This window comes from Hippichthys cyanospilos, chromosome 9 (genome assembly GCF_059441005.1).
Source record: "Hippichthys cyanospilos isolate Australia breed blue-spotted pipefish chromosome 9, RoL_Hcya_1.0, whole genome shotgun sequence".
Taxonomy (NCBI): domain Eukaryota; kingdom Metazoa; phylum Chordata; class Actinopteri; order Syngnathiformes; family Syngnathidae; genus Hippichthys; species Hippichthys cyanospilos.
Genome location: NC_142377.1, coordinates 20,326,325 through 20,470,503, shown reverse-complemented (window position 1 = coordinate 20,470,503; position 144,179 = coordinate 20,326,325). Strand labels below are relative to the sequence as shown.

Genomic DNA, 144,179 nt, shown 5'->3' with positions numbered 1-144,179 from the left:
CACTCCAATTTGACTGAAATTTCAGCTCCCTCATGTTTTCTTTCAATGCCGTCGGCCACCCGTGTACTTGATAAAGGCAAAAAAAAAAGTGGGGCACAAAAACAAGAACACAAAATAAAAAATGAAGAAGCTAAAGCTAAAATGTCTTAAACAGACATATTTTGTCTTAAACAGACATTTTTGAGTCCAAACCAGGCCGAACGCAGCATCCTGCTCTCACGGCTCCTGCCGGAGTTGAGCAGTAGCTAGCTAGCTAGCTAGCTAGCTTGTTTTTAATTATCAAGCCACAGTTCAAATATTGCTGTTATTTGGAATGTATTAAATTACATACATTAAATACATTAAATGCACCACTGTAATTCTTACTAATAGATTGAACATGAATTTTAAAAGGTATTAGTTAGAAAGATTTCTTGGGGATCATTTCAACATGTTAAAAACATGTAATAGTGTTCTCTTTAAACCATAGATTTTTACCTATCATGGGTGAGCCTTGAATGTATTTCCTTAAACTCCATTCTTTTGGAATAACCTATAAAAATGATTGCTTAAAGGTGTGCGTTACAGCGCAGACGTGAATAATGAAAGGCATGCTAGCAGAGGTTTGCTGTATTGGAATTAAATGGAAAGGGCCACACATATAAGCAGGTACTAGGTACTGTTTCAAGACATAATCACATACAGTAGTGTCATAGTGTTGGCTTGTGTTGTCCTCTTAAGTATGACTTCATAAATAAAGAAGCAGGGTGGAAACGGAAGTGGGTTAGGCTGGGGGCTCAGGGTTTGATGTGGTCAGCCCTAGTTTGGACGTCTCTGCTGGTGTCGCTCCACTTTGGAGGGGTCCCCTGTCATCTTTGTGATGTGGGCTGCGTGCTAATCCTTCCCTGTGTTCGGTGGCGCCGGAGCAGGAGGCCGACCGCAGCTTTTGGAAATAGATCACATCAGAGGGGACTCTTGGCTCCCGATGAACGGCCGCCGTGTTTATTTCATACTTGCGTGATGGATCGCAAGAGGGGGTGGGGACGCTAACGGTGGCATGGAGCCATGGCCCCGTTGGTCAGCGCGTCTGGGCGCTCCCTAGGAGGAGGCACGCTGCGTCTCATGTTTGTGCTAGTTCCCAGACTGCTGCCTATTCTAAATTGCGGGGGGCCTGCCGGTGCACAAAATGTACTCCGTTTTGTGAAAGTGTGCGCCGACCGCCATTCCTATCCGATCGTGGGGAGGGTTTAGCTTTTTTGCTGTGGTTTTGTTTTCATGATGGCACAGCGGTGAATTCTAGCGGTGCAAAGTCGAGGGAAAAACTGAAAGAATGAAAACTCCTCCCATGTGCAGATAGAGTGTGCTTTGTGTTGGATTTGCGCCGGGGATGGAAATAAGGGTCAGTGTACAACTAGAATTTCAAAAGTTCCTTTCTTATCAATAATAATAATAATAATAGCATGTCCTTTGTTCAAATAGTCTTAACACGCTGTGGATGTAGGAGGGCCTTGGGGCTTACGACATCTTATGATTAATATTCGCACACCTGCAAGAGATATATGGAAGAGGGTTTTGTGCATGTAATGAAATATTAAAGCACAATCTGAGTCACCAAATATCATAACTCACCGGCGCAGGACACGGGGGGAACGCTCAGGGTCAGCCTGAGCGGCGTAAGACCCTCGTCACAGATGGCACTCTCGAGGAGGGATGAGGCTTTTTATTTATTTGATTGAAAAAAAAAAATCATTTTTTAATATTCTAAGCATGACCTGTAATGCATTAATTCAGACACGGCGGTGGATTTATTGGACAAGAAGAAGAAGAAATGCCTTGCGTCGTTGCTGGCCTCTTAGCTTAAGCCTTAGTATGGGCGCTCACGCTATGTTCGAAAATAAAAAGGTGCTGTGGAAATCTTCTGAACATGAGATAGCTGTGGATTTGCAGCTTTTGTTATTTTTAAGATCGTGTTCACCCTTGTTTGTGATCCTCAGGGATTTTAGGCACAATGTGAGATCATTTCAGTCTGTTTTCTGGATTCAAAATGTGGATACCTTGTTGAAAAGTTGAAAGGAGGTCAGGTTTTGTTGGATACTTAACCCCTATGAACTTCTGGTAGTGTGATAACTAAGTGGTCGTACCGTGTTGAACTTTGACCTGTTGTCACCTTCTGGGTGAAATTTCAGCTCCGTAGTGTCTTTCTTTCAATGGTTTCCCTTTGACGTGAAATGCCTTTGATGTAAAGATCAAAAGATTGACAAAATAGCACACTAGGTTTAAACAGCTTCCCTGGAATTTTGTAGGGGTGTTAAAAAGTGTGTGCTGATTTGGATGATGGTATTGATTTGATCAATTTCCTTTTCATTTTTAATGGTACAATTTTAGTGTAAATCTGGGCGTAGGTGCTGAATAAAACCTTTTATTGAAATTCTCTGGCATACTCTTGTCATTGAGGTGCAAATCTGATACATTTTTCCAAAATAGAACAGGGGGCGATTTTAGAATAACTGGAGACAAAAGTGGCTAGTGCCACCTTAGAATTTTGCCTGAATGTCTCGTGCACTTTAAAGCTGGTAAATAGCGTCAGTTCTGTCATCTTCTGAGAGCAATGCTAGTGTAGAACTAGATACGAGGTCAGTGTTATGGATTTTGCGCAACTAAACTGTCACTATGTGACTATTTGGATGTGCTCCCATGAACTGCTGTGTGGTGCTATTTTTCCACCTGTTCATTTCATTGATTTTTCTGAAATTCGATAGCACAATACTGTATTACAAATTTGAAATGAAACATTCTTTTTGATTTGAGTCCAGCTAACGCCGTTCTCTTTGTTCCTTTTAGAAAAAGTGAACAGCGATGCAATAAAACGTGAACTTATGGCTATATTTCGGCCTTGTACCGGTATATGAGTGATGCGGTGCTTTATTGAGGCTTTCCTGGGAGCCGATTGGCGAGCAGTGGAGAATTCAGTCGAGAGGCGAGCACTCAGCATGGACGTTCTGCCGGCTGCACTTTCCTCGCGCTCGTCTTTCATCTGCCACCTTTTGTCTTCACCCGCCACCTGCCCCGTCAAAACCGCCACAATCCAGCCTCTATCCATTTCGCTTCCAACACGTTCGGGTTCTCACTCATGCGCGGAGCCTCCTCAAGCCAGCTTCTTCAAGCCCAGTGTGTCTGATTGAATGTCCATTGCACCAATTTAAAATAAGAGCGGAAGAGGTCATCCTGTTAACATGGTATGTGGCGCTACCATTTCATGTTATCATTTTTTTTAATGTCACACCTTCTTTCTCCGTGGCGCTTTGTTCTTTTTCTTTTCAGAAGCATAATCATACAGTGCACCAGTTTTTCCCAAACTTTAATCAGGCAAGGTATATATTTATCGTTCGAAAACTCAGAAAGATGTTACTGAAGAGCAAAAAAAAAAGATCTCCCACCTCCACCGAGCCCCTCCCAGATGACCGAGCTTGTGACCCTACAGTATCTCTAAAGAAGAGCCCTGACACCCTGCGGAGGGAATTCATTTTGTCCACTTGCATCTGGGATCTCTGTCTTTTGGTCCCACGACCCACAACTCCTCTTAGCTCCTAGGATCACTGGGATACGCAAATCCCTCCACCAGGGAAAGGTGACGGCTCATGGAGGGGCATCCAGGTCGCTAAGGGCGTATGAAGCTCGTAGCACAGAAATGTCAATTCAACACACTTCCTTGACAACAATTTTATTTTCAACAAAATCAATACGGCCGGACCTGACAGAATGCTTTTGCACAGTATTTTTCACAGCCATTTTATGATTTAACGTAAACGTCGCACTTGTATAATCCAATCAAAATGCATGAGATTTCACACACACACAATTTTTTTGGGTAGTTTTGAGGGAACGGGCAAAACAAACTGGGCCTGTGCACTGTTCCTGTAAGAGGGGAACATCCTGAAATCTCGCATTAGAACCCCGCCATCACAGTGGCAAATGTGCTTTCACGCTGTTATATATGCGAGGGGGAGAGTACTGCATTCAGACTGCGTTCAAAATTCTTAAAGGAATACTTACCTTATTTTGACATTTTTAGCAATAAAACGTTGGTATTTTGCAAATAAGTAATTTGATGACTTTACTTTCACCCAATTTTTGCCCGTGTTGGATTTTGCTTCTAGGTATTATTAAACCATTTATTTTGAACATATCTTCTCCTGGCTTTCCTGCATTTGCGGATCTATAATCATATACTATAATTATAACCGGAAAGCTAATTGTCAGCCATTTTGTTTCGAATGCGCCGTTTTTCAAGGAACTCCTTTTCGAATTTGGTGTACGGAAAAGGGAAGCGTCAGATTTCACGCGGCGGTCACTCTCTCACTTGCCTGCGGTGACCAGTTGGTGAGAGTCAAAAAATGAGCCACCTTGAGATATGGAAATGAAAATGTGGAGCTTGGAAGTGACAGACACATAAAGTACTATACACACTGTATGTTCTCCAAGTGTGATGGTGGTCACGTCACGCAGTGCGGCAAAAAAGTATCATGAGTCACTCAACCAAAGACCCGGCCAAGGCTGAGCACAGTTTGGAACCCGGAACCTCACACTGTGAGGCAGACACGCTGATCACGTGACCCATTTCTCTGTCCTATACATGCAAAATGAAGCAAAGCAGATGTGAAACATCCTTTTCTACTGGGTGTGCATTAAATCATTTTGAGTCTGTGAGTATCAATCTTTCGTTGCTGTTATTTTTGATGACCCAAATGAACATGTCACGTGTCCTGACTGCCCCAGTTTTGCCGGGGGAATGGCTGATATTTGACTCGATATGACTGAGAAATAATTTTGAATTTAATTTGGATTGGACACGGTTTATCCCGAATGTTTTTCTGCGTATGGTAGTATAATATAGTAAGTTAGTATCGAAAACAACACTTGTTGTTAATTTATGAAGGAATAATCAAACAAAACTGAGTCATTTTTTTTTTTCTTTCTAATTAAACACTAAGTGATCTTTAGGGCAAGTTAAAAAGATATTCTACAACACCAGCAATATAAGGAGCCTACAAACAGACGAGGGACCCATGAGCCTGTTTTTCACATTGTAATTACAACGGTTTCTTCACTCATAAACACAGTGCACAGTGCATTGATTCAGGAGGCTGACACCGATGTGTGTGTCTGTCTCTGTGAAATTTGTTTACAAAATCATCTCATGAGAAAATTCTGTAGTATGGGCATTGTAACTCAGTGCCGCATTGTTATTTTAAATGAAAACACGAGCTATTGTCATGGTATCTGTCTAGGTTTCATAGCGTAGGTAGAAAGCTTGCTTTGAGTCGATTCCCCAAAAGCACATTTTATAAAGATTTAAACTATTGTCAAGGAAACAGATGAACACTTTCAAAACCGACCTCTTTGTTATATATTCGATCAAATCCGATCAGGATACCACATGATTGAAGGGGTTAATAAAAACTCATCTGTAATATTTCTACCAGTAGACTTTTGGCATATTTCTTTTTGTTTTTTTGTTTGTTTTTTATCATTGTGCATATGGTATTTTTCACTTGAGGGCAAAAGGCTGCTTAAATGGTCAAGTCCTTTGCAGGCTCTTATGATTTGGGGATGAAAAATCAAGTCCCTAGAGTGGACATTCAATATAACAAAAGGAGCTAATCTGAACGTATCTGGGAAATCTTGAGCAATTCTTTCTGTTTACAGGTATTTGTTTTATTCTGTGTGGGTGTAGTCTAGTATTATGTATCATGGAACCAAATATCCGGTCCCCATGAGGAAAACCACCTCGTATATGATTGTGTATGTTTTGGTATTCTTGATGTGTATGAAAAGTCCAGCAAGGAGGATTTTTGTGCTATGGTGACCTTCATGAACTCTTCAGCATTGGGAATTGTAAAAATTACAGACTTCGATTTCCAGGAGTTTGATATAAAAGTACCAAAAAAAATGGACCTTGAAGGAGTGACATATAGACAGAATCCACTGTGGAATTTGCAGTGGCCAGCACAATCCATTATTGCATTGGTTTCCCCATTGGAACTAAAAAAATAAAATGGATTAAAGCGTTTCAGAATTAAAATGTGGGCATCCCAAAATAAATTATAAATTTCGGAGCAAATAATTATATTACCATATAAGGATAGAAATACATAATGTAAGCTGGAAATATTCACAACATTCTCCCACCCCAATATTAGCAATATTAGATACTCTTAGTTTATATTTTTACTTTTTAGAGTAATCATGTTTAATTTATATTTGGTGTATGGAAATTTTAAAGGTACTACCATACAAGATATTGTCATTGTTTACTGTTGAATCAAAAATGATACCCAGCAGAGGCAGTTTGTTTTAATCTACTGAATGTGCACTAACTAGAGATGAAAATGTCTAAATTATTGTTTTTCATTTCCTGGGATGCTTAATCCATAAAACCAGACCCTGACGATCCTGTATCAATCCAGTAATTCATTTCTTTTTCTCTTTAAACAAATGTCAAATTCACTAATGTGGATTACAAGCAGCTTTAAACAACACGGCTTTACAAATGTATTAATATTTGTCAATCTCCGTCTAAACATCTCTTGTTGTCATGCACCAATCTTTCTATTTTGTTAAGGGTAGATTTCCATCAGGGCGGCGGGCGGGCGGAGGGGATAACAAATCATTTACACATCAGCCCACCCTCCTGTTTTCATTTAGTGCTGCTGATGTAGTAAAGATGAGATTCTCTTGCCAAATGCCTGAACTAATGTTCTCAATTTTTGCTTTTCATTGAGCCATCAAACGCTGGGGTGGAGATTACATCCTGTCGACCGACCGTCTTGCACCCGATTCATTGATCAGACTCAATGTCTTATTACATGTCGGTCCTGAAAATTGCATCTGATTCTCCACAAAGAAAAACATCTGGGCCAAGGGGAAACTGGACCTAATAGTGTTGCAAGGGTGCAATCGAAAAGCCTGGGTGCCTATATGGAATTATGGCTTAAAATGTGTACAGTAAGGAAACAGAAATGTATTTTTGTTTGGTACATAACTGTTTATCATACTGGTAATAAACCGGTAGCTCCTTGCGTTAATAGTACCCAAGAAGTAGTCCTCCATTTCAAAAAGGTTGGTGTTACACTGTTAGTGGTGCTGCTGTTATGTGCGTTCTTCACATGCCTTTCATACTCTTTCTCTGTCTTTTTATGATAAGATGGGGAAAAATACCCTCCACTTGACTATAACAAAGTGCTCGTTTGCTCAATATCAGACGCGCCTTCAAAGAAAAACATCCATTTCACTTGGTAAAGAAGTACTCTCTCTCTTGATGCACTTTTTAAGATGTGTCTTTCAATGCTGTAATTGAAAAAGTAATCAAGAAAGTAATATTTGGAAGCTCTTACATGTGAAAGGATAGCTGACGCAAAAGCGTGCGCTCGTCGCCTACAATTGTGGCAGCTGTGTCATTGTTTGTTGTTTCACAAAGTTGGCTGTCACAAATGTCGATAGTTTTTGTTTTGTTGTTATTTTGGGATAAAGCACCAACGTGGTCCAAGAGAAAGCGATGTTCTCACGCTTTTTCTTTTGTTTTAACTATGGCAAGCAAAATTGTCTTATCCCTTTCACATCCCCTTTGCTGGACTGCAGAAAGAATTTAGAGCACTACATAAAACCTACGACTACATAAAATTAATTTTGCTTCTGAGATTCCCTTTTCAAATATAAATTTTGACTCAGCATGGGCATCAATATACTATATAGTGTATATAATGTATATATATTATTATATTATATTCACAGTGTGTTCATTCGTTTTGCACTTCAGGGCCACTATAGTGGGCGGGGAAATTAGGGAAATGAGCCACAATGTTGTATCACAATCTGGTCATTTAAGAACCACAATCTTCGGCAAGTCTCGAAATTTTCCTTGGTTGTGTAATTTTTCAACTTCAGATCAAGGAGTAAATTTTCTATAAATTGGCAACCACTTTGCTTGAAATGCTTTGTTTGAAAACATAGTTCAGCAAGCCTTGAAATGAAAGTTTTTATCACATGAAGAGCAGAAAAAAAAACAAGTAGAACAAGACAGTCCTTTTTTGTTTTTTTGTTTTGTTTTTTTTGGAAACATTAGCTGACAGCATCCAGCATGCATTATCTATTGAACATTTCTGCGTCAGGATACAGCTCAGACATCCTGAGGCGAAGCAACCATTATTGTATCAGGCAAGGTAAATATCATCATCACACACACGCACACACACAATGCACACTCACATCACAATGTCACAGTTATAATAATAATCATAATGGTACAAATATGGCCACTGGGATCTCCACTTTGCCTTTTCTTTTTTTTATATATACCCTACTGGAAAGGTTGATATCGGAGTGGGTTTGTGTTGCTGAAAGCTTCAAGATGCATAATGCCATTATCCATTCAGCCGGCAGAGCGGTTTGTTATGGAGGATGCATGGAATGGAAGGGAGTGAAAATGAGGGGAAAAAAGACATATATATAGACATATATATATATATATATATATATATATATATATATATATATATATATATATATATATATATATGAAATAAAGATGAGTGCTCCACTGGACCACAATGTAAATATGGCAAAACAATCCAGTAAGATATACTGTACATGGCTGAGCGGAATTCTAAACCTCTGGATTCCACATGTATGATGCTTTCTGCTCACTGTGGAAACCCCATTCAATGGAATATACTTTCTCTTGAATTTAATCAGATTTGCCGTTATTATTCTGGACCGACTTAGCGATCAAAGGTGTCGATTGTAAACCAGAGCCCCGTGTAGGGCGGGAGAGGGATGGGTATGAATATGGGAGGTGTTGTGACAAGTAGTGTAAGCACAAGGTCCCAATGCACTCCAACCACAGAATTAATGCATTAAAAAAAAAAAGTAAATGCAAATTACTCAAATATCCACAATTAGACTGAATGCGCAGTACCGACCAGTAAATTTGAATTGGTTTTAATGTCTCATGGCCTCAAACAAATTAAGAAGTTAGGGAATTAACTTGAAAATTCATAGCTGTGAATTGAAAATCCTTCCAATCATAAACCATACATCAGTAAACTGACAGAAATGAAAAGATGTGCAGAAAAGGAGCCTACAGTACTTAAAAGAATTAGAATAATATAACAAATTCTGTTTTAGTGAATGTTTTCTGTTTACCTTATAATTTCATCAATATATCTGCTGATCTACAATTAAGGAGATGTGATCAATATTTTGACTGATAATGGTGTGAAATTCTACATGCGACAATTGAATTAATTATTTAACAATAGTGTGTTTATTCAAAATCAGCATAGTTAATGGCAGCTTTGACTGAGTTTCCTGAGTGTTGTGTTGCAGTGTACCACCCAAAAGTGTGTGTTTGAGAGATTCTTGGAGAAGGTTGAAAAAGATAAACAGAGATGATGAGTGGATGATCTGTTCCTTTGTGCTATTCTTAGCATCCTAGCAGAGGGGAGCTATACTAATGAGGCCTTTTGACCTTGCCACTTCAGCGCTCAAGGTCACCCTTGCACCAATGCATTGTGGGCGAGGTGTCCCGGAGCGGATGAAGCAGAGGAGGAGCGATGATTCTCGCAGTTGTGACATTCCACTCTCCTTTTGATGGCATAACAATCAGTCAACATACATGGAACGCTCCGTAAAGTGCTACGAGTCGGTGTCAAACAGAACTTGGAGTTAAAGTGTTATATTTTCTTTTCAATCGCACCATGCAAATTTTTCATCTTTAACCCGATAGGTTCCTGTTGTGGGTCTGAGGAAAGAAGGAAGACGTGAAAGTGTAATATCATGAAAAGTTCACTTTAAAAAATGCCCTGTCAGCACGTTTGATAAAGGTAGATGGCTATGCGTTTTTTTTTGTAAGAAGCAGCTTGTCTATCACAGAAGTAGCTTGTGTTTGGCCTACCACATAAATGCGAAACACCCAGCTGCAACTGCAGCCACCGTTAACGATAGCAAAAAAAAAAAAACCCTAACCAAGCCTTCACCAAGCTCAAAACTCTGACACCCCACGTTTGAGCAAGTCTTCACAGGATAGGATGGACCATGTTTTATTTGCTAATTATTTGGCGATGAAAATCGAATCATCTCCTTAAAGTAAAGAGATTAGTCTCTATTAAAGCAGAAGGTAAACGGCTACAACTTCATTTGTGAAACGAAATAAATGACTGCCTATATCAGTCTTTACATTAAAGCAAATTGTTGAGGGTTTTTCTCAAAAATATTTAGGTGAGATTAAAGCAATTATCCATAGTAATTAATAAACTATCTTAATTGATTAATCCCTCATTTCTTTTAATCCCTTCATGACCCATTATGAAGTGGTCGATAAGATGACAGGGAACAATTTTCATTCCCTTTTTTTAATTGGTCAATTTTTTAATTGTCATTTGACTTAATCCATCAACAGTAGCTTTTCATCACCAATACCTTGTTGCATACTGTATGAGATAAGGAAAGGAGACAAAGAAGAAACAGGGTTGAAAAAGGCATTGTAGAAAAATGCAGATGTACATACTAAATGTTGACTGGAATCCACCTACCTCCCCTGCTTGGATCATTAATTTGTGTTCTAATTAGCAGAAATGTCACAGTTGGAAAGTGTGTGCGCATGTATGCATGCGTGTGTGTGTCCTGTCTCTTTGACCTGCCTTGGCTACGGGTCTCCCGGCTTGTTAGGAATGACAGATTGATGCTCTCCAGCGTCTTGCCACCCCTCCCGCCCACCGCGGTCTCCTACACATCCCACCCATCTGCTCTGGATGCACGCCAGCGTCTTTAGCACGCTGGTGTGTGTGAGCTTGTGTGTGTAGCGTGTTGTTCAAGATCTCACAGTTTTACCTCATTGAATAAATAACTGCAAGACCATCAGAGCCAATTCGCAGGAGCCTGATAGCTGGACTTGCTTGCTCAGTCACAAGAAGGTGACTTTTCCAGGAATACTGCAATAATGTCTGAAAAAAGAGCTACCTGTATACTTCAATCAATCAATCAATCAAATTTTATTTGGATACCCCTAAATCACCGAAGTCTCAAAGGGCTTCACAGATGAAAAGAGTCATACAGAGACATCTTTTCGGTGTAAGGTACACAACAGCATCCCCTGTCAAAGCTCCCAGAAAGAGAAGGAAAAACTCAAAAACCCCAATTAGGGGAAAATCAGAAACCTCCAGAAGGGACTACAGGTGGGAGGAGCCACCTTCCAGCCACCTTATATTTTTTGTCCAAAAGCAATATGGCCTCTGCACTTGTGTAGTGCGTTGTCCTAAAAACAGCTCTTTTGTGCAAATGAGATCAATTCTGTACTACAACATAAAGATTCAACAAACTTTACCACACCCAAAGCTAAAAGAGAGCACAGGTAAAAACATGAATGACCTCTACTACGATTACTATTTTTTTGCAATTACGTTATTTTACAGCAAAAAAAAGAGAGTAAAATGGCAAATATTGGCCAATCACAATCAATCATATCAGATCAGCGTAAGTAAAATGATCAATTTCACTTAAAGAAAAAAAAAAACAAGTTGTGGACTTTTTTTTGCCATTTAACAGCGTGGGTCTGAATGAAATCATTGAATAATCAATCTCCTTTTGACATCCATCACAATATAGACATTTAACATTTAGATGAAAATCACGGGTCGTTCAACCTTGTCTATACTCCACCATGCATACCAATGGGATGATGTCAAGGGTGTAATATTCAGACAGTTCACAGCAGTCCATCTCAAACAGTGGGGCGGGCTCCCCTGAGGGAGTTTCGCAAATTAAATGCAATAATACGTAAATCTTTGAGATGAAAAACATAATTTTGCGACATTTTCTGATTTATCTCTATTATACCATCTTCAGCTGACACCGACATCACTGTTACTAGTGTCTGGATCTTGCTGCTTTGGGTAACATGCAATCAACATCAATATTGTTTTCGTCTCTGCATTTTATTTTCCTCACTGTGGACCAAGAATTTATTGATTCAAATCTGCACATGCATGGTAAAATGGCAGGAGGGAGCAGGTGAAACATTGGTCCTTAAACTGGGTTCGATCAAGCACTAAGGATCCTGTGAGCCGGTTTCGGGTTGGGTGGAGCTTCCACTGCAGAGGTCAAGACACACCCAACTATTTGTGTTCACTTGTGATGACACACCCAACTTGGCCATCTCTGGCTGCAGATTTTCCCGTTACATTGCTTGGCCCTTGGCTTTTGATTTTAATTAGAAAAAAAAAGATTTTATGAGATATTGGAATTTTTGAAGCCTGAGAAACGTGTCTGTTTTTCGGAGCACATCCTTGTTTTGTTTTGTTTTTTGTTTTGTTTTTTTCTCATAAGGCCTCAGTGAGCATTTTGTTACCCCAGGGTCAAAAACAATCATTTAGACAGTGCCAATATCCACTCTTCTCTTGTGTTTCTTCCGGACGTTTCTTGAAGCGAAAAAAAGAAATATATCAGCGCCACTATCTTTTGACTGGTGACATCACGTTGAGAAAGTGTGTGTTTACTCAGAGTGTATTTATTGAATCTATTTGAGCATCCGGCGACCAGCCCAGGGACAGAGGAGAACTGTTCCATGCGGTAATTGAACCGCAGATCTCCAGACTATTAGTCACTCGCCTTGGTTTTCTCCTCCGTTTCTTATTGCGGCTAAGTCAACACATGCAGTATCGGTGCACTCCTTCCCCTCCTCCTCTTCCTCCTCCTTTTCCTCGACAGTTTAATTACAGTAGAAAAAAAACGAAATCATTTTTGCAGCCGGAAATTTTTCGCAGCAGGGGACTTTTCAGGATAGCGGATCTATGTCTGTAACGTAAACATAAAAAACGTGTTGCGCAATTTACAATCTGACTGAAGTTGAAAACAAAACCATCCAACATTTAAAAAAAAGTACAAAAAAATTGTCAAACTTATAATAAATGTTCATTTTCATACTTACGTCAATTTCTTGCGTAGTTTTTCACTTTGCTTCATCCGTCTTTCATCTTTATTACTTTTTTCACACGGGGGGATTTTTTTTTTGCACATGCAGGTTTCGTTGTAGAGGAGATTTACTGTCGTAAATTTAAAGAAAATATCTTCTTGCCCAATACTGCCCGAAGACTCTTGGAATAGGCTCCAAAACGCCTACAACCCTTATGAGGTTTAGCGGTAAGCATGGGACAGTATCAGTCAATTTTCTGTTATTTTAATTTGTTATTTCTACTTCGTGCTGATAAAACCGGTCCAAGTTTACAACCCATTGCCATAAACCAATACAGTGGGACCCCGTGTTACGAGATTAATCCGTTCCCCAGTTGGGTTCGAAGGCGAATTCACCATATGGTGGGCAATCCAAATCTATGTTAAATAGCTATTGCTAATAGCTAATAGCCAGGTAAAAACATCAAAATTGTACAAAAAGATTAAAAATAGGTACCCAAATAGTATAGTAAGTGCTAAGTATATATAATATACATGTATATAATCAGAAAACATCATAAATAAAATATATAGAAAGGATTTATTTACCTTTGAGTGCTGCTTGTTATGCCCACATTCCCTAGTAAGGGTGGCCTAGGCTAGGCTGGCTTCATATTTGATTATCTCTTGCTTCGTTTCCATATAGCGGTAAATCATCTTCTTCCTTCTCTTTAACATCACTAGCAATCTTGGAATGCACGGCTCACCCGTTCAACTTTGAATCAAGCAATAAAATGCACTCTAAATACAGTTTTGAAAGCATTCACGATAGAACAAACCTTTACCATTCGACATTTTGAAACGAGTGAGGGCGACCAATAGAGGACCAGCATCAAATCATTGTCCAAGACAAGTGGAGGTTTTGCACAATTTAGTAAATAGACAAATGGCTAACAAATAAATATTGAGGACCTGCATGGACCCATGCTTGGTTATTTTGCAAAAGATTCTGGCCAAGGCTTTAAAGACTGAAAATTCATCGCTCTTGTTGATTGTTTGCTTGGGGGTGATTGTTGTTGTTGTGCACTTCAAGAGAAAAATGACAGTTTGCCTGGTGCACGGAAGGAGAAAAATAGGAACATTTTCATCCTTTGTCATGTTTTCAAGCTGATGGAAGAGTTTGCAGACACACGAGACACATAGGCCAGCCAGCGGATAACCTCTCACGGATAAGCACAGTGGAGTCTATTGTGTCTCGTCTCATTGGCTGCTGTTTACGTTCGCTTTGATAGCGGCTCTCGAGAGAGTACGTATGAAGTAGGAATGAAGTCTCTCTCTGTGTTACGAGTGGCACTTACCTTGCTATCGATATCCTTGATTCTAGCCGTGGGCAAACCCGTGGGAGTATTTAATGCAGGCCGCCACGTAATAATTTTTCAAATAAAAAAAGCCTCGGAGGGATGACATCGTCCTCAAACATCCTTCCAGATATGTTCCTGCGAATTTGTTTAAAGAGGTTTGGGGCATAGAGCATTGGATATGTCTTTAATATGTGTATGTAATTTCCTACTCTTTACTGTGCTTTACTATTAGGTGTTTGTTTAATTGTGTTTTTTGTGCAGGTTTCCACCAGAGTTACTTGGAAGAATCAGACTACCCATAATTTAATACAGTCCTTTAAACTTTATTTTATTCTTCTAAAAGTACATTTGGTTAGATGTTTCAAAATCCTGTTTCAACATTTATTAAACTTTTCCAAGAAGTACCGAAATGCTTGGTTTCCTACTATTAGTTTAAATAACCTAAATGCTCGAATTTCATTGAATGGATTTTTGAAAATATTTCTAATGGAAAGGTTGTTCATTATTTTTGCTCAGAGGAACTATTCTGAAAAGCTATTCTAAAAATCACCCACAAATTCATAATATATTTAGTAATACTGAAAGTTTGAATTGTGTCACGTTAATATCTTGGAGTACTTAAAGTAACGCTGTGCATGTACATGTAGAATGACTTGAGGGACTTTGTATAAACCAAAATGTCCCCTTATAGGAAAAAGGTTCCACAAAGTGTGACCCTCAGAAGCAGCGAGTGTATACATCCAGCATGCATCTGCGCTCATCTGGCAGCTCGTCCTGAGCTACAGAATGAGAGCAAAGCCTTTGGTCAGCACTCTGCTCGTCCAGATGGTGCATTTGAAGGGTCCCAGTTAGGGGTCCCGGTGCGGTGCCCTTGAAGCCGGGTGATTTATACGCCGGCAAAGGCGTGTGAAAGGCGGTGCGAGGACACACAACTCAGCCGTAGCCTACATTGTGTGTACACTCTTGTGTGGTGGCCTTTCCATTAATTACCTTGCTGGGAATGGCTGCGTGCTTCATGTCATACTATTGGAAATGTGTGCGGTTTGGAAAAATATGCCAAAATAAAGTAATTGAACAGTATTTTAAATGATAACTGCTAACATTAGCATTTATTCTTAATTCCTAGATGGTTAACTGTTGAGTGCCTGGCTACAAAATGATACAAATCAGAGGTGGGCAGTTTAACATAAAACAAACTAACTACACACTACAATGCCTACTGTGTGTTCCCTTGGTACTAGAGTGCAATTAACAATCAGGTCCACTAGGGAGCACACACATATCGTTCAGATTCAAGTACACTCCAGAGAGATCCGGTCATTTTCAAAAAAAAACAAAAAACAAAAATTCAACAAAAACAAAATTCACGTGGTGCACATCATCATCGTAAAAAGCAAGGTTTTGCTGAGCTTAATTTGATAATGCCTTTTTTATTTCCTACTATCTAACAAGAACCAATCAGAGTAAGACCTCTTTGCACGCAGAAAGGCATCCCAGAATGCTTTGCTCAACTTGTCAACGAGGAACTGCACACTTTTGATAAATGTTGTACCGTTGGGAACATGAACACATCATTTAAGGAATAATATATACAATAAAATCCATGAAATCCAAAAAGGAGAGTTTTCTGCTAACAGTAGCTGCTAACGAATGAGTTTTAGCTGTTTAGACGCCGACAAGCAATTATGCATTTGCACGCGATAATTTTGACCAAGAAATACAATTCATCTATTTTGGTTCAGCCGCAAAATGTAAAAGGTTTCAAAACGGCCGCCCTGTACAAAGTTTCGTCAAAATATTTTTTTGTCCTGCTCAACTCATACGGGATTGAGAAGCTCCTTGGTGGAGGTAATAATAACAGAGGAGCGTGGTTGCTTCGCCCTCAAAGACACAGATTATTATTTGCTGTTCATGTGCTTGTAGTGAGAATGAAAAGCAAAATGTCACTGTGTTCCCCTCGCCGTTATCTTTTGATGGAGTTGTATCCCCTTTCTTTACTTCTCTTCAATTAATGACAATCAGCTTTCAGCGAGTAAGGGCTGACCTAAGGTGACTAGCTGGATAGATGCTTCTTTTGCTAGCAGGCTTGTTGAGACTTTTTCAAGAGGGCCCTCTGCTGGCTACATTTACAATTTAAAATATTTCCAAGGTGCCTGTGTAACGTCGGTGATATGTTTTTGTCAAAGTACCGCAGATTTTGAACGGTAACACGTCTTTGTCACTTTTGTAGTTAAACCGCTCAGTTTTAAGCAGCGCAGTTTCACGCGCTTGAGTAACTACTTCACGGCAACTTCAAGTCATTTCCCAACGAGCGGTGGGTTGGCAGATCGTGAATATCCCTTCAAAAAAGGACAACGGATCTTCAAGTTGCATGTTGCCTTTCCTGTGAAATTTTACTACCCAACAAAACAAACAAATTAAATTACATTACTTTGCCCTGAGGTTTGATGACTTGATCCTAATAAAAAACACTACACGCATGCTAATGAATCGTATATCTGCTGCAGTGCTAACCCTTAAAATATTGGAACACAAACAGTGGAGCAACACATATGGATGTTTAATAACGACACTCGCAGACATATATTATTAATGCTCTGCAATCAACAAACAATTTTACTACCGTACCAAGACATTGAGATAATTGTGAATGTCTGTATTTTAAAGTCCCTGGTGTTTAAGATGAGCGCACAAAAAGAAGCAGAATCCCAATGCTCACTGAATTCAAGCAAAAAATACAGCAAAACCTATATTGTATTACATTAATTTATATTAGACCGTTTTATTTACTAGCCACCATGAAACAGTCTCCCATCAAACAAAGGGTAAACAAAATTACTGGTTTTGAGCTGGGACTGCTATTTTAGTCACCACCAGCTGCACTCTCCACTAGTAAACACAAGCAGGCGCGTTACTGTTGTGTTGGTGCAGTTCTCGTGAGGGTGTGTTGGTGCTGCTCTTATTTCTAAACATGCTCGCATGTTCAGTTTGTGTTGAAGACATGATGTTGCTGTAACTAGGAACTTTGAAAAACACACATAGACTTTCTGTTAAATTTGTCGTTGGTGCAGATTATAGTACGGTGCTAGAAAAGGCTAGTACGGCTCATAGGTCGAAAAATACAGTAATTGTGCTGAATTTATGTGGAGCAAAGTGGAATTTTTGATTGGCCGTCAAATCTGCCAAATTGCCACACCGCTTGTCAGCATTCCAAATTTTGAATCACAGACGACTTAGAGTCTGATACTTTTGTCACCGATCCAAATCCAAGCAAGGGGGATTTTGCCATCTCAGTGATCACTTATAGTTGATGTCTTTGCAAGGCCTCTCCTCTTCCTCCCACTTGTCATTATGCAGATTCGGTGAGCTCTTTCCACGGACTCATTCCCTTGTGCTTTCTTCTCATTCTTCATTCGTCTCAAATGTTTCTCTTTGCGCGCCGTATACGTCGGCGCATCAATCACTGTCGCTCAGCGTGTCACTCACGCCGCCACACCTTTCTTGTTTCGTCTAACTTCAATGCGTTCCCAGACAAACATCTATGAGGGAGGGAAGTGATGAGGGCAAGTAGGGTGTTTGTGTGTTTGCAATCGACTCAAATATATGTTTACAAATGAGAAATTCAGGAGCGAGACATCAGCCGCACACGCGCAGCGCGGCCGACTCTTGCAACAGTTATTTAGATGAATGATTAAAGTTAAGGCACGGCCGGCGGGACTCCCGGCACTCTTGTTTAAGGAGGAATGGAAGAGCTGTCATTTTTTGATGCATTGCCTGCCACGACGAATGCAAACGAGGTGCCCTCGCTCGACAAATGCCACCCGGCTTCCTGATATGCCGCCCCACCCCAAAATTAAAATAAATAATTAAATTAAAGTGTTTCCTGTTGTTATCGATCAAGGTCAGCGGAGAGGTTCCCCTCAAGATATGAAAGTGTTGTAGGGAGAGTAGCTATATGGACTAAAGCAGGAGGTCTCGTAATTTTTGGGTCCGGGTGGGAGGCTCAGTCGCATAGTCGGACAAAATATTCATACAACTTAGAACTGCTTCAAACTGACATTGCTACACAATGGCGACCTGGTGGAGACAAATAATGGCAAAACATAATTTACAAAACCATGCCAAAAAAACCCTATACAGTAGCTAAACTTGATCTTCATGAAGTCTCTGAAATCACGTTGTCTTAGGTGAGATTTTGTTGAATAACCAGTAATAAATAACACTAATTTAGTGTTATTCAGGTGCATGAAGTAAATATCAATGGTCTACTATGGTCTAATTTAGTGTTATTTATTACTGGTTGTTCAACGAAATCTCACCTAAGACAACGTGATTTCAGAGACTTCGTGGAGATAAAGTTTAGCTACCGTAATAGTTTTTTTTGGCGACATATGAAATGCTTACAACGCAGGTGCCAAACTCAAAACCCTCAAAATGTGGCCTGCAAAAGTAATTAAAGTCAACTTTAATGCAAAAATCTGTACTAAAATTTTACAGTCAGTAGTCTCAAATAATGTTTGGATTCATTTTGATTCAACGTTTTTATAAAAACTAGAGCAATTATAGAGCAACATACAATTTTTGACCTCTGGTTCAAAATGAGTAAGCTATCAATTTGTTGTGTTTGTAATAACAGGCTGAGAAGATTAAACATTCATTTGATATACCGTCTAACAGCCCTCTGCAGCTACCTGTAACTACAAATTGGAAAATAATGACAAAAAAGAATTTGACACCCTTAGTTTACAATTTAGTTCATTGTTTATATAAATAAAGCAAAACATGAAGACAGATTTGCTGGAGGTCAAATGTCTTCTGAGGAAGAAAACAAACAACCGTTTATCAGCCATCTTTGTTGTTAATATTCACTTTGAAGTCGCATATGGTACGATACAAGTGGGATACTATAAATGTGGCTTCCCACTTTTCAGGAACACAAACATTAGGCCTTTGAAGAAGAGCTTGGTATGATAATGAAAGCATAAACATTTGTTTTGGTGAAGTGATAAAGCCCTTTTGTGTTGTTGGGAATGGGCGCAAGCAACCGTTACGTGTCTAAATGAACAATTTTAAAATCAAATTAGATGATCCACATGACACAGGTGACCCTGTTTTCACTTATTCTTTATGATTGGAAGTGGTCAGTGCCTTCTTCTGTACCCTGAAAATACACAGTCACAAAGGATTTTTAAGCACCGGTGAGGAAAAACAGTCGATTGTGTTTATTGGATCAGTATTCTGTGAATAGGAGTCGCAAGAAATATGATTCTGTTGGCAGTCGTGCAAGAGGAGTATACGAGATTGAATCAATAAATCAAATAACATGGTTGATTTTATTGGATTCGGCTTTGTAACTTTTGAAATGGGCTTTGCAAAAGTTTGTTTGTGCCAACCGCGCGCTATCTTGTACTTGAAAGTTTTTCCGATGAAAACGAAGCTCCGTTATTCTAAACCATTGTTACTGTTTCCGATTGCTTTTCCAGCAAGTGATTAATTGTCATTCTTGCGTGTTCACACTTTGTTGTGACATATTGCTTTAATGATGCTGGAAAGCACTTGAAGCGTAAATATTAAAGAGCGTAAATGAGTTAAATGGCTTACAGTAAAGAAAGTGGATTTATTCATCCATCCATTTTTTTAACCGCTTGCCCTCAATAAATCAATATGTGTAAATGATTTACTTTAGTCTTTCACTGACCTAGAACGATATTCAGTCTGTGACTGTGTTGTTTTAAAAAAAAAAAAAAAATAAGTTGGAAAAACCTTCGCAAAGGAAAAGTTCTTGTAACCATGAAAATTTTCAACTTTTTTGTGGAGTCATATCATGTTTTTTTCTAACCCAACAAAAAATATTTGATCCAGAGGCACAACTGTCAAAGAAGTGGATTGTTGGTTGTTTTTTTTGTTTTTTTTAAGCGTTATTATAACTATACAGGAAAAAGGGAAGCATTTGACTGCACTCTAGCAGTTTGCTTTTTAGCTGCGGGTACAAATGAATTTGCAAAAAGTGTCACAAAAAATACACCAACCAAAAAACACCAAGCATCAAAAGATGAAATTTGGATCTCCTTTTTATTCTGTTATGATTTTTTTTCGGGTGACCCTCCAAATTAAAAAAGTTTGTTTGGAATGTAGTTTTCGTCTTGCAATAAATAAGAATCAAAGAGGCCTACTCAAAACAAATCCTTTAATGCTCACTGAGCTCAGGTCTTAATTGACATCATCCAATAAGCCAAACAAGATGAAAAAAAAGACCATTGATATTTACTTCATGCACCTGAATACAATCCGGTGAGCAGTAGAGGATTTCGGCACGTTCCTTCAGGCTGTACCCGCAATATTTTGCAATATTGTTGGCGTATTACGCTTAAGACAGCTGGAGCACTGACTACATAAATCCTTTTTGGTGGCATTCGACACTTTGCAGTTTTCTTTCTCCCCCAACACTTCTTTAACTAAGAAATTATTTCGCAGCCGAGCGGGTCTTCTCGAAACAACATTACAGATATTACTTCTCAAGAAAGCTCTGATTATTCCTTTTTGGGTGAAGTGATTGCAGTCTGAGCCTTATTGCGCTCATAATCTTGCGCATGGTGTATATATATTGTCTTTTTACATTTTCCTCCTCATATTGTCTCACGGACTTCTTTGCTTTCTCCACTCTGTTCCTCTTAATCATTTTTTTTTCTCTTTTCGTCTCCCTGGCTTGCTGTTATCTGTCTAGGCTCCATTTCTGTGCGCCCTGATACTCCCTGGCATGCTAGCTTTCATTTTCATGATAATCCAGTGACTCTAGCGGACTGCAAAATCGCGTTGACTGTCTTTTCTGTTTCTCCCTCAATCTATCCATCCCCTTATTGCTTTAGCATACTTTTTAACCCCTCTGCTTTTCATGGCACGTTGTGTAATTAAATTGCATTTTCACTTTGATTTGTCTTTATTTGGGGGAGGGGAGTCAGGAACAAGGTTTTATGTGGCATATGTTTTCACAGCAGAATGGAGGCATGGGCTGTAAAATTGAAAGCGATGTCATCCATGGTGTATTTTCCCTCTTTCGGAAGAAAAATCCAAAGAAAAAGCTCAAATAAACTCATGTTCGAAATAAACCTTTAATAACCAATGTTTTCAAATGAGTGCTCCATTTTTAGACATATTCTCAAACTATTTACTTCAAGCATCATTACAATAAATGCTCTCCATGTCACACAATAATGACCAGTAGCCCTGAGTGTTCTCAACCTTTTAAAAATTGTGTTCTGGTTTTCTTTTCGGAGGGATTCTTTTCTTTGAAATTTGAAAAGCTGGCTGGACAGCATACATAAATATCAAACATAGATGTAATTAATCATGGAACACTAAAACACGAAAAATATTAACATGTGAAAAGCATTTTAAGACGGAGCTCTTTTTCGATTGCCCTGTGCAGTATTTAGTAGTTTTACAACCAAAATGGATCACAAATCCATTTCGTCTTGAAATTTTCACTGAACTGAGGTCTCATGAGTCGCCTTTGATGACGATCCATCTTTTTGAATGTCGCAGAAAAAAAAATGCACTTACAAAATGACTCTTGATGCTTGATGAGTTGAAGTCCCTGGGGATGTCATCCAGGATGGTGGTCCATCTTTTTGAAGAAATGCTGTGAAATAGAAAAAAAAGTCAAAACAATTACGACGAATCCCCGCGTTGAATATTTTTACAGTATTCCCACATTGATGCTAGTGAGTTGAGATTTTGCATTGCATCGTCAATGATAACCTGTCTTTTTAAATGTTGCAGACAAAAAGCAAAGCAAAAAAAAAAAGACAACATAATATATTAAGTGTTTCATTCTGGATGCGTGTGTCCTCAAAATGAATCATTTAATGCTTGCTGAGCTGAGCCCTCACACGACATCAACATAAATTTCTGTTTGTTTTTCATTGTTTCTTTTTGAGTATCAGAGGAAAAACCAATCTGTATTTTTTTTTTCTTTCAAAATATGACAAATGTCAAAACAGAGTGGAGTCGTGGGCTGTAAAATTGAACATGTCTGAGCCACTGGACCACACTAGAAACCCATGTCCAATTTACCTTTCCACTTCCATACTTTTGCGTCTTGTATATTTGTTATACATTGCTAAAGGGACAAAAGTAATGGTACAACCTAGGGATGGGCTTCTTTCATGGATCCCCAGACTGGAACTTAATCTACTGTTTTATAATCAATTTCAAACAAATGGCGGTAGTCCAAAGCAGCAGTGCGTTCCAGTGGTTCGAGTGTCACAGTTTCGAGGTTCATGTTTCAATTTGATTGTTAGTTTTTCGGTTCTGTTCATCATGACCATTTCAGCTGTAAAAATTAAGCGCATTTTAGCTGAAGTTTCACCAGAATATCTCCAACGTTTCGTGAGTAGTGTTAATGTGAACATTCCAGCGAAGACAAATGAATGCTCCCGCAGGATGAATAAAGTATGATCCAAAAATATCTATTACTCCCTCTAAATTCATCTTTATGAATCCATATAAAGGGTCTCCAAGGCAGATCATGGGGGCATCTCACTTTAGAATGTGAACTTGTGCTGGGAGTGAAACTCTTCACTTTGACTCTTCCCTGTGACGGTGGATCGATACGGCCCGGAGCGCCCATGGAAATGAATTGATTGTCACAGATAAAAGTCCAATTAAACAAAAGAACAAGCGTAGCAAAGTGCTTGCAGACAGGCAGCTCTCATCTTGTCTTTTGTCCTCCAGGGGTTGAGAAAGGTTTGGAAGTTACTGATGATCGTGGGCGTAAAAGCGCATCAGATACCTGCACGCCGCAGACATTGATCCCGCACTTCCTTAATGATGAAAAGAGATCTTAATTGTGGCCATATATCAGCTTTCAGCAGTCAATTCTGCAGCTCATCTGACCTTTTCTCGTTTAATAATAGTGTGAAGCTCCGCGCCGTCCGGCCAGTCGCATGCATGCATGCACTTCTCATCCCATTTCCTGTCACTGTTTCTGAGTTGTAACCTTTCTTGCAGAGGAATAGTTGTGCTCATTTTTAGGAATAGTGAAAACCGTTTTTTTGAGTTCTGTATACAGTCTTAGGGCAGAGGTGGGCAGTTTATTGAACCTCAGATACATCAAATTAATATGTAATTTTCCATAATTCCTCAATTATCTAGAGAGGTCATTTTCTTTTAAAATTGCCTCAAATCCTTGGAGTTTTAGAGTCTCAAAAGTAAAAACTCTCAAATTTCTCTAGCCCTAAAAGCAGCAGAATGGTTATCTTAAAATGTATTTATAATAAAACATCTGTTTTTTTTCTCTGGAAAGCAGTGATCAACATTTTTGCCTATTCCCAGTCATGTTACAAACAAAACTGACTGAATCGTTTGTGCATTTTCTGCAGTGTTAATTTGAAAAATTGTTATGTTTTTTTTTAACAAAGGAATGGAAATTGAATATGATTTTACGTATCGCATTCATTGAGTAATTGATAAAATATTTCACTTATTCATCAATTATAAGATATATAGAGATATATCTGTTATTTTGGAGATACGTACAAGCCATCAGTGTTTTTTTTTCCTAGAGTTTCGAGCAAAAATCTGAATTAATGCTAAAAGAAAATGTCAAATTTCACAAATGGCTGCTTATAAAAAACTCATCTTAAGAAAGAGACCTGCTTCCAACTGTTTATTCACATTCTCAGTTGTTTAAATATAGAAATATAAAAGAAAATGACCCAATGCATATAAAGCCAAGACACATAATTTACAAACATTTGCTATCTTTACACAAACGCACTATACAAAACGCCCAAAACAGGCTAACAACATAACATTTTAAGCAATGAATATTTGAACACTAATTGAAACAAAAACCACATGGACATACAGTATATGTAATAAGGCTGAAAGGTAGTCTCCGAGATTCTGTTATCTGCCTGCGGGTTGCCCTGACAGTTCTCCATAAAAACACAATGTGTGCTAAACCAGCTGCCAGTTATTTCTTCATAAGAAACAAATTTCTAACTACATTAAAATGTGTGTAACTCCTAAAATATCAACACTTGGTATACACCGCTTGTGGTCATTCAGACCATGCTTTGCACCTGACCTGCTCTATAGATCCCTTACACTTTTGACATCAAATAACCTCATTAAGAAAAAAAGGGTTTGGTCTTTTTGCACTGAGCTAGACCAAGCCTTAAACTGACCTTTCACCAGGTTTTGCCTGTCTGACTTTGAGCCCCATCACAATCCTTACATTTCATTTTCCGATGTCCTCGCCCAGGTAGTTTATAGGCTTCTGCGTCGATGCTTTTTGCTCAGATGAACCCCCAAATGAAGTTAAAGATGATTAATGCTCCCCTATTCCAAGCAAATGTACACGAGCTCCTCCGCTCATCGCACTTGTGCACTAATAACATTTTCCCTCACCATCTCCCCCTGTCTCACAAGCTCTGTAATTTGATTGCGTGCTCTATGATTGTTCTGTTATTGAGTTGCCACGATCATGCATATGTATAGGTCCTCCACCATGCCTATTCCATCATCAGCTACAATATCCCGAAGCATTCTGGAAAACATAAGGCTCATTCATAACTGCTGGGAAGCCCGACGATGTGTTGATGTGCAAAGTTTTATCGCCCGTGCGCCCCAAGTGGCCGAACAGAGTCATTCTATAGACCTCCTTCCGAACAAGTCTCACGATATTTAAGTCCTACTTGATTTCTTGATGGCAGGCTGTAACAAATATAAAACCAGCTCAAATAAAGTTTCAAAGTGAGACTTGCACATGTGTGACTCTCCCACCTACCTTTGCCGTATGGTATCCATGTGCTATAGTGTGTTGATTCCTAACTTATTGTGTTTACATCCGCATGGAATGATTTTCCATCAGCAAAAAAAAGTTTCTACTCACTCGTTGTCGCAAACTAAACAGGGGTCAGTCAGCCCGGTGTGACCTCATATTGCAAACACCCGCTTTTGGCCTCAACAAAAGTCCATACTGTATGGATTTTGTGTCAAAAGAAAATGGCTGGTATTTTTCTTAGAAATCCTCACCATTTAGATTGATTTACTGTCAACAAGGAGTGCTTTCTTTGGAGTTACACTGATAAACTTCATCTGTTTATTGCCTCCTGGTGGCATTTTAATTCACGGAAGGACTCTTGTCGTTATAATTTTGCGTCTAAAGTTGGAGACTTTTTCCCTTCCAACTAACTTTTTTTTTCTCTCAAACCTAAGATGATTGTGGTTTCAATCCTGTCATTTTCGTGTTGATGACAGCAGAGGATTGTAATGATACGAGTGCACCACGACCATTAGTGTACATGTTGTTTTTTTTTTCTTTTTTTTAAGAAATTAAATTCAAGATCTTTATCCACTTGTGGAGAGAATATTACATCAAAATTTAGTTTGGAGATATAGATGAGTTAATTATGTTTACGCCAGAAGAAAAGGCCTTATTGGTCTACTCTAAACCAACAAGTGGTACTTTTACTCAAGTACAGCGTTTAAGACCTTTTGCCACCTCTGGTTGTAAGGAATGATTAGGCCAGCATCGGCACAGTGTTGGCCTGACAGCTGGCAAAGTGTGGTGTTAATTCACACCGCTGCTGACGCTGGCGCATTTGTAAGAAACCCCCATTGTGCATGCGCTGATTTATGTGGCATATTCTTACCTTCGCAAACATCCCGGAATGACGCACTGGCCTGCTGTCATGGCATGAAAGGCGGAAGCAGGGTATGTGCAAGATCTTCAGCGGGTCATTATTCCTGTCATGAGTCATTCATCAATTCCTGGCATTTATTTTGTGGTAATTCACTCTTACAGTGGTCAATAAGCATTCACTTATTCCGCCGTCACTTATTGTGTCATCAATCAATCGGTGCAGAAATCGCCCCGTGTTAATGAATGGCCGGCAGAAATAGATACATTAATTGAATGACTGAATGCATTAGCTGGCCTGAGTGATGCACTGTTGCTTCTGCTAATAGCAAAGCGGAGCTGTTATTAGATTTAGTGATGGATGAGCTACGTCGCCGACCTGTCACTTCAGCCTTTAACCGAGATAGGAGTACGTGCATAAGGAAGCTATAATGGACATGTTTTAAAATGTTCCCTTTGTTCCATTGTTTTATTCAACAGCAGATTCATTTGAAATGACTCTTATTGTCATGTCTTGCTTGGGTTTCGTTCTGCTATGGGTTTAGTTGGAGAGATTTGGGGTTGTTCAGCCATTAAGTTTGAATAGTTTCTCCCCACCTTTTTGTCCACCTGTCGCCTGTGTGTTCATGCCCTTGCGTGTCACCCAATCAACTTCCCCCGCCTCTTGTTCTCTCCCAATTGTTTCGCATTGTTTTGTAATTAGAGTCTTGTGTATTTAAGTTGTATGGTAGTCACCGTTAGTCGTCGGATTATTGTAATGGGGTATCCATGGGGTAATGTAATATTAAAAACTGCTCGAAGGTGAAGATTTGGTGTATATTTGTGATTTAAGGTATGAATTAATATGCAGTATGCAAATCAAAAAGTTTTTAAAGGGCTTCGGTGTTTGGTTTTCCACTATACACAGCAAGGCTTGGTTTCTCTGAAACAGCGGGTGTGTGCCGGACACGCATTTTAAAAATCAGATCTAATTTGCGCATTTTGCCTCTTTTGAGATCAAAGTCGGAAAAGGATGGATTATCGGCTGTCTCTAAAAGGATATCCTGCTTGATTGTCTTGTAGTTTTAAGTGGGGTTTTTGTGTGGAAAAAAGTATAGGCAGGCAATCTTGAATGTTTTTGAGTGTGAAGACTCATGATTGTTGGTGAAAATATGGTTATGTGTTGTGGTCGAGCTTAAACAATAAAAACATTTAAAACGTTTGTGACTGAGGTGATTCAAACTGAATCATATTGTTCCACTATAATGAGATATGTATCTAATTGTTTTTATTGGAGAGCACCCACAATCAACCTCAACTATTTGGTTACTGTTTAATCAGTGAAACTCAAATTAAATCAAAGGGGTTACGAATAGGGCTTTTGCTGAAAAACATGTTGCAGTCCAAAAAAAATGAGATACACTTTGATTGAAATGGTAAATTGAATGCACTTAGATTTTTATCTACATCATATGCTGTCCTTTAGCAAGCCTCATCTACATTTTTCATACATTGTACACTAATGAGCTAATGCAGATATGTCAATTACTGCGGAAAAGTTTTGTCATCTCACGGGTCAATGTTAAATATGTCTAATTGCATTGTACTAGCCGCTACATATTACGCAGAGTCTATTTTTGTATTCTGTCTGCCGTGTTAGGGTGTGAAAGGTCAACAGCAAGTAAACGAAGGTCGCTTGTTGCCTAAATTTGGTCATGTGAAATGAGCAAGATTTACATTTGTGTGGCATTGGTCATCTTGATCACGTCGCACTTTACAAAAGCTGCAAGCTCATCTAATGTGATTAATGGTGTTTTAACATTTTAAAAATCAATTAAGATGTTAAATACAGCATGTTGATACACTATTCCAGTATGCGTCTTTGTGTATTTTCACATACTTGCATTCGACTGGCAGCAAGAGTGCGCCGTGACTGAAGACGCATGAAAGAAATTTCAGATGTATCGTCAATCAGACCAGAGAATATGCAGCAAAAGCAGTCGATCAAAGGCAGAGAGCTGTCTAAACAAGCAAACAAACAGACACGTGTCTATTGTCTTACTAGCGTGTTTTGTTTAGCACTCTGGAACTGGAGCATTCAAGAGAGTGTTCACAAAAATAGATTTTTTCTTGAAATTGGACAGATGATCGCACAGACATCTAACAAATCGGATGTCTGTAAATGTTGCAGCACTTAGCATCACAGAGTCATCTCCTTACGAAATATGTAGGCTATTTGGTTGAACTGGATTTTAATTATGGACACTGTGGGTCAAGAGACCAACTAAGAACCAGATTTAGGTTGCAGGTCCCAGCAGAGGCGAGTGTTTGAAAGTACTGCACAATTCGACTTGTTTTTAAGATTCACTGTGATTTTAGAAACGTTTTGAAATTCCACTCACAGTGCACTGCAGCACAAAGTCAAACCTAACAATAGAAATGTTCACACTGCGCAGACTGACTGACGACTTGACGGCTCACTCTGGGCAGGGGGTCCCTGGTTTAAATCGGTGCCACTACCAACAAATGACATGTTGAGGTTAGAGTAAATGAGCAATGTTCTCATTTGCACTAGGCCCGTTCAGTTGAAATGTCAGTTGTTCATATATTTTATATTTGATTGTTTTATTTTAGACCTTTGATGCCTTCTGTACAGACTTAACTGTACAAACTACTTGGCTGCTCCCTGTGTTTGTGTACATGTTTCAGTTTTACCATTTGTTTTTTTTTTTTTTTTGTCAATTTTGTGTGTTTGTGAAATTGTCCTGGTACACATGTTCCCAAGATTTCCAATGAATTTGCGACTTCCGATTCAGAGGTGAAACTTAAAGCTTAACAACATCCACTGTTCAAGCCCATTTGTGTTGAAAGCAATTGCTGTTATGCTGTGCACGGATTATATTTATAAATTGTGGAGATGCATAAATTGGTCTTGGTGATGTCCCATTCCTGTTCCGCCTGAAAGGCAAGGGCACAAGCACTTCTATGATATGTTGATGTTCCAAGAATGGAGTATGAAATGCTGGATGGAGTCACATTCGAGCATGGCAGATTAATATGTTTTTTTTTCTCACACCTCCAGGTCCAAGGGTTGGAGAAGAGAGTGGACTTCTCAGACCTGGGCTCAGTGGGCTCGGCGGTGAAGACTCTCCCTTACGGTATGGGTGTAGGATCAAGCGGCGGACAACCAGGAGGAGTGGTTAAGCCGCCTTACCAAACCCGGATTTTCTCCGCCTCCTTCGACCAAACTCCCATGAAAGCCAAGCCGCCCACGTACAGTTTCTATAACCCATATGATGCAGCTCGCAACCAGTCACTGTTGCTAGACCAGACAGGCTACCGCTCCAAGCGTAAGCCCTCACTGAAGACGTCCATGAAAACCAAGAAGATCTTCGGCTGGGGGGATTTCTACTTCAACGTCAAGACGCTCAAGTTCAGCCTGTTGGTGACGGGGAAGATCGTGGACCACATCAATGGGACATTCACCGTTTACTTCCGCCATAATTCCTCCAGTCTTGGGAATGTGTCGGTCAGCATCGTACCGCCAACCAAAGTGGTGGAATTTGAGGTGCTCCAACAGCAGCAGCAGTTTCTGCACCCCCACAGCCAACAGGAGGTACAGCTCCAGGAATCCCAGCAAACCACCATCGACCCTAAAGAGGTTAAGACGTTCAACTGCAGAGTGGAGTACGAGAAAACTAACAGATCCAAGAAGCCCAAGCCCTGCCTGTATGACCCATCTCAAACGTGCTTCACGGAGCACACCCAATCCCACGCCGCTTGGCTGTGTGCCAAGCCCTTCAAAGTCATCTGCATCTTCATCTCCTTCTTCAGCATCGACTACAAGCTGGTTCAGAAGGTGTGTCCGGACTACAACTTCCAAAGTGAGCACCCTTACTTTGGATAAGCCAAACACAGACAGTGGTGATGACGACAATGATGGGAATGATAGTCATATTGATTACAAGGATGGAGCAGGGGACAGTTTCTTGCTTCTACATTGCTGTGAATTGTGGATTCAAATCAGATACTGTGGTACCTTGACTTACAAGCGTCCCGACTTTTGTTAAGTTATGAGCCGTTAATTGATTATATTTTCGCGCAGGAATGTGTGTGTGAGGGAAGGGAGGTAGGTTTGCGTGCACGTGTGTGTGCTCGCAAAGCACTTTCAAATGTTTATTGAACAGTGTAAACAATGAAACACAAATAGAAAATGAAAACACTTGCACTGAGCACAAAAGATGCTAAAACTCAACCAACCGTGTGTTAAAAGGCCAATCAGGGCAGGTGTCACACATTGCAGGATCGGCATGATTATACTGAATGAAATCACTTTATTTCTTTATCTTCTTTATTTATGTATGGGGGGTGCTTGAACCGATTAGGTCAATTCATTGTAATGGGGAAAGTTGATTTGACATATCAAGTCAAGGTACCACTGTATCATCAAAGTTATAGACGCCAAGGTCGATCACCCCCAACTCCCTACCCATCCAAAACTCTGGTAGGTTCTGTTTTTGCAGTTATTTTCTGTAAATATCGATCTCACTCTCGGCAAACTTGTTGTTTTTAAATCATTGTCTCTTTGTGTTATTCCTTTCGGACAAACGGTACACTCTCCTGAGTAAAACGCCAACCTCCGAGGGAGCCATCATTCATATATCCTGAATCTCACAAAAGTGAGTACACCCCTCACATTTATTGAAGAATTGTATATTATTTTACGGGACAACACTAAAGATATGAGACTTAACTGCTATGTAAAGTAGTCAGTGTACAGCTTGTATACAGTTAGAGTGTGTAAATTTACTGTCCCTTCAAAATAACTCAGCACTTAGGCATCAATGTCTAAACGGCTCGCAACAAAAGTGAGTACACCTCTAAATGGAAATGTCCAAAAATACTATTTTCCCTCCCAAGTGTCTTGTAACTTGTTAGTCTTATACTTGCTAGTGTTAATGCCAAACATTCTCTCAAACTGGTCACTGATATTTTAATCTGGCAACTCCTATTTACAAAAATGTGAGGGGTGTACTCACTGTTGTGACATACTTGTATGGTTGCTGTAGTGTTTTTATTTGGACTGACTGTTAATCACCCACAATGTCCTACATTTCTATCCACCGGTTATAAGAGAGTTATGTGTATGAGAAATGCTAAGCTGGGTATGCATACAATATGCTGTATGAAAAAAGCACATTAAAATATTTTAAACTGTCTGTCGTTTGCAAAGTGAACTTTTTTTTTTCCTTTTCAAAGCCCACAAGCATAATTTAAACGCTGAGGACCATACTCCAGTTATCTGGACAAGGACAGTCTTATGAATTAAGTTAACATTTCATTACGATTACGAATATGTGTGCCAAGCTTACTGTGAAGATATTTCCATTTAATTTTCTGAAACATGTTGGAGGAAAGTTTGTTTTCTGCTTGGAATTTGGACAAAAAAGCCCTAAGCATCTGAAAAATGATAACTTTCGACTTCTCCGGAGAGGCGAGATGGTTTTATTTGATATACATTTCCATTACACAGTGCGTATGCGGTAAACGGAAAGAAAATTGCTATGCCGCACTGAGTAATGTGATATACTTGTTTTGTTTGCTATGTGCAACAAACTTCCAGGTGATTTCCCCTCATTTTATTATGTTCATGATGTGATTTGTCTGTGGAGAAAATGATGTGACCACAAGTGACTTTTTTCCTGCTCACTGCATGATCTTATGCTAAATTTAAAGCAAAAGCAATCATATTTGCGCAATGATTTAATTGAACCTTCCCGCTTTAAAGCCGCCGTCTGTCATATAGTCTGCCTTTCATAGTCGCCGATTCATTTTCGTTTATCTTCGTGTCAGAGCCGACGAATCAGCTGTTTGTTCTGCACTCTCTTCGTTTCAACAAACTGAATATGCATCTGCCTCGTTAAACTGTGCCAGTGAAAACACCAGACGAGTTGCGGACTTGTATATGATGCATTAACAATTAGTCTCTGGCGGCTGAAGCCAGAGGTCAATGGTCTTTTGTTGCCACCGTTACTGACGAAACCTGCTCGGTTTGCGCTGAAAACACTGATATCAGTGCATATTTTATGCCAGATGGCTGTATAATGTACAGTTCCTCAAAAACGAACTTCGCACATTTAAAAAAATATAATTTCAGTGTTTGTGAATCATGCGGCACAGAGGTAAGGTTTACATTTTGCCGCATGTTTTTTCTGATGGCCTTTGCTTTAAATTCATTGTTATTGGTTTTGCCAACACGATGTTGCCGAATTATTAATACGCTGAGATAAAGTATACAGTACCAGTGAAAGCTTGGAAACATATTCAACATGAGAAAGGGCCACCGTCTTTGTGGAGTTTTCTAAAACAAAACATGGACTTCAAATGCTTCCGTAATACCCAATAACAAATACATTTCCAACAAAGCAACTAATTTTTTTTGTAGATGACCTAGTCTGTTGTCCACATTGCTTTTATCAACAATATTCTTCCATCTGAGATTGCATTTCAAATATAAATCTAATTATTACATATTGACATCTTGGAATTTTGGCCTGCCCTGAACAATCGGAAGATATTTTTAAAAGAAATTTAGACAGGTTTACTGTAATTTCAGGTGTTTTTTTGGACCAGATCATTCATAAGCCTTTGTAATACAAAAGCGTTGGCCAAAAATGCCATTTTTCCCACACAAACGTCTCAATTTCTCCACATTTAATCAAATTTTCAATGTTTTTTCTGTACTCAGATTGAATTTGCATTTCCAAACACATTTTACATTTTGACAGATTTTTTTTTTTATTTTAAAACTTGTCACAATGGTAATAAATCCATAACTCGGCATAAAAAAAACAACAACTGGACTTTAGACTGGAGAAAAAAAATGGATTACCATATTCTTATACCTCATCTATATGAATTGATGAGTGCATCTCCTAGATTTATGGGTCCAACCGTACGCCGCACAGTATGCCATTTTTTTTTCCCGTAGCGAAAGAAAATAGTGTGAAAGTGTCAGAAAAATGAATGTGTGCAAGTTTGGCACACATAGCTAGTGGCAACTCAAGATGGCAAAAGGTGTCGAGTCGCCAACTTATTTAGTTCATCCTACATTAGTTCATAAAGTCATCAAGAATCAGGTATGATTTAAATTTTCCCCTGTCTTTCGGGGTTCTTTTTAACAATTTAAAACAATTCCCATGTGTTTCAATTACAAGAAAGTTAGCGCCGCTTATCAGAAGCTAACATAAATGTGTGCGTCAATGGATGATAGCAGGGGCATCACATTTATAAAACATTGGTGTATCAGTATGATGTGAGTTCCTTTGATTGTTTCAATCATATTTTTGCTTGAAAAGAAGTTTGGAACTTGCCAACCCTTTACAGTCTGATTCTGACAGAATAATTTGGTTATGATGTAAATCAAACTTTGTGTTTCCTAACAGTGGGGTGGACATAAAGAACACGATTTTACGCACGCATTTTCTGAAACAATCAAATTACTAAGATTTCTTTGTGCTTGTACTCATTTAATTTCACACTTGATGGGTAGACACAAGGCAGGCATTTCATTGACCCAACTATTTGCATAAGAAACAATAAGAACTCAACATTCCATAATTCATAGTATGTCCTCTTTAATATATTATTTACTGTATGATTAATGCATTTCTTCAGGGACTGGAGGATAAAAGATTGGAAGAGCTGACCAAATAAAGTAGAATGCACTCAACCAGTTTGAACACGCAGAAGTAATCAATCGTCTCTCCTGAAGCTATTCATGTGCATACCTATGAAGCTTGAGACAATTTATTATATGCCAGAAGCTGCAGTGATTTTTATTTGTGACATAAAAAAATAGTATGCACTCAACACTCTTGTAAAATGAACAAGACCATAAAAAAAAACACTGTTTATGTAAAGGTATAATTTAGGTTTTACGTATCAATTTCAAAGTGTGCTTTGTCAAGTCAAGTCAAATTTATTTGTGCAGCCCTTAATCACTGCGGGGTCTCAAAGGGCTTTACAAGTGGGAAAAAAAATGACAGAGAACATTACAAATTCACAACGGTGTTTCCTGAACATAGCTCGCAGAAGGGCAAGGAAAATTTTTTTGAGGGCGGCTTGGTGGCGCAGTGGTTTAGCATGTCCGCCTCACAGTTAAGGGACCTGCGTTTAATCCGTCCTGTGTGGAGTTTGCAGGTTCTTCCCAAACCAGCGTGGGTTCTGATACTGTATGTATGTCTACAAGACTGATCAGAATACCAGAGATGTTTTGCATGAATTTTCTACTTTAAACGCGACAATGCCCTTTGCTTTTTGTGGCCTGAAGACTAATCAAATTAAACAATAATAACAGAGATGCAGATGCAGAGGTGAAGAATGGATGAGTGGTCAACTCGCAGCCTATGAAGTCATCTGCAAGAATCTTGTGGCCAAAGGTAGAGTAATAATAATTTAACTTTGGTATTGAATTTTATTTTTGAAAGGCAGCAAAATTGTTTTCACACGCACCAATAAAAAGTGACAGAGGGCACTTTGTGTGCCAGTACCCGGAAGAGAGCCTGTGCTAGATTCCAGCTCGAGCACTACACTCATACCATGCAACGTAATTCCTCTCGTCGGACTCTGTTTCCCAGCATGCTTTTCGTGGCGCATGTTAGCGTCACTAGTGGTTGCCAACAACTTGCTCAGCCCTCTCCTCGAGTGTGTGTGACAGCGGTGTGGCTGCTGGCTGAGCTGCTTCCCCGTTTAACCTGCCTGGAATACTGGAAAAATGCTGTCCTTCGCTGTGAGACAACTGTCCCGGGTGAGTGCTTCAATAAGAAAACGTTTCAATTTCATTTTGTGCACGAATTTGGACTTTGAATCGTCATATCGCTCGCTAGCTTAAACACAAGCTGCTCTTCGGTCTTGTAACGAGGTGATAGGAAACCACCTGCGTCTTATGTCATTTGGTTAATTTTATGTTTACTTAATTTATTTTGAAACGTACTGGGGTTTTTTTCCCCGGTCGCTATGCGTCAGTGACTCGGGCGCCTTGAGTGTTAAGCTAGCCGGTGAGTGTGTCTTATGTCAGTGTGGCTGCAGTAATGATGCAACAGTCACTGCTCAGTTTCATCATGAGCTGCACCGACTGCTACTAGTGCGCTTGTATGAATGAAACGTCACCTCATAATAAATACTTGTAGTTGTAATCTTTTATAATTTAAATTGTGCAAAGTGTCTTCACCGTGGCAATAATAGACTTCTTTTTATCTGTCGGAACCTTTTTTTGTTTTGTTTATTTTTGCCCTTGTTTTTTTTTTTTCTACACCCACATCAAGTCAACTACCATTCAAGGGTTTATCAGCGTTTGGTCTTCAGCCTCAATAAAGATTCCAAAGTGCAAATACAGCAAGAAAAACACCCAAGGGAACGCAGTAAATATTAACTAACGGATTTGGTAGTTATGCAAGCGATAAGGTTGTTTTTTTTTGTATCAGAGAAAATGCAAACAGGAGGTGATTGGAGGACACAAACTTTAAGAGTGATACAAACTACGATTTTCAACATCTTTGTTGTTTTTTGTTGATTTATTTACTTTTTAGGTAAACGACCCCACACATGAGGAGAATCAGCATTTAGTGTGTACTTATGTCTCATGTTTGCTACACTCGATGCAACCAATGCAGCTCACCACGCATATAAGGATAAGGAAGTAGCATTGCTGGGCACTTATCTATTAACTATATTGCTGTGGTGGTCGTTTTTACTGTGGTCAATGATTTGTGAGGTACGTTATGGAAACACATCATTCAACTCTTTTTCTGTGAGAGATTCTTAACTGGCAACAAATTACCTCGGCCCACCTCAGTGCACATTCGCTTACCTGTTTTCCGAGTTTGGTCTCGTGGCATTTACAAGCTGGACCGTGATTTGTTGCTATCTGAGCTTAAAGCAACTGTGATGAAATTTTCATTTGACAATAGGCATGGACCCACTTTAGATTCTAGTGGTGTGATTAAAAAAAAGTGCAAATATATCACAGTATCAAAATTATAGCTCTTCTTTTTTTCATTGGAAATCTTTTTTTTATTTTTAAACAAAATATTGCATCTTTGATACATTAAGAAATGTATACAATGTTTAGTACAAATGAATAAATAGATTAATAAATTCTGTACAGAAATATGTACATAAAGTATGTAACGTGTTAGGATTAAACAAATATTGTAGCCACTGCATCTTAATGTACTCTCAATATTTGAGTGATACAGTCATTCAGCACATAAGAGAGAATCTTTTTTTTTTATCTTTGTGTTATCTTGTTTCAGTGGATGTCCTGGACATACACACACAAATTTTGGCAGTCAGTTGACATCTGTTTCACTGATGAATGGATACATTAACAAATCAGAGTCATCCCCTAATAGTTATCCCCTAATAGTTGATTATATGTTGTTGGGATTAATGCTGAATCGCATGACCCACCGTATTCTCAAGTGTCATGTGTGTATAAATGAAAGACAAGTCTTACAGGTCATAATCTTTTCATTACTGTACTTAGTTACACATGATCTCATATGTTTCTAATTGGATTGCTTGACAATTGGTTAAGTGGGAGTCACAGGCAAGGTCTCGTGAGTCTTTTTTGGGACGGGGGGGAGTGTGTGTGCTGCCTTTATGAATATGCACGTGTTAAGTCAGATGAGAGCACATTTGAATCAGTTTATCCCCAGTTCATCAGCATACTTTTTATATTTGGTCTCAATGCTACAGTTTTACACTCCATAGTCTGGACTTTCTTGCAGCAGTACCCTCAGTCTTGAATATGTCCATTCATACGACCGTGCTCAAGTTCTTGTTTTTATTTTGAATTGATGCGCATTATGTCCAGCTATCACCATGCAACATCAACACTTAACTAGTTTAAAAAAAAAACAGAACCTTTGGTTTCACGCTGCAGAAAAGCCACATTAAACACTACATGGATTTAAACGGTGCCCAATCTAGCGTAGACATATCCCACGGGAGCAGACAGCTGAGTGACTTGACGGCTGGCTTCTCTGGCATCTTTAAAGTCTTGATTGTCACACTGACAAACCTCCGACCCGGATCAAGTGGAGCCGCTACTCTGGGCTTTTCCTCCCATCACTGCACGCTTCTTCAGACCCATTCCGAGTGTCATCCCGACTGAATCACGGGGCAATTTGTAACGGGCGGCCTTCCTATTAGTCGCTGACAGAGTAAAGAAAACTGTGTCAGACTGACGGATGCTTCTACTTTTGCTACTACCTCACATATCTTTCTTTCTCTCTGTATAATCCCTTCTTTTCTTGTCTTTCCTGGCTGATTGTTTGGTATGACCATTGATGGACGGCAGTCATCTGTAAAATTGACTCGCCTCAAGAGTCGCCTCCGGAAATGGGCAGCGATAATACAGAGGGAGGATGAATGGAATGTTTTTACTTTTCTTTCCCCTCAGCTTTCTTTGTGATAGGGAAGGTAAACCGCCGAACGTCATATTCCTACTGAGCTCTAAACCTCCTGCACGATTCGCCTTGAGGTGTATTTGTGGAATGAGGGTAGCTATGTAATCCACGTATGTAAGTGGAACACACGATGACGTTCCGGCATCATTCATAGTAAACGTAAATCAAACAGATTTTGAATCTTCTTGGTCATCTTTAAAAAAGGTGTCCAATGGTTCCTGTTGATCAATGTCTAAAATGTTTAATCGTTTATCAATATTTTGGTAATTGATTAGATTAGTCATAGATTCAAACTCCAAACTTCAGAACAGTAAGACACACATGCTGCCCACTTTATTACCGTGCTGATGTAAAACAAATAGTTGATTGTTTGTTATTATTTTTAAAGCAGCTTGACTAAAATATCAATTAATTCGTTGAATCTCTAGCTCAATGCTTCCCAATTATGTTTTGAAAAGCCGCCCAGGAAAGGAAAAACATTTTCCGCCCCCACAACTTGCTGCGGTGACTGTAATTAAGATCATTAGCTTTAAAACAATGAGGATACCCGAATTTGTATCTTTTTAAACATTAACATTAAGAACAAAAAGATATATAAAAAAAAACATTCTACAAATGTTAACTTTTAAGCCTAAATGTTAGCTTTTAAGCCTGTTCCCTGAGGTCATTCACATCCCTCAGCATCGCCTTGCGCCTGCCCAAGGGGGCCCGTCCGTCTATTTGAGAAGGACCGCTCCCGCCACACATTTTTACTTTAACTCAAGTTCACCTTGAACCAACAAGGTAATCTGTCGCCTAAAAATAGTCCATGTGTGACACATTTGGTGCTCGTGCCTTGGCTCCTGTGCTCTTCAGATCACGTAAAATCTGCGATTTTTAATTAATCTCCACTAACCATCAGGAAGGCAAAATGAATCGGCAGTGTGCAGATAGACCTCAGGGAACTGACCCATGTGTTGGTTTGAAAGCCGCCCCATTCCAATTTGAAGCAAATTTGATGAAAAGCTGAAAAAAAAATAGCCTTGCTGTTGCGACTTGGCGTCAGCCGCTTAGTGGCGTAAAAAGACAGGAGAGGGGAGGAAAAGCAGGGAGGAGTCACAGCAAGAGTTTTCGGGCTTTCTGTGCCTCCCTCCACAGAAGCGCAGACAGTAGAGGACGGTTTCCGTCAAGGTTTAATGACCCATGTGATTTCTCAGCAAGAGGCAGCCAGGCCCTCATCGTCTCCAATTCCCCCATGTGCTTCTTTCTCTTCCTCCACAACCCTGCACAGGAGAAGTGAGGGATTCTCTTCACCCTTTTTTCTGTCTTCACTGCCACAGGTGACAAAAGGCCAGGGCACAGAGTAGAGAGCCCCTGCCATTAACATGCCAGCCGCCTCCCTAGGTGTGTCACCATTGTCCTCTCTGCCACCTGCAGGAGCACAGCTAGAGGCCGGATAGATGTTGAATCATTAGGTGCTTTCTTTCCCATCTGTTTTCGGTCCTTTTTGTTAGTAGGGTAGCGGTTCACAATGCTGACTTTCAAGCAGCTCACATGCCCTGCAACTGACATGCACATACTGTCCATGGACATTGAACAGTCTCGATCTTGGGGTATCAAATCTGTGAAAGATAATGCCATGCGTCAGCGTTTTCAACCTTTATTGACCTGAGGCACCCACTTCAGATAAGAAAAAATTTCACACAGAACACCACCCAACAAAAATAATGAAAATAACAATGGTCTCGTCCCAATTGACTCACAAACAGACCTAGCGTGAAATCTGGTCCTGTTAGTTTCATTCGGTAACTTTGAAATCAGCCAGTCCTACAAACGACTCCACGTGTTACTAAATGCTGCTGCTTGCATTTGAGACCAAATAACCAATTCTGCCCTCCCTCCACTGGCTTCCTATACATTTGAGAGTTCATTTCAAGAAACTTGCATTCATTTTCAAATCATGAAATGCCCTTGTCCTACCTTACCTCGCTGAGTTTGTCCATCCCCACACACCTGCCCCTGGCCTGGGCGCTGTGAACCAGATGCTACTGAATGTGCATAGGACTACGTAGAGCCTCAGAGGGGATCCAGTCTTTTCCACTGGAATGACCTTCCCTTAAATGTTACATGTCCCTTAATTCTCCTTAAAAATTGTTTGATTTTCCCGCTTTTCATTGTATGTTGCTGGCATAGCTGGATCTCGTAAGTAATTTAATTTGGTGAATTTTGATTAACTTCCTGTGGGACTCCTGTTGAGCTGTTACTGAACTCTGGTTGGGAGTCATTGTTTATTTTTCCTGTCATGATATTAATATAAAATGGATTAGACCACCTCTGATTGTGATAGGCAGTACAGAAAATGGTTCTTGTAAAGAAATGTGGCAGACCTTTTCTTCAGTTTTTGAATTCCAAAAAATCATGCGCTGCTTTGACTAAGCCTGCTGACGTGCTGTTCACTTTCAGCCAACTCCTGAGATTTTTAATTGCTTTTTAATGGTGTTCGTCGTGGGAGGCTGTCCCTCACACCCCGTCGCACACGGGCAGACAATAACTAAAGACCTGTGGTGTCGGAGTGGTTTTGACTTAACAGCCATCAATTTTTAACCGCTGATTGGGTGACGTAGGGCCGCCAATCTTTTGTGAGCCTAATCAACCTTCAGACATTTTCATTGTGCTTACACAGTCTCCTTTGCGCCTAATGAGATGTATTCTTTGAAAAGTCGCAACACTGTACACAGCAAATGATTCTTCAAATGGCTTAAGACACCTAATGCAGATTTTCAGGGGTTCGCTTAGATATAGGTAGCTTGAGGTTTATTTTAAAGTGTGCCTTCTCACCACGTTTCCAGCATGTTTTACAGACATGCAAAGAATTGACTATGTTTGATGCGATTGGTTTGATGTTTCTTTTTTGATGAGTAATCTAAAAAGCTGGTATACTTTGCAATTTTCTTTTTTTTACCAAGGTACTTGAATAACCCGAAGACTTGTTTCAGCCCTAGTCTCAAGACATTTACTTTACTTACAGTATGTCCATATATATTATACACGGACTCAAATGGTCAAACGTTGCAGCAGTGAAACAGGCTGACTCCAGATTAGATAAGGTGAAAATGCTGAATGTGTTCTCTCTTTCGGTACACTGAGGCTGTAAAATTTTGCTATGGAAAAGGGCTGACAGCGGCATAATGAACAACCAAGCTGATAATTTATATCATGAAAACGTGAATGTTCAATTCCAATTATACTGTGTATTCAAAATGTTCAAGTAAAGTTAAAGGGAGAAGAGATCATATACAAATAAACAAAATGATGCAAAATTAGTGATTATTGTTGAAACCTCTCAATCTGGACATATTCTTAAAAAAAAAAACACTCAGTAAGCATACATTTTTTTTGTGCCTTCACAGCCACTCTGCCAGCGTGGTCCAGCGCGCATCTGCGTTCGCGGGCAACAGTCTCACGCTGCCAGTCGTGCGGTGGACGAAGAGCGGCCGTGGACGGGCCAGGAAAGTCTGGCTCAGGATGACCCTGAGATGTGGGATCTGCTGTTGAAGGAGAAAGACCGGCAATGTCGTGGATTGGAGCTAATTGCATCAGAGGTAAGACGGATACATTTTCAAAAAATCCAACTGAATGAACATCAAAGGTCTCAAGCTGAATTTTTATTGGTGGTTTGTAAGAACCGCTCCTGTTGATAAATGATGTTTTTAAGTCAGTTTATCTCTATCAAGCAATTTCTAATCATCGAAATATTGTCTTCTTGTTCTGTTAAAAAAAAAAAAAAAAAAAAAAAAGAGCTTTCACTTGCACCAAAGCAGCTTTGGGTGGTGTCCTGTTTTCATTTGAAGGCCCGAAGAAGTGAAATCTTACTTGACAAGGTTTTATACTGCCTGCTTCTTCCTTGCCACAGTAGCTGTTCAGGGAAGTGTGTCGGTTGCATTTCCACACAAAGCCACGCCGCTTTAGTGTGAGATAACGTTGATATCTTCATTCTGCCTCCTCCACGCCTTGTGCCACCAGCCTGAGGAGAGCTCAGTGCAGCTCAGGCAGCCTCTCGAGCGTATTTTACCCACAAGTGCAACCACACACTTGCATGTGATTCCTCTTTGCAAAACACACAGCAACAATAAATTGTTTAATTTGGATTTGTGTGTTTACCAGTGGCATTTGAAAACAAAATTTTGGTCTATGTATGTGCTTGTGTGAGGCATGATGACAATTAATAAATCTTGCCCTGCGTCAAACAATTGTTTAATTAGTATTTGATGTGTGTTTACCAGTGGCAATTGAGAGCAAAATTCCGGGCTATGTATGTGCTTGTGTGAGGCATGATGACACCTCATAAATAAATCTTGCCCTACGTCAAAATTAACTGAAGCAATGAATTCTCCCTTTTGCCAGGATTTATTTGTAATTTAATCTGTTTGAGACCACGATCTTTATTTATTTAAGATCATTTATTTTAGTAATCATTTTGGAGTCTGTGATTTATGGAGCTGTTGAATTATAGGTTGTACAAATGCTTACAAATGCCTTTTCCCCTCTCAAATGAAATCAGATATAGGCAGACTGCCAAAAACACAAGCTTTAATACAACTGGAAAAACTGTGTGATTTAGTGAGTTAATTCCCTTAATTGACAGTGGGAAAATTAACAACTCATCAATCAATTAGTTTTTAATTAAATTTACATGGATAGAAAAAAAGTTAAGTGTACCATTTCTATTTCAAGAATTTCAAGAATTTGCGATTACATTTCTCAGCATTTTATTCTTAAATTTTTTTGTGATGCAAAGGTCCATTTTATTGCCTTACGTTTGATATGAGACTTCAAAATAATCAGAATCAACCTCCAAATTTTCACTGAATACCATCTCTTGCCTGTCCTGTAGAGTCAATGCATTGTCAAAAAGTATGACTCGCCTCTTACTGCCTACCACCCTTTAATTTGCCATCCTTGTTTTTTCCGTTGAGTCGTGCATTTCAGCGGCACACTTTTTGTTTACGTTCTCACCACAGAATTTCTGCAGCCGAGCTGCACTAGAGGCACAGGGCTCCTGTCTGAACAACAAATACTCTGAAGGCTACCCAGGGAGAAGGTGAGTGTGTGGGCTTCATAGACACTGGCTTGTTAGTGGTGTTAATAGATGCATAAACACGGGGATGCAAATAGCAATTGAAGACAAGCCAGCATTCCTTTGTATGCGTATATGTAAAACCTGGCTTTTGGACGGGGGTGTGTAAACTTTTTAATCACTGTATCATGTCATGTTGATTCAAAACTGACTGTTTCTCTGGTGGCCGTGTCGACAGATACTACGGCGGAGCAGAAGTGGTGGATCAAATTGAGCTCCTGTGCCAAAAGCGAGCCCTGGAGGCCTTTGACTTGGACCCAGCCAAGTGGGGCGTCAATGTTCAGCCTTACTCGGGCTCCCCAGCAAACTTTGCTGTATACACCGCCGTGCTCAACCCGCATGATCGCATAATGGGTCTGGACCTTCCAGATGGAGGACAGTCAGTAGAATTACACTTAATCTCACCATGACGTGATATTCATTGGCTTTCCATTTATCCTGAAAGACTTGAACGGTTTACGGCTGTAGTTTTTTCACTCATCATTTGTTTTATTCCCCCCCGACCCCCTTCCCAGCCTGACTCATGGCTACATGTCAGATGTGAAGAGGATCTCGGCTACTTCCATCTATTTTGAGTCCATGCCCTACAAACTCAATGTAAGTAGAGCTCCTGTAGCTTCGACTTTCAGCTTGTTTACGATGCTACAGTCATGATCAACTGTCAAGATGAATATTGACCTAACTATGAGGACATGTAGTTTAGTAATAATATTTTCCAAGTGTGGGACGATCTGCCCTCAAGGAAGATAAAATGGCTGACACCGCCGTAACCTCCCATTTATGCTCTACACACACAAATTGCTGTGTTTTCTCTTCTGACAAATGAAGGCATGTGAAAATGTACCTTTCTATGAATCTATATTATTACTATCATTAATAATAATATTACTAGGTATGACCCAATAAAAAAAAAAAAAAGATTTCTTCATTTTGAGTATCTGCCCTACCGAGTCCTGATACCCCGACGAAGCATTAAGATGAAAGAGCTCATCCAAATGCTCTAAATTTGTTAAGTTTTATTTGTATTATTCTTTTTTCCAAATAAGGTCCCAACTTGATATGTTCCTATGGGTTTAAATCATTGGTGATTCAAATGAAGGAAACAAATTATTTAAGAAACTAAAAGCCTTTAAAAAAAAAAAAAAAAGTTCTAAACCATAGCCATTCATATAAAAATCATATGATCGGACCTAATTTCAAAAGCTCGGATAGGGGCAACCCTTATCATTATTATGATCAGTAACTAGCAATAAGGTGACCAGTGCATCGAATCGGTACGGTTTCGTCTCGTCCTTCAAGACGCGTAACCAATGTTTGGTTGATGGATGGTCCAGAGAGTCACCCTGGCCGGGCCTTTGTGATGCATGGGCAGTCGGGACCCCTCTGCGGGAGAGATAATGGGAAATCGACAGGCCGGCCATCACCGCTGGCTCTGCTCTCACAACGGTCAGCTTGATAGAGTGAGGGGGCAGCCGTACATGTGCTCTGCAGATGGGAGATTATCAGATTGTCTAAATAAAAGCTTCCCCTCTCGCTCCCTTCACCTGTCTCACTTTTTCTAACACGTCCACTGTGTTTTGTTATTTTTCCTGCCGTCTCGCGCTAGCCATTTTCATCTTTCATTGCTCAAACTTGGAAGTAGGGGAAGCTTTACGCATTTTTTTTCATTTCTTTCTCTAAAAGAGTATGGCGTGTTTCCAGACCAACCTGTGATGAGCTTTGCTTCAGTTGGGCAGGCTCCTGAAAGGGTGCATTAGGGCTGCTTTACCTGAATTGCTCTTTCTTGATGGGATTCGTCAAAATGTTTTTTTTTTTTTTAAATTAATTCTCTCCTTCTTTTAAGGTAGCCGGAGTATTTCAAATGTAGCAGTGTTGAATGGAAATAATCTCTCTTTGATGTTGTTCGCAAAGGAGCCTCAGATTAACCTTTTTTCTCCCTCTTTTTCTTTGTGTGATAAATTCTTTCCCTTCACAATTTCTACCCTGAATCTCCGCGCATTCCTGGTCGTCCCCGCTTCTCTCAACGCTTCCATGCTCCTCAGCCTGCGACAGGACTCATCGACTATGACCAGATGGAGCTGACGGCCAAGCTGTTCAGGCCCCGGCTCATCATTGCCGGCACCAGCGCCTACGCCCGCCTCATTGACTACGCTCGCATCAAAAAGGTGTGCAAACCTCGCCTGCCCTTGACCCTGTCTCTCTATGCCTATTTTTCCTGCCAAAGTTACCCTCAAACAGTGTGGAAGCTGAAAAGAGACGTGTGATGTTTCACTGTCCGAAAGAACATGCGAGCAACTTCTCTGCTTGCTGAACTCAGGAAGTTTAAAAGGAAGCTCCTCCCCTCTGTGTAACATAAGCACTTGGCACTGAGATGCCACCGCAGGATGCCAAGGCAACATTTTGTAAGAGACAAAACTTTGGCCCAAGTACAAAAGCAGTTTTTGACTGCAATATGCTCACCCAAACAATCCTTAACTAGACTTTTGACAGTTTCCTACTGAAAAACCTATAGTAGCTGTGAAACAATTCTACTTTGTTTGTTTCTGTATGATTTTTTTAAACTGCCCTTCGGTGGCCAATATGGACAAATCGGAAGCAGCCGCACATTGAATTTAATTCCGGTATTACATTATGACGCACAAAATGTTAACGTGTTATTTTTACACTTGACATTTCATAATTTTAAGATGTCTTGAAACATGGAAAAAATATAATGGAACTTATATGAGGAAAAATCGAAATGGAAAAATATACCAGAAGTTGACAATGTCATAAAGTGTTTGACATAAGGTTCCACTGTAACTTGACAATATTACAGGATTCTTCGCACTTGCCAACATCCATTAGATCGGTCTTCTGTCAACTCAACCAGAGCGAAGCTAGACACTTTGAACAGCTTCAAACCACACTTCAGTCTTGCAAAGTACTCAAGAGAGCCTGTTATCTTTCTCTTTTTGTCAGACGCACCTGCTGATTCATCTTGGTTGCACAGCTCCACTTTAGCAAGGTGCCATCAGATGGAGTGTCCCGCCATTACGGCACTGTGTTTCTTGATTAAGATCCATAATGGCTGTGCCGCTACACCTGAAGTGGAGCTATATTTCTCAACCCCCCAACTAGCGTATCTGTGGAACCATTCACTGTTTTATGGCACGAACCGGCAGACTCCCAGACAGATTTTCAGTATCATTACCTGGTTAGCCTTTGGAGCGACATCAACACACACATGCATAACCTAATCCTGCAGCAGGCAATGATCGGCCCTTTATCTAGCCAGAGAACCCACTAACATGTTGTGATCCAGTTAAGAATTTCATGATAGTGCATAATTATGCTGGAGCACTAAAAGGATGCGATTCTCTGATTCCTCGCCAGCCATTCATTTGGATGCGCGCGAGCTGTCTATTACTGGTGACACGTCTCGTCAAATGTTGGCAAGAGAAGGCGAAGACGCGTCCCGTGGTGTCGTATTATATACGCATTCTATGTGGGTCCTCGAAAAGAATGCTGACATGCTAAATATGCCAGCTCCCGTTTGAGATGCCTTTGCCGCCATTTAGGCCTTATTCTTTAATGTGTGTCCTCATTAGGGTTACGGGTGAGCTGAATCCTATCCCATTTACATTGGACACCCTGAACTGGTTGCAGGGTGTCAATACATACACAATCAGTCACACGGATAGACAATTTAAGAGCATGGTGTCTTAACGAGATCTGAACCTTGAACTGCTCTTCTGTGAAGTAGACGTGCTAATCACTAACGCACCATACTGCAAGTGTACCACTCAGTTATTCTTAAATACTAAGAAGTGACCGCCAGTCATGCCAACGGAGTCATTGTCACACCAACACCGATTAATCGATTGAAGAAAGTTCTGTTCGTTTTTTAGATGAAAATTATTTAGAATAATTGATTAATATTGTCTGGAAGCAACTGAGGCAAATTAGAGTGCTTGACTGTAAACATGAATTTTCTCGACTGTCTATAGAAGTCAAACATGAAATTATTTGTGGATGTGGATGATGCTCTATAGCCTGGGATGACTTTTTTCACCGCTATCCATTTTCAAGACTTTATATCTTAAATTTCTTCACCTCTTCATGTTTTAGAGACCATTTGAATTTCAAGGTCAAACTTTTGACCGGTACTGTATCCCCTTATTTAAAAAGAAAGCGTTTTGCCAACACATGCACGGACCTATGCAGCAAAAATGATGTTTATGTTTAGTATTACAATGTTTTTGTTTGTTTGTTTGTATTCCTCAGCTGTGCACTGACATCAAGGCCTACATGCTGGCTGACATGGCTCACATCAGTGGCCTGGTAGCAGCCAAAGCCATTCCGTCTCCGTTTGACCACGCTGACCTAGTCACGTCCACAACACACAAGTCCCTCCGAGGAGCTAGGTAACACGCTACCAAGCTAACCAGGAGTGCCCATGTAGCTTACATTAATCACATTGCTGCCACTTCTTTCTTTTCTTCAGAGCGGGGCTCATCTTCTTCCGCAAGGGTGTTCGTTCCGTGGACAAGAAGGGTAAGGAAATCATGTATGACCTGGAGGACAAGATCAACTTCTCGGTCTTCCCCTCGCTACAAGGCGGTCCCCACAACCACGCCATCGCAGGTGTCGCTGTTGCGCTCCGACAGGTATGCGCAAATTCAGTCTGTCGTCGTTATCTTCAATTGTATGTTAAAACTCAGGAAATTTGTCTGAGGCAGCAAAAAAAGCCACTATAGGAAAATATATATGTGTAGTACATGAATCCAAAAAGAGTCATAAATCAATACAAAGAGTACAGTGGTGAGATAAGACTGATAGAAATGAATGCTCAACAATCTGCATGGTGTTGTGATTTCAGGCTCAATCCCCTATGTTCAAAGAGTATATTGCCCAGGTTATCAAGAACTCTAAGGCCATGGCTAATGCGCTGCTCAGCAAAGGCTACACACTGGTATCAGGTAATTTCTTTTTCTTTTCTTTTTTACTGCCTCCACCTGTTTGTTTGTCAATGGTGAAACTTTTTTTTTTTAAATACAGAAACTGTTGACACCCTCAAAAAAAACCTTGAGTTGTCTGCAACAATGCTTCAACTGACTTCAGAATAGTTTCTTGGCACCAGGATGCTACACGATAGTAAAAAAATTATTAATTGATGATGCTGAATTTTCAACGTGAATAAATGGCACCAAATTATTTCTACTGTATGTATTACAGTGTAATGTTATGGCCTGTGAATACACTGGATGAGTCCAATATAATTATTAAAATGTGCTTTTAATTGCTATTGCTAAGTACTAAAGAGGGGGAAAAAAATGAAGTAATTAAAATGACATGAACGGTCATTTATTAACTCAGTTTTTAAGATGCAAATGGACAAATGTCGCGGGATAATCATTGAGGGAAAAGCTGGTCTATTTCTTATGATGCTGACACAGTTTGCACCAGCACAATTTAAAGATGGAAAAATCCAAATCAATAGAAGACGTTTGTAGCTGAGCCATAAAAGCTCTCTTATAATATGGTTTAAAGGTCAAAAGAGAAAATAAATTCTTGCATCTGCATTGTTCTCACCGGCTTTGCACCATTTCCAGCTGCTACCACAAAGTTTTGTGGAAATTGATTGTCTGTTTTTTGCTGAATCCTGCGATCAAATGAACAAACAAATCAAACGACTAAAGGGTCCAAATGAAAAATAGACTGCCGTTATGAAGACAAGCTGATTCATAACAATTTCTCCTAGGTTATAGTTTTTTGTGAGCTTACATATAGAAAATGAAGAAACCATCCATTTTTTGCAGACTCCTCCTTTTTTCAGTGAGCTCTCGCTATTTAATTATAGACGTCAAACAGGTTGTCAAGTTCTCCAGCAACACCTAAATAACTTGTATACAAACATTAAAATGTCAATGCTCTTGTTGCAGGGGGAACCGAAAACCACCTGGTTCTGGTGGATCTGCGACCCAAGGGCATCGATGGCGCCCGGGCCGAAAGGGTGTTGGAGCTGGTCTCCATCACGGCTAATAAGAACACGTGCCCAGGCGACAAGAGCGCACTGACCCCTGGAGGTCTCAGGCTTGGTAATGTGCACGTTCATGCGACTTTTAACATGTGTACCTTGAACTTCGCTGCCTCGTCACCTAATGTTTTTATATTTGCTCCTTTGCAAAGTACAAAAATATAGCCACGCATACGGAAATGAATCAGCCACCAATTAAGCCACGGGCGCTAAGCAGTGCATGATTAATTGAATATGTTTAGCTTTTTAATCATCTTCCAGGAAGTTTGCAAGCTCCACAGCTATACTGGCCCATTTTTTTCTGTAATCTCAAGGCTAGATCTTTACCTCCCCTTGTTGACTTTTATGATTATTTTATTGTGCATTTACGTGACGATATAACACAGAACACTCAAGAATATATTAGAGCTTTCCATTAGTCCTCTTTGATTTAGTTGATTTTAGCATTATGAAGGCCCTTTGGTACTAAACCGTTTAAAGAGAAGCGATTCATTATTACCGCCCTTATTGCTCTATTTTTTTGTTTTGTTTTGTTTTGTTTTATTGCCTACCTTATTATTTGTTCGACTATGGAATGTAGTCTGCTCGGGGAAGTGAACAGAATAAGAATTTCATGGTGTCGTATGACTGTGCATTTGACAATAAAACTGTTGAATCTTGAATAAGAATAGTGTGTAAATAAATAGAAGCATAGTGACAACTATGCGTGGCGTCTATTGTGATGGTTATGTTCCCAAAAGTAAAAATGCAGTGATCGAAATTTGCAAAGTAGAGATAGAATTTATTTATTTATTTTTTTTGTAGTTTTTCTCTTAAAAAAAAAATAAAAAGTGTACTTTTTCTTCTGGTCTGATTTTGAAGGGGGAGAAATATCAACACAAATGAGATAAACCTGCAATAAATATGGTCATAATTGAACATCCATTTAGTGGAGGTTGATTATTTGTATTTTTTTAATAGATAAAATGACTATTTCTTGACTGGTCTGACTTAAAAGGAAGAACTATTGTGATGTAATCCTGCGATAGAAAAAGTTATTGTCAAAAATCCGCAATAAAGCGAAGCCACAATAACGGACCCCTGATGTATTGAGAAAAAACTGTATACAAAAGATTCATAGGACGATAGTCAGTGGCCAAAAGCAAAAGTTACTTAGGCTACTTCAGTTTGATGTACTTAGTCTATGTGTTGCAGGCGCTCCCGCTCTGACCTCCAGGCAGTTCAAAGAAGCCGACTTTGTGCGGGTCGTGGAGCTCATGGACGAGGGCTTCCAGATTGCCTTGGACGTGAAGAAAAAGACAGGCGAGTTGTGAATTAGTGATTCGCCACGTTGGCCGCCACTTCCACTTTTCAATCTTTTCTCTCATTGCTGCGCAGGAAAGCTCCAGGATTTTAAGAACTTCCTACTGGAGGACCCCGAGACGGTGGCCCGTATTGCCGAGCTGCGTCATCGCGTGGAGGCCTTCGCCAGGCCTTTCCCCATGCCGGGCTTCCACGACCATTAGAGAGATTGTTTAAAAAAACACACACAAAAAACAAACAAAAAAAACAATGCCTTGTATTGGGGTTTGACAATAAAATTGACCAGATTTTATAGAAGAGCCTATTTTCTATTGTACATTTTTAAAAAAGTTTACTTTTCATCACTGCTGCCACAATCCTTTGAGATACACACTGTAGTCTTAATCTTGTAAAGTAACTTAACCAGTCACTCGTTCCGACCAGTCTCTCCCAAACTTTATTGAGCGTCTGAGTCCTTTCGCGTCAACGCCGTCACACAATTAATGATCCAGCTGTGAGAAGCTGTGTGACCGTGGAAGCGGACTGCAAATTTCATTGCATCTTTCTGAAATAAGCCAATTTTTTCTACATAATCTACAAAATGGCTCCCGAAGTCATGTTAAAACATCTTTTACCTATGAAGAATTTTACAAAGCAACATTGCATTCTAGGTAACGTTGCTGAAACTAGGGCAGCACGGTTGACAAGTGCTCGGCACGGACAGTGTGTCTTTTGAATCGGAGCTCAAATCTCAGCTGTAAATCGTCCTTTACGTGTCAATGTGATTACCATTTCTCTTGCCACAAGTCAGTTGGGATTGGCTCTAGCTCACCCACGACTAATAAGGACAACTGACAGTATTGAAGATGGATGGATGGGAAAAACAAACTGACAAGCACAAAATAGCGCTCAATGGCAACTTTTTTTTTTGCTATAAAAACTCATAAATTTCAAATTACTGTTGCTTTTCTTAAGCTATATCACAGACGTCTATAATCGCTGCATCAGTGATCTGTTGGGGTCTGTCTTTTCTTCCTTTGCACAGTGTCTTGAGCACACGCTGCCAAAATACAACAGTATTTTGTTCCTCCCATGTTGTTTCATTGACTTACTTGCCAACTCATTGTTTGATATAACTTTGGAGTCTAAATAAAATGAGTCATTCAAAGGAATGTGTCCTGTCAGAGTTCATGTTTTAAGGATTCAACTTTTGGTTCATTTACTTTAAAAAGATCATTAAAACGGAACTGCTGTTTACATGCTATCATTCCTGTTTTGTGCGAATAAAATTTGCATAGCACTGGTTTCAACAACTAATGACCTTTTAGGCTGTTATGTCCCCCTCCCACTACAAAAAAAAATGTACCCACTTGACTGTGCAACCTAAGTTGTCATGGCTGTTACGGGTTTGGTGCATCAAATCCATTAATAAAACATGGTGCTGTACGCCTAGCAATGAGTCATTGCTCTTTCAGGTGTTGAATGAGTTTTACATGCAAAGTGTTAGCTAACGGATGCCAGTTATATAATTCAGTAAATGGTAGTGAGTTTCAGTTTGCAGTTTTTACTTTCACACAGTTGTTCGATTTGTTTGTCCGGGTTTTAAATATGTGTACTAATATACATTCGCCAAGCGACAAATGTTTTGAGATAGTGCTAGAATATTCATAAATATTCGTGTAAGTTTCCAAACTCTCCAATACTCATTGTGAAAACTCGAAGTTTTGAGTCTAGTTGTAAGGCCAAGTATTATAAATAAGCCAGTGGTGCCCTAGATTTATTTGCCACTGATAGGTAGGGACATTTGCATTCGTCAGGGCTCTCAAACTCCAGTCCCCGAGGGCCAATCTTGCATGTTTTAGATGCTTCTGTCATTAACTCACCTGAATCAAATTATTAGCTCATTAGCAAGCTCTGCAGGAGCTTGAAAGTGATCCTAATCATTTGAATCAGGTGCGTTTAAGAGAGCAGTATGGAAAACATGCAGGTTTGCGGCCCTCGAGGACTGGAGTTTGAGACCGCTGGTTTGAATCAAACATACGACGTTGAACCGATATTGTCTAAATAAGAAATAATTTTCAAAATGTATACCCTCTCAATGTTTACCATTTATATACATTGAATTTAAAATGTAGGGAAAAAATATTGTATTGATATTTTCTAGCTTTATTTACTATCTACAGATATTGAAATATAAATTAAATAGTACACAAATAAATGTAACTTCTGAGCCCATCAATTAAATATAGAGTATGCCACTTCATGAACAGTATTTGACAAAACAAGGAACAAATGATGGCATTTTCCAAAGTGTGACACCCTGGGGTAAGTGTTGTCACATATATATTTGTGAAGTCTAATTGTGAAATAGTTATAAATGTCAACTATATTTGTTATTCTGCTGCTATAATGATGTTGTTGTGATTTACGTTGTATTATTCTGGAGAAAAGATAATACCGGAAGTAGTAGTGAATGGTTCCGGGTCGGGGGGGGGGGGGGCGGCTTTGATGCCGCTTCTCAGACGAAATCTGGGAAAGAAGCAGCTCACGTTGTCCTCCTTTATCCGTAACTCCTGCCTAAACAGGTCAGTAAATGGGAGATAACTAAAGACCGCTTTTGTTTCATTACATAGTGATATGTTATTTCTGTCGAGTTTTGTAGCACTGAACCAACTTTTCGAACGATATTGGCACTTAATTGAATATTCGTTTCCCGCCGTACTAGCGTCGTCGTTTGCGATGTCCATTTTGTTTCGTGAGGCCTCCTTCGATGCGCGCCGATAAACTCAATGTGAAATGTTCTTTTCTGTTGGTTTTGCAACATAACAAGATTGTTTCTTTATTTATGCCCATTGTATTAGACACAGAGAAAAAAATATAGTAATAATAACAAATAAAGAAAAATAATAATAAAAATAAAAAAATAATTGTTGCTGTGGCCCACCCCGCTGGACCGGTAACAAAAATATCGATCAATATGAGGGGTAGCGATTAAAATAGTGGTGATTTAGTGCGTTTAAGGAATGAGTCTGTAAACAAGAAAACACCGCGTGAAAAAGTACTCCAGCGTCTATAATTGTCATATAAGTGCACTATATTGGCCATCTGTTACGCTCCCGCCTAATGTTGCCCATATATCACGACCATGTTAATCTGCTTTTATTGAAAGAATACACACACCGTTTCTAAGGACGAGATGATAAAATGCCGTTAATCCCAGTGCTATAAATCAAGGCTGTTTAATGAGCAGAGGGATAAATGACAGTGTCAGCAATTAATAGGGTGTGTGTCACGACAGTACCTGACATCATTAAAGTTGATGTGTTGGAAAAAAAAAAAAAAAGCAGTTGCATATAGAGCAACGTGGTTGTAATTGAGACGTTCAGGCTACGCTAACGCGTTGTAATTGTGACCTAATAGTGTTGTGCTATGATAATTGTGTCATTCCCACCTCCGCTAACCGGCGGTTTTGTCGTGAGCGAGTAGGAGTCTAAATACTCCGGAATGCACCAAATATCACCCAGAACTAACTAACTGGCTATTGTGTATTTTCTATGTCTAAGCTTTTTGTTACTATTTTTTAAATGCCTCCTTCAGCCGAAAGAGGAAACATTGAGTTTGCCAATGCAGCAAAATTCTTGGCTCAGCTTTCTCGCAAAGTGCAAGCTATTCTCATGACATAAAGATGCCACGGGGATATTCAGGAATTTATATGGGATGGATGCTACATGGCATCTTGATATATTTTTAGGAGACTCTTTTTCCCCTTTTGCAGCAGCTTTGTACTTTTGTATTGATCAACTCAGGATGTTTACTCGTTAGGCTGCAACCTGTCAAAAAAAAATGTCCATTAACGTGTTTATCAGCCTGCATATATTTGACATGAGATAACAACCTGCAATAGTGAATAGATAAAGATAAGAATGCTTGGTTTTGTTTGACGCCATAGTTCCTGCAGGTTTAGTATTTGTAGAGCCAGCAAATTTGAATTACATGCAATTTTGATTTACAACAATTTGTCATTTGTTTGATTGTTATGTGTTTTTTATGTTGTAATGTGTAATCTTTTGTGAGAAAAAAAAAACAGGCATAAGTCAGCCAATGTTGCTCATTTGGAAACTGCAAATGTCATCCGATTAAATCCATTATTTGGTCAAGTCCGAGCTGTGAGTGGTGGCCATAAAACATCTGAAACCACAGTTCCGTTTTTCTAGTATAAAATTGCACTGAAATGTTGTCCCTCCTCAAGTACTGCTGCGATAATACCTCCAAAGGTGGATAATTGCCAGTTCTCTTTATAACGCTGTTTTTGCAAAAGACTGACATGCACAAAAGAAAAATTGTTAGGTTTTGTTGAAAATGATACACGTGTGCCAAAATATTGATTCACTTAGGGATTCTAATTTGCAACGATTCCGAATCAATTTCCCAAAAGAAATATGACAAATAACAAAAAAAAAAATCTTAAAATCCACTCCCAGTCCAAATCACCAAGACTACTTTGGTCATCCTAAGTGGACAAAAGCGATACTTGCACTCCCATGCACGTTTGCGTTGTCGTCTGTGTTTTTGTTTGATAAAGCAAATTCAAATTTTAGCCGATTAATCGATTTGGTATAATTGGGAGAATACCTGATTCCGAAAATGTTTTAAGCCGCTGCCTTAGACGATTCACAACACCGTAGCCGCTTCTTTTCAAGAATTTCCTTGCACATAAACACCGTGGCACCGCTGTTATGGCTCGGATCCTTACCTCTATAGGTAGGATATTGCTGTCGTTGTGCTCTTTTTATTCAACAGCAGCATGTACAAAATGTGAAGACCTCTCATCTGCCACTATTACTCCTCCGATATGACCTGCGATGATGGCAAATAGTCACTTTCTCTTCCCCATTGCACGTCTGTGCCATTCATACAGAACAGCGAAACAGGAAAAGGGTGGAACAATTTTGTTTTTTACAGGCAGTCTTATTCTGATAGTGGCTTTTTGTCATATTGACGTACAGTTTTACGGTTTTGTGATTGTTGTAAATGCTTTTTTTCCTCTATGCGTTTGCTAGCAATCCCAGGTTCAACATCTCACTGGAGTGCAAATGAGAGTAAAAAAATAAAAACGCCACATTAAAGCTAACAGCCCCCCTGCGTAGATGGGGTCACCCCCACTAGGCGTAGTCGAGTGACAGTTGTGGAATTCGATGGGCTCGCTCGCTCGCTCTTGAGAGGGAACGATGAAAGGCGTCTATCTCCGCTGCATCAATGCACGTGCCCGGGGCCAAATTCGCCCGACAACGCCGCCACCTCCTGTTTTTCACACCATGTCCTATTTACTTATTTATCCGTCCTACTACCGGCGTCCTAGCTCACCCAATGAAATTAATCCTTGTCTAAAAATATCTGGAGGAATAGTCGCTCATTTTCACACTTAAGAGAAGGATGGCGTGCATGGAACTGAAGCCCCTTTCACGCTGTTGGATCCTCAAGCATGGAGCGGGTTCAAGTCCACAAATGACTTGGCCCGTTTATTGCATAGAACTTTACAATCAAGGAAAAGTGATTAACGTGCAAGACTGTGTTTGCACATTCCCAGTGTTGTCTAAATAATGATGAATGTGTGTATGATAACAACCTGAACAAAAAAACATATCGTATGTGATTCTGTTGTCCCTGAGCAAAATATTAGCTGTATAATAACCCTATAGTTGGGAGTTCAATTTGAACATACACAATCCAATATGAATTAGAGGCAAAGATTAATGCATTACTTCCCGACAATATATTGATTCAATAAGTCTTTTTCAGAATCAATTATTTGGAGATTTTGTTTTAAATCTTCTGGATTTCAGCCTCTCGAAAATATTGTCTTATTAATTTAGTCTATTAAAGCAGACTGGTTGTGTGAAATCAAAACAGTAGAATTGTGACGATCATTTCCATAATTGTCTTGCCCTAAGCCTTAGCTGACAACAAGTTGGTTTGCTTCCAAATGCAAACTGCGGGTTGCTATTTGTGTCGCTAGTTGAGTCGCTAACGTAAAATCACGGACTCCGCCAAAGAAAAATAAAAAATCATCTCACCTCCTAATCATCTCTCCTAACTGTTTGATGGCAAGTTTTCGGCACGAGCGTTAGCCTTTTCGCCCTGGAGGTTTAGACCTTTAGCAACACAATCACCACTTACCGAATGAAGCTGTTCACGCTGTGAGTGTGTGACCTTGTAATTGCACCCCGGCGTGATGCCGATTACCTTTCGGCGGCTTTCCTACACCCGCACACCAGCGCAAATATCGCCAACCGGCAATAGACAATACCCGCTAGGCCGGTCATTGTCGCTTGCCGGAAGCATATTGCTTTTTAATAGGAGAATAGAAACACGGGCGCACACACACACAAATACACACGAATGACCTCATGCAGGGACGTGTCGTAGATTGTCCATTAGGGGCAGGATTAGGAGAACCCAGGAGTCTGACATTGAGACGGTTTGTGAGTCATTACAGACTGATTTTCGACTATTTTGTTGCCTGTCGTCCATTGATACTGAGTGCGGTGTAGTACAAAACACACACACACACACACGCTTGCTGTCTAAGTACAAAAGCACTAAAGCAATACAAATCCTCACTCTGTGAACTCTCCTTCACAGCAGGTGGCATATTTGGAGAACGTGCTATTTTTCAGCTCCTTTTCCTGCAGTGAAAATAATAATTGTGATCAAACACTTCATTGATTTGTCTCCCACTCTAAATAAAAAAAAAGGAAGCTCTATGACCCACACAAATATTCATCTCTCATGACTGAGTTCTATTTCGGTCCTCCTGATGGTCTGCTTCATGTCTCTGCACGTGTGACTTTGTTGATGAGATGTGTAAATCATGTTTATTCTAGCGGAACAAAAATAGGTGTACATGAACACACAGGCAACAAGCAAAAAATGCAAGGGACTTAAAAAATACTATCCGCACAAATGACCTTAAGTTTTATTACATACATTTTTATTACGTACGTTCTATAAATGGTAACTTAAAGATTCCATTTTTTTTTAACAACATTTGAGGAAGATCCGTCAGCCACATGTTTATTTTTTAGTCTCACCACTATTGGCAGAATTTTCCTTTCAGAGCAAGTTTGTTCTGCTTTCTACTCCATTGCCAACAAAACAGCCAAAAAGAAAAGACATTTCTCTTTCTGTGCAGGGACAAGAAATCTCGTGGTGCTCTTATCTCGCTAGGTCTCATCCTAGCCCTAGTTACTGCTGTTTATGTTTTTTTAAAAGCTTGTAACTACCTCAATGCTAAATTTATTAGCCTATCTAACAAACTTTGTGCGTTAGCATCAAGCTAGCAAGCTTTCGAATGGCAAAGTTGTCCGCTTTGGTTAATTAAAGAATGAATGTTTACTGTTAACGTAGAAGTTTTTTCCATTCTTTAAATTTCAATTATTTGGGTTATTACTCAGTTTACAAAACACAGAGAAAAACAGACTGGAAATATGAATGGCTTTTCCACGTATTTCATTGCGGAAAGATGATTTGACAGAAAAAATGAATTGAAATTGTGTTCCAAAAGCGTCAGGGAGCAATGGTAGCTAAGCTTTTTGGGACGGATGTCTGTTTTTCAACTTGTCATCCCGACCTTTCACCTACAAAAATCATATGCGAGGATTATTATCCGTCTGCCTGTATTTTTCCTTGATTGGACTTCTGACAATCCCGCCTCCGACTCTTCCCCCTCCTCATTACAAGCTTCCTTTGGACTTCAGTGGAATTTCGATGCGAGACCTTTGCCTCTCCGCACAGAATTAAACATGCTATATCCCGACCTTTTTTTTTTTTGTCTGCAGCGACTTTCATTCCAACAGCACGCAATGCGCACCCTTGAAATGCTGAGGAAATTCACCATTCCCTGGTGCAGGGAGAAAGAAACACATCCGCCGGTTCTCGGCGCCTCAGATCTATCACTTCCTCTCTCTCTTTCAGGTCACGGTAATATTCCTTTAATATTTTGACGAGTGTTCACCGGCTTTGACCTTGTGGAAAAGGCGCAGCAAATGATTGCCCACAGAATCTGCATTTCTTTTACTTCGGAGACGACTTTTGTTTGAACAGATGAAGAAGCGACCCCCCCCAAGACACTTTTGGTGACATGGACTGATTGATTGTGTCTCTTGATAAGTTTTCAGCTTTTTTTTTTTTTTTTGAGTCAATTGCACCTTTGTGAGGATCTCGGAAAAATGTGATGTCACCTTTTATTAGAATCTGATTCAAGAAAAATGTCAATATTCAGCCCACAATTCTAAACTTCTTTTACCTCTTTATGATCCCATGTCATTAACATTACTGGTTGACTACTCGCTACCCAATATGCTGAATAATATTTATCACGTATTAGTCTGTGTGTTCCTACTCTGGGGGTGATAAAAATCCCACTTTGTTCCCACAGGCCCTAATACTCTTTTGGGTAGTGCTGTTATTCACTGACAAATATTTAAGTGGTAGGCTGTGATGGGTGATTTTTATCATAGACGGTGTAGAACACACACATACACAAGCACACACAGATGGTTGTTTTTCTCTCTTTCTGCCCTCTCCTCCATATGCATGAGGCGCAGGCCATGCGTGTGGCGGCTCGCTGTCAGACGGGGTTGAGCGGGCAAGGACGCATTGCCGTGGCAAGTGTGTGTGTGTGTGTGTGTGCAAGCCTCTCTAACTCAACAATAAACCTGTCAGGCTGAGAGGCAGAGTCACGTACAAATACATACACGGCACACGGAGTCTGCATGCTAAAACACACACGCATGTGAATATTTTAACATACAGTATAGTCAGTTGGTGTGTGTAGAGGTCATGTGATATTGCACTGTGAATATTTCAGCCTGGCATAAACCTTACAGCGCCGATTCTTCATCGCCGCGCTTTATTGTTGTCATAACGTCACATTTTTCAAAGCGGTTTAAAAAAAAGTTTTAAAGGGATGTATTTCATAAAAAAAAAAAAATCACCACAAAAGATGTTGATGTAGCACAATGGCTGTAATGTTTTTTGGAGGTACACACTCATAACTTCTGAATCGGCGTAATGATGTTCTGTTGGATAAAGCCATATTTAGGAAAGAGTCATTATGTTACGATTTGCAGAGAGGTAAACAAAAGTTTTGCCGTGGCCCTCCACACACTGACATTTGAATGCAGCGACGCCTTGCAATGAGTTCATCATTCCTTCGGAAAACAAAGTGAAAATTATTCGATTACAAAAATGAATACGAAAGAATCATCTTGACAAAGGTGTAACTATTCAATTAAAATACTATAATCAAACACCTCAAATTAAAACACAAAATTCCCTTAAATATTAGGTGTGAGTTTTAAAAAATGATTTCCTGTTGTTCCGATAGTTCACTTCCATGAGAAATGTACCGTTATTTTTAATCTCAGCCAAGCTAGATGTTAATAAAGCTGTACTGTTATCGCAACGTGTTGGATACATGTGGTATGTGAACGTTGTTCAACAGCAAGCCAAACTCGTTAGTTTCATGAGCCAGGTAGCTGAGCGTCTTGCTCCTTTTATTACAATTGGGGGGACTTGAGGTTCATGAACATTCAGAGTGAAACTGAAAACAAACGAAATTAGCATTAGCCCTTTGCTAACGAAATAAATGCGTCACAAATGACTTCTATAGAAAATGAAGTAGCATAGATGCTAACGTCAGCTAGCAATTAGCGATGCTAAACGAACACGTTCGCAATCTTTTAATATGCTAATTAGTCCTTTAACATTCATATACATTCAACCAAAACAATGTCTAGAACACTGCAAAATAAAAGACTTACAGCCATTGCGTTCGGAGGGACAAGAAAGCACTAAGACAAACACGATGTCCAGCCGGAGGTAGTTAAGTTGCGCACGTTTTGTAAGCACGGCCTATATGCTACCGTTACACACGGCGACTTCCTGTTTGCGCCTTCAAAATAAAGTAAAAAACGGAAGCTAACTACATGGTACAAACTCGTGATTGTAAACAGAACTATCTTGTAAACAGAACAAAAGAACTACAACATTTGGAAACATTTCTGAACAAATGTTACTTTGGGCAGAACACTAAAGTGAAATGTAAATGTAAATTTGGTGCCCAAATCGCTAGGTTTGCAACACTGGCTTGCAATTTATAAGTTAGCGTTGCTCTGTGCACAAATCTCTTAACTTATATTTCCAGATCTGAAACTGTTGAGTAACAGATGTTTATAAATGCTGAGATTTTTTTTTTTCTTCCAACAAAAGTGATAATTGGACACACGTGGTCTTCACGGTTCGTATTTAATTTACCTTTCTGATACAGTATGCTCTGCAGACTGTCACATTGGTAGCAAGCATCTGTTGACAACCCACACAAGTCTAGCGGAGCTGCGCGGCGCAGACAGGTTGAACTTGAGCGACGTGGGTGCTTCAAACTTCCTCCAAGCATCTGTGCTGCCATTTACCTTGTTGTTCATTAGGAGAACGCCTGCTGATAACAAGTCGTATTTGCTAAGGCTTCTGAGACAACGTAAAATACTAGAAAATGAGGCTGATAGAAATGTAACTTGTTTTCTTCTGAGATGCTATAGATCAAGCTGTACCAATAAATGATTATAAAGACAAGGTTAAGCAGTATTGTACTGTAGGTGTTTTTGATATCCCGGTAAGATTCGTATCGTGAAATTGAACCACTCTAACATCTGACGTTGTTGGTAAATGCTTATATTTTCTGCTCGCGTTAAAAAGAGTATTCTATTCACAGAATGCATCCTGTATAGAATACCTCTAGGCTTGTGATTTCCAAACACAGAGGTGAAAGAGTTTCTGAGAAGATCTGAACTTTCCTTTGCTAACCAAAACAGGAGTGTCCCCGGCAGAGCCTGTTAACCGTCCAAAGTGTGGAGGCTTAACAAGCTCCGTAAGGAGCAATAAAGATGATTTTTAGTTCTGTGGACATGGCATCTGCCATAACAATTATTCCACTAGACTGCCTGCTAGTTCCCATATCAGTAGTCTCTTGTGTCTCTGAATTGTACCGTCGTGCCTCATCGCTTCAAAAATGACCTGCTATTGTTTCTCACCGATAACAATCGACAATTTTAAAGCTTCCCTCGGCGGGCAGGTTAAGAGTGCTGCTTTCGCAGAGCTCTCTCGGTTCAAGACCTTCTCCTGGTCATGATGGCGCTGATCGATCTTTGAGCTTCGCAAATGGATACCTGTGTCCTGATGTGATTAACGTGAAAATGCTTTTCTAGGAGGAGAAGAGGTTGGTCATTAGTATTCCTTGGTGGCCATTGATCTTGCTTTGAGTGGATAAGCTTCCAACATTAAAAAGCCCCCCACGGTAAGCTACTCTTTGTTAACAAGAGGGAGAAAACATTTAGTTTGGTTGAGCCGAGGTTCTCGTTTTCATTTCCAGTTACGTCCATCCGGATCAGCCAAAATGTATCTTGAAAGGCGAGCTTTTGCCTTATCATCACCAAAGTTTTGCCTTGTTCGGGTTCGATTTGTTTTCTGGGACCTTACTTTTCTCCAATCTCCTCATTAAGGCTAAAATACATGCTCTATAGGGTCTAAGTTTGAAGATTGACCTAGTCACTCTCCGCTTCAAGTAAAAGTGTTTTCGGAGTAGAGTAAAAAGTACTTTTGGTGGAAAGTGTCATTTTTAGGGTGACAGCGTGAGAGTCAGTGGTTGTTTCTCCGCACCTTGCAATTGATTGGCGACGAGTCCAGCGTGTGCTCCATGTTTTGGTTATATTTTGCTTTGGCTCCCTGTGAACCTGAGAAGCAGTATAGAAAATTAATAGATGAATGAATTTGCTATGAATTAATTTACTCAAGAAAGCAGAACAAGTGGAAACCTTATTAATCAACAGCGGGCCCTCCATTAGTCCCATTTACTCATGAACAAGCGATATTCATCAGGTCGAAACGAGCAATTAAGGATGTGTTTGCGCAGTTTAGTGAAATGAGTCGGAACGCTCACGTTAGCAAAAAGCGCTTAAAGACTTTGGCTACAAAGTTACAGCGGGACCCCCAAGGTCAAACGCACCAACATTTTAAAGACACGTGCCGATGTCGAAGTGAAATGAGTCTGTTTTTATCGGGAAGCACGCTAGCCTCGTCCAAAGCCTAGTCTTGCTTTACAAATACATATGGTGACCCGGCCGTGCGACTTCCTCCAAATAGTAGATGATTGCATTATGGCTTTCTCTCACACAAACACACAAAACCACTGGACTGTCCCCATAAGGGGTCCAAAAGCTTGCGCACGCCTAAGAAAGTTGTCGCCAGGCAGCGAGCAGCCTTATTTGTGTTTTGGATGAGCAGAAGGCGGCGGGGAGGAGTGTTCTTTCAAGCAGAAGGCTTCTCGGCTAACATCCATGTGTGAGGGTAAGCATGGGGAAAAAAAACCACAATCTGTTTCAGAGTTTCTCAAGAGGTGTGAAAAATAACAATCGCCGCAGCGAACAAATTGTCCCTGTGCCCACTGGGCAGAAGTACACCCACAAAGGCGGGATTTATACTGGATGGTGTAAGTGACACAATTCTGTTCTCTTTTTTTTTTTTTTTTTTCCCATAGCAGAGTAAAGAGGGGGAAAAAAAGAGACAAAAGAGTTAGATAGCTTCAGCCCGTAATCGGGACGATTCAAAATGACCATAAAACTCGAACATGGATCAGAATTGTGCCTAAAAGCAAGTGTAAACGCATTACTTGAATATAGCCCACTTAATGCTAGCTCATTGAGATCACTGATCAGTAATTTAGTCATCTTGACTTGTTCTCATGTCTAATGTCCCCCACTGAAAAATAATATAAACTTGATGATAAATTAACTATCATTTTTCACCAACAGAATTGAAATAATGAATAATGAATCTCATCTTTTCACACTTTTTCTGGTCAATCTACTTTCCTGCTTTTGTCTGTCGTCTCCGTCATGAACAGAATTTGAGTTTTAAGCTCTTCTTCTTTTTTCTTTTGTTACCGCGGTCCAGCAGGAATTATTTTCATTATTGAGCAGCACATTTGGAGCTGGGGATGACGCCGGTCATGACTCTGTCATCCTGTGAGTTCCTCCTTGATGCATTTTTTAAAAGACTGTGACACCAACGCCTTCCAATTCCTCCAGACGGCAAACAGTTTCCCGACCATCACTCTTCCTTTGTCACGTTTTCTTTGCCAGCGCGGTAATATGAGTTTTGTAGAAAAGTTCCACACCGGCTGCTGACAGACGTGCGGCAGTGCTCGGGATGAGTTTTCAGCATTTCCTGTCACAAGGATGCGCATTTTTCTCACATTATTAATGCACAAGCCGGACTGCCATAGTCTCTCCATATGGTGAAGCTTATTGGAGGTTCACGATTCACAAATGCGTTTTTGTTTTTCTGTGTAATGACTCTTTGTTTGCATGCTGTTTCTGCAAAACGGCATCAAGGCTCTTCCTGAAAGAGGTCATTTGTAACAGACAAGCATGTTTGTATATGTCAGGATAGATGAGTTGAATGCTTAGGTTGTTAATGGGAACGCTCGCCACGTGCGAGAGTAACCGAATTCATTTCACTTTTATTTCGCAGGAAGCTGAATGATTATTCAATGAAATTCAGCTTTTCCCTAGTTTGCAGTATTTTCAAGCATACATCAATTCTATCAAGACTTCATGAAATATGATCCATAAAATGTTCCTACGCTAATATGCAGATGCACCTGCACACACATTCAAGTACTACTTACTTTGTGAGGTCTTTTTTTGTCAATCTGAATGCGCTGCGAAGTTTATGTGGGAGGAAGCTTGTTTCCTTGGAGGTGTGCATCTCGTAAAGTGAAGTTGGCCAGCTGATGAATGAGGAAAAGAATTCTGTATACTTTATTTAACTTGCTCCCTGCCTGCATTTTAAAAATTGACTAACCCACTGGAGTTTTCAATGGCTCATTATAAAAAAAGGGGCAGAGAGCGGGGATAAGACAATCCCGTTAATCGTTGATGAGATCTCATTGTTAACACTACATGTCAGAAACAGGAATAATGTCCTTGGTCCAATTTGACCCAGGGAATTTGCAATTACTGTTAAAATTTCATGAAGAGGATATAAAAAATCATAGCCCGTGTCTATTTATTGAATTGATTATTGAAACATTGAATTAATTCATGACAATTTTATATAATGGTGAATTTATTTACTTGAGGCGGCTCGGTGGAGCAGTGGTTAGCACGTCCGGGACCCGAGTTCAAATCCACCTTGCTCCGGCCTTCCTGTGCAAAGTTTGCATGTTCTCCCCGAGCCTGCGCGGGTTCTCTCCGGGCGCTTCCACACTCCAAAAACATGCATGGACATACTAAAATGTCCATAGGTATAATTGGGTGCGTGAATAGTTGTTTGTCTCTCTGTGCCCTGCAATTGGCTTGCAAGTCAGCTGGGATAGGCACCAGCAAGCCTGGGACCCTTGTGAGGATAAGCGCCTCTAGAAAATAGATGAATTGCGTCTGATATGTCGACAAGACGGATCACAATACAGGACATGAGCATGGCAACAAAGTGGAAAATAGTTCCTGCTAGATATAGCTAAAAATGCAAAATTATTTTTATCTACAAAAAAATATGCGCTGTTTAAATTATAAGTGGATAACTGTATTATAATTATGAAGTTGAACTAAAGTGGCGTATTAAAAAAACAATTCAAAGGTTAAAGAACGGAAAATAAGCACAGATTTATAGTTGCAATGACCTAACCTAATAACCATACAAAAACTCTAATCTCATTTAAGTCCAAACAGGCCATATGCTACCTTTCCCGTCACGAAAAATAAGCTGTCCTCATATCATGTGTTGAAGTCGTGTTCTCACCGTTCACCAAGAATTTTTTCACCGAGTGTATGTGGACGACACCTTCTCGAAAGAAATGTGCTGAATTTGTGAGCGGGTTCAGCAACAGCGTGTTTACCGCCTGAAAAAGCGACAGAGCAATCTGCCATCTCAGCGTCCTCGTTTAAAACCATCTTTTTTTTTGTGTCCAAAATGATCATTTCTCTTTTTAAAAGCGTGCGCTTTTTTGAGTGGTGTGGATGGATTTGCCTGTCATAAATCCTGGCGTATTGCTTAATATCATGGCAGGACAGATGACATCCTATCTGAAGGCAAGAGAAATAATAGCCTTTCCTCTCTTGATAAAAACCTCATTTTATTGCCACCACCCAAATGGATTTATCTCCAGGTGTGATGAGGGCATTTAATGAAATCATTACAATGGATTACAAAGGCTGCTTCCGTTGGTTTATTAATATATTTTATGAAAGGAGAGGGCAGTGTTTTGTCGCACCCGCCTCCCCACTTTGCCTGTTTGTCAGCCCGGCGGTCTCGCCATTTGCATCTGTCGTGAATATGTGCTGGGAGGCCACCTGATTCAATTGGGAATCTTGGGAGGTGAAGAAACTGTAATAATGTGTTTGAGATCTTATTTTCATGCCCTGGGAGATAATGATTATTATGGGGGTTTTTTTGTTTGTTTTGCTCTACTTTTGATGCATATTTTATCTGCCAGGGGTAGAACATAGTCAACTATCAGCATTTTATCACACACATCTTGATTTGTGTGCCGGCGCAAGCTTTCTTTAGCCTGTTTGGATACATGTCTGCCATGTTGGCTCACCTGACAATTTGGCGGTTGAAAAAAGTCTCAACTTTGCTCTTGCTGGAGCCATGAATAAATATTGGCGCAGATAACATGATTTTGGTGAAATGATCAAGGTGTTGGCGATCCTACAAACTGCCCATTTCTACACTGTTAAAACACACACACACACACACAAAGTGTCATAGAGTGGCAGTGCTAAAGGAATTTCAAAGTAACAATTGTTATTCAGAAAATAATAGTAAAATATACATACACTTAACAATACAGGGTGTCCCAAAAAATGTATACACACCTTAAATAATTGTAAATTTGGGCTTTATTATAATTCGAATAATTTTCAACATGTAAAAAAATTTACAAATATCCTTCTATTGTCTTGTTATTGCATGTTCTCAAACTAATGTCCGTTCTGCTCCTGACATTGCTGACAACGCGAAGCGATATAATGGCACCCATCGTTTTCAACCATTCATCGTTTTCATACTTCCAGTAGCATTTTGGAATAAATTAAATGCATATTTAATTGCTCAGTTCAGCTAGTTTAAGAAAGAGGTCAATATTTTGAAACTGATTTGAAGATGTGTTTTTATTTTTCCGGAGAGACTCCGCATGACGTGGCGTTTTAATTACGTCTGAGAAATAAAGACGCGACGTGTCCTGGAGCGGGATCAGCGGGCCGCTCGCTAGGCCTCGGCCGACTTTGCCGAGTGAGCGATGATCATATTCGCAGCTGTTGTCGAGCCGTGATGAATAGATGCGTCTTCTCGCCAATAACGCTCCAAACAAAATGAAACCAAGTCGTGAATAAATGTATTGAATGTGGTTTCCGCGCCTGGTCAGCAGTCTGCTTGTGGTCTGGGGGGGGTCGGCGGCGTGACACGGAATTTAAGCACTTAGAAGCGCCACAAAAGCACATTAGTCTTCATTTTGGTCAAGACGTGCAACAGGGCCCTTTCGTCTGGACAGGCAAACGAAAATGTATCGTAGTGGCCGCTTGGGGCTAATTGAAAGAAATCGTCTGCCCGTTTGCTTTGTGTTAGCGCGGCGGTGGCCAATTGCCGCGGCGGTTGTGGCGATCGGGGACCTGAGCTCGCGACTTTGATTTGATCCGCAGGCGCACAGCGCTGGACGCGTTGTCTTTGGAAACTGATTCAAGGGGAAATCATTTTAGAGAAGTTGTATAAAAGGTGTTTGGGCTGGGCGATATGGACCCAAAGTCATATCCTGATATATTTTGACTTTAAGGGACAGTGTGTAAGATTTAGATCGTTTTTCATTCAAAAGGAATGCAGTGATCCAACCTACTTCGCGGTTTATGGGGGCTGTCAACCCCCCGCGAAGTCTGAAACCCGCGAAGTAGGGTATCAGTTCCTCAGATTTCTATGTACGCCCCAATATCGCTGCAGTAACCATAAACAATCCTTTTTGTTTTGTATTTTTTGCCTATTTCCTTTCTCCTATTACTTAACATTACATTATCCTCATTAACATTATTGTATATTCATTAAATAAGTAATATTACAGTTTGTTGAGAATTTGTTCTCAGGACTGGTTATCTGTACGCAAGAGAACGCAAGTCAGCACGTTGAACTTCACATTTATTTTGGCTCATGTATGATGTATCATGTAGTATCTGTTGAATAATAAATCAACAACAATCTTAAAGTCAGTAAACTAACATATAAACACTTAATCGATGAATTTACTGCATTTTTAGCCGACATTAGCGGGTTAGCAACAACTGACAACTACTAACTATAAAGTGCAACCTCTACACAAACGAACACATAAACAGAATAAACACTCATCGCTTACTAAACATAGGCAGTAGCTTGTGTTATCAGCATAAGTGATAATAAACTATAAATATGAGCTTAAGTTGTCATTCACTACGTCACCGTAACGAGCCGAATGACGCACAGAGAACGTAAAACAGGAAACGGAAATGCAAACCGCCCCGACAAATTAAAAGTATACAATTCAAAATAAGATAGAAAAAACGTCACGAACTCTAACGCTTAAAGAAGTATTAACATAGTTATTAACTAATATTACTTCGTTATTTGATTAATACATTACTGTATAATGTACTTTTTTGCTTTTTAAAATTTGTTTTACATTTTTGCACATAATTTAAATGATTTTTTATTTTGAATTTTTTTTTTTTCCCCTGGAAAAAACCGCGAAGTAGGAGAGATCACTGTACATTAAATGATTGATATATATATATTTTTAATTATTTTATTATTCTCCCACACGTTCGAAATAAAGAACTGGATTGATTGATTGAAATGAACGGTCTCTGGCGTAAGTTGATTGGCGTCGGTGTTTTTCAGCTAATAAGATGCAGCTGTTGATAGTGGGGGTTTGGGGGGAGTGCGTCTGCAGGTTTTCTTTCCTGGCGGCCCCCGTGGCGGCGCGCCACTCGTGATGAAGGCAGACAGCTGACAGGTGCTCCAAGGATAACGCCGACGCCAGCGCCAAGCGCACCTGCTAAACTTAACTCTGGAGGAGAGCGAAGAGGGGGGGAAACAGCCAGTGCGGGAGCTGGAAGAGGGGGCCAAAAAAAAATAAGAAGATAAGAAGGTTAGAGCGTAAAAGTGAGCAGTCAAGAGTTGGGATGACAGCTGAATCCTTCGCTGACTTCTTCCTTCTACTTTTCTTCACCGGTTTTAAGCTAACATTTATTTCCGCTGACGAAAAGGAACAACAAATTTGGGAAAGGAAATGAGATTAAATGCTAAGACTGTATGAGGGTTGATGCACCATTCGCTAATTGGAATAACCATATCTAGCGTCTCTGATTGCGGTAGTAGCATAGTGCAAACAGCAAATTAAAGCATCTGAAACTAGAAAAAATATATTTGATATGTACAACCCAGACATTGATATTTAGAATCGTGTTTTTTTACTATTTTTTTATTTTGTGTCTCGCAATTGTTTTATTGTAATGTAATGTATTTTTGATTTATTTTAAAGATTTTGTTCTGTGGTTTCAAATTGTTGTAATATTGTACTTTTTCCCTAATTTCACAAAGTTTCAGGGTATTTTTTTAAATCAGGATATTTCTCTGTTGTTTCCATTGTAACGTAATATTTTTGTAATATTTTTTATTTTGATACCAAATTTGTTTTTACTGAACTGTTGTAACGTCTACGATTCTTCACATTTAATCTAATCATTTCATTTTCAGAATGCTATTCACGATTCCCTAATATTTTTTGTATTTTTAGATGTAAGTTTTTCCCAATTTACCCAATAGTTTTTTTTCTCTTGATCGTATTTCACAGTTGTTGTTTCTCCACACCATTAGCTACGTTTTTTTGGGGGGTTGGCTAGCTTGAGCAACGAAGCCCAGACTTCTCGGGTCCAACTCCTCCCGGGAGGATCGACACCAGATCCCAAGCTGTCGGCGAGTCCAAACATCGATCTTGTCGGACCTTTTACATCACATGCACCAGCTCGGACTTTTTCCCTGCCAGAGAGGTAACATTCCATTTCAAGAGAGCTAGCTTCCGAGCGCCAAGGTGTCCGCTTTTGCCCGCCGCCCATGGGTGGACTTATCGTTTCTATTTTGGCTAAATATGGTTGTATTATTTTCTCATTATACATTGCTTTTTTCCACTAATATTTATTTTTTTACCCATTTTTTTCTATGCTTACATTGTTCAAAAAGTTGTTTTTCCGATATCACATTTTTGTAATATGATGTATGTTTTTTCTCATTTATTGTATGTTTTATTTTTCATTTTTTTCTATTTTGGCTAAATATTGTTGTATTATTTTCTCATTATACATTGCTTTTTTCCACTAATATTGATTTTTTTACCCATTTTTTTCTATGCTTACATTGTTGAAAAAGTTGTTTTTCCGATATCACATTTTTGTAATATGATGTATGTTTTTTCTCATTTATTGTATGTTTTATGCCCATATATCAAAATTAGAGAGTCATATCTGGAGGTAAGAGGAGGCACATCAAGTTTTTTTTGCTGCTTGGAGCTCTGGAGGATGTTTTACAAAAAATAATGTATGTCTGCAAAGGGTAGTTTGGCTATAAATAACGGAGGATTGGTTCCACCCTTGTAAGTTTGTGAATGCCGGATTCCAAATGTTTCATTTGATCGCTTTAAGTGCACGGTGTGGATTGTTGCGGCAAATATAAGGACCGAAAAAAACACTCCATATGTTTCAAAGTGCTGCACGCGTCAGCACTTTGCAGCACTCATCATACATTCGCCGTATGAGGCGGCGCCGATGCTGACGCTGTAGTCTGGCGTTTGAGCCCCCCTTGAACTCTTCAGACCGGGGAGGTCAGCGGGGAAGGGATCTCTTCGTTGAGTCGCGTATCACGAGACGGCCACGAGTTGCTGTCGTCGCTTCGCCGCGGCATACAGTATGTATGCAAATGGCGGCCTTTGTGATGGGCGGCGTGACCGGGAGCCGGGTTCACGTGGCAGGTAGCGGCTGGCTGGCTGGGAGCGCTGTCACCAATTTGTTCCTCGCCATGGGGGACATGCAGGGGATGGAGAGGCGATGGCAGCTCCCTGTCCTCCTCGTGGCTAATGAGGCCTGCGCTCTCTTCTTCTCCCGTGTGATTGTGTGTATGTGTGTGTTGAGTTTGTATCCATTTGTGTCACAGACCTGCCATGGCTTTCCATTCCCAGGAACTTGAGTTGATGTCTGGGCACCCACACAATCTTGCACTTACTTTGCTTGTAACTTTTTCCCTACTGAATTATTTACATGCACGCACACGAGGAAACACACACACAAACACGCAAACCAAAAGGGGGTGAGGTGGGTTGGGATTGGGGGTTGGACTGGCCCATAAATAGAATAAATCAATTTTTCCCCAAATTCCATCCCGCCCCCGCTCTTTCCTTTAATTGCTCTTCCTTCATATTCTTCTCCTCCTCTTTTTGCATCTTCACTTTATGCTTTCTTCCTTGGTCGCCTCAAATTCTCACTCTGCTCACTCTTCCTGCTCCCTTCATTGTACTCCACCCCAACAACTTACTTTTGGTTTATATTTAGCACTCGGGCTAATTGCAAAGTGAAGTAATTAAACAATTTTCTCTTGCCACAATGCACCCAGACCGGTGGGAACCCAAAATGTTGAAGAGCCATATTGAACCGAAAAACTAAAAACAAATTGTCTGCAAATGGTCTTCTATAAGCCTTATAATGAAGGCAACACATGCTATAAGTGTCTATATTAGCTATATTACCCTATACCAAAATGATAATGTAGGCTACAATAATGAGCCTTCATGATTAAATGTTTATTTTCCCTGCAGCACATGCATCCCGGAGAGAATGACGCACCACGTGACTACTGCTGTACGATGGCGCTTTAAGCTTAACCTCTATTACAATATTAATGTGTAATGTTCTGATGCATTGTTAAAATTGTATTGTATATGCAATTAATAAAATCACTTTTTTCCTCGTGTTTTATCTGAGGTTTTGAAAAACCAACAACACAATAGAGCGCCATGCTCGGACTTATATCCTTATGTATCGTTCCAAATATATACTGACAAACATCAGAAATGATATCACAAAAACATCCAGTCCATTACTAAATATGTGCTTATGACAGGATTGTATTCTTACCTGTTCAATGTCACTTCTGTTTATTGACATAACTGGACAGCTTCTCAACATCAGCCGTGCAAGATGTTTTTGTTATTTAACGACTCTTTACAAAGCAAATATGCAGGAAATAGATCGTTTTAGATATTGTGCTACATGAGTCACTTTTACCCACAATTCTTATAAGGATAAGCGGTTTAAGATCATGGATGGAAGAATCACTTTTAGACGTTTAAAAAATTCTGAAAAACTAATATTCAGAAGGTCACACTGTCCAAACGACTGCGCTTTTTCTTTTTCTTTTGCTGAGGTAAAGAAGAAGAAAAAAAAAAGCTATAAGAGTGGTTATAACAGTTTGACTTGTACAACATTGTCAGACTTTTTGTACATATTGCAGTATCACTGCTGTAAAATGTTGCCTCTTCTCGTGTTATTTAATTGCTGACTAACTCGTTTTTGAATGAGTCTTCATATTTTTCTTGACAAGATGTTGTGCTTGTCTTAAGACTCGCTACAATGATTTCGTAGTTGAAGCGCGCCTCCTTGTGGGTAAATATAGAAAGTGCAACCATAAGAATCATTTGGGTAATATAAAAAAATGGATGGATGGAATTGAAATCGACATTGGAATGTAGTAGAATGCACAGTTCATATATTAACAAACTAATGTTTAATGAAACATGAACAAAATACTAAATAATGCCTCACATTTGTTTGCACGAACGCTGTCGTAGTGAATACTTAAAAGATGGTCAGTCATAGGTCATTTACCAATTATATTTGAAAAAGATAAAGTACTTCATATTCATTCACGGTTCGTTTTCCTTTTAATGTAAACCTAACTGACAAGACTTGTTTAATGAATCTGATATTACATGTTAATTTATTGCTCGTTTGTTTAAAAAAAAAAAAAAAAAGATGGAAGACGTGGAAATACATGATCTCATAACTAATCTAAATTGCAAAAAATGTTTTGAAAATCATGAACTTCCGCTGAAGAGAGACCCAACCATGCATCCGTTTTTGGTATTACTGTGTAGTGTAGTGTATTGTCTACTTTGGGCGTATTTTGGGCTAAACCCTAAACTGGTCACCACCCAAACACAAGGTACGAGTGTTTATTTTTTTTGTAGATTAAATTTCATTGTAAATATCAACTTATTTCTACTCTGCTATGTGTTAACTGAGGAAATTCTGTCTATTTAAAAGTTTTCCCAGCACATTTTTCATATTACTCATATACCGCCAGTGCAGCGAGTTTAACAATCAAACGTGCTGATGTTAGTAAACCTCAAAGCTGCTAAAACAGTCAGGTACAAATAACCCTTTTCAGCTCATACAATGGGCGAGCCCCCACTTATCCCATAGTCACACAATTCATGAATAAGTATGATCCTCTAAAGCTTTAGATGAACACTACATGGATGACGTCAAAGGTAGGAATCTCAATGATTTATTGTGCAGCTCCAAATAAAAGCAAAATAAACTTGAAGAAATGCCCAAATCACAGTTTCATTCATAACATGCAGGAGAGAAAGAAAAGATTTTGAACAAACATAAAGGGAACCGGAGTGAACAACTGTTGAGGGAAACGAGAAAATGGAGGATTTCCTGCCTTTTATTTATTTACTTTTAAAGGATTATGAGTATTTTGAGACTCGTTTTTAAAGCAGTTTTTCTTTTAAAAAGCAATAGAAAAAGATATACTTTTCAAAATGATGGATTTATTTTACAGCTGTAAATGAGAGAAAAATTTCGAAAAACTTGAGAAAATGGGATTTTAAAAGGGATAGATTAGATGTTGGCTTTCTTTAAGAGAGAAACAAAAAAGTCTGACCAAAAAGGAAAAGTGTATTTTTCACAAAGAGAATTTATAAAACGTTTTTTTTTTTTTTTAAAAAAAAAGGTATCTTTAACAGAAAAGAGTTGGATAAAAGATGATAAGCAGACTCGAGAGAATGATGGGGAAGAACTTTTGATTCACTCCACAAAGTGTCTGAAGAGCCTGACAGATTTAAGGATCAAAAACAAAAGCCGACAAGTTAAAGATCTTCGATTGCAACTAAACTGCCGTCCGTCAACATACGGCAGTGTTTTTCCTTCAGCAATGTTTCTGTGAACTCAATTCACAGCGGCCCAAGGCGATACGGTCACATGACGTCGATCAGGGCGCAGACGTGGGCGGCTTGAAGAGTCCCGTCCTTCGGAAGTGGCGCACGATGAGCGGCACGGACACCAGCGTGATGCTGATGCGCACGGGCGCAAACAGTTTGTGGACGGCGTAGGCCAGGACGAACGTGCTGGTCCCCGCCGCCATCTTGGAGCGGATGATGGCCTCGCTGAAACCCAGCTTGCTCAGCACGGCCGCCATGTCGATACCGCTGGAGAGATGAAGGCACGCGTCAGGTTCAAAGACTGCATCTACTGGATTTTATCCTATACCTCTATGCACTGTCAATCATTTTACACTTTTGGAGCTGGAATAAGATAAAAATTGCCGGTCTGCAAGTGCTTCGTACATTGCAGACCTAGTTCTCGATATTTTTTTTAAACTTCCTTTACATCAGACACTGTTACATTTAATCGCACATTTTGTGGCACGTACAATTTTTGTGGCTTGTTTACAGGGCCTGTATCATGTATATTTCACTTTCGGGAGTTTTTAAACCTGTTGAAATGCTATTTCCTTGCCAAAAACACCAGCGAATTTTCTTTTTTGCTCCCTTTCTGTGCGTTCCTGCACTCTCAGATCCGCCTGATCAGCAAAAATGACACTTGGTTACCTCACTGGAACAGCAACCCCATATCGCACATATGTATATATGGCCATAAGCAGGGTTTGAGGGAGCCAAGCGTTTTCCTTCTGGGTTAGAAATATTGAAACCGAAACAACTCATATTTCACAAGAAATTGACTCGCCGTCTCATGATAGCTAAGTTTAAACAGCATGATGCGGGCATTTAAAAAGGCAGATCAGTTCAGTTGCGATAGTTTGCAGGATCTCCGCGTGAAAGAGGCGAGCGACTCCCCAGCAGTATCAGGCTTGTGTCGAATGTGATAATGCTACACGGTTGCTTTTCCATAGAAGGCTTATTATCAGCTGTGTAAGAAAGGCCGCGGGCTCCCCTGCTAATCTGCTGCAAATCTCTCTGCTACGCTGGCCCGCCGCCTAACTGTCGCTCGCACTCTACACACAAGATGAAAGGCTTTACTGTTTGCGCCGCAGTTATTCAATTAAAAACGTCCGTGCAAAGAGTTTTTTTCGTCCCGCATGTCTTCTCTTAAGTTCGAAACTATCTCGCGGTTAAGGTTTAATGATGCTACGTATGTCCTATGTGAGTACTACAGATTGAGAACGTTTTTAAAAATGCTATTTTCAACGGTTACATGAGAGTTCCATGCATTTTTTTTCCCACTGCACACCGCACTTGAATCCTTCTGCTGTCGTCTCATCTGCTGTATTAATATGTATTACTGCCCTTTAGGACGTTGATATTGATATGATAGGGCACGTTTCTGAGAAAAGTGTTGGACGAGGCAGAATGCTCATTTGTCACCTGGATATGAGGATGTAGAACATTCCTAGAGACATGAGTGAGATCCCCACATGGAAGGAAACCCCAACAGCTCCGTATTCCTTGAAAACTTTTTTGAGTTGCTGAGTCTTGTTGGGCTTCTCTCCCTCCGGTTCAGGTTCTTCCCCTCCAGGCGGAGGAGTTGATGGGGCATCCTTGAGATTGTGCTTTCTCTGCATGGGGTGAAATTAAATAGTGTGAGAGAGTAGAAAGTACAACGCAGGCAGGAAACTGCAAGACAATCGGTTCCGTTATGCCGGCTGGCTTCAAACGTGTTGTCATTTCAAAACTATTTCCGTACAAGAAATCGCGCATGGTGAATCAGTCTGATTTTGAAACCTTTGAGAAAACTTTTAATAATGGTACATCAAATATATTCTATCACATTTTAACAGAACTATAAAGTACCGCTGTAAAAGTGCCTTTTTAAAATTGTAGTTTAATGTTAAAGTAGCCTAATACACAGAAAGCAATTAATAAATTTTATATCACATCATGTAGTGATGCTTGTGCAGTGACTCATAAAGGTGTTTTTTTTTTTCAATCCTGCAAAGAGTATTTGTACAGTACTGCAAAGTTCAGTTGTATTTAACTTTTAAATACAACACATTTGTTTGGAATTTAGAAATAATTGTTACTGAGCATTCTATAAGTTTGGTAAAGTTGTTTTGTTTTCTTTCTTCTTTTAAATCCCATCTCTAAGCAGTGTTACGGTTCACACTGTTCATATCCATGATGTTACAGTGGTTCCGAAATAATATCAATGTACTGTTAAGGATTAAATTGGGCTTAAGTATTTTTTTTAGGCGTAAATTAAGTGGGAAAACCTTGGGTCTAGTATAATGGGGGGCTTGTGGGCTGTGTCGACAAAGGAGACTTGCGAACACCGGCGAGGGTGAGTCAGCGGGCCTTCTGCTTTTCAGAGAGCCCACTGAGGCTGAACTCAAAGTAACGGGCGGGTGGCGGCCTTGGGAGGGTCATGTGAGTGGGCGGCCACAGAGGATGTATGGGAGGAACAACACTGGGACCTCTGTGACTGATAACAGCTTCTCACAAACACAAGTCAATTCAGAGTAACGCGCGCACACGCACACAATCACTTACACACCTCCGCCCTGAGGCCAACAACCCTCTGGCAGATGACTAACATTTACTTTTTGCCTTTTTTCCATTCATTGTTCTATAATTTTGTTGTTTTTTTACAACACACTTTTTTGGACTGTCGCGTGTTGAGTTGACAGTCCATTCAAGAAAATAATTAGCACAAAGTCTTTTGTATATTAGTCAAGATCTTTTTTTTTTTTAAATTGTTCGCAGTTTATAAAGTGGTATTGGTTTAAGAGGGGACTAGAGTTTCAAAATAAGCTTTTGTTAGAGTACAATTGAATAATTTTACACTAGAAAAAAAAATCCAAGGTCCCATGTTGCTGTTAGCGCCAGTTTATTAGCTTGATGCTTGGCTTTTAATTTGACAGCTGAGGAGTTATTGAAAAAGTGCTAGTTACACACAAACACACACACACAAAACACGTATATATATATATATATATATATATATATATATATATATATATATATATATATATATATATATATATATATAGAGAGAGAGAGAGAGAGAGAGAGAGAGAGAGAGAGAGAGAGAGAGATTGGCAATTATGTTTGATGGGAATTATATGCAAATTATCAGTTGGGAGTTTATTATATGCAAATTATCAGTTGGAAGTTTGACCCCAGCAAGGGTTCACTCCATGCAAAACGTTACATTATAAATAGAATTGTAAATAATGCCTTTATTGTCATTGCACAGATGCATAGCGAAATTGGGGATTTGAAGAGCGAAGAGATACCTATAAACATTAAGTATGGTCTTGTTCTACATGTTTGAAACGATATTTTAGAGAGAAAAAACAGGAAGAAGAGGAAACGTGTCTAAAACTATCAGCCTCAAGTGACGTCCACCGTCGGCGGAAATTCGGCGGGTGTGACGTTTACACACCTGCCGGTTGAGGAATAGTGCGCATGCGCTGCTCACCGACGCTTGAGTGACGTAAGGTGAAGCGCCAGTACTCTATTTCCGCCGTGCAGTGACATTACACAACAGAGTGTTTACAATACCTCCGCGTCGCTCTTATCGTCCATGTCAGTGCTCTTCTTTGGTGCAGCCGCCGCGGTGGACAGCCCGCGGTTACTTGAAAACAAAAACACCGGCTTCGCCAAGCCGCCAAAGTGTCTCCAGTGTCCCCAGTCCTGAATTTGCAAAGCGTGGTGCTGGTGGGGTTGGTGCAGCTCCGTTCGCTGACCCGGGAAGCGTGCAATCGTTAAACCCACGCGCTGAAAGCCTCTCGTTAACGTTAACGGGCCGGAGTGTGAGTGACGGAGCGCACGCGCCGTCGTCCTCGTCGCACGACTCAGGAACATGGCCGTCGTTCCGCTCTCAAAGCGAGTTTAGCGGAGTCCAAAATGTTGAACTTGGTATAGGCTATATAACACAGAGTGAAGGTCCGAACATGCTGGTTGTGTGCCCCCCACCTCCTCGTGAATGACTGCCCCCCCCCCTGGCCGAGAGCTTGCTGACAGACAGGCCGCGCAAGCGCAGACAGCACGGGGGGAGGCTCCTGTCAAAAGAACAAAGCGCGCGGCTGTGAGACTTACGTGACGTATTACAAGAAATGGCCTCTAGAGGGCGCCGCTGCATTTCTGCTCAACCACATTAGGCACAAGTCAACAAACAAGCGGTGCCTCGATTTTATTCTAGGATGCTGCAGTGAGTGGCACGCAAACGCCAAGTTCTGATGTTCTATGTTTGACTTTCCATCCACCTAGCGCCGATTCGGGGCTTGTGTCGGTTTCCAAAGTTCACGTGACCGATGGCTCAGGAACCCTAATTTCTGGTATCGATGTGATTGGTTAATTATAACGTATGCTAACTTTATAAAACCAATTGAAACCCCTGTCGAGTATATACCAATTTGGTGCGGTTGATTAGAGTGATGCTGTATCAATTAATAAGTCAATATGTTCGATCACAGCAAGATAATTACCTCGTTAGCTTAACTTTGCTCATACACGAAAATATTGTTTTATTTCTTACTTTTGCACTATTTGCACACATACGGCTGAAAGTGCAATATTGAAACTTATTGTCATCTTGTCTGTTAAATCAAAAAATTTATTTCATTCAGAATATGTCACTGCTTCATCTTCTTGACCACTTGATGAAACTAAAGAGCAAATAGGCAACATGAAGCCTTGAGCCATGTGCAAAATAATTGGCAGGAACGATTCAGTCCTTCACTATCACAAACAATCACAAACAGTTCAAATGTCAATAAAGGTCGTGGCCAGCAGCCAGGTTTGTGTCAACATGAAACCTCAAGAAATGTACCTTTTCTCAAACCATTTGGAAAGGTTTAGGGTTTTGTGCAGCTTTATCTGGCCATCACTATTGTGGAGTTTGTGTTTTGTTTTAACTCTGCTTGTGCTCTTTATTTTAAGTACCGTATTTCCTCAAATAGTGGTGTTTATGTTTGCTCAACCTCAAAGAGGATCAGGAGACTTTTGAGCGGAGTCCTTTATTTATGCTACACAAAGCCTTTGTGTATTGTTGGAGAACATGGTGCTGGTTGCTTTTTGGTCAACACTTCAGTGTTAAAGGACTAGTATCATGGTATTTTAAACTTTCCACAGTTAAATAGATGCATGTAAATCAGTGCTTTTCAATGATTTTTTGCAAAGCCCCCGCAAGGAAAGCGGAAACACTGCAGTGACTGTGAGATCATTATTTATAAAAATGGTGTACCTAATATTGTATTGTTTTTAATATTAACAAAAGAAAAAACATTTAAGTAAACTTTCAGCACTCGTTAACAGGTTACAGCTTATTCTGAATCTGAAAAAAAGCTTAAAATGCATCCAAGTGCCCGAAATAAAGAAATATATATCACAATATACAATATATACATATATACAACAATTTTGACCAATTGAACCATTGATGCTGATGGTGAAAACAAAATAAATGAATAAACAATAAAAATATGTAAATTGTTTGGAACATAAACACTCATATCTTAAACATTTTAAGCTGAAGAAAAAGGCATAAAACACGAGAAGACAGCGAGGCTCCGTTTGCCAGAACCGGACACACTTTGTCCTTCATTTGTCTACTCCTTTATGTTATTCCAGCAGAATGTTCAATAGCTACAGTGAAAGTCCCCCCCACCCCAAGCATCCTCCAGGCTTGCCATTCAAATGTCGTTCAAGCCTGTGAGACCCTCCTTCTTCTCTTCCAGTCACCCATTGGGTGGAGAGGCCTCCAAACAACTCCTGGCACCAAGCGCTTTCCTGTCTTACTTGGTTTGGCTCTGGCGCTCATCCATGAGAGCCTTCGGTGAGGAGGAGGAGGAGGAGGAGGAGGCCCTGTGAAGGACCGGGACTGCAGCCAGCTGGCCGTGCACCGCGGCAGCGAGGTCACGCCGTGCAGACGATGCGGTCCGCATCGTGTGTTTGCACTTGCTTTTGTCTCCCTGCCTATTACCCTCACTTTGCCTGCCACGTGTTCCAAAAGGAATTCTTCAACATTTACCCTGCAAACATCACTTAGTTCTGTCCAAGCTGACATCCTTATTTGAGCACTGACTGGTTTCATTAAATAGTTTGCTTTACATCTTCTCGAGAAAGTCTATTAAGAGTGGGGAAGACATTTTGTGCTCTGCAAATACTATTGAGATACCCCATAATGTGGGACAACAGTATCCATGGCAACCACACCAAAGGCCAGTCCAACTTCATGAAAAAGTGACCGTACTAGAATCAGGGATACAGTACGAAATCCGTTCAACAAATATTAAAAAAAAAATGTTTTTGGTTTTTTTTTTTCATTATGGTGTCGACTAATGTACATTTCGGACAATAAAGCGCAGTGGATTATAAGACACAACAACAAAAATTGAACAGAAAATCAGTATTCGTCATGTATAGGCCGCACTGTACCATAAACTGCAGGTTGTGACATCACATATTAGCACGTTTAGAAATAAGAGCAGGACCAACATATTTTCAACATAACACTGACACACCACTTTTTTTTTTAAATCTCAGAAGCATGGATTTGGAATGTGGAAGAATATTGAACCCATGTTGAACAAAATTTATGTTGATGCTGTAATTACTCTGCCTCAAACCCACAGTTTGTCATTGTCTAAAATGAAAAACTTTTCAAACACTCAAAGAAAAAACAAGTCTCAAAATATACAGTTTATTCAAAATATGTGAATGCAGCCATCAGATTTTTAGTAAGTACAACATTGTCAGTAGTTTTTTTTCTTTTTATTTGTATTATTTTGGCCTCTGACGGCCTCTTGACAACACTTGTGGATAATCCCGCATATAACTACCGTATATTTTTGGAAGGAATAGGATTTGTCAATTTATTCCACAGCAGCAGCTTGACACTCAGTTGACATGTAATTAAGCAAAAATAGACATCATTCCTGATGTTGCTTGACCCCCCACCCCAAAAAAAAAAAAAAAAAAAAATCACACAGTGGAGGAATACTTGAAACATTGACACCTGAGTATATTTGGCAGGCAGGTGACACATAAAGGAGGATTCCCAAGGTGGAACATTAAGTGTGTGTTTTTTTTTTTTAAGTCATTTTCCATTTGGACACCAAGAACGCCACAGACAAATGCAGTTCATAGGATCAGACCAGACGACATTAGTATTTACAAATTCAACTGTACAAATCATCGACACTACATGAGAGGGAGAGAGAGAGAGAGAGAATGTGAGATTATAGGACCAGATGACAACTAAATGATAGTTTTTTGTATGGAAAACTCTTTGGCACTGATGTGGAGACGAGGCAACATGGATGCTATTTCGATACTGTAAAGATAATGCGGTCATTCATGAACCCATCCATCAGAAAAATGTACTAGCATGACCTTCCCAAATGAAGCAAAAAGTTAGTTTTGTAGGAGGGAAAATACCTGGACAACGAGTGTGACGTAAAACGTCCAAAATGTACTTTGGCCGCCCTGTTTGTGTCCAAAACGATCGTCGCTCTCTGATAAGCGTGCTACACGTCATCTAGGCTGCGTTTACGCTGCGGGGTCAAGCTGGCATTTCCGATTTCATGTTTATGGTATCAGAATTTTTTCATTGTCTTTTTTTCCATATTTAGGTGATATTTTGCTGATATGGTCGTGTTTTAAACTGACAGGACATTTAAGTCACCCCGCATATGTCGACGCACAAAACAACCACACATTAAAATTCAAATAATGTTCGGTTTGTTGATTTGTTTTGATCGGAATCGGGTGTGTAAAATTGGACCTATTTTGTTACATTTTAGGGTTGTTTGAAAAAAAAATCAATTAATCGAGATCTAGTCAATTTTCCTTTTCATAGCCCTTTCATTTTAATTATAAAAAACATGAATATATAATTTTAATGTTTTTCCGCATTAATTCCAGTGACTTTTTGTGTCAGCACATGAAAACAAGATGGTGGAAGCAATGAAATGACCATGCCTGAATGCAGATGTCCGGAGGTTTTTTTTGGTTTGATAAAAATATGAAAACAGTGCACATGCAATAAAATAGTGACAGTGACAGAATGTGAAAGTCATGAGTTTTTCCCCTATTCTATATCCAAAAATGTGCTGCTAATATTGGAATTGTGCCGCTTGCACCACGCAATGTAAATGCAGCCCTTGCGTACTGTATTCTGATGCCGCGGTTCTGCGAAAAAATGGGATAAATGAAATTCTGGCTCTGATGTGGACAGTTTGCATTAATTTCTAGACTAATCAATAGTAATTATGTTATGATTAAACCCTTTCGCTTGCATTTGAGGGAAAAAAAGTGCTTTGTTGGCTCTTCACTGTAACGCACTCACTCTCCACACACCATCCGCAACAATAAATACACTTCAATGTAGGAAAACATAATTCATGTTATAAATAAAAAAATTAGTACAGTTGGCAGTTTTCACTCTTAAATTATGTCACAGTGGATCAATACAAATGTAAGTGGTGGTGGGGGGGGGGGTGCATCTAGTTATACAAAGGGGACAGTGGCTTGTCAAAGTACACAATAACACTTATATGGCATTCCTTCCCTTTGCTAAATCACGGCATTCAAAGCACTGGTTGCTTCTTCTGGTATGTTGAAATCCATGACACGTCATGCGCAATGACTTTTCATTGAAAAAAAAAAAGGATCACAAGCAAACTCCAAAGTTGATCTCAGGCACACTTATAGGGGTACAGCAGTGTGGAATTTTAACGGACTTTTCTTGGATAAATGCACAGGGGTACCTTGGTTCACGTGTTAGTATTCTGAGTTACAAGCCTGGTCTAATTTATGAATCATTTATTTATTTATGAATTCATGTGTTTAGCTTTGTGCAGCAAGCAAAAATCCGGCTCACAGAACAACGCTGTAAGTCAAAGGTCAGTTATTCAGCGATTTATGTAAATCACTTCAAATTTGCTTTGGTGTGGAGCCAAAGACATTGCAGATGCTCCCTCTGATTGGTCAAATGGAGTCAAATAATGCAAATTGCGCTGGTTAGGTGAGACTCATGTGATTACAGATCTCTGGGTCATTGAACTGATTGACTTTGTGGGTTCCGCTTATTTTGGTCTCTGGGTCCTTCAAACGCAAATTTGCCTGACAGATTTGATCAGCCTTCTAACAAATTCATCCTGTACTAGACGTAAGTTTCACACTGAATGGTGAGTTTTCATCAATGCGTCTGAGCAACGTGGTCCCTCTATTCAACAGCCTAAGCCCTAAGACTGGTGCCAGTTTTCACTAGTCACAATAAAATTTTGTGGGCAAGGCGAGCTAAAAAATTAGAGAAGAAGCAATGCCCAAAAAGACACAGCTGTTTTCAAATCTGAACATCTTGGATTTGTATTCACCGTCCACATCTTTGTGTTTCTTCCGTGTATCAAAATGTAATCCGAAGGTTCGTTTTTTTTTTTAGCCTGCTACGCTTGCAACTGCCCTCCTTGTAGAAAGTCCGAGCAGCAGCTTCTCGACCTTCCTTCTGTGCAAACAGTCGCGGTTCCTCGGTCCCACGAGACGACGGCGCTACGACACGCAGCAGCAGGTCCGCGACTTGGGCCGCTCTTCGTCGACGGGCTGCCTCAGCCTGAGGAGAGGCGGGTCTCCGCTGGCCGGCGTGTAGAACACGGCGCTGCCGTTGGACGACACCAACGGCATGCGGGGGTCGTCCGACATAGATTTGGCATCGCCGAAGGAGTCTGTGGAACCGTTGATCAGGTGACCGTTGAACAGGGGGTGGTTCAACAGCTTGGCCGCCGCCCGCTGCTTCTTCAGCTCCGACAGAGTCTGAGCTCTCTCGCGGGGTAAAGTTTCGTCCTGGCCGCACGGGCTGGCGGTAACCGCGCCCTTGTCCACCGGCGCTTTGCCGTTGGAGGGGGGCTGGGGGGGTACGGACATGGTGGTAGAGATGAGACCGTTGTGCTTGCTGTTGCCGTCTTTGAGGATGGCGGGCAGCTTGGTCTGATCCGGTGGATCGGCCGCCTCCACGGGCTTCACCTGGACGATGAGCAAAGTCAATCCGATGCGCTAAGATTTCAGCCTCTGACATGACAGGGCATGACCATCAATACTTCATGAAGCATTAGAGGGTGATTATGACCTTTTTCAGAGGTCCAGCTATGAACTTATCCTGGATATTCTGTCAGATTCGTCCCAAATGAATATACATTGATGTCAAAAATGAAGCCACTCTCCATTCGTGACATGGACTTTGAAAGGCATATAACAGATGTCTATAATTAGTAGACCGGTAAAAATCTCAAGAATCCTGATTGAGAAGACACAGGAAGTCTGGCATTTCAGTTTGGTGATTAGGGTAAATCCGGCCATGCGCAATGATCTTTCAAAAAAGAACGAGAACATTGAATGATTGCAAAAAAGGTTTGAGAAGAAGTGAAAAATACTGGATTGTGTTGCTTGTGGGTGGAGCATGGTAACTAATTTCTGTTCTCAAAGCCAATTACACTTAATTACTTAATAAGAAAAAAAAATAGCCAATGGACTTCAAATAGGCAAACAGCCAATCACTGCATTGGGACTGGCCCTGCTTAGAAGTTCCCACAAAAAAAAAAAGAAAAGAAAAGCTCATCATCATTGATGGGCAATTGTAGCAGTTTTTGAAACTTTGAATTTTAAAAACTGTGCTAAACAGTCAAAACTGTAATCAGATCTTGGTGCATTTTGCTTTGGTAGCTTGCAACCCCCACGACTGTTTCCCCGCTTCAGGTTATTGGATTCTTCCTTTTTATTGCCAATCACCATCTGTCCTAAGAACAAAAACTGTCTGAATTGCGATGGAGCCCATTGTTTTTAAGCGGTGGCACTTGTGTTTGTCTAACAGGGCCAAAGCAACGGCTGAACAGAGGTGACCTGAAGCAGATTAGATTCAGCACATGGAGAGAGCGAGAGAACATTAGAAGGCACAGAAAATCGAATGTGCAGCTCATTAACGTCCTCCCTGCCACTAATAATAGACAGTGACGCGCACCCCCGAGTGCTCTGTCCTCCTTAGACTGCAGATAAGACATCGGGCTCTGTTGCCAATCAGAAGTATTCTTTTTGACAGATGCTAATGATGAGATGACTCACACGAAGCACCTGGATGTTCTCCTGGTCAGCATCCTTCTCTTTGTCCTCCTTCTCCTCTTCCCTGCCTCCCCTCCACACAATGGCCTCTGTCTCGTATTCTTTGCGGCACAGGTTGTGTCTGTCGGACAAACTGGCTCGCCTCACCACCTTCCTGCGGGTGAGAAAACTCGCTGAGAACGAGGAACCATGCTGAACCAACTCCTTTGATTTCAAAGAGATGTTATTGTCATATGTACAGTATAGTACTATGCCACACAATGACCATCATTCTTTATAGGTTCATTAAAGATTTTATTTGTCTCTTGTTTTAGTTTATGGCACAGTGCAATTAATAGGTGTATGCCATCTAGTGGTGGATGGTGACACTACAACTCAAATCTAAGCAGGGTACCCGAGATATTTGTGTGGGATAGAAGCCGGGCTGCAACTTAAATACATTCCATAAGCGATGCCCGTTGAAAAAGCATTGGATTCATGTTTGTTTTTTGTAAGCTTAAAAATTCTGATAAATCTATTGTATGTATTTTTCACCCTCCCGAAAATATGGGTTGTCCCACCACCCCTCAAAAAAAATGTATTTGCCAAACAGAAATTAATACAGATTTCTTTTTTCCAGTGAATCGATAAAATGCGGGAATTTTTATAATTTGGGATTTGTGCAGCGTGTAGACCAGCATTCCCCCCTTCTTGCTCAGAATTCTGCATAGGTTTTAATATGAGTATAAATGTGTATTTTTTCCCAAAGATTGACTGGTGACAGTCCAGGGTGGACTCTTATTCTCTCGTTAAAAGTCAACTAGGATTGCCGTGTCCGTAATGTGGCCAAGCTGTGAAAATGTAATCACGGATGCTCCCTGTGGTTAACAGACAAAGACTTTAACTCTGTCATTACTGATTCATTTTTGTTTACTTTAAAAAAAAGAAAACAAAAATGAATCTTATGGCATATATTACTTGTTGATAAGTCTAGGATATTCGGAAAATTAGTTTAACAAATTCCCACTTCCATAGTTTAGGTTACAGGCCTTGGAATATTTTTGTCCCATGGGTATTTTATCATAATAATATTCCCCAAAAGTTTGGAAAGTCTGGGTAGCGGTAGCAGTAACAGCAGAAGTAGCTGCCAGCAGGTGGCAGCACTCACCCGCGACTCCCAGCGCTGGATGTCCTACGGCACAGCGAAGTCTTGTGTTTGAGCTGAGACTTCATGATGATGTCATGCTTGTGCTTCAGGTCCAACAGAATGGCTCTGAACTCTTCATCCTCACACAAGTCTTAAAATAAAAGAAGGAGGAAAATGTTAGATAAATACGATAGCTACGCATTTGATTGTGGTGTGAGTATACCGATGGGTGTCTCTTCTAGGAAGGTCTTGGCATTGAGACTGGCTCCGTGAGACACCAGCAGCTCGGCCACATGCATCTAAAAGAGCAGGAGAAGCAGTTTACGCCGAGGGTACAGAGAGTTTCTTGGCTGGTCAGCTTCTCGTCTCACCTGACCCCAACACGCCGCTGCGTGGAGCGGCTGCCATCCGTCCGAGTCTCTCAAGTCCATTCGAGCGCCGCCTTCCAGCAACAGTTCGGCAGCCTGCATGTAGCCGTTCGCCGCCGCGATGTGCAACTGCAGAGTTCAAAAGAGAGCATCTATTTAATAACTCTGCCTTGGAGGAGAATTTTTTCTTGCCCCCTTTGTTAAGTTTTTTTTTTTTATTCCGTTTGTCCTATTCCAAAACACCTTTTCCCGCCTTAACTTGTTTGGCTCTCTCTGTAGATCAAACAGACTACACAGGAAGGAACATCTTCCGATGACACACACAAAAAAAAAACATTTCTTTTGAAAACAAAAGATTAGCCTTACATAACTCCTGACAATTTCCGCATGCGCACTTCTCTGGGCTTTTGCCAAACATTCTGGCATGCTTCGTTTTGTTTCATTGCGCTGGATGAAGATTAAGCAAAGGATGCAAAACGGCACGAGGATAAATCTTTCAGATTAACAAGGGGGGGGGGGGGGGACTACAACCGTCTTATTTTCTCGTTATAGACCAGCGGGTTTCTAAGGCACTGATGCATAAATAGGTTGACCATACATCCTCTTTTCACCAGATGTTTTAACACCTAAAAAGTGTCAGACTATCTAATCACATTTGTTTTCATTGGTCACAGAGCAGATTTAACCGGAAACATACCAGTGTAGCTCCCTGCGAGTCCTGTTGGTTGACTTCTTCACCTATCCTCACCAGTTCCTGGATATCGCCCAGCATCCTCCTCTCTGTGGACGCCCGGGTCTCATTGATCATCTCCTGGGTGATGCCTGCCGATCGAAAGCACGCAGACAAAACAGCGCTAATTGCCCCGCTATTGATTTTCCCTCCAAAGTGTTCGTCTATAACATCGGCGCTTTCGCGGGAACCTTTTCACCCTTGAAGCTGTCAGCGATTTGACATGAGGTCCGTTCGGAATAATGAATCTTGAGATGACCATTTTTGAGCAGATTTAATTCAAATCCAACATCTTGACAGCAACGATAAACCACGCTACAGTGCTTCCCTTCTCCAGAATCCCCCGTAATACCAAACAGATCGATATCACACCATTCTCACATTGTTATTCTTCGTGGAGGAAAAGTGGCTAGCTGTCAGGATGAGAATAGTGCTTCAATAAACAACTATGGGTGTCCAGTGAATATGTGAGCAACGCCATCCTGTACAGATCTCTACTTCTTGATGATGTACAAAAGTATTATGGGAAACATAAGACAACAGCAGTAGTAGTGTCACCTATTTGTTCCACTAAGGGCCTCCATAATAAATGCTAATTTAGCAACAAAGGCGCTAAATACGGCAAACAAATTGCTAAACTGCCAATGCTGACTGTGCTTTTGTGTAATAGCTTCTTCTTTTTGCAGTCATCCAGTCAGTGCAAGCGGTGCACACCAGCGGGGAGGCGTTTTGAACTAAAGAAACCACTTTTTTTTTTTTTATCCTCAAACTAACTAACTATAAACGCACATAATCTATCAGACAAAATATTAAATAAGAAATACAAAATAAGCTTGAAAACACTATGTACTAAATCATGACTCCAATTTGTGTCTGTGTGTGTGTGTTTTTTAAAGCAGGACTTGTATTTCTCAGCTATAAGTTCATTCTCTTGCTTAGCAACAAAATAAAAACTAGCATATTTTTTTACTGCAACATGCTAACTCAAATTAGCTCTCCTAGCTTGTTTTTTGTTTCTTAAATGTTTACTTAATAAACCCTTTGTATTAGACACACTTTTTGTCATTCTTCCAAAAACCATAGAGAAAAAAAATCAGTGAAGTTTGAGTTGAATTCATTTGACAATTATAGCATTACAGTACTGTATGTTATATTTTATAGAGGTTTAACATTCTTCAATCAGGAGCAAGGCAACATCATTTGAATTAATTTCATGTTTTGAATTATTGCCAAATCATCCTGTCTCCTATTTGTGGGTGCTAACCTGAGTTAATTTATTTCCTTTTTTCTCATTTTCTTACCACTGCAGTGAACTGATGTCCTGAGATAAGTGTCTTCCATCAAGTCCAGTATTTTTTTTTTTTTTTTTAATGACAGAGGGGAGCCTGTCTGCTTGCCACTGCGTCATCTCTGGAGGTCTCGCCGCTTTTGGCAGCACGATGAGAGCAATTAGCGTTGCCGCGCTCCCCTGTTTGATGCTCTTATTGTCATTCTTCTCACCTACTGCAGCGCTATCTGCATGCACCAAAAGAGTCCGCCTGAGAAGCTTCTTTGTGTCCCTCAGAATGTATTTGGTGCCGCATGTTCAACTAATCCCCTAGGAGTTTTCCTTCAACTAAGCTCCCAAACTAAAAACTTTTATTGATTCCTTGAGGGAATTTCGGCATCAGCAAGTTTAGGAGGCGAGAAATTAGCTCTAAAATGTGTCTGTTACTATTTATTAGGCTTAGACATCACTTCAGACGTGTTTTTTTTACATAAATAAATTTACCATTGGCATTGTCGGTTTGTATTTATCATAACGGTTGAAGTTGATTAAACTCTGAGAAAAATAAAGAAAAGTAGGTCCTCTTTGAAGATAGCGCACCTCTGTTGGCCATGGCTGTCTCAATGATATCCAGTGTTGGGTCATCTTCACAGAGGTCGTATGGCATGTTTCCGTCAGAATTGACCGCCAGCAGATCAGCACCACTAGGGGAAACGGCCATTAAATTATTAGCAAAGAACTATTACACGACGCTGAGCTGTGTGTGTCGTCTCACTGCGCAATGAGTATCTTGACCAGCCCTGCGTGACCACATGTAGCGGCGGCATGCAGCGGCGTCCATAGCTCATTGTCCTGAGCATTGACACAAGCCCCACGGTCCAATAGGATCTTTACCATCTCCTCGTAGTTGTCAATGCAGCACTGTATAGCGAAGAGAGGCAGATGAGGGTTAAAAAAGGCTTTCTGTAACGACAGCATTTCATCTACTGCATGTATTAGGTGATGAGGTACAGCAGCTGAGACAGATTGCCTTTCTGTGTCCTTGTCTGGTTCTTCTCAAGGTTGTTGTCCAGTGAGCGTGATGATACTGTATGTTTATGAAAAATTTGGTCGCTGGATCTATTGGTTTACGCCAGATCACTACTAGTTCTCGTTATCAGGAAAAGAGCGACAGAATGGAAAAGGCCTTTCTTGGCTTGGTTAGTGGTTTTGGCTGATGTAATTGTGGTGGATAGGATGTGATCATTTTATTACAAATAGGTCGATGGGCTGATGGATGGATACGTTTGATGAGTAGCTGATGGTTAGATTAGTGGGTGCTTTATTAACTATATGGATAGAACAAAGCATCGATGGATTGAGTGATGAACACAATGGCAGGACAAGTCGAAGGAATGATAGCGGATGTCAACTTTTGAATGAATGAATGGAAAACGTATTGAATGATAGCTTGGAATTAGGGATAGCTGAATAGAAATTTTTTTGAACAGATGATCAAGAAATAACGGATAGATGGACAGGATGTTCTTTTGTGTCATTTTTTTCTGTTTTTGTTTTTTCAGGTTTTCCTTAATTTTACTTTTTGAGAGCCACTAAACATATAAACACAGCACAGCAGTGAGTGGAGATTAAGATAACGCTGTAAAAGGCCTCAGTGCGCACACATTTTATCAATTGCTAAGGAGATTGTTTGTCTTGTTACTTTGGCTGTGATTACAACTTTGGAATGCGTACTCTCAGCGAAAATGTAGCGACGGCTTGTTCCAACAGAGCCAATTGATACTCGACACAACTGAGCGTCGACTGTTTTGTCGCAGTCATCTTTTCGCAGTTTGAGGAAACTATTTATCGTGCGACATCTGTGCATCAAGCTCCTATGACACCAATAACGCCACATTACATAGATGGCATATTAAAGCAGATACATCATAAAGGTTAGGCTTTGCTCCCAGAAACAGCTGCATGTTTATCACCTTCCTTAAGGGACTACCAAAGAAAGAGAAGTACTTTCTCCCCTTCAAGTTTTTCATTGACCATCACACACACATTGCTGGTATCGTTACAAACTCAGAAAAGCAGATGACAGTTAATTATATTTACCAGGGAGTAAAAATTTAAAAAGTCCATGGTAAGCTAGGTCACATCATGTACATCACTGGTGATCAACCACTGGTCCAATAGATTGGGATGAATGCAAACCCCCTGCTCCCACCCTAACCTGTATTGAGCATTGAAACATTTGAGTTCAGAATGGTATTGCGTAAAAAACACTATTTAGATCAATAAAAGAAAATACAATGAAAGTTAAAAAAAAAGATAGTCATAAAAAATTAAGTGTGAGTAGTGGCAGAAGGAAACCAAGCCTCATGTAAAAATATGTAAATAATATGCAATAAATACAGTATCTGGAAGACATATGCTGCAGCTGTCTGGTAACAGGAATTTCTCTCAGCTTTTGTGTTGTGTGTTTTCTTTTTTCAGGTCACAAGCCCTAACCCTAACCCTAGCCCCCCCACATCTCAGAATGTATTGTGCACAAGGCCAGGCTTCAAAGGTGAGCAGTCTATTATGTACATGAGTCTCCACTACAGTCACCGCTGTCCCCCCGGCATGTCGCCATTCGTGACGCCTCCACTTCATCACGCTGTGTCCTCAGTTTGCCTTGCAAACACACGGATGATGCCAAGCACACAAACACATACAAACGCATACATACTCTACCTGTATGCAAATGTTTCGAGATGACCTTCTACATCAGGGGTGGCCAAGTATGGTCCTCTAGAGCCCCAATAGAGTATATTTTTGATATTTCCCTTTCACCAACACACACGATTCGAACAATTAAATCATCGGCACGCTTCGCAAAATTCTGATAGTTCATTTGAATCAGGTTGGTTGAAGAGAAACTTCAAAAACAGGATGGATCGCGGTTCTCGAGGACCGGACTTGGACACTCATGTTCTATATCAACCAAAACCAAATTGATGAGGGAATGTGACGGTTGCAAAAATGGGGTTCTGACAATACAGTCTGAGGATACACACACAAGGCGAGGAGTTGTTTGTAACCTCTGGAGTTTTGTACCCTTATCCGACAAGGCCGTGCAGATAAAAGGACTTTTGTCTGTGTGTGTGTGGAAGCAAAAAATCATTAGACGAAACATGAGAGGAAATGAAATTACTGCACGAAGCAAAGCACAGATTGCAGGAAGAACAGATAAGGGAAAATGAGACCCGCAAAACAAAAATAACAATCGACTGGGGGACAGGAGTGACACAAACGATATATTATATTCTAAATGACTATTTGTGGTTCACACTTATATGCACAAAAAAACACGCATGGGCATTTTTTAAAGCCAATTCATATTTAACAGAATTTCGGTACTGAATGCAGCATTTTTCTTTTCTTTTCTTCTCATGAAAAAGTCTCACTCTGGCACTGTGTCCTTCACCCATATGTTGTGACCTATTTCTTTTTTATTACATTTTTTCCGAATGTTTTGTGCTCTTAAGGGGAACAACATATTTTATTCAGTGTCAGGGCTACAAAGAGGAGAGGAAAAAAAACATAATACAAGAATAGCCATCTTTACACAAGCATCATGCTTAATGGTTCAAGAAACAAGTGTTCATGTTATCAATAAAGCTAGTCAATGGTCCAACACTTAAAAGAAAAAAAAAGTCACACTAAAAGAATTATAGTATAATTGCAATAACATAGTTGTTATAGTTAGTAGTTATACTACAATAAATATAATAGATTAATATTACAAACATTAATCCAGGAGGACTATAATCACAAAATTACGAGCGAAACATTTTGAGCTCCTTTGTGGATCAGGTCTCAAAAATGCTTATATTCTGTGAAAAAAATATATATATTTTTTATTATTTCAAGATAAAACAAGTAAAATTTGGATAAAAACAATTGGATTTGACTTAATTTAGTTATTATTTACAAAAAAGTTAAACATTTAAAAGAGCATTGTCTTATTCTTTGAAACAGTGCTTCTCAACTATTTTTTGCAAAGCCCACCCAGGAAAAAAAAAAAAAAAAAAAAAAAAACTTTCACCGCCCCCCCCCCACACATCATGGTGACTATAAATAAGATCATTAACTATAAAAAATATATATACCTAAATTGGTGTCCCTTTGGCATTAACAAAAGAAAAAAATCAAAACAGTACAAATCAAATTTCAACAAATGTTTACTTTTTACAGGGATAATACAGTTCACTGGTTATTCTGAAAAAATAAGGATAAAACCTTAAGTGGATCAAAGTGCCTGAAAAAAAGTTAATCCTCACTTAAATTAGAAACATTTTTGACATGCCTGAAAAAAATGCTAATCCTTATTTAAACTAGAAACGTTTTTGACCATCTGAACGATATGATGCTGAAAAAAAAACATTCATCAACAAATAATAATAAATGTACAGTAAATTGATCCGGAACATTAACATAGGAGCTTTTGGGGGGTCTTTATTTAAATGTGTTCTTTTTTTTTTCATTGAAGTTACATAGTCTAAATCAGTGTTCACAAAAATAAACCATTCACTCAATTATTAATAAATATTTGGCCACAAAAAATAATGAACATAAATTGGCAGCCCTTTTCTCAAAAAGGAATAATAAAATAAATATTAAAAAATAAAATATTCAACATAAAGCGTCCTGTTTTGGGATTACAGTAGAGATCTGTTCACAAAAATAAATCATTATTTATTAATATTTGTCCCCCCAACATAAAGTGTCAGACCTGTACTCAAAAAGAAATAATTTGGAATAAATATTTGTCCACAGAAAAATATGAAAAAATGCAGGATCCTAGCCCTCGAGGACAGGAGTTCCACACCTATGGTCTGAATGATCTAAATTCCACATAGTGTACTTATCATTTCTATGGCGTGCATGTTTTCTCCATCTCCCAGATGAACACAAAAGTAGAATTAGCAGCGTGTTAGACAAAATTCAAACAAATAAACAGATCAAACTGAGATGAAGAAACGACACCGCCGCAACGCTCCGTCTTGTAAAAAGACGGCGCGGATTATCTCAGGTCTCCAGCTTCCAGCAGCCCGCGGCAGTGGCAGATGCCTGAAATGCAAACCTACACACTAATTTACAGCCAAGATAATCTGCTTAGCCTCCTGAATAAAGCCATGTACAGTTCTTCACCCACCTGCTAGCGGGCTGCTAAGCTAATCTTTTGCTCCACATTTGACTCCACAAAGGCCCCGGCCCTTAACGTCACAATAAGACCACTCGGTGTACTTTTAAGAAAATCCTCCGCAATCGCAACGCATGCGGGCTGTGACAAACGACCTAGTTTAAGCACGCGAAAGCGCCTGGCTGGGATTCTTCAGTGAGGTTAGGAGAAGTATGGCCGCATCGGTCCGGTGAGCGAGCCTGCAATTAAAGAGTGGAAATGCGAGAAGTTTAAGCTGAAAACTGCTAAACTGAGTGAGGAGTGGAAAAAGGTGTCAGCGGGGACAGCCAGTTGTCATTTGTGGACCGTGCGAATCACTCTTGCATGTTTTTCCTCGCGTTTTATGGCACACCGGCGAGAATGAACTCGATGACAAATGTGAGCGACGGGGGAGAAGCTTGTGGTAGTTTGGGATCTACCTGGAGATTGTGCTGAGTCCAAGTTTAATCTTTTTTAAAGGCACTCATTGAATGTGTTGTTTTAAAGTGATGGGTGTCCAGTTTGTACTTCCTTCCCCAAATTTTCACAAGGATAAGATCCAAAACCTATGGATGGATAGATCATTGTTTTTTTCAGTGATGGGTGTCATTCACATGGAAGGTTTATTTGGGTGAGCGGACCTTGCCTCTTGAACATCTGGGATAGGTTCCAATTCACCTGAGACACTAAAGATGACCAGCCGTACGCAAATTGTAAAAATGTGTGATTGGCTTGGATATGCTCAGAGGTAGTTGAGTGCACTTTGGTGCGACATATTAGAATTGACTGTCGAATGGCGACAGTTTCAGCCGCCTTTGGACCCAAAAGATTATTGCTAAAAGCAGCTGTCTTCAATGGCCATCCCGTTACCAAATACCACATGATTCCCTGGCCCTCAAATTCGCAAAGCGCTGCCAAATCTACTCTAGAGGCACACCAAAACGTCAACTCAGAACTCCTCATGGTTAAATTAAAATCAGTGCTGATCATGAAAGCGCTCATTTTAAGTCTTCTCTGCACTCTTCATACATATTTAAGCAGCAAAATCATTGAAGTAAATGTTAGCTAATGACACTCCGGCAGGCAGCTCAGTGTGGGTTTCACAACATCATCAATTTTTCTGAGAGGCTTGTTCCAGTCATCCCAGCTGACTTAGGGTAGAAAAGTCATAGGTTCACAGTGAAGATTAGGGCTGTCACTATCAAATCTTTCTAAACTTGATCATGCTATCGATTATACCATCAAATAATTGAATTAAATTGACCACGCTCTATAAAACAACAGATGCTAATTGAGTTTTGTGACTGCTCATTATTTATTATCTTCTATCAAAATATGCTCATGCTAACTGTAGCCATCGCGATTGGTATTAGCATGCTGGCGATTACTATATGAGGTTTTGTTAACTTCGAATAGCAATCGCTGGCGTGTAGTTAGTTCACACATAGACGTATGTACGTTACATTTGTAATGGTGTCCTTAAAGCTCAAGTGTGTAATGTTTTGACCACTCTCTGAGTTTTTCCTGCCAAGACTTAGCTGCTAGGCTAGGCAAAGAGCTGCCACTTTCAAGTGACTGACTAAAAACAAAAAAGCACTACAAGCATCGGCTACTTGGGAGGCAAAAAGGCGAGGGAAAAAAAATCCTTACTTTAACAGGCAGTGTCAATGGAGCTATTGTCAAAGGGCAACTCGAGGGTTAACAGTTATGGTTATGGTGGTGGGATGGGGATGCATGTGAATGCCAGTACTACAGTATTAAGGATGAGTGTGTGTGCGCATGCCTGTGTGTGCACTTGAGTGGCCTTGGAAGTCATATAGTGATCTATAAGTCATATCAGTGCGGTTTGAGCATTGCTGAGATAGATGTGACATCTCATTTAAGCCAGATCACCGCCACTTCCATCTCAAGGCTGTGTGTCTGTACGCCATTGTGTGCGTGCACACATCTTATCTTTGATTCCTTTTGACCATAATGGGAAGGCAAACAAAGACCTGACCAGTTTTTATATACTCCTGCGTACATGACTTCCACATGTCCAGTACAATACCAAAGGCCCTTACCCACATCTTAATGTGTGTGTGTGTGTGTGTGTGTGTGTGTTAAAGTATACTGGGAGATTTAAATCACTGTGAGCACGTCTGGTTGCAAAAAAAAAAAAAAATTGAAGAATGTTTGACTCAAATAGAAAATGATGACGTCCGCACATGTGTAAATGCATGTGCACACCCGCACACACGTGCAAATTTATTTAGCGCCTAAAGGTCAGTGTGATATTTATTGGCGCATCTCATGGAAAAACAAAACACACACAAACACACACTAAGCACGCCGGAGGTGACTGATAGTTCTTCGCGGTTCGGCTCGCTGCCTTTCAGCGGGTGCGGAAATGTTCGACTGAATTGTCCGAGAGGGAAAATATGATTGCTAAATGAGGCAAAAAACAAAAAAAAAAAAAACAAAACACAAGAAAATAGCTGCAAGGCCCGAATTGAGTTAAAGGAAAAACATGCGATGAAAAAAGAATGTAATATAAGTCAACACAAAAAATTTGTTGTAATATAAGTATAAGGTTTCTACTATGGTTTCATTTTTCATCTTGCACAGAGACAGTAAATAATGACAACTCAACTAATTCTGGTTTTGCTACTCTGTTATTGAGCTGAGACACAGTTCTCCCCCTCAACTGCATGGCCAATGTGATGATAACTTTTGTTACCACCCAGTAAAAGGCTGGAAAGGCTACGAATAGACACGATTGTGGCAAAACTAGCAAACACTCATACACACATGAAAATTATAGATTGTCTTTTCACTGTTGGTGGTAGCACTTAACCAAGCCACCAAATTACACTTTCGAGCCATGCGTCCATGCATACATAGAGCGGACACATCAAACACAAATAGTTGCAGTCCAACATTTTTTTTACCCCAAAACCTGCTTCCAGGCAGTGTTTCTTATTCAAATGTGCACCGCTTATAAGAAGACAACGCTATAATCTGTGCTTCCGAGAACACTCACTGCAACACTTCTAAAATTCAGTTTCGACACAACGGCGATCCAATTCCGTTAGCCCGTAATTTGACAATTTAACCAAGTAGAGAAACTCTGACAGAGAAAATTTGACCCGTTTGATAATTGTGGTCTTTTGGCATATACACACAATCATACACGTGGTGGAACATAATAATAATATATAACATATGGATATAAACACACACACACACAAAAAATGAAGAATTTACAAAGATTAGATTTATTCTGTTTTGCTATATTTTATACATCGTCGCCAAACTGTTGGTGCCTCCTATGCACGGTAACTTAGACAATACCCGAATTCGGATGTAAAATTACGGGTGCGTCCTCTACACAGGTGCGGCCTATTTTGGGAGGATTAGGGTGTACCTCAAAAAATACTTTTGAAATAAAAGTTATCTTGAAATGGTGAAGCTTGAAACTCTCACTCATTCTAATGCACTGATCTCCGCTTTTGCTTTCATGTTCTTGAGATGAGCTTGTCAGTATTCACAGGCACGAGAGATGCCCACTATCCCCCATCCGCCCCTGTATATGGCTGCATATATTTGCCTTCAAGCACCCCCTTCTTTCCACCCATGTTTTCCACAGCCCTGTTTGAATCGGCATGAAAAGGCTGCTTCTGCTCCGTCGTGCCGCCCGCCGACATCTCCCTAAGTGCCTCGTCACATTGTAAGTACTGCAGCGAGATTGTGCCACACGCTGTGCACTGTTGCACTCAAGACAACTCAAGAACATGGTGTTTTTTCTTCGGATGTGTGCCTCTATTCGGGAAAAAAAAAAATCATTCAACCGAGCCCATTTTTCCCACAGCCTGAATGCGATCCTTATATCGCTAATTCGTTTGTAATGATGACGCTAAAGGACAATTAGTCGCTGATGACTGTAAAGAGAGCTCGATTGATTTGTGACCCAATGAGGAAATACGTTGACTGAGCAATCCTAATGTATATTAGCCACATATTAGCACCGGTGATGGCTCAATTAGCGAGTGAAAACAGCTGTCCGCCTTTCAATTCTGACGGTGTGGAAATCATTTTTCTCAAAATGAAATAACATCTTCCATATCTATTTTATTCTGCACAATGCCTACAAGTCAAATTAGGACTTGATTTCTCTCTGTTTCATCATTAACATGGAGGTAAAGTATGGCTTGAGGCCAAAATGTTTCCACTCTGTGCTTTTTGCAATATATTTGTTGCATTATTTCAAACGGTTTTGTTTTTTTTTCCGAAGAAAGGTGAATCGATATATTCAATTGTATTCCGACTTCAGCATCTTATTCGATGATTGCTAAATATCGGGGATGTTCGATATACTGTTGGTCGTTAGGAAAACATTTATTTACAAGTATTTGAAATGTATATTTGTTTAATTTATTCCTTTTTAGAGAAAATCGGTCTAAATCTTACACGTTGTCCCTTTAAAGCGTGAAGTCAAATGACCATTAATCATCATTTTTTTGTCAGTTCAACTTGCAACTAGTTTACAGGGGATATATGGTTGATTTGACTGATGCATATTGATCTTTAGAGTTGATTTTACGTGTCAAAATCAAACGAATCCAACTATTTCTTGCGAAAATAGTAAGGTATTCATCAGGCTGGTCAGAGAGTCATTGCTTTTACTTTGCCTTTTAGCATCAAGGAGTGCATAGGGTGACACAAATGAGGCTTGCTATAGCAACTTTTAAAAAGACAATTTCAGTTTCACCTGATGAAGTGCGGTGAGGCCGTCTTCGTTGCAGAGGTCTGGGCTCACATTGTTCTTAAGCAGGTAGCGCACTGGCGGAAAACAGACAAGAAATGATTAATGAGCGCTGACAGCTGGGAACCATTGCTATTAAGGTATATCTTTTGATTGGCTTGAATTAATGTGCTCGCCTCTGCAGATTCAAGCTTTGTACTCATACAATAATGAAACATATGGTGGTTATAGATATAGAATTGGAAATCAATTAATTTGCTTATTTAACCCCAAAGTAAGCAAACATGAAAGCAGAAACTGTAGCTCTGATCAACAATGCAGGATATAATCCAGAGTACACAACAGTATAGCACCTAAACATGGCGTATAGTCACAAATCAGGGCCCGAATTATTAATCAGCAGGCCGATTAAATCAGCCAATTATGGCCCAAAATATAATCAGCCAAATGTTTTTTTCCCATTATCTTTTTAACCTTTTTAACTTTATGTACTTTAACCATTTACCACGGTTTTATTTTTAATACAATCTTTACAATCACCTTGTATCTTTAAATATAGATCATGAAATTTGTCGATTCATTCTGTGGACCTAAAACAAAGGAAATCTTAATTTTCACTAGCAATGATTAGGTGAACAGTGCAAGGAATTTACCTCAAAGTAAATACCGGAACTTTGGGCAATTGTCCTCATAACTTTATTAATTAAACACAATGCACAGTGCAATGCATTTTAGGACCCCCCCCCCCCCCCCCCCTAAAAAAAAAAAAAATATATATATATATATATATATATATATATATATATTTTTTTTTTAAACAATATTTATAATTAGCCCTGTTTTTCATGGGAAGTAGGTGTCAGTCTGGCCTCCAAATTTAAAAAATTCACACATTATTGATGCCCATTGCATTGAGAGGAAGTAAATGCTATTTTATTCATTCAAATGTTTTTATTCATCAACCGATTAATTGGAAATCTGTATTTTTGTCTTCTAAAAATCACCCTAAAGAAATCAATTTCAGTCAGGGCCGAGTTAACGGCACACTGTATGTTTCTGATAGTCTTATGTATTTAAAAACAATAACAAGAAAAACAGTAAATTAGTCATGAAAGTCAACGGTATCCAACTACCTTATACACAACTTTCAGCAAATACAAAACACGAGGCATTTAGTCAGAAAGGCGCATGTGAGGAAACAATATCATGAGAGGAAATCTAACGACGTGACGAGATCCATTCTTATCCTTTTGTCAACCCTGTCTTGCTCCCAATCAATCCTCATCCCATTAGTCAATCACACTTGTGGGAACTTCAATCTCTTATATTACCAGTCTGCCGGGATGTTACTGTACCCAAGTAACCTTGGGCAATATGGAGGGCATTGGCAGTGAGGGTGGGGCTATTTGTTATGGGGGGGTGCTGGGTGATGTAATGACACGTAGGATTATAGCGTCTGCCGGCTTGGTGGCCAAAACAGATAAACCCTCCACTAATACACACACGCAGAAAATAAATCAGTAATGTGAACTTGGGTAAACCTCTGAGCAGGAAGTGATTGTTAGTGACATCCTGTTGCTGCCATCTGTCTATATTTCACAAAAACAGGCCAAAGAATGAGATTTGACAGATATTTGAGATTAAAATTATCGCTTGTCATCTCGGTAGTCATCGTGACCTTGGCTTGTCTACACAAACAAGACAATTATTGGTGAGAAAGTAAGCGCCGATTGTCCTCTTTACCGTTCGTCAGTGTTTACAAGAGTTACGTGAAACCTGCAGACCCGCCTCTATTCACGAATTAACCAATCACAGTGGCCACAACCGCTTCTTAATCACAGCGGCGCATATGGTGCAAATACAAACAAAAGACTCGTGACACATATCTATATATCGAATGACAGTGCTTTGCCATGATAGCCAATGAAATATTACAGTAACAAGCTGGCAAACTATTACCGACCACTCACGTCGGTAATCTATGGTTGTCACAGCAACAACAGTTACAATTCTCCATATTTTGAACCAGGGTACATTCTGTACTTGGAGCTGCTTTATATTCCGATTTGCTGTATTATTCTAGATTCTAATGGTTTGTTCTTGAGGTTTTTGCCGCTTTCATGTACATTCATAAAAGAGGAACATTGAGAATGTTCTCTAGGCTATAAATGACTTTGGCTTTATGAACAGTATAAAAATAGATGACTTTGCCTAAGGATGCATTTACTTTAAAAGGAGCTGGCATCTTTTTGCTACAGGTTCTCTAGTCTGTTTAGAACAGCTCATAATAAAAACTCCCGTTCATTTTTCGAATAACGTTCTCCCGCAGACAGATACTCCAATATTACATTCCTTTTGGATTTTTCTGCTTCAAGCGATTCCATTGGGACTCTATGCGGTTAATGTCATGGAACTATTCCAGCTTATTCTGCTTGGTAGTCAGCTGCATTGGAGCTTGTGGGACAAAGTCTGTCTATCATGTCAAAGTCTACAATAAATATGGCCAAGGACGAGGTTATCTGTCACAAACACCCACATAAACACGCACTGATTTGAATTTATTCAAAGGAGGCGGGAGGCTACGTTCACAGCATCGCAACAGCAGCAAACAGACGGAGGGTCTCGTTAATTATCAGTAGGAATCAAGACATAAAATCCAGGCCACATTAGCTAAGAGACAAAAATTATGGTGAAATAGAAAACAAGACAGAATACATCTTCAACACTTTGTTCATGATTTAAATCATGATATCAGGAACTAAAGTGCCTCAATGATATAGAAATCACATGACTAAAAGTCACAATTTTTACAGTGCAAAAGACTTAAGAAACCGCTAATCAATTACACTGTGATTGATTGGGCACAAGTCTCCTGCATTAGCGCTAGACTCTAATTATGAATGCAGTGCACATGATGCATTCAAACGCAGTTGGACATTTTAAAGCAAGACAGAAAAAACTATTTGTCATTTTTAATAACTGCATCATCTAATCTACAGTGAGTTTCCCATCAATCTATAAAAGCTGACATATGAGAAGAACTGATGTGGGTAAAATTACTATGATATCTGACTTCATTAAAATAAATGCTCCATCTAGTCAGTTATTCTTAAAATACCTAATCAAAAACCTAGGCTTCTGTCTTCCATTCTAGTGGGTGGTACGTCAACGAACCAAAATAAAGAATAATATATATATATTGGTTATACAGTGATCCGGTCCCAATTAACTGCAAAAAACAAGGGATCACCATCATATAAATACAATAAAATTTAGCACAAAAAACTGGAGAACATTCAAATGAGTCTCTTTTAACAGGTATTAAAACACTGAATAACTTATTTACACTTATTCGTATACAAGCCACTGAAAATTAAGTAGTCCCCTTTAAAAAACATATGTTTCTGAAGTAAGAGTGACTTGACTTCATCAGTCTGTGCCACTGCCCCTTGAAAATGAGAAAACACACGCACACACACACGGGTCTTTAAAAAGCAATCCATTATATGGGAGGGTCACCATGGCGATTATCTGCCGTCGCAAACAATCAACGCACACATCTCGCACATGAGTTCCTGGGCGGGCTTGGTGAATTCCAAGCAGCAGGGGAGCTAGACAAGATGTTTCCCAAAAGATAAAAAAGATATGTCAACAAACAAGAGCACAGGAAAAGGAGCGCACCCTTCCTTCCTGTTATCTCAGCGGGGGCATGCTGTCAATACTGCTAATGTCAGCGATAGCACCGTCCCAAGTGGGCAGAGTAATAGTTCAAAGGCAATAAATACACGGACGCCGCAGTGAACCCCTGAGTCATAACACTTAAACCGTCTCATTGCTATTGTGTACTTTCAGTGGATCTAAAAGTGACACGTCTGCCCAAAAAAAGAATACGATGCCAAACATTCTCACAATTAATATGATCTATAACCTGTACAACTGAAATCTTTGGCATGCAACTTGAAGTTAGTTCAGATGAAACCGTGCTCTTGTCATAAAGCCGTAACATTTTGTTGGTGAAATGAGAGCAGATGACACTTTATTGCATGGACGGTTGCTGAATCACGGCGTGGTTTCCAAGGGTTCTCAGGCAATGAGCAGCGGGCTAAGTTAGGGTCAGCTCACACGGAATACGACAGATGAGTCCTGGAATCGACTATTGCTCACTTTGTGATATTGAAGTGGTAAATCTTTGTTGTGCGGCAATAACATCTGCCCCGGAGTCTGCTTCTATCACACCCATTTAAAAGACGCCGTTGAGATACGCTTGATATGCTTTATGTGATATGACTAAAATGTCACTGTGGTTTATAATCCCTCTGAGGGTGTGACACGCTGTAAAAATCTAAGACAGTATTTTTACCCCTTGGTGGTATATTTTTGAATACGTCTATAATGGCAAGTGTTGTCTATCCATCTATTTTCCACTGCAATTTTGAGCTTTGGGATTTCAGGTGAGCTGGAACCTATCCCAACTAAGGAGTCAAGAAACGGTTGGTACACACTCATCAGTGAGTCATAGGCCATGCACACACAAACAAGCATCCGCAGTTACACAATCGCACCTATGGGCAACTTTGAGTCTAAAATAACCCTAAATTGCATGTCACTGGAATGTGGGAAGAAGCTAGACAACCTAGAAAACACGCACAAGCACAAAAAGAGCACGTAATCTCCAGACAGAAGGCCATGAGCTAAGATCTAAACCCCTCGACTGTAAAGCAGATACGTGCTCTGCCCAAACAGACAATTTGATATGATTGTAAATATGTGGGGTGCAAAACGATGAAAGGACGGCCAGATTTAAAAGCAGAATGATTGGCTTTGGTTCAGCGATTTCATTCAATGTGGTATGACTCAATGCGAGTGGGTATGATGCTTGACTTAAGCTGTCATGTTACATAGATTAGAAATAATGTCAGTAGTATAAACGTGCAACTTTTTTTCTGTCTGATAAAAGTCAATTCGATATGTAACTCCACTTCCAAAACTTTTCAAAGGGGAACAATTCTATTCAGTTTGATGTGATACACTTGCATCTTTTAAATGATTTTTCGGTTTAAACTTTTTTTTTGTTACACTTCAATTAAAAGCATCCAAATATATATTCTGTGATCATTACTTTGCTCTTTGCATTAAATTGCAATTAAGTCGCGTATAGAAAAAAATACCCATACTCTCCTGGTATGTATTATTTACTATAAGCAAGATATATGTTTTTTTGGCAAAAAATCTGCAACAATGCCAAAGCTCCAGAATATGTTACTAGCGGCTAGGTACAGTCCCCTTTCTTGGCTATTTGCTACACAGAAAGTAGGCCACATCCATAAGTAGCATGGAAATGACATTGGTTTTAGTAGGACGTTTGGGGAAAAGAGCGGCAATATAATTAGCATTCTACCACGCGTTATAATTATCCAGCGCATGATGACCTATTGAGGGACATTAATTGTATGCGTTGCCTCTGCAGGACAAGACGGCGTATGGGGTCGTGATGAAATCAAATAAACATAACACATCGCCACGCGTGATTGCTTCACTCTATAATACCGATAGTGCCATTAGTGGATAAATCCTTCAGGCAATGTTGCAGACGCCAGCAATTCCCAGATGTTATTAGCAGTGTGGATATGAGCTCTTAATTTTTGCATGGTGCCAAACACTCAACGAAGTGTTCCTGAGATTGAAAATTTTCAATCACTGCTTTGAATTAGAGCCCCCGTGTTGGAAACCTGCTGCTGGCCCATGAGAGCATTTGACCAGGTACATTTCACACCGCCCACCCCTTTTCCAAAAAAAAACACCAAAGCATTCAGTCCAATTGAAAAGAAAAAAAACAAAACGTCGAAGCCATGTTTTAAAATGAGGCAGCACCTATTATTTTTTTTAAAAGCATGAATTTGTTGTGTGTCTGTGTGAATTCAAGTGTTTGTTCCTCAGAGTAATCAAAGTGAAACCGGGTAGTTTGCATGTCTGCCTCACATTTGAGAGCTTCAAGGTTTTAATGTGTGCAAGTGTGCCCCACTTCAACACAAAATCAACTGAAACTGTTTCCAGTTTACATTTGACCCTAATGAAAACAAGTGACCGAAAATGGATGAATGCAGACCAAAGCGGGTATTTTTCCTCAAAATAAGAAATAAGGGATTTTACAAATTATTTCCTACCTTCCCATGCATTGTTTACAGATTCTAATCATTTGCATTCAGGAAAAGAGGAAGTATTTTGTTCTCTAAATAATTTTAATAGGTTTATAGCTTTTTTATTTTTAATTGAGACAAAAGACAAATTTTAAAATGATTGTTCATGTTCACAATCTTTTACAATCCTTGTTGAACAAAAGACATTGGGACAATCAGACAAATAATTATTTTAAAAGTATACATTTAATTTGTAAAATGTAAATGTTGGGTCGACTGGGCATTACTGAGTGTTGCCCAACTTCAGATTTTGTCACGGTTTGGAAAATCAAAGTAGCAACAGAAGGGTGGCAACCTGAAGGACGTGAAAAACTAAAGCAGCAGGCAAAGACTTAACTAAGCGTTGCGGGGTAACCTGGCTAAGAATTTGGATAAAGAGCAAAACGACCATCTGACAAGGACAATGACCCGACACCAACTGAAAGCAAAGTCAGACTTAAATAGACTAGGGACTAGACGAGGAAACGGGAAACAGCTGGGGAGAACCAAAAGGCAGAGGGAGTTGATTGGGTGGCACAAGGAGGGCGAGTACACAGGTGGAAACAAATCATGCTAACGAGGATCGACACGAGGGAAACCGAATGAGTGCAAAAAACAAGAACTAAAAGAACTCAACTCGAAAAAAAAAATCCCCCACAATACCAAAACCACAATAGAAACATGACAGATTTCTTTTTAAGCTTAAGTCAACTCAAAAATCAAGACAACGAGTCTAATTTTAACAATAGACCAAATTTACACTGAACATTCTTAATAAAACACAAGCGCAAAATTGTGGGCAAAATGAAGGCCAGTGCCATGTAATAGTATTTCAGAAACAGAAAAATTAAGTCTCTTGCTATTCAAAAACAAAGGCAACAGCAAAACAACCCCCCAATTAGTGAAAAACCACATTGGTCACATTGAGAGCCAAAGTAAAATGTTAAGTAATGGTAAGCAGTGGTTTAGATTCAAGCAAAAGTGCCTTCATTTGCACCTGAACAAGAACAAATATCAACAGGCTGTTAGGGGGTTAGTGGCCCCCACTGGAAACCCTGAACTGGTTTTCAGCCAATCACAGGGCACACATAAATGAACAAACATTTACACTCACAAACACACCTATTGGAAATTTGGAGTGTCCGATATACCTGCCCTGCATGTTTTTGGGAACGCAGGACAAAACCTGAGTACCCGGAGAAAACCCACACAGGCATGGTTAGAACACGCAAAGTCTACAAAGGAAGGCCGGTGCTGGAATCAATGTGCTGACCACCCTCCCACCATACTGCTCTCATCAATTCATTCATTGATTTATTGCTGCACCTCAACCTCAAGCCAAGAAATGATTAGTGACATCACACTGTAAATGTCATTGAGGTGTAGAAAGCTGAAGTCTGTTGAACTCCTACAGTACATCATACTGTTTGTCATAATAAATTGTGTTGTATTTCTTATTCTGTACATTCTCAATGGAACCTCAGATGAGTGAAACAAATGGTCCTTTGTTTACCGTAGCACAACAATGGATCTCCAAAAGAGTCTCGCTGTTTTGTTTTGTTTTTTCACATAGGCCAACCGACACGACATGGTACTCTTTCCAAGTCTGGTCCAGACTGGCGTTTGATCTACAAGCAGTGGAGAAAATGAAAAGTAGTGCTATATAAAGTTCGGGAAGGCAAATGTTTGTTTTTTTTTTCCCCTTGGATTTGCAGTCTCCTCTTGTGCAGCTGTGAACCATAAAGATGGCTGACACCGGCTGATTACTGGGGAGAACGAAAAGTCGGGCCAACGGGGAGTCAAACCAAACTGTGAGTCCCATCTCGACAAGTACGTACGTCAGGCAAGCAGAGACAAAAGATGGGAGTATTGCGCTACAGGACTGTGAAAAGGGCATTTATTTGCTGACAATTTGAGCACTTGCTGATAATAAACAAGAAATAAAACCATGGGTTCCACGCAGTCAGATCATAAAAACATTGACGCACTTCAAAAAAATTGAAAAAAATAAAACCAAGACAGATAACATTTGTCTACTTCAAGATGATAATCTTCTCTTGAAACATTGAGATATAACACAAATCAGTATTAAGAGGGGCAAATTGACAGGATGATTTTAGTATTAAAAGCCAAGTTTTGAATCAGACGCAAAAAAGAACATTTTAAAGAATACAAGTTACTTTTTGTGTTTCTAGTGCTCCGCTAATGATTTCTTCTGGTTTGGTTTAGTTTAGTCCAGTTTGGTGAGGCCTAATCCTCGCAAGATAATCCAAAATCCTGTTTCAGGATTATAGACGGGGAGGGAGGGGCTATTGATTAACTGCAACTCCGTCATTTAAAGCAAAATTGTTCAATTTAGAGATTGAATGTCATTTGTAAGTAGAAACCGAATAAGCACCCAACGTCACGTCACAGTTTGGGCAAAACTAGGAATACCCGCTACCGACAAACCCAACCCCACCGCCCCGATTTAAATAAAAATCTTAGAGCCTGAATCAGCGAGATTATCCTTCAGCGCCAATATGGCAGTCATGGTGATGCAAAATGAGAACCGCTGTTAAGTAGCTCAAGGCCATGGTGACCTCAGTTAGCATGAAAGTTGAGAGAGTCGGACAAAAGGAACCCTATATTGGTGCCGGCCTTATTTTTATGCAGCATCCCTAAATAGCTGTGATGTCATTCAGTAAGTGTACATACTAAAAGCAGTCATCCATCCATCCATTTTGTATAGCCGCGTATCCTCCTAGGACTTCACTGTATATACCTTTAGGTCCATATGATGGGAACACCATTGGTCTTTTCATTTGTTAGCTATTCAGTTATTGGACAATCTACATGACAATTAATAACACACATTAATTGTCTACCCGTCATTTCCCATCTTTTTAACATGTTAATACAGCCATCAGCCTTACCATAGCAAATCATTACAGCACAACTAATTGCTTGTATCGTGTGTGTACACTAAATGATCACTACAAAAAGTGTCTAGATGGGATTTTATTACCAAAGGGAGTACGTATTCTGCTTTGCTGAGGCTTGTGTTTCTGTTTATGTCCCACTTTACTAAATGGTCTCTCACTAAGTGCCCCAAACAATAATACAGTGTATGCTGATGTCATTTTTGACTGCGAATGGAAGAAAAATATCAGCCATTAAAAGCAGCGTATTTGTGTAATCCTGCTTACAAACAAACATTCGGGCTCAGTCCTCATAATGTTGATTCTATGAGAGCGCAATCAAATGAAGGAAATGAAAACGAGTGTAAACGCTAAGGACGCAATGACGGAAGGGATCAGTGAACCGCTCAAGTATAATAAACAGTCTATTACTGATGTGTCCCATTTACACAGGCCAGTCATTTGCTAAATGATGCGACCGAATACGCAAAAACGTCAGTTTGGTCTCAGTAATCCTAAATGATGTTCCGTGAGCAGAATGAGTCAGTCGCTCTTGCCCAAGCTGAACCACATAAACTCGCCAGGCCACTCAACGGAGCGGCAAACATTTTGAGGAGTCTTTACCCCGCTGTTAATTTATGAAGGCAAAGCATAAGAGGAAGGCGCTGGTGTAAAAAAAAAAAAAAAGAAAGAAAGAAAATAGTTGAGCTGGCCTTGAGGTTGCCTTGCGAAGTCATAAAAAATGAAGCTAATCGCGGCGGACTGATGGGAAAAGATGAAGGAATAGGTTGAAAATACAGTAGTGTCAGTGTTGAGGCTGACAGCATAATTAAAACATTGCTGTTCTATTCCACCGCAGTCTGCAGGCAAAGACGGCTACTCAGACAATGATAATCCTCACACAGTGTGATAGATGTCACGGGCACAAGGATGCATTTTATCTCTAAGTCCTGGTGGCGGCGTGGCTTCAAGCACCAAATGACACTTTAGTAATCAACTGCCGCATAATGTTCATTGCATCAAGTCAATGACATCCGGGTGGGAAAGCAAACCGCCTGAAGTCTGGTGATTTCATGACTGCGGCGAAGGATCCACTCAGTGTATTTTGTGAACATTAAAAAAAAAAAAAAAAAGCAATTTCAGAATGTGACCAAGATAAAAAAAAAATTCAAAACCTTTTTCACCATTAATGTCACCAATAACGAATTCATCTGAATTGAAAAAAAAAAATCTTTTGAAGATGGGAAGTAAACATAACAGATAATGTGTTTGCAGACGGGTACACACACTCTAAATATCTGATGACTCAGCACACCCCTGCCATGATTCAAAGTGCCTTTGACTGACCCCAAATAAAGTGCAGCTTTCCAAGTAGTTCAAACGAGTTCACCGATTAACTCCGTTATGTTCAAGTGTAGAGAATATCTTCCACGAACTGACAGAAATACATTTACTCACTTTTTTTTCCAGACGGAGAAAATGAGATGTCCGTTTGGGGTACAGTCAATTGCCACAAGTGGAGGATTCATTCGAGTATGAAACCTATTAAAGGGATGGCCACCTATTTGAAGAACTGGTATACATATATTTATGAAGCATTTCCGGAAATCTCAGTTCAAAAAAAAAAAAAAATAGCACAGTACCGACAAAATAATATGACCGTGAATCCAAGCTGAGCATTGTTATCTTTGTGGAGGCAAGACTTTTCATACAGCTCTTGTATGACATCTCATTAGATTGTGCAGGTGGTCCTATTGTTGAAACCAGTCTGTGTATAATCCAACAGATAAACTTGTTTTTATGACAGAAATACTCTCACAATGCAAAATGCATAATACATCATTCGGCCCGGGGAACCAGCACAGCCCAAGAACACAAAAACAGATGCCAGACTTTGTTTTGAATTTGAACATTTTTTTTTCCCCATCTGCAAATTAAGAACAGCAAACGTCGGTTCATTAACTGTCTAATAGATTATCCTGAGCAATTAAATATGATCATATTTAAATAATGACTACCAATTGATCGAAATTCCGCACATAGAGTGCCAGTTTAACTTCTGCTGATAATCAGACAGTCATGAGAAAATTGCTGACTAAGCATCAATCATCTATTCCAGTGACCTTGTGTCACAGGTGCGACAAGGTCAATGTAACACTGGAGTGTGCAGATTATGCCATTTGTCAACGTTCATAGGTGGCATCGACTTAGTAAACAAGTTCCTTATTGTCACAAATCACTTAGCTCAGCAGAGAAGAAAATTGCCACGCTACAAAAAAGAGGCCCCGTTTTTGACTATATGGCACAGCAATAAACAATATGGACGCTCATCCACTTTAATGGTAGCCATCTTCACTGCGCTCATGAATCTCTGCTCATTTTATGAGAGCCGAAAGAAGAATTAAAAGGGATAACAAGCTTCTCTTTTCTCTTTGGTCTTGGTCCAATTCTATTAGAAATGTGTTAGGCAGCAGCAGCTGCAGGGGTCCTTTTGTAGAGCTACTACTGATGCACAGTTTGCCCCAGCTCCTGCAGCTAATTATGGTAACAAGACGTTAAAAGCAGCTCTCATCTCCGTGTGATGCAGTGTGGCTCAACATCACAACAAGCTACAACCACAACAATCATAAACAAACAGGACAAATAGTCTATAAGTTCTGGTCCCTGAATACTGCTCAATTAGCTGATTGACTGTGAGTGTTTTGCTGAATTGTTTTTCCACGCAGGTGTTTTGCATGAGTCACAGGCTTTATAATTTAAACCAATATCTTACTATTAATATTTTTCCCACAGCGTCAATGAGCTTTAGCAATTTTGTAAAGGGAAACCGGATGTCACTAAAGCGTTTGTCTTGCCGAGATTAAGTCAGGCGCAGCTATTGGTGACATCATGGTGAATCCGAGTGCAAGCACCTACAGGCAGCAGGATTTTTTTTTTCCGCTTGTGGAAGCAGCATTTCATCACAAAGTTGCTTTTGTCTATCATTCAAGAGAGATACTGTATTTTCTAATCCCATTAAGAACAATATTAAAAATATAACTGAATCGATTTGTTGATCACTTTTACCTATAATGAATCAAGAAACAACGACAAGATGTCTCCACGTTGCCTGAAAGTAGTCCCACGCACGGTGACGCGCTCTAATTGCATCAAATTAGACCTTGCTCCGGTGAGGCTCGCATGCGGCCATATGCTCGGCAGTAGAGCGGCTCCGCTTCAGCGAGACAGGACGCGCAAGAAGACAAAAAGCTCCTGAGAGAGCTCATTTGCACACAAATAACCACGCAAGACTCCTTCTTCCATGAGGCCGCCTGGCTCGGTGCTGGAGCCTAAAATCTACTCGCTCCTCCTGTGTGCTCTTTATGCTAATGACATGGTAGGAAGAAGGGAGAAAAATAGGCGGTGAACCAAAAGCAAATGTGAGCGTCTAAAAATGGATTTGGGGGTTTAGGTTGAGACTCCTCCAAGGTCCTGTTGGATGTTGTAATTGCAAGTGGTACGTGAGGTGTAATTAGCGTGTTGTCACTGGTGAAAACATGCCGGTGAGACTGCGACAAGCTACACTGCTCTTCATAACAATGGAGTCCAAACAATCCTTTTTAAAGCTACGCATTAGCAAAACAACCAGACATCTGGGTATGTCTCCAGGCTAAAATCGACAAGTCTTTATAGGCTTGTTAACCTCTTGTTTGGAAATTCACTGATCTTGGAACATCATTAAATGGAAAAACAATACAGCGGAAAGTGAGCGTGCCTTCTGGTGCCACAAAATAGGACATTGATTGCCATTTGTCACTTTTGTTGGTACTATTATACTGAGGAGTCAGGAGGTGTTGAGCTGCCAATATGGAGTAAATATTGAATGGCTAACTCGCTTAAATGTATTTGCAAGTACGTGAAAATGTACTTGGAAGTAATTTTGAACATACTTGAAAATATGTTCAAACGTGCATGGGAGTGGGGCTGGGCATTAAATCACATTCCTTTCCTTCTAACAACCTTAATATGGCGTTTACGCAAGTTATGCACAGGTTATAATTGTTACGTTTTTAAGTTTTATTTTTTAATAAATCAAACCTATACATAAATGTTCATTGGGTTTATTACTTCGATTAAAATTGTAATCGTCCCGAATGATATCGTTTTAACGCCCAGATCCTACATCTAAGCTAAATGCTAAATATGTAGCATTCTATTTTATTTACCATCATGCCATTGGCTATCGGACCGATACTCAGTATTGGTAGTCACAAAGGTTGATAACTTATTTTTTAGTTAATGGAAAATATTGGTGTGCAAATTTCACCTCTTAACTTTGTTGGAATGTCTCTTGGTGTAGGTTTGTTGAAAAACTTTTCATAATGCTATGTATTGTATTGTATATGGCAGAGTAGGACAAAATGCTGTTTTTAGTATTTATCCTACAAGTACTTATTCAATGTTGCATACTTGAAAATCCGTTCGCACCTACTTGCACGTACATCTGAACTTATTTGCAAACATATTTGCAAGTACTTTTGAAGGTGTTTGCCAGTCAAAAATGTTTACGCCACACTGGCCTCTTTTTTAGTGAATAATTCAATTCCCATTACACCTTCCCATCATCGGGGACAAACCCTTTTGCGTTTTCTCGTGTTGGATTTTCATCTTACTTTGGCATATATTCCTCTTTGAAAGACAGCCCTTGAGTCGTTTTGGTCGTTTCATCAGATAAAACCTTGAGAGGAAGTGTAGGATCAATGTCAAGTCAGGATGCGTTCTCCCCACTAGCACGCTGTCTCCAGTCATAGCCCCTTGTAAAGCAGCCTCTTTAGCCCCCAGCAGTCTCATACATAATGTAGACACTATTACGGGAGCCTCCTAAGGCTGGATTTACACTGCAGGTCTCAATGTTCGATTCCAGTATAGTGGATACTGCATATCCAATGTTCTTGACTGTCTATTTACTGTTTATCACTCTTTATTACCTAAGGGCCATTGGTTTAAATGCAGGTAACCTTGGCATTATTCCATTGGCCGCCGTCGGCTTACCTTATTGAACGGCACCTCTAATGTACTACATTTACAGCTCATTTGTCTATTCTTTCACTGCTTTTGATTGTTGTCTTTTTAGTCACAGCGTGACATTGTATTTCGAGGATGTCGCACTCGCGACGAATGGGCACCTCCTATATGTGCATGACTGAATCGATATGTGCATCTGAATCGATGCCACATGTTATGAATTTCATTCAGTCTGAGCTTGGGCGACGACCGGGGGGAGGAGAGTGGAGTTGGTCGACCTCCCAAAAAGCAGAAGAGCATCCAGCTGCCACCCAGGCCGCATGCTGCCTCTTTCATCTCGGTCACCCTCACGCCTTCATTACGCGGCGCCTGATGGAAAACAGATCAACAAGTGCAAAGCAGATGCCAAACACAGCAGATCTTCTGTCCGGTGTCTGAGTTTGAACATACGAGTTTCATGCATCTAGGCCAGGTGGTTGATATTTGCACTATCGTCGATAAACTGTCTTTTGTAGCAAAGAATGTTTTCTTATTTTTTTTCTTTTTGTTTTTGAGGACCATAACCAATTATTAGAAATCAAGGAGGCCAATAATTAATAATGGAGTGGTGCCCGCTCTCTCACTTGCATGAGACAACAAATAGTTTGCAGACATGACATTAACACCAGGGAAATGTTTGAAATTGTGAGAAAAAATTGCGAAGCAAATGTCTATTGTAAACAGTGGCGATACAAAGGTTAGAGTTGTTATGAAGTTAATAATACATGAAAAGGGGAGCTTTACGTTGTAAAAAAAAATCCCCACGCCTGATTCACCTGAGGAAAATAAGGCAGCCTTAGCATAACTGAAAATGTGTGCACCCTATCCACTATGCTGCATTTCTACGGGAAAATTCCCTCCTCAGATTTTAAAGATGGCTTGTTCATGCAAGCAAAGGATGCGCGGTGGCCCCATTTGTCACACTTCAGTCTGTACGTTCAAGTGAATTTAAATGAGAAAATTACACCCAAAACATAGCTGTCCACTATAGTTCTGTAATCGAGTAGTTGCAAACTGTGTTGTGTTTGTGCCCTGACATTTTACTGTGCTATCAAAAGAGGAGGGCGGGCCAGGCGTGCCAATCCGTAAAGAAATTTTAATTAAAAGACTGGCAGAGTTTGTGCCCTGCGTGACAACTCCATTATCCCCACAGTGATAAAACACTAGCCTAGCCGAACAAATTCAGCTCATTAACTGGCAGCTCAAGTGGGCGCGATCAAGCTAAGTGGTATTTTCCGAGGGCTGACACCCAATGTTGAGGGACTGCTTCAGTGCGGCTTCTGTGAGCTTTGACCTTGAGCTTCTGTCACACATTCAAGTGACATGGTGAGATCTACAAGTGTGACCAAATGTCGCAAATGTTTCTTGTCACGTTGTATTCTTTTATTGGTAGTTGTATTTGTATTCTTTCTTTAAATATTGAAATATTTCAACTTTTGTGCGAAAAACACAAAGTTTTGGGTGTCTGTTGCGCTGCGCTCAGCTGCTGACGCGCATTATGCGGAATCCGCAGTTTGTTTCACCACCTAGCAAGAGGGCGATTAGCTATTGCTTCTCTATTAGCTTGTTTGTTAGCGCTACATTCACATGCTCTTTTCATACTTGTCAAATAAAGGATGACTGAAAATGTATCCAGCGCACCTGTTTTGTATGCAAGCTGAGGACACGAGCGGTAAACCTTGCACCGGATTTACGTGTGCTTGAAGCCTCGGCACATCTTGGAGCCTCTTTTCAGGTAAAAACAGAGTTCAGGGGGAGGGTACACAAATATGCGCGGTGAAGCACGTGATGTTATGCATCGGTGATTTCTGTTGAACATGCGTGCCTGCATGTGCATGCATGCACATGTAACTTTTCATATTACGACTTCGATTTCGCAAAATAAAGATTTTTCTTCATAAGAGCCTTATTTTATATTGTACAACTGTATGCTGATGTCATGCTGATTGCAAATGCAAGCATATTAGTGCGTCTACCTTCATCAGGGTCGTTCCTGGCCGACGCTTCCAAGAGCGCCACGCTGGCCGCAAACGACACTCGCCTCTTGGCCTCGGCGTGCTGATAGCCGTTGGCATTGCGTCCCTTCTTGTCCGCCTTCCGCTTTTTGCTCTGCATCTCCTTTTCGTACACGGCCCAGCGTTTGAGCTGCTGAGTGCGCCGCTTTTGGGCGGCTCGTAGCCGCTCCAGGCTGGGGACCTTGTCCAGCTGCTGCAGCTCCTGGATCAGCTCCAGGTGGTTGGCCATGATGGCAAATGGTTGGGATGGGGTGGGGGGCGGTAGAGGAAGGGGACAGAGCGATGTAGATGAGGGAATCTAACGAAGGCTGCCCCTTCGGCAGTGGCCTCCTCCTGTCAGTATCTTCGTCATTATTATCGTTGTGGTATTGGTGATTTTAGCAGCAGATCTGGGAGGAAGAGAAACATCATTATCACTCAGATTTTCATTCAAATCATAAGTATCTTGTGTTATCTTTTCTCATTGAAATGAATGTAAAAGGCACTGAACCCTTCGAGGCCAACCCCCCAAAAAATAACATATTTTTAAATAGCATGGACATGCAGACACCAGTGGCAAAGCCTGAGCTGAAATTCAAGTTGATAATCTCCTGACTTTCACAGTGCAGTCATCAGAGAGACGTCTGAAATTAATTAGTTAGAAAAACAAGGCCAACATCCATTTCTAGCCCAACAACTGGAAAAAACCTTGCAATCTTAATTTTCCGTCAAACTCAGACGGCCGTCTATTGCCACTCTACATAGGTTAACCACTTCCTGGATGCTGCACATGAAAGATAAGCTCACAAACTAGGGCAGCGCAGACATTTTTCCGACAACTACGACAGAAAGTTCCACTTGAGGAGAGCGTAAATCGAAAGACTTTGAAACAAAGGAACACACCTTACTGTTTCGTGTTTCTTCTTCTGACTTCTCGAAAGTGTTATGAAGAAAACATGGCACAACCTTACATTCGCTCACATTTGCATTATTGACAACACAACATCTGTCCCAATGACAGTCAAGGTTAAACAGCCAGAAAGACTTCCGCTAGCAAGCCCTCAACCCTCCCCAGCATATATACACTAAAGTATGCATTTATACGCTTGAACCATCAACCACTTACTTGGTTCACTGCCTGCCATCCGCCTCATCCAACAACCAGAAACGCATGTGTGATGTTGAGTGTTGTTTTCTTTGCAGCAGCCAAACAGCGGCATGCACAGGGTCAGGAAACCAATCGACATAAATCACACCATCACTTTGGGTACGTGTGACAATTGTGCAGAAGTGAGTGACGCACACTAACACTCAAGACACTCACACAAAATTGCACTAGAAGTCAAAGGCAAATTAGAAATGATTTCCAAGGCCGATTGGTAAAGAAGCCAGCTCGCAATTTCTTCTGCGAGAATTTCGAACCAAAGCTGACAGCTGATTTCTTTTTTCTGTCAAGACGACAATGTTCAATGAATCATTTATAAAATGACTAAAAGAGACAAAAAGTAGGGATGGGAATGCTGATCGATTAAAGAATTCAGTCGGATCCTGGTTGTTGATTAATCTTGCCTAGAAGCGAATGAGATGTAATTGCAAAGTATATACATATGGTAGTTGAAAGAAAGTAATGGTTGGAGTAATGATCAATGAATCGGATTAAAAAAAAAACATGCTACGGTTTTGATCCTTTAATGTCATTAAATGGGAAAAACGGAGAACAATGTTTTGAAAGTAAAAACATGTTTATTTTAATTCAAAAACCAGCTTTCGGGGAGGACGAAAGCCCTAATTTATACACACACGCACACACACACCAGACAGACATATAAATCAGCCGAAATGGTAACTATAGCAGACTTACATTGCGCTTTATACATAATATGATGTCCAAAGCTTTGAAAAAAGCATGACATTCAATTATTTGAAAACCTTTAGACACATTGCTGATGCATTCTTCTAACTACGTGAAAAATGTTCTTTTAATTTTTAAATGTGCAACCATCAGTAGAATCTCCCAATGCATTGGGGCTTACAGTAAAATCTGGGCCTGATATTTGTTGTTATTTTTTAATGCCCTGAATTGACAGCCTGACCTCCCTTTCAGAAAAACAGTGTTGTCGGAGCCTGTTCGCTCTGAGAAGTTGGTTGAGCATTGTGGCAACTACGTTTCCGGAAGTAACTTCAAAATAAAAGTATACGGCCATTTGTGTCATACATTACTTGTACCATAAGTTCAGTTTATTTTGAAGGATCGGCTGGGCTTCCTCACAACGTTTGGCTTTTCTACTACTGTGATTTAGTGGTGGAAAAAAACATTAACAGATCACGTCGCTCGCCCCCCCCTCACCATGGGAGAGGAGGTTGGCTGCTGGAATAATAGCTCTTGGGGCAAAAAAGTTTCGGAACTCCTGGCCTAGATATAAAGTGAACAGAAATGGAATAAGCGTTAGCTCATTGGTGACATGCATACAGTCACCAAGTCATTGAATTCTTTAGCTGATTTGGACAGGAATTGTCATTTTTTTTCCTCTGTGTGGCCCTAAAATACACTTTAGCAATAAAACGGTGTTTACTTCACCGGCAAGAAAGTGATTATCTATGCATTTCATTAATAAAAAAACATTCCAAATTTATGGGCAGCAGTTGCGGGATTTGAATGTTGAAATCGCTAAGCAAAGATGAAGTAACGAGAGGGCAGTATCTGTAGACAAATGGGAAGATATGAAGCTGTAAGCCCCCGCTGTGATATCACGGCCGTTCCCTGGGGTCCAAGGCTTGCAAATCACAGATTGACCTCAATCAGCTCCCTGGCAGCAGATAGGAATACTACCGTGCATTGCACATTTTTATGGAGCGGAGGGGGAAAAAGTGGCACCGTCTCAATTGGATGCAGCTCATCTGAGAGAATAGAGGGAATGATGATAAACATTCTCGCCAGCCGTCAAAGAGATTCTTTTGAAAACCGTGATTTTGTTTTTTGTTTTGACAGCCACATTCAGAACACAAAAAGTCTCATTTGTCAACATGACAGGGAAGACGCAGTTCCTATCTTGAGCTATTTTCACTTCAAAACAAAACAAAATAGCAATCATGACACGACTCCCCCGGAGTGCATCTTCAACAAACGTCGCATCCCAAAAGCCACGTGGACAAATGTATAAGTATACACCTACAGGAAGGAGATTCATCGAGATCCCGACTACTATGGAAGACATAAGCCTCGTTATTTGATTAGGAATTGTTAACATAAGTGACGCGATGGACCATTTATTCTAATTAACTAGAATATCAATGTGTCTTCACCGCCATCATTCTTGATATATATAAGCTTTTACAGCTCGAAAAGGAAGCCCACATTATTTAGACATTTGCACACGTTTAATGCATTGACATGCATTTTTCTGTCTGAATTCGATACGTCCAATTGCATTTGAATGCACCACATGCACTGCGTACAAATGGGGTCCCACCAGATGTTTTTTTTTGCTTTGTTTTCATCCAGCAAGTTAACATGAACACAGGTTAACAGTTGGAATGCTAACAAATAGCAAGATAGCAACTTGAGTAAAAGACGAATTGAAAACATCAAATATGAGGATTCAGTGGAATCAAAAGGAAAAGATTATACAATCGCTAATCACTTCATGTTTGTGTGCATTCGTTACAATATATGAAGAGCATTATCTATATATTTAGCCATAAATAATCACCTCTATAATGATGATTAAAATTTCCCAGTGACCTCAATCCAGTGAGCTGAATGAGATTTTATTGTGATTTGAAACTGATGACCCTGCTCATTCAGTAGAAAAATGTAGGAAAAAGAATTCGATCTCCATTTTACAACAACGCCAAACATTATGTTCGTCGTTGTTAAGGTTCTGGACATTAGTGGTAGGTACTTATAGTTTAAGGCCATTGTTGGACACTCCTGTGCCTGGAATACTTAAGACTGAACTTTACAGATCACCTCGGGGTTTATCATCATTTTGAAATGTTTTTATTTGATATATTAAAAATGTAAAAGGAAAAAGTATCGATTTAGTTTGTTAGTATTATATTAGGTTTTGTTGGAAGGAGGATCTGAAAACAAGAGCTTAGATGTGAGCAGAAGAACTGATAATGGGCAAATCTTTCCTTTAATGGGCCCCATTACAAAGTGGCAATCAATCCATGTTAGTGAATTAAATTCAATTAAAAAAAAACTAACAATTGTAGTGTGTCAGTTTAACACCCACTAAGTGCTAAAGTGTGGTAACGCATTAATTATTTTGGGCTACGAGGCAGAGTTAACGGGCCCTGAACAAAAGGCCACAGCACACAGCCATTAAAACAGGAACTTAGTCACTTTTGACTGGTGCAATACAGTCTGATCCCTGACCTCTCTGGTCTCAAACTGGACCCTTGCGGCCAGTTTGTACACAAGTCAAAATGAGTGAACATAAAAATGAAGAGACTCCACTTCAGCCAAGCAAAGATTCTACTGTATGTTGAAATCCCAGCTCAGGCCATTCCAAACATCTTCACTAAAAACTCAAAATTAACTTAAGTTACATTACGGTCGAATGTATTTCAAAAAACAAAAATTTGAAAAAGAAAATTTATGTGGTTTAGAAATTGAATGAAGCGAATGTAAATGAACACATTTTCTGTTTTCTTTTTTCAAGTACAAATGGTTTTACCCCCAATGAAACTTTATTTAACAGGTGGAAATACGAATACGAACAGGTGGAGGTACGAATTTGGAGGTACTTACAGTAGTCGATATGTACGAAGCATGTGCTAGTATCTGATTCTGATTTTATTGCAACTACAGCGCTGATTTTTTCTTTTTGAATCAAAATGTTTCAAAAAGCATGAAGAAATAAAGTAGTATATAGCCTCCTCAAGCAGCCACTCTTCATAAGCATCTTTCACATCTCCTTTGTCTGCAAAGTTCTGCTCATATTAAAAAAAGTGTGAAGGAATTTGTCAAAAAAAATACCCGAATATTCTATGACTAGCCACTGGATCTGTGATTTACTGCCCAGTCAAGGGCCTATCCCACTTCTCTCACCAAAAGTCCACTATGACTCCAGCCTAGAAAATGGGTGGATGATTAACTTCTTTATTTATACTTGTACAGCAGTGCGAATTGCCTGTACCAAGAATAAAGATTTTATGATGGCAACAACAATACACCCCAGCCCGACTTGTAGACACACTTCTTATAAACGCTGCAATGATGAAGAGGCTTAGATGCGTTTGGAGAGCTGCTGCAGCGATGCACCACTTGAACAATCTCTTCTCATGCCCCCCCCCCCTCTCCCTGGGGCGTCCTCTCGGAGGACATTTTGATCTTGTCTGGGTGACTTGTCCTAGTTGGCAAGGGGCTCTTTGGCAGCATGAAGGGAAAACTTATATCCTCGGGTGGAGCTTTGATTTAAAGAGCTTGGGTCGTCTCCATTCTATCGCAATGATCGGGGACGCAAGACAACAGAAAGTGAACTGGACAAAATGCTACAATGCTAAGTGATGGGGTCTCTCAACAAATTTTACACCATTTTGAAGACTTTTTGATGACTTTCTCAAAATAAAAAAATCCATCAAATAAGGCACACTATATTAGTCCTCACACAAATAACAACCCAAAATTCGCACATTATTACCTGAAAATCCATACAACCATCCATCCATCATCTTAACCGCTTTGTCCTCCCGAGGATCACGGGCATGCTGGAGGCTAGCCCACACCCTGAACTGGCTGCCAGGCAATCTCAGAGCACAAAAAGGTGAACCAACATTCACACTCACAAACATACCTAAGGGCAATTTAGAGTGTTCCACATGCATGTTTTTGAAATGATAAGGTAACCCTGACAAAACCCACACAGGCACGGGGAGAACGTGCAAACTCCACACAGGAAGAAGTCCAAAGTGAACCCATGACCTCTTCACAGTGTGGCGGACGTGCCGCCCTTTGGTAGAGATGTCTGTCATAAGTAAAACGTCTCTAGTCGCCACGCCCACAATGACAAAGGAAACGATAACAATTTTAGGGTCATTTTGGACGTTTCCTTCCAAATTAAACTTCTCCAGGAGGTTTTATCCACTTGCTATCATTTTTTACCCAGATATTCCAGAGATAATAATAACATCGCTCACAATTCTCCAAATGTTTTCAATCTCTGTATACTCCCATTGATTTTCCTTCATGTGCGCCTCACTCATTTCTCTTTTGCCCCACAGCCGTGGGACTGACTGACTGCACTCGTGCCTGACAGTCTCAACAATGCGTTGTCTTCTATCTGGTATGTAGTCAGACTGAACCGATCTGGCTGCATACCAGACCCCACTACCGCGGACCAGCCCTTCGACAACACCACAAGGATCAAATCAAATGAAATGTGTTGGGCACCTCTGTGAAAACTGTAGCTTTCACTGAATAATAGCAAGGATGCTTTTTGGCTTGGGATGATCTGAACTCCAACAACGATGTCGAGCGCAATAACTTGCAAGATAAAAATTATTAGCTTTCAAACTCAAACAATACATACAATGAAAATAGTCCATTATTTCCGGTAGCAGTTGATCCAGAGACCGGTACAAGCCGCAGACTAGTGGTTGGGAACCTCTGCTGTAAGATATACGTGCTGACCAGTTATGCGCTATGCCACCTGCCAAAAATGCAAAATACTGTACTATATATAAATAATACAGGTTGGAAAAACCCATGCACCGTAAAAAGTACAATGCCGTGTCAAGTTTTGACAACAGATTCTGACAAATGTTTCACATGGAAACATTTTATGCTCATGTACGGGGCAGGAATTGTGTCAAAAGCAGGTTCTCGCCCCCGCTTGCCAAGCAGTGAGCAAAGTGAAGCAATTAAACCCGCTCTCAGAAGAAACTTTGCACACATGTTTGTTTTTTGATCACATAAACTTTAGAAGCTCACACCTTTTGCTGCTTTACTCTTGAGTAGAAGGTCACACTGACTCATGTATTATTCTTATGTCTGAGGACCGTGCGATAATTATTCCTTATACTTTCATGAGGTGTTGATTGCGCTACTGCCTGATACTTGACTTCTAAATAATTTATTTTCGCATTAGCTTCATCAGAATGAGCAATTACTTCAGTTTTCCAAAGCTGCTGTAGCAAAGCCACGAAGCCCAACGGCTCCAATATCTCAGATCACAACTAGATCATTTGACTATGTGTCTTTGATCAACCATGGGGAGAATCAATTCATTCTTTCTCATTCAGATATGGGGGCATCTCTCTTTGATTGTTCTTTGGTGCTTCCACTGAATATTAATGCTACTCAGAGGATTTGTGCTATAGCATTGATATTGGGTGTGTATATTTCCATGAAGGAAAATGCAATCAATACATACAGGCACTTGCTTTTTTTTTCCATTGCAAATGGTAACTGAACATTCTCTTATTACTTTTTTACCTTAGGTGCTAGGGACGGGACAGGATCTTGTAAACTGGAAAATGTGTATTAGGCATTGTTTTAAAATAAAAATTTCACCGAAATCTTATCTCATTTACCCCAACTCAATCTTGTGAGGAATCGGTTCCTCTGGGTTTTTGTGGCTAGTCCCATTCTTCAGGTCCTCAAAGTGCTTTACGCTGACTATGCATTTACCTTTTATTGATGCTTCATCAAGAGCAAGTGGGAGTTTACTATCTTGCTCAAGAACATGGCCACAATGACTGGGGATTGAACCCATGAACCGTGGGTTGCGAGATGACCACTATATTACGAAGCCATGCCGCCCACTGCCCTGCTCAGGGTTTCCTCTTCCATAATTAGTGGTCTCTCGCATCGCCTCACTAGCTCTGTACCCGGCCCTGCAGTTGTGGGGGACGAGGTGAACAGTGTCTGAATTGCACCCACTGCAAACCGTAGTTAAGTGAGGTTAGAAATAGATCAGTACATAGATCAGAACCAGCACCACATGTTGAAAACAAGTTGCTATGGCCAAAAAGTCCATTTTCAATCATTTCTTCTCTATACGTAGTCATCCGTTTAATCCAAGGCCGCCTACAGTATCGCCATCATCTATGATCTATTATCAAAAGGAAGTTTGCTCTGACAGAGTTGACACTAATGAGACACAGAGGTCCCAAACAACTCTAACGCAGTGCTTCGCTGGGTGAACAATTAGCTAACCGTTCAAACAACCGAGGCTGTCACTGTTGGGTTCTGCATTCTTAATTGCTTTGCCGTCTTCATTTCTGATCGTTTCATCAGATCTGTGCAGGTTTGAGGTCGCAGACCAAGTTTACAACCAGATCCCGAGCTTTACAGTCTTCCCTGCAAATACCCTCGACTGATCCTCTTTCTCCAAACTCAATCTTCAAAAGGATAAGCATTGCCTGGATTTTTTTTTCGTTTTTCAACACGACTCAATTTTCCGACTGAACAAAAAGTCTGTGACAAGCCCGCGGCTTTTCCGTGTTTAGAAAACCCTCTGCCGTGACCTGGGCAGGGGTTATTCTTCTATCTGCTCCACACAGAAAAACACGAGCAGTGCAAATCTCAATGTGTGTTTATATTTATGAGGAAGGGGGGAAAAAAAACGCCCTGGCATCCAGGTTACATCTTTCTGCACTCCACTGAACATCCTTTGGGGAATTCCCTTTAATGTCTTATTCTTTTCTAAAATAATTTCTTTATTTAATTTTCTTTCACTTTCCCCTTTGTCCCTGTCTGGATCCTTTTCTCTCACGGTTGAGCCATTTTGCTGCCTAATGATGGCCTGGCCAGAGTAAACATGACTGAGACTCAGCCAGCCTGCAGTAAGTGTCACTTCTAATCTGATGCCCGGGCGAGACGAGTGTGCGCTGAGGCTGCCGCACCAGCCCGCTTAACACTGTGCAAAGGCGGAGGTGGAAAAAAAAAATTGGGCATGATGTGATTTCTTATCTTATGACGCTATAAAAACTCAAAAGGGATGAGAGGGCATTCCATCAAAATAGTTTTTTTCCTCTTTACTGGACAGAGTGTGCTCTGCATGGGTGAATTCTCTCTGGAGGTTTTATCCAAGGCAACATTATTGTGTGAAGGCAGAAGACCTTCATTGTGTAAAAGCTAAAAGCCTTCACTTGTTAGTCTTATTTTGTTTTTTTCAATTTATTACTCACACTTTTTTACAAGCATCTCCTTCCACATAACTCTTATAAACCAATTCATTGTGTATTATATTAAATTATATCCATCACACATGTTCCGACAATTCACGCTGAATGTTTTTTTGTAATTTAGGGAATAATTTTTAACTTAACCAAAAATTTCCACTAATGAAAAACGCCACACAAATTTTCGCTTTTACAGTGCCGCCCCCAAAATATCTATTTACTTCCAATGACACTTGACGGTCCTCATTTTAAATTCAAATTATTCAGCTCATTCAAGTCACATGCCCAAACATTTATTTTACAACAGTTCAACAATAATAAATAAGATTTCCATAAAATGTCCATAAAAATGCTTTTCATTCTCAGTGATACAAACAAAAGATTTACGGCATTCCATTACCAATTCTAAATGTCCAGCACATTCATTTCATCTTGGTACTGAATTTCAACATGCCAAAATTTCTATCCATTCATTTTCAGAGACATGTTTCAAACATTTACAAAAGTCAATATCATTTCACATCATCTTGTAATGTTCATTATTATATTTCAATAGATTTTCATTCAGCATTTCAGCATTAACACACCATTTACAAATAAATAAAAGTCCAAATGCCTGGTTACATTAGAATACCCTGCACAAACATTGAACAAATATGCCGCACGCAAGCAAGTGATCTTTTTAGAATAGTGGACCTTTCTTTAACAGAAGATGCTTCGTCAGTTATGCTGGCATCAGTCCACCTTATGCACAGGGGCCCATTTATCCCACAACCTCCCAACCACAACAGTCTTCATTTGTGGTCAATAGCAGCACGGTAATGAGAACTCTGTTACACTAACAGACCACAACTTGCAAGACACTTAAGGAGAATTACAGTGAACGGCTGCAGGTGAGCACTGAATCAGCTACTCATAGAACGTCAGCTATTTGTAGAAATACTGAAAACCTCCTAACACAGAGAAGAGCAGCCGTTCGCAGTCACAAACCCACCTAAGGATGATACGGAGTGTCCACTATACCTACCATGCATGTTTTTGGAATGTGGAAGGAGACCAGAGTGCCCGGAGAAGACCCATGCGAGCACGAGGTGAACATGCAAAGGCAGGGGCAAGATAGAATGGAACCTGGGACCTCTGAACTGTGAGGCAGACGGGCTAATGTGTATTGACTGCTTTCTATCTGCAAAAAGTAATCATTAGGGAAAAAATGATAACGCCAGGTTTGTTAATGAATTTCAGGCAAACTGCTTGTCTTTAGGAGGAATCAAGACTGGGATTCAACTAAGCGGAATATGCCTTCCCTTCATATACGCAAGATCGCTAGACGCCACTTACACGGTCTGTCGTCCGGCGCTGGTTGAAATGATTGAAACTGCAGCCGCCGTTTGACTTGTCTCGTTACAATGACAAAGGAAAGAAGGGGCTCCCAGATGTCAGCGTGTGATCAATCACAGAAGTGCAATACTGCACTGCTACGTAGTATGTACAGTATGTGGTGCAATCCAAGCCTTTACTTTTAACCAGTCCACTAGTGTGCGGAAACATTGTCTTTTCACCATAAAATGATTCAATGCCTTATAAGGAAAAAACATGCAGTAAAACGCTCAAATCTGACAAAAGAACAAATCACAAAACACTGAAACACATACACTTTGTCTTCGCCTGGACACTGCCAGGCACACAATCCACGTGGCCCCTTTTTAGGCCAATGAGTACAGAGGCTAACCAGACATTAAAAATGACTCAACACAAGAAAGTTAATTAAAAATACATCCAACAAGCATCTCACAAAGTCCCCTCGCCCTAAACATGTCACCGACCTTAAATAAAATGTCCGTAGTCAATTACTGGATATGAACAAATCTACATTTAAATAACAGCTTCATTTCCTCCCTCCAAATAGCAGCATAGCTTCAAATACAAATACTCATTCATCATGCAACCATCAACGAAAGATAAAACACAGACAAAAGAATAAATAGAATAAAGTGCAATCACATCGAATTACATTGCTCAAACGTGACTAATTGCAGCCATGGGCAAACCATGTGTTTAGTGGAATGGAACTACACAATCATGTAACACAGAGGAACAACAGTAACAATTACAATAGGCATGAGAATAGCCTGCTCTTCATTATAAAGAGAGAAAAAAAAATAATCGCCCAGAGGAGTTTTACCATAGTGGAGGTCTGCATGGATGTAGATCAACTTCCCATAACTGACATTATGTTTGCTCTCCTTCAGACATCAGGCTATCTGAATGTGCTTCTAAACCAGGCAGTTCATTCTTGAGTAATTGAAAGGTGAATATTCCTGATATAAACTAGCGCAAACCAACTTTATAAATGTTCTTTATTGCATGTGAAAATGGAAGTAAATGTTCCTATTTCAACCTAATATCTGGTTGTGTAGTTAAATATGTAGTTAATACAAACAATTTATGGGCAGCTATCAAGGAGTTTAGGAATACTGTAGGGCTGGAGAAAAAAGTTGACCAGGTTAGGTAGGTCGACTTTAAAAATGGGCTAAAAATAAACTACAGACAGACTAAAACTATCTACCTAAAAGCTCTGCCGAAACCGTCTTTGTGTCACCGTTTTCTACGTGGACCTTTCCTGCAGTCTTGCACAATGTTGCAATGGCAGCAAAAATTAAAAGAATCCCCACCCCAAGAAAACAGAGGATATCAAAAGTTTGCTCATTTCCAATTTAGAAAAATGGTGACAAATATGAAGTAATGATCAGTTAATGCAAATTGTAAAAGGCATTCTTAAAAAAAAAAAAAAAACACCAACAACTACAACAAACACATATGCAAGGACAGTCTTAATATACAGCTCCACTGCTTGTCTTGAACCAGTTCAGGGTGACCCCCACCTACTGCCTGAAGACATCTTAGATAGGCACCAGCAAGCCAGCGACCCTAGTGAGGATAAGCAGCACTAAATGGCAGTTTTTATTGACCTTCAATGGTAATCACTAACATGCCAATTCTCATCGCAATTCCACTTTGAAAACTAATTTGTACAGAGGACAATTAATTAGTAGCTATATCCACTCACTGGAACTCATGTTCAAGATTAGTAAATTACAGATTGGCAGATTATTCTTTTAAAGAATGGCCCAAGAATAATGACTGCATGTAAAAATGGCAGAAAAACCACAGATATAACAAATTTCCCCAAGGTATGAGGATGGGCAGCCAGAGACGAAACCAGTCTAGTGCCATTTTTATTACTATCCCAAGAAGCGACTTGCTCGTGGAAAGATTGATCCTCTCAATTTTGTGCCTCTGGCTTTGTATATAGAACAGCAACTTGAAGGGGGAAAAAGGCAGATAAATCGGTGTCGAAAGGTGCTACTGACTACCTGGGCAACGCTTTGTCTTCAAAGTGTTGCGCGACTGTGTTGCCATGGCTATTCGTAGAAAATTCCATGTGAAGAGAGAAGGGAGTCTGCTGGGTTTTCCACAACAATGTGAGGAAAAAAGCTTGACAATAACCCCTCCCACCCACAGTTAAACACCTTCCTGAACAAACCCTAAGATCACTTCCTGTTCGACTGAGCCTCCCCGTCTGTGATTGGGCTGAGCTCCTTCCATGCAGGTCCTGTGAAATCGAATTGAAAAAAATATAACTGTACCGATAAGAGCGAGTATCATTTAGGGCACAGGTGTCAAACTCAAGACCCGGGGGCCGGATCCGGCCCTCCACATCAATTTTTGTGACCCGCGAAAATGCTGATTTGACTTCTGGCTAAAATAGCAAATTTGCAAGTTGTCTTTAACTTTTAAAAATCTGTGGAGAAAATACAAGCATTTTTTAATTCACAATCAGTTTTTGCCGGCCTCTGATTTCAAAACAACGTGTTTTACAAAAGCATTTAAAAAAGATTTGACTTCACAGTCATACCGGCCTTCTGACAGAAACTAGAACTACAATGTGGCCCATGATAAAAATGAGTTTGACACCCCTGATTTAGGGTGTTAAAGCCAATGCTGGGGGTTTTATTCACCCAGTAAGCGGTCACTGCATCCCAACCACCGGGGGGGGGGCGGCTGATCACCTTATGCAGCCAAATACCTCAGATTCCACCTCATTCCATTATTTTAAAGCCGACTTACTGGTTTTATCTGACCACAAATCCAAAAGTCACATCCATTTATTTCTTGATGCCACAGGAAGGAGTACATCCGAGGCACATTTTAAATGAACATGAGCGTCGAAAGAGCAGAGCTGCGGCAAACAGAGTCCGCAAATAGCCAGGAAATAAGGGAGAGGAGGTCGAAGCTCCATAGGTGTTCCAGAGATTGGGCCGTCGTTCTATCAAGACTGCAGATTAGTAGACAGCTCGGCGATCAGAACACTGATCTAGTGTAATCGCTTTTTCCACAGTAAGCGAAGGAACCGGCGTCAGGCGCCGCTAAGCGAAGACGTCTTAATCGGCGGGAGGTCAAGGAGCAGCTTTGCAAAAGCGAGGATGGGACTTCCAGTGAGGAATGACCACATTTAACACGGGAGGTTAAAGTCAAAGACGGTGTTTTGCTTTGATTGCGTCTGCATGGCTATCAATATTTAATGGGACATAGGCTAATCAGAGAACGGCAGAATAATTAAACGTGAGTTAGGACGGGAAAAGCACTTCTGGAGGCAGCGGAGCAGTGAGGACAGCTCAGAGGAATCTCATTTTGCTGATGCACAGCCGCACGCTTTAACCTTTTCAAATGCGAGATGAAACGCTGCTTGTATAAGCTCTAAAAAAACATATATTTTTCTTGAGCGTTTCGGGGAACGCAAAGGAAACGCCCTTGCTCAGCATGAACTGATCCTGGACTGAAACCAATCACAAGAGGTGGCTCGTGATGATTGATGACACCAACGGCCAGAACACAGAAATGGACTTCTTTTCTGTCTGGTTGAACACAGCAAACCTTGGAACCGGGTTGCGAAAAATGAAAATTGACATCACCTCCGGACAGATCTTGATAAAAATGTTTTCTTAAGAACTGTTTTCGACCTTGTATAGAGCACCTCATAAACAGAGACCTCAGACATTAAGTTGGCCTTCATTGTAGATTGTAGAGAATTATTGTCACATGTACAGCGTGAAAACACACAGGGAAATTCTTACTCTGTTCACCTCAGCGCACAGAATACAGCAGCCACAGGGGGCGCCATCATATAACAATGGCTAAGTGAAAAAGTTGAATTTTCCACAAAGTTGTTAAAAGATCTTAATTGTAACTGCAATTTACAAAAATGACTAAAAACTAGGCGAGAAATTTGCCCAAGATACCATTAGTATCAGATAGTTACAGGGAATATTGGAAGAACCCCATCACCGGTCATTATTAATCCGTATTAAACCTCCCATCTTGCTTAGCAAGCATATGAAACATTGTTAACTTAAAAATATGACCCAATATAACGTTAACACCGTTTTTATCAGGAGCATGAAAAGGTGTAAAACACAAATATGACAGTTCCTTGACAGATTTAGTACCATCCATCATGGAGGCATACAAGTAATGTTTTCACATTTTCATTTCTTGAGATGAGCCTTTTTCAATGAAAATATCAAAAGTTTGAATTTCCCAGCTCAAAAACTCGACCATGTGAACCCAAACCTCAAACAATACCGCATTTTCAGTTAAATTTAGCACTGTATCTGCAGTACCAGAAAGTCTGTTGAAAAGTGGAAATTAATATTGACTGTACTGACTATATACATTGCCACAAGTGAAGCATGAAATTGGAAACAAAAAAACAACAAGAATTAGCACATAGGCAAGCTACTAGTGAGCCTTTGTCAACGTTTCATGAGCAGATGGTACTCATTAAAAAAGTTGGCGTCAATTATTGCATTCTTCGATGAACAACCAAACATGAATGATGTCAAATGAGATTTTAAAGTCACACTGGATCAGCACACATGAGGCAAGCAAGTACCTAAACTAAAAATTGAAGGACAAAAATATGCACGCTAGGCTTTTTAGATCAAAATAAATATCAGTGAACAAGAAATGCCAATTTGCTTTTATTTGGTTTTATCCATTCACCACACGCTAGTCTGTACTGCAAACCTACTTCCTGTTTAGCTTCTTGTAATTAATAAGACAAGAAAATAACATTGTGTGGTTGGCTGTGGCACATTTTGTTCCATTGCCAAAGAGAACATTGCCCAGCTTCCGTTCTGATTTTTCTTCTACTGCGACTGCTTTTTTTTTTTTGTTGCCTTGAGGCACCATGCTGCCTCTCGCTGGTCAATCTTTGTACTACAACAGATATCTTCTTTGGGGCAGGAGAGTTGCAATTTTTAGCGGAAATATACAATAGTTTCTGTGTTAGTCATCTTGTGTACAACACACACTAAAAGAACAGTAAGACTTGTATTTTTTTTTTAAATCAAAAGTTCAAAATAGTTATTTGTGTACCCCAATTTAATTTGCACATGTGTCTTAATACTCAGGTGACATTTAGAAAAAAAAGGAAGCATATTGCAATGTGCACATTTGATCCGGTTTGTATATTAATCATTAGGTTAAAAGGTCCGGTTGTGCATTCATGGTGGAAAACAAATGGTTAGCATCATAATAATTCAACTATACCAAGGTAAAACTGGAATGTTGCCAAGCAGGTCTGTATGAAGCTAATACACACATACACATACTACACACACACACATACACACATGCACATTGACAAGAGCGTCACTCTAACAGCAGCTGGCGAGGAACAGCAGCAGAAAGACCTCAGAACCGCTCTGCACATCAAACATTTAAGGCCGGCCGTTGCCTCAGCAGCGCCCAGCATCACAAAGTGAGACAAACACAGCCAATGATGTTTCCATTAGTGCATGTGTGTGTACTGCGCATCTGCGTTCGCCACTACATGAGGGCGAGACCTCCAGAGACAGGCGAGGCTTCCTTAAAATGGTGTTAGACATCATTTGTTTGATTAATATGGACAACGTGTACTTAATCAATAACCATTTTAATCGTCATGTTAACAAGTCCGCGCAGTCACACTGATCAATAGGTCAATTCATAGCTAATCATTTTAAAAGAGGGTGGCTAACCTTCCGGTTAAAGGAGATTGGGTAGATTGGGACTTTGTTTCCCACGCTGTCTACCATCAAAGCCTTTTATTACTTTTTTTTACAAAAAAAGCATTGTAGGCCATGTCAAAATGTGTTTTTAGTAAATCCCACGGGCCCCAAAAATGTGGATGTCGGGACACAAAAGGCCCCCAGGTCATAGTTTGGACACCTCTGGTCTAAAAGGTCAGTTAGTTACGATAAGTTACACTTTGAGTTTTCCAAAGACCGTCCACCAAAATGCGTGATTGATTATACTGTACATAATCATAAGTATCATTGCGTGGCTGATACATTGTGCAAAACCACTAAACAAAGTGAGCAATTACTTGAAATTAACTAGAAATAAATTGAGCTGTAAACATTTATTTTCAATGACAATGTGAGCCCAGGTGTCAAAGACAAGGCCCGTGGGCCAGATCTGGCCCCCTGCATCATTTTATATGGCTCGTGAAAGCAAATTAAGCATGTCATCGAGGGCTGCACAATTAATTGAATTTTAATCGCGATCACAATATTGGCTTCCACGATTAATTAAGCTGAATCTCTGCGATATTAACATCTGAAAATATACATGGCAAATCAAGCAATTTGTCATTCTACCACCAGGGGCCAATGTTTCTCACGTATGCATGAAAAAAAGCCTCTGCTTTAATCATCCTAATATATTATTTTCCAGAGTGAATGCCGTTGACTTTCTCACCTCATTTCAAATATATTCAGTGCTAGCTGTAAAGTGAGACCCAAAATTGGATTATATTCGGTTTGAAATGACCGAAAATGACATTTTGACTGCTAATTGATTAAAATTTGCATAAAAGTAAATAATGTGCCAAGTTTTTTCATTCATTTGCAGTTAGATGTGTTGCACGAGTGTTTTTGCCATCATAACTATTTACTTTATTTATTTTAGTTTATTGTTATTATTACTAAGTGGCGAGCCTTGAAGCCTAGTTTATATACTGCTTGTTTAAAGAAAAAAAAAAGGGCAATAAATAGAAATGTTAAACCAAACATGATGAATAATCGTGTTTTCAATATTGACCTAAATAATCGTGATTATTATTTAGGCCATTATCGTGCAGCCCTAATGTCATCTGTTATGCTTTGCGCCAACATTTCAAATTGTCATATGTAATTCATAAATTTGAAGCATGTTCTTGCCTACATGATTAGAGAAACTTCAACAATGGGTGGCCAAACTATTATTGACTTGTGATTTCAAAACCAATTATCCAACAGTTGTTGTGTTCTTTACGTATAACAGTGACAAAACCACACTCAGTCATAACGAAATCATAACGGCTATGTGGCTCGCAACCAAAATGAGTCTGATTTTATATGTAAGAGGAAACTGGATGACGAGCAGCAAGTTACGAAAACTAATAATTGAGAAACTGTCATGCGCCTCAAAAATGAAGCAAAGAATATTTTTCAAAGGTTAAAAAGTCCTCCGGCTGTCCCTGAAACGGCCAAAGTCTGGAGCAACCATGTGTATCGTTAACAGCAACATCTCCACCGGGGGAGGATGTCGAAGCCTGTCCCGCTAATCTTCAGAAAGCCCCCCGACTTACTGCAGCCGAGACGCCGGCCACGTTCATCCAAACCCTCGGAGCCCCTCTGCAAGCCGGTAAAAGTGAGCTAACTAGCAGAAACTGTACCAAAAAGAAGACGAATCACTAGGAGAAACGAGTGCCGAGGAGTGAAACATGTCTCTCTCTTTTTTTTCCTCCTCGAAAAGGAAATCCCTTCTCGAGGACTTCGGCAACACGTCCGGCTCATCGCCACTCACCTCTGCCCGGGGACAGTCGCTCCAATGCGGGGAGAGCAGCGGCGAGAACTCGGTGCTTATCCCGGTGAGTTAAAACTTGTCCCGTTATAGTGCAGATTCGCCGAGCTGCTTAGCCATGCCGTGCATGCCGCGCGTGTTAGAAAAGTCACCGTGTGTGAACGTGTATGCGCGAGCGTGCGTGTACTTGGTCTTCTGGAGGGCGGTGCTAAGAGGAGGAGGATGCAGGCGCAGTGTGAGCCGAGCGAGGCAAGGGTGCGCGGTGTAGCCCCCACCACCAGTTGAGCAGAAAAAATTAATTCTGTACAGTGCTTCCAGTTAGCGCTCTTCGCAGAGTTTTATTCACTATTCAGGACCCATTAATTTCGCTGAAAAAAATCATCTATTTATATGCTTTAACTGCTCTTTCTGTAACAGAGAGCTAATGGGAAACTATATAATATCATGAATGCAGTATAATGCATTAAGGAAAGAAGTCAAATATGGCTGTCAAAAAAGCGTAACTATTCAATTGCACATTCGCTAACTAAAGAGGGGTAAAACATTGAAAAAGAGTCTTCATCCATAATAGCACAGCGAAATTATTATTCAAGTGTCTTTTGTTTTTTTGTGGTTCTTTTCTCTTTTATTGATTTTTTTAACAAGGGATATTGTCTTTTTCTGTTAAAAAAAAAAGTGTGTGTGTGTGTGTGGGGGAGAGAGCAAGAGTGAGAGAAAATGAGTTGACTAATGATCAGATGAGTTTTCACAAAACTGGCATTATGTAGCAGAGATTAGTTCGGAGTTACTGATGAAAATACAAATTCAATAAAGATGTCCATTTTGGGATTTCAACAAAACTAATTTCCTTGAGGTCTCAACTTTCATTTCCGAGCAGCCAAAAGGTTCCAATTGTTATTGAAGCATATGAAAATAAGGTATCACTAGACTATGCACAGTTCTGCACACCAAACTAGAAATTTCAACTTGGTAACATTGAAATTGCTGAATGTGAAATATAAAGCACATATAAAATATGAACTCACCATTAAAACTTTCTTTTTCTTTGAAGTTGTTGACTCGTTTCCTGTCTCTTGACTGGGCCTTTTCACCTTCCCTTTATTACTGTTTTTACGTCTCTAAATGTTCACGCTCAAGTGACCAAAACAAATCTAAGAGGATCTAGCCCATTTTCAAATTTTAAGTTTTTCTTTAAATAAAATATCTTTCAGACTTGGATAAGACATAAAACGGAAATAGTTCATTTTTAAGGGTGCGGCCCCTGTTGCCCGGTACCAAATGACCGGTACCGGGCCGAAGGCCGATGATTGGGGGATCTCTGATCTTGACTACACACCCCTCCTGTGCTAAATTTAAAGGTAATGAGATTGTCTGAGAATCAAGTCAGCTGTGTTCCCTCCCACAACTGCGCAAATGTTCATTTTTAACTGTGCCTGTCTACGATAAGGATGCTCATTAATCTGCCCAAGCCTCTAATATATTCTAAATCATTATACCTTAATCAATAAAATAGGTGAATCATACAACACTACTTCTAATTTGTAATTTTTATGTATTACCCATTCCATAATTTGCATAATTATCACTCAGAGAGAAATAATGCTTTAATGGTGAATTTGGCATCTTTTTCAGGAACATTCGCTGTGATATCTCTAAATGTATCTTTCTCCTCCACCCCTTAAATGAAGACATGTAATATTAATATGAAACGACAGTACAGATTTGTATATATATATATATATATATATATATATATATATATATATATATATATATATATATATATATATATATATATATATATATATATATATATATATAAGCACAAATTTAATGATGTAAATTCAGCTACTATTTTAGAGAACTTGATATTGCGCATGTTATACAAAGTTTATTATATGTTTATTATAGAACATGCAAAATCTGCACTGTGAGCCAAACCCTGAACCCAGAACCTCTTTTATTTTTTGAGACAGAAATGCTAACCACTACTCTAGATGACATCATCAAGGCTTCAGACATTTTCACGAGACCAGCCATCGGTTGTTAAAGGTGGACGGAGGAATAAAACTACTCAAGTGTTGCGATTTGAGAATGTGGGTCACGCCATAATGCTTGACGGAGTCCGGTATTCATTCGAACCCTCCCCACCGCTCTCTTTCCCCTTAACCCCAATCTCTCTCAGTCCCGAGCTTAAAGATTTGACTTTGTACATTTTTTATGGATTTGCACCCATGTCGCCTCTCTTGCCCCACTTCTTCTCAAAACTAGACCAAGGCTGTTGTTTCACTGAAAAGTAGCACAAATAAACTATGCTTAGAATCCTACAAAGCGCTGAGAAAATAATCAATGCTTTGTCTTCTCATTTTTCAAGTTGCCATTTAAAAAGTGTATCATAAATCCACGAGGCATGACTCCGTTGAGCCAGCATCTCCTCTTTTATATCTATCTTTGTCTCGGATGAGCGCCAACAGCGCCGTCTCCGTCTCTCCGCAGTCAAGCCCCACCATTAAGATATTAGCACGTCAACAATGATGGAGTATGCCCCCATCATCTAGTGCTTACTTTGTTTTGTAATCACTCTGGCTATTATTTATCAGTCTATTGTGATCAAGTGTATGGTGTGGACAGACATGGCAGTCGCCGCTACCGCAATTGACTTTATGTGTAACAATAAACTCTTTCAGTTTATGCAATTTAAAATGGTGTGCCAGAAATCCCTATTCATTCAAACATGAACTCACGGCTTTATAGCTTGAAAGTTAGCGGCTTGAACGTTACATTTGAGTGATTAGTGCTAAAAGTAGTCCTTATAGACAGATATTGTCCTGATAGACAGATATTGTCCAAAGTGTCTATGCAGCTGTAGCCCAAGGCCTCATAATGACAGTTGCAACAAATATAACAAAAACATTTGTTTTGTTTTGCAAACTTGGCCTTTGAATCCTTCAAAATCAAAATCTTCCACACTCCGATATGATTTTGTTCATCCCTCAAAGAACGAACAGACTTTTACCTCGTTCACTGCCTTTCGTCTGGCGCTGTCAATTTCAAATTCCTGTTGTATGAGAGTTGATAGGCGCGTGAAAGTTTCTTTTCTTTATTCAAACTATAGTCGTGTCATTGCATATTTTACTAATATTTCTAAAATATTGCTAAGAACATCTACTTAGAGTGATCAAATGTATATTTGATCACTCTAAGTAGATGTTGTAAAAATGTACAGCCAACATGGACAGCGCCTGCATTAACGAGTCGGTGTGGCTCATAGAAATGCAAATGCAACAGATGCAAACGACAGTTCACTCAAATAAGACAATGAGAGCACTTTAAGCAGCACGTACGGACCTGAATTGACAAGACTATCTCCTGCGGACAAGAATTTCACTGAAATAATTGCATTTATCTCCTAAGTACTTTCCCGTCGTCAGGTGATGGACAGCTTTGCTGCCGGGCACACAAAAGCAAGGTTATTTCACTCTTTATTTGACCAAAATTCTTCTTCCCGCATTTTCGGTGTCAATATGACAGCAGCGCGCGTCATCTTTATGAGCTTGTAAAAAGCCTGCGTCGCTTATGTCGCTCGGCTGAGATGCAAGTCATACGTTTAGAAGTGTGATGATAATGCACTTTACTGAGTAAAATTGCAACAATTTGGAAAATTGTAAGTTAAATGTCAAATCATTTCCTAATTAATTATTGTGCAAGAATCCAAGGTGAACTCCATGGATTTCTTCGTTTGAGATACTTGTATGGTAATTAGGAAAGTGAAATTGTTATTTAAACATTAGCTAAACAGGTTTTAAGGGTTTACGATGCACCTGGAACAAATAAATTCACTTGGCATTTGTCCCATGGGGATGCGTTAGTTTTCGGCATTTAGTTTTATGCTTTGATTGTTTTTGCGTGTTTGCCAGAGCACTCTTTTCTGTCTGTGCCAGTAGAATTATGTTCTCAGTCATTCTCTCGCCTTTACTTGCATGCGTGTCATGCTGAGAGGAATAATGCCTGGCTTCTAAAGTATGGCCTAGAGGTTTGAACATTCCTTCAGAGGATTTGACACTAAACCCAGTCATTTTCTGACTACCGGTATTTCTTTTCCATTGGTCGAAATATCAATCGCATCTCTTCCAGCTCTTCTTTTTTCTTCTGCCTTTTTTGTTAAACTGCCAAATTAATGGCTGTGACTAAAACACTGAAGATGCTTTTTTTTTTTAATTCCGGATTTTTTTTTTCCGTTCACACCCTCTCCTGTAAAAGCTCACGAAAATGGCTGAGGTCTTGCTCAGCTACTGTGCTGCAACATACTGTAGACAAATTTACTGCCCATTCATAACAGAGCAGTGACATGTGAATGGAGGATACGTTATTATTGGATGACAGCATAGTTATAAATATCATGCATTTGATATTTGTCTCCTTGAGTCAAGTCTATAAGCCCAAATTCAAGTTGGTTTACTTTCTGTCTTATATGTCGATAACAACTTTGCACATCTTGGTATTTTCTGTCAGCTTTTTGATGTGAATGATCCCGTGTGTGTGTATGTGTGTAAACGTGTGTGTGTGTGTGTGTGTGTGTGTGAGAGAGAGAGAGAGGTTGTATGGAGGAAACTAGAGTCCACAGAGAAAACCTACGCAAACATGGGACATGAAAACCACACAGACACAGATGTATGTGCAAACTGCTCGTCCATCTTGATGCCTGTAAAATAATTCTGAAAATGATGAACTAATTTAAAAATGTTTGAATTAATATGAACTTGATATCGCTTTCATTTCTTGTTCCCAATTCTACACTACGTGTGAATCAGTTTTACCTGAATAGGAAGGTCACAGCTCTTTATAGTGGCAACATTGGGAAATTGCCTCTGATTAGATGTTTTTCCTTGGGCAAGGAAAAAAAACAAAATCATAAGCTTATACTGTAATGTTGAAGTGAAAAGAGAAGCAGTGTCAACTACAGTGCCGAATTGAGTGGGAAATTAGTTGAAATGTGTAATGCCGGCATATAGACACTGAGGGGCGCTACTAGCGTAGGGCAAAGTACAATACTGTATTTGGTAACTCGTAAAACCGAGTTGTCAACGTCACACACACCCCCCCCGCGATGATACTGGTATATTATTTTTATAAGAATGATAAAGATTCTGAAAAGGTGAAAAAGTTGCTAGAGTAGTTGAAAGTTGAGACAGTAGAGTTTCAAATTGCATATTAGGGCAGAGCTTTTTGCTATGGAGGACTTTTAATGAACGTGGGACTATAAAAATGATAAATGTTGGGTGGTTCCATCAAATAGGTTCGAAAATGAACATAATTAAAACAATCGTGCATTCTTTTGTCTGACGTCACGACAACTCATTCTACCAAGCTCGCTGGTGTGCACTGTACACCACCCCCCTTCAAATGATGCCTAATCCCAAAGCAGGATATTGGAAGCAGAGGTTAAAAATAGCAATTGCTTGTATAGCTCCCTTTGTCCATGCATTTATGTAATCGCCAATTCTTTTAAAGCTTTTCTCTTTGTGAACCAACACATAAGATTAATCTGCTGCTAATCAAGTTGTTCCACACAAATGTTATTTAATAGTTTGGATAGTTTCGAGGGAGTCATTAAAACTTGCCTCTCAATTAAAAATGATTTGCAGATTTTGTGAACAGTTCTGGCACATTGTACATTGTTTCATAATAAATAACCCAAGCATCAAGAAATGCATTATACTTTGCACACCAACCTTTTTGTCTTGTTGAAATTAACCCATTTTGAGGGATGCAATTGTTGGGCCAAATGTTTGTCAATGTTAAAAAGAATACAGTTTAATGTGTTTTGTCTAGTTTTTTTCTTGATAATCTTTTTTATAGTTGGTGCAGTGAGTTGGGGGGCGCGAAAGATTTTCGTTTTCCTTGAGGGGGTCTTTGTAAAATATAAATGAGAAGCACTACGTTAACTTGACAGCTGCAGACACAATTTCTTATTTTACAACAAGCGCCGAGCCCAAGTCTGTGCAAAAAAAGAGAACACCTGCAAAGACGATGTAAGCATTTTCACTCAAGGTGGATCTTCAAATACAAATTTGTACAAAATTATATGCAAACAAAACATAGAAAGTGCTTCTAAAATCCTGCGCAATTACCAATTCAGAGCACAAAAAATAAGATAATCACGCAGACATTTTGTTATAAGGCGCCTTTGAAAAGGTTTAGTGCATCTTTTAGCGTAAATAAGCCATTATCAGACACAATGTAACAGATGTAAATCAAAAGTGCACATGTTTATGCTGACATCCTGACATGGTTGCCCTAGGCAATGATGACTTTTGGTCCAACCGGGCTGAGTCAAATGTGTTTTCCAAGGGTCTGACGTCACTTTGTCTCATCGGAAAAGAATATGGAGAGAAAGCTGTTTCCATAAATAAATGTTTAACCTCAAAAATTGATCACATTTGGTCATTCGTTACTAAGTGGTCTTCTGTCTCAATATAATTAATAAAAGAAAATACAGGGCTATTTAAATAAACTTGATTTGACTTGATTATTATTGGTATTACTAGTAAAAAAAAAAAAAATGTTTGTGTGACATCATGTAAGCTTCCATCTTCAATACAGCCAGTATATTCTCCATCACATTGAATGTTTTTTGGTTGCTTTGCAGATAGGAGAGTGAGCAGCAGATGTCTGGCCCTTCTCCCAGCCTCCACTAAAGCAGCTGAAGGCCCTTAAGGAACTTAGCAATCCCGCTTAAAGCACACATGTCACAAAGAAAACCAGCCAGCATCCAAGGCTACCATCGACATTGCTGTGACTACTAAACTGCACAACGGGGCTTCAATCTCTAGTTCTTCCTCCGATGGCAGGAAACTGTCAGGTTTGGCTCTGTCACCTAATTTAATGACAGTGGTGTTTATACAACAACAATGGGGAAAATAGACAACAAAAATGCTGGGGTTTATAGGCAGCATAAAAGAGGTATCAAAGATTCAGATATTACTACAGAAGGCAGACAACTGCCAGGTAGACTATGTCTTTTTAGCACAATAGCCACATGAAAAAAATGTGAGGCATTCATTTTTTTTTGCAGGCAGAATGAAAGGGCCTTTAGTGGCTCTGACGCTACCTCCATAGTTTCCTTACCACTTACCATTTAACTTACTATTCATTGCACATAGCAAGGGGTCTAAGAGTAATGTATACATGTAAATATGGTGTAAAGATTGCCAAAAGTGTGGTCAGAGGTTGTCCATTGCCTCATCTCTGTTATGATCCATTCAGGCGGAAAATTGATGGATTGAAATTGTCCTTCTATTCTCTGTTGATATCTTATATACAATACTTATAACTCCATGGTCAAAGTAAAGTTATCACCACCAAGCGCAGAAAATTGCCGGTGCTTCTGTTTATACAGAATACCGATTCTGATAAAGGTAATCAAACGATCTTTCGAACTTAATTGCCGATTAGGGTGTAAAAATGGCTTTTGATAGCGTCGCTCTGGTACTACCTATTGCCGGCTCGACTTTTTAACCCCATTCCGTATCGGTGCCGTTTAAAGAGGCCGAAAGGGGCTTTTGCCTCCATGGTAACAGAGGAGTGGATATTAGTCTTTGCAAGGGTCCCTGAGATGAAACAATAGCAGGAAGAGCGTGGGCTGCTTTAAGACCCTCTGCAACCTCCATCTCTCTGTCTCTTTATCCATGTGTGTGTGTGCGTGTGTGCGCACATGCATCTGTCTGGAATGAAGCAGACAACCTGAAAGGAGGGCAATGAAAACAAAAACAGGATGCAGAATATATCTGAGCGCATTCTCCACCTTGACTGTGTGCAAGCATATGTAATGAAACCGCCACTCGGTGACTGATTGTCAGAGATTATAGGACATTTTTTGCTGACTGGGCGTAATGTTAGCTACATAGGCACATTTGAATGGCTTATTCAAAAATTCAGAAGGACACTCCTTATGTATGCTTTGTCAGCAGTCTCATGAGATCATGAGGTACAAGTAAAGAATTCAAGGCGACTGTCCTGATGTGTCGTAATGACTTAAGGATATCAGTGGGTGTGTAATAATTCCAAAAGGTGCTAAATGTTGAGTCAGAAGACTTTCATAAAGTATCACCTATTCACCTCTCGCTTGTTGCAAAATATGAGACTTTTTATGGTGCTTTATTATTATTATTTTCTTGTGCATACACAGCCCAGCTATTTGACACAGAAAATTGTAGTGAAATTCAAATAAAATATTCAGGTCTATTATAATGTATGGAAAGAAAGATTTATTTACTGTGCACATTCTGCAGATGACACAAAACAATAAATAAAATGAAATATTCGGACGTATTTCCATAAATGTGTTATTTTAAATTTGTGTAATTCTACACATTAAAATCTAAAAATGAAGAAAACCTTATTCAGTATTCATTTGTATTAGATATCAAACACTATTCTCCTTGTCAAGTATAAAATCATCTTGAGAAATTCAAGCCTCTTGCATTTTCATTCGGTCTCATCTTTGTGTCTTTACAGTTGAACAAGGTTGCTCATATTGACATTGAATTGTGCTACTGAGAGTTTAGAGTTATTATTTGAGTTATTATTGTTATGACTTTGAGTATTACTATATTGTGATTGAAAACGTTTTCAAATATGTCATTAATTGAGGGTGCAGCTTATAATCCGGTGCGCCGTATATATGGGAAACGTTTTAAAATATGTCATTAATTGAGGGTGCGCCTTATAATCCGGTGCGCCTTGTAGTGCGGAAAATACGGTAATAAATGCTTTAAAATACAGTTATGAAATTGTGGCTGATTTTCAATTTTGGTTCAGCACCATAACTATGAACTCTTTCTTATGACGCAGTGCAATTCTACCACTAATAAATATGTTTAATTGAATACACAAATCACATCTTGTCCATCAAAAGTAAGCATCGCTTTTTTATTTTGAGGAAATGTGGCAGGTGGAGGATGAATGTGTTGACGTCAGCTACCAGGTGAAGACTGGCGGTGCAGTAAAGTCTCATTAGCATCCTCATCATCAGGGAGGCAGGCAGGGAGAGCAAGCGGAGCGGCTAAGCTCCACTCCTGCCATCTGTTTCTGTCCTTGGCGAAAAAGAAAAAGTAGAAGAAGGGAAAAGGCCACATGGAGAAAGAGTTGAACTTTGACAGGCCTGGCATGGGGTCGCAGCTGATTCGCCAGGTAAGATCGACACTTCTTTTTCATTTTTACTTTCACTTTGTTCTTTATCATGTCCAAATTAACAAGTTTGTGGTTACTATGGATAAATTTACTATGGTAAATGAATGAATAATAAAGCTCTCGAGTGGGGATGCTTTGGCTCCGAAAGTCCATATTCTTTGTTATATTTCAAGTGAAGAGCCCCATACTGTTATTGAATGCCAATGTTTTGCAACCATTATTGAGCCAAGACATCAATTCACATTTGAAAAATCTCATCGCAAACCAAAGAAAGAAAAAAACTAACAAAAAATGTCTGTGGCTGTCGCAAAATGACTGATAACAATTTTTTTTCAAGCAGATTTTCTTGCATCTCCTTACATTTCAAAATGTTTCAAAATATTCACCACTATGTCTGTTGTTAGACTACTGAGCCTGTCGTTACTCTTGTGCGCTCTTCTTTCATAATAGTTGCACAGGTAAGGCAAGGCAACCGCAGCAAAATATTCAATATGTGGCTGCTTAACTTCAAACGTTGCCAACAAATAAAGCATCGCTTTGCTTATACGATGCAAAAATATGCACCTTGCCTTTGGCAATGTTTAGCATGATTGACTGTGATTGGATTCTATCAGGATCCGCTCTTGTTACAGTAAACAATGTGAAGATGATTCCGCTCAAAATTGTTTCGTAATATGCACTACACACTCATTGAGTCTCGTTTTCACTCTCTCTCACACATACGCAAGTGCACACACACACACACGCACGCACACGCACCTACACACACTCACACAATATAATCTTCATTATTTCATCGACAAAATGGTGTTTGAATCTGCCTGGAGATGCTCATCCTTGTCTAATGTGTACCAATACACCAAATTCTTCATATTCAAAGTAAAGGTAAGCGCTATCCGACGGGAACAAAAGTTACAAAGTATAACAACATGTATACAAAGTATACACATTTAATATTAATGAGGAAACTGCTCATTTCAACCTCCTAGACAATTTTGACCAAATAGGAAACATAGGAAAGTGCATGCTGGGAAAAAGCAAACCAAATAAAAGAACATCAAACCATGATTTTTACATGATTGCATGGGACCTTTATTATCTCGCTTTTTACGTAGTTAGTTCAAATGTTAAGCAAGAATAGCAAGCTCAAAATGGGACCTTAATGTACTGCATGGCCATTTCTTGGCATGTTTTTCGCCATACTTACCGTAACGGAGGAGGAAAGTTTTTTTGGTGTTGCTATTCATTGAGTTTGTTGAGAAATGTGTGTGCTGACAGGTGTTTGTCCGCGCAGTGGCATTTGGTTTTAATACACGCTTATTATTAAAGATTCGCCCGACTCGTTCCCAGAACCAGTTGAGCGCCACTTTAAGTGAACTAATGAGCCAGTTTAATTCCCACCATTAACAATGCAGTAAATGTGAACGCCCGAGTTCTTGTTTTATTCTAATTGCAGTGCTTTCATTTTTTTTGCTGCGACGGCACACACGCACATACACGTTACTGATCATATACATATCAATGACTTATTTATAGTGAAAAGGAACGTTTAATGTCACCTGAAAAACAACAACCAAGGTGCACTATCACCAAAAATCAACCAGTAGCAACTTCCTCAACTTGTCTTTCGTCAACATGCGGAAACACTTTCAATTCTCTTCCTCCTTTAAAAGGCCCCACGCCCAACTCAATCGTCCAATCACAAAGCCCCAACACCTTGCTAGGTTTTTCAAACAGCAGGATCTCATGAGACTCTGGCAACAATCCATGTAACACAACTGCACGTTTGCTGTTACATTCTTTCAAAACATTTCCTCCTCCTGTAACTTTTTGACTATTTTAATGTATGCTACTGCACTCTTTTCCCTTCAGTGTTGCTGTTTTATATTCAAGTTCCTCTTTCTATATATGTTTTAAAGATATACTGCAAGAAATTCCAAAATCAAATCAAATTAACCATGTATTAGTATGAAACTAAACACATTAACTTTAAAAAAAATAAGCAAACACATCTGAATTTATCACTTTAACCATGATTATGTGTTATTTAATGTAAATAAGTTGCTCAAGCCTCGATGTCATCATGCTCGCGATGTTTACTACTGACATGTCATGTACATCGTTGACAAATGAGTCTGGATCACGTTAGATTCACTACCACCAGAAATGTCCATTTTGTGCACATTTAAATAAAATGTAGATCAAAATATGAGCTATGGAATATGAAACCTGACAATGAAAAGATGAAGGATTCCAAAGCCAGTCTCGTTGCCCCCATATTGCAAGCAGCACATATTTGGAGTGCCTTGTGAATACTGAACAGTGTTGATGTGTTCCTCATGAAAAATATTGGGAAACGGACATTTTCAAATCGTCTCGAACCAACTGACAAAAAAATCTTTCGGCAAATTGTTCGTTGTGATCATTTTGTCATAAAAAAAGCACAAATAGTGATAAAAGCAGGCAGTTGATGCCTCAGGAAATGAATTGTACTCTTAACTTGGATTCTCAGAGTTGTTTTGGGATTGATTTTCCCCCAATTTCATCTGTTGTGGTAAAACCCTCACATTTTAAATTGTTCTTCTCGGATGATGATTTCTCTGCTACTGGAATAAACTTTCCAGTCTTTCAACACTTCCTGAAAGTTTAGGCTCAACATATTTTTTCCCTAGACACTGCTTGCTACGGACATTTGAAAGAAGTGTGTGCCAAAACTTTGAATGTGTTTTTCTCAAATTTCAACATTAGTGTCACTTTGTCCAAATTTGAGCTAAGTCCATGTATTACAAATCATTTTAAAGGGAATTAAGTGTAGAATTAAAATACATGAATACCATGAATTTTCATTTTTGGACATATGAATAAATAAAATGTAAGTATTATAAAAGAAAAAAAACAAAGCACAGGTGAAGTCAAGGGCCCCGATATAAAACTTTGAAAAGATGGCTGTTTTCATGCTGGAATGTAGCCAGTCCGAAATGTCACAAAGTGGGAAAAATGTCCAGTTAGGACTATGATATATCGCATTCTTGTTGTCTTTAGCCACGGCTCTCATCCTCCTCTGTCACCATGTATCTCTTATCTATTTCCCTGACTTTTCTCCCGGCTCGCTTGACGCGCTCCACTTTCCTGCCCGCCGC

At 39.9% G+C, this 144,179-nt stretch overlaps 4 protein-coding genes and 1 long non-coding RNA gene across 6 annotated transcripts in view; 3 read left to right on the top strand and 2 right to left on the bottom strand.

Annotated features, from left to right (window-relative positions):
- Window positions 1–31,130, top strand: part of nxph4 (neurexophilin 4) — a 40,621-nt gene extending 9,491 nt beyond the window's left edge. The window contains exon 2 of the mRNA XM_088423445.1: window positions 28,994–31,130. Coding sequence (XP_088279571.1) covers window positions 28,994–29,818 — 825 coding nt within the window. The 3' untranslated portion in view covers window positions 29,819–31,130. The remainder of the gene's footprint in view (window positions 1–28,993) is intronic.
- A 3,444-nt stretch (window positions 31,131–34,574) lies between these two features.
- Window positions 34,575–50,969, top strand: shmt2 (serine hydroxymethyltransferase 2 (mitochondrial)). Its single transcript, XM_088424126.1, has 12 exons — window positions 34,575–34,720; window positions 40,775–40,966; window positions 42,386–42,465; window positions 42,680–42,880; window positions 43,017–43,098; window positions 44,544–44,666; window positions 46,768–46,907; window positions 46,988–47,150; window positions 47,363–47,462; window positions 48,426–48,581; window positions 49,715–49,822; window positions 49,898–50,969. The coding sequence occupies exons 1-12, from the start codon at window positions 34,688–34,690 to the stop codon at window positions 50,023–50,025; spliced, it is 1,506 nt and encodes a 501-aa protein (XP_088280252.1). The 5' UTR covers window positions 34,575–34,687; the 3' UTR covers window positions 50,026–50,969.
- Window positions 50,970–72,480: 21,511 nt separating this feature from the next.
- On the bottom strand, window positions 72,481–77,209 carry mims2 (mitochondrial inner membrane scaffold 2). Its single transcript, XM_088424647.1, has 3 exons — window positions 76,737–77,209; window positions 74,601–74,791; window positions 72,481–73,424 (listed from the first exon to the last, which is right to left on the bottom strand). The coding sequence occupies exons 1-3, from the start codon at window positions 77,037–77,039 to the stop codon at window positions 73,208–73,210; spliced, it is 711 nt and encodes a 236-aa protein (XP_088280773.1). The 5' UTR covers window positions 77,040–77,209; the 3' UTR covers window positions 72,481–73,207.
- A 2,653-nt stretch (window positions 77,210–79,862) lies between these two features.
- ppp1r16b (protein phosphatase 1, regulatory subunit 16B) lies at window positions 79,863–131,995 on the bottom strand. Of its 2 annotated transcripts, none has more exons than XM_088424045.1 (11): window positions 131,851–131,995; window positions 113,809–114,236; window positions 97,720–97,790; window positions 88,554–88,699; window positions 88,379–88,482; window positions 86,479–86,603; window positions 85,785–85,910; window positions 85,637–85,712; window positions 85,435–85,564; window positions 84,291–84,441; window positions 79,863–83,198 (listed from the first exon to the last, which is right to left on the bottom strand). In XM_088424045.1, exons 2-11 carry the CDS (start codon window positions 114,074–114,076, stop codon window positions 82,728–82,730), a joined length of 1,668 nt encoding a protein of 555 aa, XP_088280171.1. In that variant the 5' UTR covers window positions 114,077–114,236; window positions 131,851–131,995; the 3' UTR covers window positions 79,863–82,727. The 2 variants fall into 2 exon arrangements, with proteins under 2 accessions (XP_088280171.1, XP_088280172.1); XM_088424046.1 differs by having other exon boundaries at window positions 84,300–84,441.
- Window positions 131,595–140,198, top strand: LOC148419391 (uncharacterized). The gene is made up of 3 exons (XR_015866662.1): window positions 131,595–131,694; window positions 131,800–131,914; window positions 138,497–140,198. It is a non-coding gene; the product is annotated as an uncharacterized LOC148419391 (long non-coding RNA).
- The last annotated feature ends 3,981 nt before the right edge of the window (window positions 140,199–144,179 follow it).

Coding starts and splice junctions, on each gene's coding strand:
- shmt2 (XM_088424126.1), top strand. CDS start 34,688: ATGCTGTCCTTCGCTGTGAGACAACTGTCCCGG. Junction 34,721..40,774: donor CTGTGAGACAACTGTCCCGG/GTGAGTGCTTCA, acceptor GTGCCTTCACAG/CCACTCTGCCAGCGTGGTCC. Junction 46,908..46,987: donor AAGTCCCTCCGAGGAGCTAG/GTAACACGCTAC, acceptor TCTTTTCTTCAG/AGCGGGGCTCATCTTCTTCC.
- mims2 (XM_088424647.1), bottom strand. CDS start 77,039: ATGTTCCTGAGTCGTGCGACGAGGACGACGGCGCGTGCGCTCCGTCAC. Junction 74,792..76,736: donor ACGATAAGAGCGACGCGGAG/GTATTGTAAACA, acceptor CACCCCATGCAG/AGAAAGCACAATCTCAAGGA. Junction 73,425..74,600: donor TTCTACATCCTCATATCCAG/GTGACAAATGAG, acceptor TCATCTCTCCAG/CGGTATCGACATGGCGGCCG.
- ppp1r16b (XM_088424045.1), bottom strand. CDS start 114,076: ATGGCCAACCACCTGGAGCTGATCCAGGAGCTGCAGCAGCTGGACAAG. Junction 97,791..113,808: donor CAGGAACGACCCTGATGAAG/GTAGACGCACTA, acceptor GTTTTCCGCCAG/TGCGCTACCTGCTTAAGAAC. Junction 84,442..85,434: donor TCCAGCGCTGGGAGTCGCGG/GTGAGTGCTGCC, acceptor TCTCACCCGCAG/GAAGGTGGTGAGGCGAGCCA.